A 144,179-nucleotide genomic window follows, 5' to 3' on the forward strand; every position below is an offset into this window, starting at 1 on the left:
CAAGCACATCATTGACAAAAGGCTATATGAAGAGTAACGTTTACAACATTATTTCGAGTTTATTTGAGTTTAACTTTAGCCAATCATTAACCCAGACTGATTAAAAATAATCCTGACCAACAAAATTGTCCATAATAATATACCAAATAAAGACAGGAAATATAGTTGGGACTAAAGATGAGGTGGCCCAATCATAAGACTACCATATATATATATATATAAAAAAAAGATTTAGGAATAGTGTGTTTTGTGAGCGCTGGACGGCTTGTCTTTTGTTCTGTCTTTTCAAACAGTACTCTGGACAGTATTAGCCCGGTGACTGGCTGATGACAGAGGCACAGGAGAATGGAGTTTGGCAGCTGCGGATGAGAGTCTGGTAGAGACAGGCCCGGGTGAGCAGGATCCCCTGGGTCTCCATATCAGTCCCAGCCAGCCTCGGGCTCTGCCTCGGGGCCCCGGGGCCTCTCATTGTTCCGCAGGGAGGCTGTTTAATGCACTATAATGAGACTCACAATATACCCTGGTGGCATGGTGGTGACTTTGGTGTGGTTACCTCCTCGGTGTCCCTCCCCCCCTCCCCGTGTGTAGTCAGTATTACTCATGAGGAAATACAGCTCAGTTCAGCTCTGAAAGCGTTGTTCACATGCTTTACCACTCAATCAGTACTTCTCAAAATTAGAACAATGAACATCTGAGTGTAGATTTTAAACCTCTTATCTTATCATCTCCTTGGATGAAGAAATCTACAGTGAAACTTACTACTCACGTTTAAACAAGTCTTCTTTGTATTTAGAGACCCTGTAAAAGTGACTGTGGTTGATAGAGGAGCTGGATCTTCTATTTAAGACCCTCCCCAGCTTTGCTTGTATTTTTTTTAGACCCTTGTCTTGACAACACTGCAAAAACACTTTTACCTCAAATATCTTAAGGTGGTATATCAATGACAAAGACAACAAGAAAGAGCTACTTGATAAATTATTGCAGCCACAGAAAGCCCAGACTAACTTTGCGAGTGTTGTGGGGCTTTAAACCTACATTATTTTCACTCCATCTTCAACTACGAAGGAGAAAAAAAAAAGGTTTGACAGATTTAACTTCACTGCAGTTCTGCTTTTTGTTATGATTTAAATGAAAGAAGCAAAAAAACTTGCTGGAGACGTTCAGTCAGTCATCACTAATTACCTCCATGTGTACTGTGTTTAAAAAAAATATGGACAGCATCTACTTGTTTGATTGTGATGAGAAAAAAAAATTCCTGAATGTGTTTAATTTGTGGAGGTGGCGTTTGTTGACGCGAAATTTTCTGCATTAAAACATTGGTGTAAATCCTGGAGGTTTATGAATCTGCTCTATAATAATATTATATAAAGACCAGAGGAAAAAGGAGAGAGACTGGAGGGGAATGCTTGCAGCTAACGTCTGTCTGTGACTGTCTGACTATCTTTACAGAGAGAGATGTCTCTCTGAATGTCTAAACTTGTGTTTTTGAGTGGTGGTACACATGAAAACCGCCATTTTTAAATAATGCTTATAATAAAAAACCCAAAAAGCAGGCTCAATTACAATATAAATATGGGATAAGAAAAAACAAAAAGACTCCTGTTTGCTCCCTCCCAAAAGTAAATATCACCCACCCACCTACTCCCCACCCACCACCCCCCTCCCTTCTCTGACTCCCACTCTCCAATCTGCTCTGTAATTTTCACACGGTCCCTTACATCAACAGTGAGTGAGAGCCGAGAAGCTGTGTGAAGTCTTTGTCTCCGCTCTTCATAATCAGACAGAGATAAAAGTCATATTGGGCTGGCATTTTCTTTAAAAGGCCTTTACTGCGACTACTGTGTGTGTGTTTAGACCCAGAGGGCAAATAATGACACAAAGCCTGCTGTACAACACAAAGACAGCAAGAGATCTGTGTTGTCAAGCACCTTCAAAGAGTGGAGGACAATTCCTCATGGAGGGATACCGTGTGTTTAATTCTCAATCCAGTCACAGAACACATGTTACATTTGTCATACATCCCACATGATACTCTTGAGAACAAAATAGTTGATTCCCCTCCCACTCATGCCAAGCCATCCTGTCTCCAACGTTAGGTCAGGTCAGGGTTCATGGTCAGTGTGCCCTTTGATGGGCACCCACTTGGGATGCCAAACACTGAGCGAGAACAAGGCGTTTTTGTCCGTCACGGGCCCGTCTGACATTAACCAGAGCAACAAAGGCAATTCAGGCTCCGTGGAGCTGGAGCATGACCAGGAAAGTGACAAAACACACACAGAAAATGACATGTCCGTGAGCGGGGCTGAGAGCTGAGTGAGTTACAAAGAGAGGAACGTGTTTAGATGTATTCAGATGTTTAAATAAAATCACAGCCAGAACATAAAGGGGCCGACTTTAACATCAACACTCAATTTACGTTAGAGTACCCAGAGGAAGTTCTGCTGTGGGTTCAGCTAAAAAACACAAAAACACCATCTAGTGTTCATTTGAAGTAAACGGCAGCTCTCCCTTTTCTTTTGTGGTGACTCCACCTTACTACCTGACCCTGCAAGGCCTCACTCAGGGTCCGAACGAGGCAACACCATCCTGATGATTCAGAAGATAGCTCAAAACCTCAGAGGTTTGTTGGCGTTTCACGGCCTTGTAATAAACAACAAAACACATAAAGTATGTAAAGTAAAGAATATTATAAAACAATGTATGCGTTTGGTTTAAAAGGCAAAAAAAAGAGAGTTTTGAGAAGGAATCTATGACACATTGTTGAAGTGCTTTTAATGCTTGAATTTAATATTCTCCAAATATTTATGCACAGAATTTTCAATATACTTGAATCACAGTTTTTTTTTTTTTTTTCAATTCTACCATATTTTGAAAGCAGGACCAAAATCTCCCACTCATGTTTCTGTGGGAAATAGCCCCATCTAATGGTCTGAAGTCACAACTGATGCTGCTTTGGCAAGCTGTGATAATAATTTTGTGTTCATTGTAACAAGATTTAAAAAAGCAGTGTGATTCCTGCGTTGGCATCATGAGAAGCATAGAGAAGTAGAAGTACTCAGATACTCTACTGAAGTAAAAGTAGCACAAAAAAAAAGCACTGTCAAAATACTTTACAACATTTACAATTAATAATCTTGCATAAATTGCACTTAATTAAAAGCACACACGTTTTATAGATACATTTATTTATAGACAATTTCTGTTGTTAGATTGTTATACATTAATTGTTTGAGAAGCATTTTCCTGTTGCAGTTTGTTTGAGGCATGTGTAACAATTATTATCAAATGCATTATTCTTTTTTTTATTCATTATTATTATTTTATGAACTGATCATGTGTTTTGTATGAAGCATCGACTTAATATGCTCAGTAACAAGTACAGGGTTTCCAAAATGCCAAATTCCCTGACTTTCACTTAAATTCCCATGATCTATACCAACATAACAATCCACATTTGTGCTGATCAGACAAAATTCAGTCACATTATTTTTTCCCCCCAGAAATTTGTGAGCTGTATTTACTAATTGACGCCTTTGCAGTAAAAAAAACAACAAAAAAAAACATATATTTTTTAACTGCTTAAACAAAATATTTCTTCTTAAATGGGAACAATATGAACACAGACCCCTTCTTTAGCCCTCCTTTAACAAAAGAGGTGTTAAATCAAATATTTTTTGGGGAAATGTTTATTTGTGGGTGATGGGCCACATGAGGTTATACTATCACTTCAGTTCTGTTTAACCAGATGAGTATTCACACATAACTCTCACATTGCACTTTAAAGTGACAATCAGCCTAAACGTCCTCACAAAGAGGGTTTGTCCTCCTCAAAATGGTTTTGAACCAAACACACACGCACACGCACACACGCACACACACACACACACACACACACACACACACACACACACACACACACACACACACACACACACACACACACAGAAGAATAGAATATGATAATGTATTACAGCATCAACATGAGCCAGAGAGGTCTTCTCCGCAGAACTCATCACAGAACAACCAGAACCAAAATCATAATCCAAGAAGAAGAATTGTATTGTTTGTATTAAACCACTATAGTGTCATATTTCCCTCTAAAATGTAGCAGTGAAATATGTTTGAAACTTAAAATAAAAGTACAAAATAAAATTTAAATGAGAGAAATTAACATCACTACAGACCCAATGAGTCATTTTTAAAGCAGTCACATTTATTTGTCTTCTTATACACATTTTGCTAAGCAGCTTGTTGATGCTAGCAGTTGGCTTTGATAGGATTTACTATAGGATGTACACAACGCTTACTAAAAAATAAATAAAAGACAAAGTGTTCCACAGCTCAAAAATATACAAAGGTTTGAAATTAATGTAAACTTTAAAAACATGTTTTCTTTTTACATAAGAAACAATTCAACAACTTTTGTGACAATTTCCAAAAAGTTATTGTATTTACAAGTTTGTACAAAAAAAAAAAAAATACAAAGCTGAGACCAACAGTACAGTTTGCAGAGGTTGATCTGAAATCCAAGTGAAATGCACTGAAATGTACCGCAGGTTGAACTACAACTCTTTTTTAATATTCGTTTGTGTTTTTCAAGAACGTCTCAGTCAAGTAAACAAGAGGAGAAAAACAGTTCAATGCCACTAACATGTAAATTTTTCTAGCCTTTGGCGGAAGCGTCTATGAACTCCTCTGCTGAAGCGTCCTCAGAGTGTGGATATTATTTAAAGGAAAGTGAAACTGCTTCATGTAAGGATCTATAAATATCTCCAGGTACAGCAAGAGAAAAATGAAACTTCACAAACATCACTTTATCAGTGCAAGAAAAAAAAAAAGAAGTTGGAATGAAGGTTCACAGACTTAACTCATTGTGTACCCTGTTAGTTGCATTTGTATGGAGTCTCATTAAGGCCAAAATTCAGTTGGTGTTGACAGTGTACCTACAGGGAAATATGGCTACATAGATTCTGTCATCTTTGCATAATGGTTGAGTACCATCGCTCCAATAAACACCATGTACTTTATTACAGCGAATATGCAAGACAAAAGAAAAGAAAACAGACTCAGAGTGCCAGGGTAACAACTAATAACTCACGTTTAGCTTATGACTGTTCATGTCATCTGGTCATGACATTTATGAGTGGCTTTGCTGTTTGTCTCTGAAACCAGTGTCTCAAATGAGATTTAAAATTTGTCTCTTATAAACAAAATAACTATCTGAATAAAATATGTTATTTAAAATATCAGCAATTCATTGCATATGTTCATGTTAAGTTTTCAGTTTAGGTTATTCATAAATGTAAACCAAATCAGGGGGCGGGCAGAGATTTTCTGTGTCTGTTATAAAAATAAATATTTTTAGATTGTTTTGCGACACAGAAAATGTGAAAGTTTTTGCTTTTGATGGGGGGAAAAAAATTGAGGAGCATTTGGCACAAAATAGCAGCAAATGCCAAAATCCAGAACTTCGTCTTTTTTCATCAGACACGATAACCTGGCTTCATATTCAACCAAACATCCTCCATCAAAACTGAAAAATCTCACAAAAAACAACACTCAACTTGCTGCTCCGTCACTTATTGTCTCCTGTTGAGTAGAATAAGGCATATTTGATCCTCCTGAGCACTTTCCACTTGCCTCTTTTCAACAATTCATAAACACACCAAGTCAGCAAACCAGAAATGACCATTGTTCTGTTTTTCTTAAAACATAAAGACCTCCTTGTTCTCTTGCTGCTCTCCGATTTCACCGCCTCCAACTCTTTGATCACTTCTTCATCTCCCATGTTAAACACCTGCTCGTCTCCCGAGATTGTCGAAGTTAGTGCTTGGCTTTGACATTTCCAGTCTCACCGCTAATTACTCATCTTATTTATTGCATTTATTACGATTTTAAAATGTTGTAATAATAAGCTATCTTTGATATAATTTATTATATGCTTTAAAAAGGACCGAGTAAAATATACAAACACATCATATCAAATGCTGTTTACAAGCCATATGAATAGAAGGACTGAAGGTTCACATTTCTTTAGTTAGTCCTGACGGGGAGTATCAAAATATTTCAGTATAACTGGTTTTAGGAAATGTACAAGTTGTGTGTGTGATTGCATAGGTATTCACAGAATACATACAGTTCATAATCTATTTTCATAAGATACTAAAAAAAAGGTAAACTTGTACGAGTTTTCTTTTTCATATTTTGGATTAAAATGTGACAGCAGAACATGAAGATTAAAGAATGAATGTACCGTAGGAAGGCAGAGGGAAGGTAACCAGCGGAGTCAGGTGTGCATGGCTTTGGAAATGTGCCTTAAACTTACAAAATTAAAAGTTTTTTTTAAAAAGAACTATTAAGCCTATTTCTTCTGCTGAAATGAACTGGGATTTTAAATTGCATTTTTCTACAGAATTCAGACACTAAATAATCTGCTTTCTAATACCAACTTTTCATTGCATAAAGACATATTTTTTTTTAGAAATACAGTTTGTATAAAACACAGGTAAAATCCTTTCCACAGAATAATCAAAGAGGAAAGCAGCTTCAATACTCAGCCACAATTACTAAACTGATGACTTCTTTTTTTACCAAAATGATTTACCCAAATTAAGCTCATCAACTCTCCTGCCCTCACCACATCTCTTATATATTAGATTTCATTCTGGTCCGTTTGTTTTCACTGTAAACACTCTCTTGTCTACGTGGAGCCCAGTGAGGAGCGGTCGTCGTGAGGGCTTCCGTCTGAGTTCTCCGTCTCACCCTCGGAGATGGCCTGCATGGGTGCCGAGTACAGCCGGCTGCGCACGCCGTAGCGGCTGCTGTTGGCGGGCGGGGGGATCCTGGAGCGTCCCTGCCTGGAAGAAGCGGATGTGTGGAAGGACTTGGGGGAGAAGCCCTCAGCGTTGGCTCTGGGGTACGGGCTGGACAGATGGTCCTGTCCTGACTGCTGCTGCTGCAGCTGCATGGGGGAGGCGGGCTCCTCGGCCTGTCTGGGAGACTCCGACAGAAAATCTCCAGATGATTTAGGAGTGATGGGGCTCTTCAGGATCTCTGTAGCCGACATGCGGTAACTGGACTCGGAGCGGCTTCCCTTTTTAAGCAGCAGCAGTTTGAACTCCTCGTTGGAGGTGCTGGACTTCTTTGCGTTCCTGTAGATGGGACCGGAGACTCTGTGCAGGCCTGGTGGGGTCACGGCCGTGGCGGCGGCGGAGGAAGAAGGGGAGGAGGAGGGTGATGTCAGAGAGACCGGGGAGCTCATGGTGCTGCTGGGTGGTGTGTTTCCCGACGCAGCACAGAGCCGGTTCCTCACACCCAACTCAGTGGAATCCTTCCTCCCCAACACTTTCCTTTTGGACCTGAGGACGAAGAAACTCATTAGAGAATCTGTGTAAAGTTGGAGAAACACAAAGAGACTTGTATGCGACACACTCACCGGTGTATCATAGCGAACAGATCCTCAGTGGTGCGAGCTTTGGTGGGTGACAGAAACACGCTGTCATCATCCGGCCTCGACTCATCGTGGAGTGGAGACACCGCATTGTCACTGGGTGGAGAGTCTGTAAAGAGAAACACAATTTAATATACTGCAAGCTTTCTACTCTGATCTAATCAAGCAATATTACACAAGAGGGTGTACTTTAACGTGATTATTTGCACGACAGTGATGCGGTCCCTAAGCATCACCGAAGTGCCAATAATCACATTACAACACACCCTATCGTGTAATATTGCAATTATACAACAAGTTACAGTCTAAATTAAACATGTAATCAAAATGTTTTCATATTGTGGGGCAATTCGCTCTCAAAATGCAAAACTTTTTGTTAGTGTGAGCTCCGTTTCCACAGCAACACATGGGGCAGGACTAACAATTGGAAAACAATCAGTCGCCTCAGTAGAAGCGAATGTAATGTATGCGATGTTTACCACTCCAGGAAGTAGTCCGAGCCTTAGCAACGACCCTAGCAACAGAGACGAGCTCTAGTCCGTTTTATTGCTTTCTGGAGATGGTTTCTCAAACTGAATAAATACAGCACATAGAAACACTAAACTGCTTAGCTCGCTCAATCTTGTTGTATGTAAGATATCCGTTGAAAAAATATGTCAATGGACCCCGTGTCACCTGTTAAAACCAAACCGGTCAAACGAGCCGCAGCTGAGATTCTAAGTGCCCGACTGTCGGTGGTGTTACGGTACGAGTGCTCGGAGCGACAAATAAGGACCAAAGCACATTTAATAGGCCTATTACAAGTAAAACAACATTAGATTTAATATGAAATTCGACTCCAAATACATATTCCCAGTGATATTTCTAGTGATGAGCAGGGTGTGATGCTTTTGGTGATTTGAGCACGTTCCAAATGTTCAGTTGACCAATCAGATCGCTGGGTTGGAACTACTTGTTGTATAATGTTTACATAGTATGTTACCCATCAAAAGGAAGCAACTAATTCATGTTTTATGAGATTAAACAGTCAAGTTTTTTTTGGATAAATTAGTTTGTCTAAAAATGTCAGAAAATGATCATAATATAATATAATATAGTTTAAAGTACAGTTTGTTTTCTATAAACAAACAGCCCAGAAGTCCCAAAGATATAAAACAGAGAAAAGCAGCAAACCCACAAATTTTGAGAAGTTTAAGAACCAGCAGATATGATATTTTTACTTAATGATCTACTACGTACTTACATGATTGACAGATTGACAGTGCGAATTAATTGATTGAAAATTATTATCATTATTTGATTAATTGACTGTTTCTGAACTACTTGTGACCTTTTATCACATGTTGCTTACACAGTATCTATGGATTCAATCAATGATTTCCATTCACACAGTGTTAAATTTGAATAACTTCAGATTGAGAAATGAAATGCATCTCCTGCCACCTTCAGGTGTTTCTAGTGTGCAGGTTGGGAGCAATTTGTTTGTTTTACACGAAACACAAAATCTGTGATTCTGTACATCAGAGATTTTTATCACCATGAACCAGATTTCACAATTTGGTCACTGACTAAAGGACACTACACTAAGTTAGCTTTATTTGTGGTTAGAAATAGAGCCAAATTAACACTGGAGTTTTAAGACTGATATTTGGGACAATTTTTTTTTTTAATATATCGACAGATATTCTTTATATATTAACATGTAGTGTATATAACAGCTTTTTGCAATGATACCTCAAAAGTTGTTATCAAACCCTATGGAGACTTGTTACAAAGATGGAGGCAGGATATCTTTTATAATCACACTGACATCAGTCTAGTGAAAGAGTCAAATTCACTGTGTAGCTAAAAAAAAATAGAACAATTAAAAATCTTTGCCCAAGCATCTTTTCCTATTGTTTCTTCCTGTTGTCATATCAGCAAACGTATACACCAATATCTGCAATAAAATTGGATGGCTGATACATGTTAGAAATGTCTCTAGTTAGAAACTGACACAACGAACAGTGACGACAAAAAGTGAGAGACTAAAGTTTACCAGAGAAAGAGTGTGGGTGAGAATAATGAAACTAAACTGACGGTTGGAAAAACAAAAGTATAACATGCATCAGTGATGAAGACCTTCGTACCTTTACTGAAATACTCCTCCATCTCTCCCGTGGACTCCTCCTTGCCGTCCAGCGAGGCACTTTCGGCTGAAGCACCTGATGAATCATTTTCCCCGTCTTTGCTGCCTTCATTACTGATTGGACTCACTTGCAGAGTCTCTGACTGACTGTCAGTGGGAGGCACTTTATCAATGTTGGATCTCTTAGGTGAACTGTGCAGACCAGAGGGAGGAGGACACACGTCTTCTTCAGTCTGTTGTAAAGACTCTGAGTGTGAGCTGAACTCTCCCGAGCAGATGAGTGTCTCTACTGACTCTCTGTGCGTCTCTGCTTCACGACCTGCGGGCCCGTCAGGGACGTCAGCACCTTTCTGGTCTGAACACGGGTCTGCTGTCACACTCTCTGCAGCAGCCTCTCTGTCCGGCTTGTTCTTCGTCTCGCTCTGAAACGCTGCTTCTCCACCTGCTAGCTCTTCGTTTGAGGTAAACACTGATTCACACGACTCCTTTGAGGACGTGTAATGATGATGATGATGATGTGACAGCAGGGGACTCCTGAGCTCTAAAGATTTACTACTGGAAAGTGTGCTTGTTAAGTTCACAGTAGGACACTGGAGTCTGGGAACTGATTTGTCATCGTGACCTTCTTGGTGCTTCTTACTGATGGATCGGAGCTGCACTGAGTGCAGCACCGTGGGTGTAATGGACAAGCAGTGAGCGTGGAACACCTCGGAGGTGGGAGGTGCTGCAGGTGTGGCTGACACTGCAGCTTTTTGTTTGTTTTGGTGGAGTATCTGCGTCCTGTAAGCTGAGGCCTTGTTGCTGACACTGGGAAGGGCACTTAAGTCGAGGTGAGAAGGAGGGATGACCGGCAGCTCCAGATCTCTCTTCGAGGTGGCTCCGTCCCTGCAGGACAGTGACTGCAGGGACAGGGATGAAAGAGAGGACTTCCTCTCTGGGACTTTGGGCTTCCTCTTGCCAGTCGACGGCGACAGCGGCCCAGGAAAGAAGGTGGAGGGAAAGGAGGAGGTGGGGGTTTCTGACTGACTGGAGTACCCGCTGGATGGGCTGGCCAGGCTGGCCAGCTTCTCCGGGGACGTCAGCTTGAAGTCTCCCTCCATTGATGGAAGTGACGGGGAGGTGGCTCTGGATCCAGACTGGGACGTCTGGGACTCTGAACTCTCCTGTGACTTGATGCACTCGATAACAGTCGTGCCCGTCGCTGTGCTGGAGTTCGACAAGGATCGGTAAGGATCGCTGGATTTTAAATCATTGAGGAGCCAAAGATCTGCATAGTCTGACTGTACGACGCCGTCATCCTTGAAGGAATGTCCGTCTGTGGAGCTTAACACGCCTAAGTCAGGCATGTCAGCCGAGGCCTCGACGCCCCACACCACAAGGTCTCGGACCAGTGAAGAGTTCTCGATGTGGCCCGGAGAGCCGGACAAAACTAGCTGTAGCTTCCTCTCCCTGGACGACAGAGGAAGCTGCTGCCCGCATGTAATCTTTGGTTCTTTTTTGTCGGGGATGTTTCCATCACTGCATATTTTTCTTAAGGAGGAACTCCTCTTAGGTGGAGACGGCTTTGCCTTTGGTTTCCTTAAAGAAAGGCAGCGTCTCCCCAGAGTCATGTGACCACTGAAGTCTGACAGGCCACAGTCAGAGCCGGAGGGTGCATAGTTATAAGTGAAGCTTTTGCTACCTTTCAGACCGCAGTCAAAGTGCATGGAGGTGAAGTAGCCTTCAGTGTCCACAGAGTAGTGTGAGACGGTGTCAGCCTTCTCTGACAGAGGCTTGTCGGAGTAGCTGCTCTCACACGTGGCCATGCTGGTGAAGCTGGGGCAACCCAGGCTGCTCTCAGCCTCTCGGCTCGGCTCGGGGCTGAAGTCCTGCGGGTGAGGAGGCTCTGGGTGGGCGTAACCCCACTCGCTCTCGATGGGAGTGCTCACTCCTGCTTCCTCTAATATGTCCATAGCTGTGGAGGAGAAGGAGCCCGCCCGCTGGGTCCTGAGGCCCGGGTAGTGGTCCAACATGAAGCTCGTCTGGTCATCGATAGCGTGAGTGGCAGCGTTCAGGGAGAGCTCGGAGTCACAGTGTGAGGAGCCGGTGAGCGGGGGAGATGCTGCAGGGGGGATGGTTTCTGACGTCTGGGAGGGGCAGGTGGAGCTGCTCCCGCTCCAGTTCCCACTGGAGGACTGGTGGTCCTCCTTGTGGTCCATCTGGCCTCCCAGCACTCCTGCAGCGGAGACCAAGTGGACGGGGCTGCTGAAGGTGTCCGAACTTGAAGAGATCTCACAGCTGCCCATGTCGGCTTTCCGGGGCAGGTGGGATCTGGTCCGCTCCATCCAGCTACGCTCCGGACTCTCCGACAGCTGCTTGTACTTCAAGCTCCCCAGCTGGTGCTCCAACAGGGCCTGGTCATCGGTGCTCTCCTCTTCATCCTTCAGGATCAGCTCCCTGGGCCCGGGCAGGAAGCTCTCAGTGTCGAAGGGGGAGAGCTCCTCCTCATCGTCGCTGTCATTGTGCCCATTGTCCATCATGCGGCTGCTGTCTCGGGGCAGACTGCGGGAGCGCAGGTGTGCTCCCACGGAGGAGGAGAACATGGCGTCTGTGCTGTCAGGCAGCGAGGAGATGTTGCCTGCAGAATAGGAGAGGCAGAGGGGAACTCCTTGGCCTCTCTGGGCCCTGATCCTCCTCCGAGAAGGCGCTCCTGAGATCAAAAAGTCTTCTGTCTGGCAACCCGAGTCTCTGGTGCTGAGATGGCTGGCCAGCTCCTCGATGGATGGAGTGATATCTGGACCGGCATGAACGATCACTGTCCGCTCTCTGGAACCAGGGGAGTCATCAGAGTCTGGGAGAAGAAAGAAGCACAAAGACCATGAAATAAAAAACATGCAAGAGACACGTGAAAACGGTGTTACTTAAACTTATTTTACATATTTAAGTGTCTTTTTTGCATTAAAACAAATATTTAAAAACAACATTTAAAAGTACCCTCCACTCTAAAATGTTGCTTTTTGTAATTACAGTTGAATGTTTGAGTTTCACTGTGCAGCGTTCAAAACTAGAAAGCTGTTTTTACAATCATCTGCTAAAGTGCTCACTGAAAATCAGATTTTAATGGGTCGGGCCAACCAGCATGATTTGTGACATCACAAATAACCGATCCTGGTTTATTCATTTTACACACAACTGATGTGGAAACTTCCAGTACACGTACACTGCTTGCATATTCAAAGATTTATTTTAAGTGATGAAGTAGATGTCATTTTAGAAATTTTTACAAGATACTTGTTTTGTTTTTTGTGGAAAACCAAATTCCTTTACAAATTAAAGTATTTTACATAGTTTTTGTCCGGAACTTTATCGGTTAATAATCCTAACCATCAATCAGAATACCTATAGTTTGAGTCTGGCTGGTGACTTGTCGTTTCCCATCGTTTTCTTTTTCTTCTCCATCATCTCTCTGAAGTCTGAGTCTAATAAAAGCATGAAATGTCCTCAAAATACCTCAAAACTGGAGCAAAGGTGCACTGAAAATATACCTACTATTAGTAGGAGTTGTTCATATGTATGTTACAGCTGACCGTTCACTTGTTAACACATAGTGGAACTGAATTACTATTACCATTACCACCACTGTCTTTACAAGGACAGAATGCCACAACTAGTCATTTAGACTTTTAATACTATACCATTTCTAAGTTACAGTAGGTAAAACATTGCAGAAAAGAAGTGAAATTAGCTTCATGACAGCACCAGTCTGAGTTACATTTCGTATTTCTGACTGGCAGGCAGAATCAGATTAAGGAACATACCTAGATCTTGCTGCACCTGTCTGGGAACGCCGGCTACGGTCCTCCGTCTCCTCAGCTTCCGTCTCCTCTGAAGCACAGACTGCGAGTGAACGAGTGAGCAGCGCACACTAGCATCTCTGTCAAAGCCAACCCCTGCAACGGACAGACAGGACATCTGAGGAATCTTTGTTTGGTGGCAACTGCAGAGATTCCTTCTTTACCTCTCACGCTGTCTCGTAAAAAAAAATACATTTAAATGCAAGACTCGGTTGAACTAAATTAGGTGTTCTACAAAAATAGCAGTTAGAGGAAGAGGACAGAGATCTGATGGAGCCACAATAAGACCGTCTATCTGCCTGGATTGAGACTGAGGAGAAATTTATGATAAACAAAATGATCAAATGACACAGATGCTATAAACTGACATGTTGATGGGTTCACTGACCATAAGAAAATCCTGCTGTGAAGGTTAATGCTTCAGTTTTCTTGTGTTTACTTCTAATTTTCCTGCCGCTCCCTCGACATACATTATGACCATCATGAGATAGCCAGTCAGGGCTTTCAGCACCATAGCAATTGCTGGACTTTGCTTACAATGTGCATTTTTTTTTTAGACGGTCTCTGACTCAGCCAGCTCTGGCGTACAACTCTCCTTTTGAGTCGGTGCGAGCACGAGTAACTAACATCGAGCCGGCCTTTTCAACAATTTAGACAGAACTAATTGGCATTCATGTCACAGCAGCTTTGAAACTGCAGTCAAAAGCATGAGAAACAAAGTTAACAGGGCACAAAGCATGACTTGCACACTGACAGGGATTCCCTGAAGCAGCAGTAATGGCCGGTAATAACTGCTTGTTTTATAGTGAATTTCTTTACTTCCCATAAATATTTCCCTTTTTAAGGACTCTACACAAAAGCTGTGGCATTAATGAGGAGAGCCAAAACCAAAGAATGCGGAGAGAAGGAGTGACTGTGTGCAGTCTAAGATAAATTATGACTCCTTTTGTTTGACTGTTAGCTTTTACCACACTGACAAATACTGTATGTTTTACGACTATGACTGTTTAAAAAATAGTTAGACATTTTGGAAATCTGCTTATTTGTTTAGATGCTGAGAGTTAGATCAACATATAAAAAATTCTTCCGACTCTACTTTAAATATGAAGCTTGGTGGGACCTCCAAAGCTCACTGTACACTGTTTTAATCTGTACAAATAACAGGATATAACCTGTTAATCAGTGAGCTTTAGAGTTGCTGGTAGGCACTTGTATAGTTTGAGAAATGCAAATATGAGTATTTGTTGTAACGAGTGAGACAATAATATTACTGCCATTTAGTTCAAATAGGGAGATGGGTAGCTTAATTTATCTTAGCATAAAGATGGGAAGCAGGGGGAAACAGTGAGCTTTTCTCTGCCTAAAAGCAACAAAATCCAACTACAAGCAACTCTAAAGCTTACTTATTAACATATATTTCACATTTTAATGCACAAGAAAACAGAAATGTGAATAATTGTAGTTTTGTTGGAGGTTGGCTGCTGTCTTCTTTCATGGCTTTGTGAAAATTATAAATTGTTGTTTTTACCCGTCAGATTTTGTAACGATTTAACAGACACTATATGACATATTGATTAATATTTCAAAGGTGTTGGCGGCCGTGTTGTTTACCTTTCAACCCTGTTTTGAGTTGTTATATTTAACTGTCTCCTGGCTGTAGCTTTGTATTCAACAGATTGATATGAGAGTGATGTCATTATTCTCATCTAACCCAAAGCAAGGAAGTTAATAAATGTATTTTCCAGTACGTCAAACTTTCCTTAAGAAAAGTTAAAGAAGAGTTAAAGAAATCAAATAAGTCTGAGAAACCTACACCACAGCTCATTCTCGTCACAATAAACAAATCTGAACTTAAAACATGAAGTGATTTGAATTTACCAGTCACATTAATGGGGATGACACATGAGTTGATGACTTGGGAATTGCATTTCATTCTCTCCTCTGGGGTGGGCAGCGGCAGAGCTTTAGACCAGTTAGTCTGCTTGTCCAGGGTGGAAGGGATGTTAAGGATGGGAAACTTAGACCGGTGACCTAGAGCCACCCCGTCAGTGTCGAGGTCAGAGAGCGCAGCCTGCAACAGATGGATATTTGCATTGGTTAGAATGTTAATGTTAGACGGCATTACATGAGAAGTGGTGTTAAGAAATATGAACAAACTCAGCTACTGAAAGGGGGAATGTGTAGTGTACAGTGATTAAAATCTGGTACTGTCACAGTGTTTATCTGGGAAAGAGTTGAAGACTAGATAAGGAGATTAGTGTTTTATTAATCTGAAGCAAACAGCAGACTGCTCACTGTCTGAGCAGAGGTAAATCAATACATGTGCCCTTCCAGCAGCTGAGTTTTATGTTGGAGAGCCAAGAATCGGTTAAGTAATGGAAATAAACGGCAGGCTTCGGAGAGAGAGACTGAAAAGCACAAGAAACATTCAAAGAATCTGCTCAGAGGATTTCATGCAAACAATAAAATATACAAAGAAGAAGTTGAGACTTTAAAACCAGACTGTGTCCGAGCTTGCAAAAACCTCAGATTAACAAAAAGACGCGTGTCATCACAAATGCTAATTATGCTTTATGAACTAGAAACAACAACCAGAAATGTGACAAACGGCGTGAACCGTCGTTAACAGTCACAACATGCTGCAGCGGAAACTGAGCTCTGACAATCTGTGGCACCTATACGAGTCTCCTGCATAATAACGAATCTCCGGAAATATTTGAGAGGAAATACTTGACGGGAGCATTCCTCTGAGCTTCAGTGTCAGTGCTCCCTCACAGCTCCACATCCTTCTTTTTCCGTGGGCCTCCCTCAGACTCTCAAGTTTAGATTCTGCAGAGCTGCATTCACTTGCACCCACCACGCAAAGTGGATTGAAGCTACAAAATTTCTTACCTTGAGATCCCAACAGAGAGACACGTGACACTGGAAGTGATTCTCAGGCTCAACTGATTCCCACCTCCACAACCTCCCACCCCCATTTAAAGGCAGCTCTCGAGCCTTTGTGCTCTCTGTTCCCAGCAGACCAATGAGACCCTGACAAAAAAAAAAAAAAACGGCCACAAAAGAAACCGGTTTCCTTGGAAACTTCTCCCAACTAGTAGAGGAAGAAAAATAAAAAATAAAAAAATCAAAGGGAGACCATTTACAGCTGATTTGTTTTGAGAACAGAAAGACAGTTTTAGGAGTAGAAGAGGTCAGACAGGAAGAGGAGAGGAAGGATGAGCTTAACGAAGGAGTGAGAGAAAGAGGGAAGAGAGCAGGAAGAGTGGACACATGCAGGATGAGAGTGGAAAAAAACAAAAACAGGAGTGGCAGTGTTTGGTGCTTGTCCCCGTCTGTGGGCTCGTTTCTGTCTCATGACGGACATCAAGCACGATATATTTGGTGAAAAAAAAAAAACAGCACAAAGGGAGAAACATGAGGCTGTCAGCTGTGCAGTGAGGAAACCACAGCACAGAGGGATCATGGGTAATCACAGGCACAAGCTTGGAGAAGTCGAGCCTATCATTAAAGAAACCCAGGCTGCTGGGCGGCTGTGATTGTGGCCCTCACACACACATTCCTCACATACTGCAGAGCTCAGAGCCCTTCACATGAACCCCGACAACAACCGTCTGGTAAAAAACATGAGGAGTCGGCATGGACCAAACTTTAAAGTGTCAGTATTCCCCCTTGTTTTGAACTGGACGGAGCAGGCAGCTACGACTGCCAGAGAAAGGCGGCTTTAAGGAGGCATGCATCGAAAAAGAGATTCATTTTGCAAATTAGAGGAAGTCAAACAAACAAGGACAGGTGAAGCAAGGAGTTAGAGGGAGCACTCAGGAGTCAGGAAGGAGGGAGGGACCAATACCTTTCTGCTCCAGGGAGAGAAGTGGCAACATTCGGTGGGGGAGGAGGAGCGGGTGGATTCAAACTGAATTACAGGGCAAAAAAACAAACAAACAAAAAAGGACAAAAAAACAACAACAACAAATGACAGAAATGAACATGATATCCAACAGGAACGCAGACAAAACAGATAACAACAGAGGCAGTGGGGAGGAATATGTGGACTGTGAAATTATATTAGGGTCAGGGTGGGTTGATGAGCTGAAATAAAAAAAACAACCTTCCTGAACAATTAATGCAACAGATGTGAACATGAAAAAACACTCATTCTCTGCACAGTGACACAGATTACAACATGACACACTACAAACACAGTTCGCTCTCCTCTTTACCTGCACTAACTGTGTTGTTGCATCTCTAAAATGCCTCTCTGGCTGCTTGAAGGGGGAAGAAACGTGAATGTCACTTCAAAAGTATTTCAAAATCTCTCTCTTAAAGTAGAAATGTTACAGTGAATGATAATCATTTGTAAGAACAAAAGAAGTGACACATCTTTGCACATTTGATTTGGGAAAGGTGGATTCTTTTTCAGCTGCATCACATCAGATAATTTCACATCACAGGCGTGATTCATTTAGATACACAATGAGCCGACTGCCTTTCAGTATTCCACTACAATCTCTGCACCGACTTGTGATTTCCAGATCGACATGTACAACACAAAGAAGATTCTTTTAAAGCTCAAACGAGAAGATAATCGTCTCACCGTTGTCAGATTTGTGCCCCTCTTTTCATGCCTCTGGCCAACAGGATGGGAGGGGTACATGGGCATCGGGGGCACGGTCAAGATCGAGATGGTGACCCTCCGCTCCTCGCTGCCTGATCGTCTCCTCTGGTGACCTGCAGCAAGTAAACACGTTAAACTTGCTGTAAATGCTCACAGTCATCTTTAAAATGCGAGTACTGTAAAGTGTAAAAATAAAAAAAAAGATGCACGTATTATAATACAGTGAAATCAATACATTGGCTTTGTGAAACTGATATTTATTAGGGTTCGATTCATAAAGGTGGTGTTTGAAGACTTGACCAGTGTGCAAACTTGGATGTGTTTAGTGTTTCCGTTAGCCATCCATCTATATGATCCTCTACTAATTTTTTTTTCCAGGCTGCAGTTGCAGTATGTGTCCCCTGGAGGGCAGAGTGACACCAGAATCCCAGACTGCCAAAAGCACTATGCAGACCTTTACAGGCATGTAGCCCAGAAATAATTTCCAAAAAAGTGTTTTTTCATGACATGTAAAATAAAAATGGAAAAGTGCATTAATTGGGGATGACAGGGAGCTCAGTTCAGAGCAGCTTCTTTGGCCTATGCTGTGTTGTGGTCGGAGGCGGCTGACCAGTGCTGAGTGGCCTCACCTCGGTGCAGGGCCCACAGGCTGAAGTTGGCTTGCCTGTGGAGCTCTTCCACACATGCTGGCCGCGTGGAGGGGTGGAAAACGTTCCTCTGCTGGTGCCAGGGAGATTGGTAATGTGCCGTCAGCTTACTCTCCACATCCAGGTTGGACACGGCTGACGGAGAGAGACACGACCGGGTCAGACAGACAACCAAAGAAAAATCCAAAATGAAGAAAGTTATCGGAATCACTAAATCTGAGACACAACAGTATTTATACGGCATCCTGAATTATTTTGTAGGTCTTTCAAAACCTCTGTTACAGTTGTTACTGAACTACTAAAACATCCTGTGACAGACTCATGTAATCCATCCTCCTGTCCTTGATGTCTGTCCAGATTCGGTGTAATGGCTTGAAGCTCGTTTCCAATACAATACAATCAGCCGGTTTCAGTTTGGCGATGAGAAAAAGACTCAAACTAACCTCACAGTACCACTTGAAGTGCTCTTTAATATCTTGCTTGATAAATGAGGTCCAACACACGTCACTGGGTCTATTACTACAACTGTGTATGCCAAGAGATGTCACGGAAAGGCAGCTTTCATCACGAGGATCAGCCATTAAATTTCCACTCAAACATTTCTGTGGTAGCACACTGGTTACCATCATTAAGGTGATCTACACAGCTTCTGACGTATCGAACTAATGAGCTCTCCTTTTTGGCCACGTAAGCCTGTATTCTTCTCAATACAAACATTTTCATGAATAGGGAGTCCAGAAAATGTTGTGGGATCTAAAGTGAGGAGAAAACAATGGACTCGTATTAAAGCCTGAGAAAGAAAAGCGAGACAATCAGATCCAATGTGAGCGGGACAATGGCCTGTTTACTAATTCAGTGCTATTGCCTGCAGCCACACAATAGGTATGAGTGCAACCTCCAAACATTGACCAGTACCTGGACTAATCTCGCTGCTCCTCCTCACATCTCCTCAAGTTACACAGAGAGACGCTCAGGTCTCAAGTTACACATAATGCACTGGGGGGAAAAGTTGGCGTTTGAAAGAAGTTGTTTAGTTTTTGTGGCGTTGCTTGTTTAGATGTTGATTGCTTGAAATGGTCAGAGAAGTGATTCATTCAGTGAGTAACACAAAAAATGAGCTGCGTTCAGGAGTAAAGAAGAATTTCTACAGCATCACAAATCTGTCAAACCAAAATCTACATAACAGCTTTTACAAAGTGACAGGACATACAAATCACGGCACAGTCAGAGATTAAGCTGCGTGAAATAAGACGATATAAGTCAGGTATTGGCGCGAGATAGCATTTTACACATGCAGTAAAATCCAACAAAACTCTTGAGGATTAACTGCTGAGCCTTCGCTTGAGCAGACAAACACATCCATCAGGCTTCTGCCTACCTGGTGGACATTTCTGGGCTTTGTCCTTGACCTGGCAGCTTTACTGCAACACACTCTGTCTGACCTCCATGTTTGATGAAAGGCAGCTTTGACTGAGCATGCTCCAAGTTCGCTTTGTAGTGCAGCCAGTAGCTAACTTCAACTTAGTCTCCTTCACTCAGAAAAGACATCGTTCAACACCTGATGGCAGCAACTAAAGGCAAGGCCAGGCTAATTTTTTTCTCATAGCACCATTCAGATGCTTTACAGATGCATAAAACTACATTATAATAAGACATTTGCAGACACCAACACTGTATTTAAAATAAAACAAGGCAGAGGTCAGGAAGATCTGCACTAAATCTCACATGTTAAGTGATTTTCTAACAGCACTACGACTGCAGTGAATTCTCTGACAGTGCCTTTCCAGAAAACATGGTGCCATGCATGTAATCCCCACGTGGTGTGTTTATCTATTATCACCCTGGAGTGATGTGAAGTCCCTTTCGTGTGAAAACACGCTCCTGCTCTGCCGAGGATGCTGGAAGTGAACTCAGTGAAGAGTAGATTCACTCCTGATCGATGTTTCTCGGACTGCTGCAGTTAACTTAATGCCTCAGTGTTACTATTGACTGCCACTATAATTATATCATTAAATATTATTACTATTTATATTACACTCTCAGAAAGTCATGTGTTTGTTCCGTCAAACCAACGCTGACGTCCTACACCTGCTTGGACTTTATCAATTGTTGTAGTTTGCCACATGACCTCTTTCTTTGACCCTGGTCATACATGTGCGTAAAGCAAAGGAAAACACTGACACAATCTCCTCTAGTGGACTGATGGGTGTATTACATCCTTTAACGTGACACCAGGCTGGACAGAAAGGCCACAGCGTATGATTCACATTATCTTTATACTGATGACAACATTCTGTGTCCTGTACGGATCCATCTGAACTTGTTATAGTTATCTCAACTCATCACCTATGTAATACGTGTGGAGTAGTACAAACCTAACAAACACCCACTACATTTCAGACGTGAGACAGACACTGACACATTTTGTCTGCGTTGAGATCAGGCTGAAGCAGTGACGTGTTGAGAAATATGAGCCCTCTGACACTGTTGTTCAGCCTCTCCTCTCCCTGCCTCCCTGCTGAGAAATGAACTGTTGACATCCTCAGCGTCTCCAACACACTACAAACCCATTTGACAACAACAACAGCATCAACTAGGACCCAGACACTGTGCTCTCGCTGTCATTCAGCTCCTCCCTGCTTTTATCTTCCTCTGGCTAAAAATCACATCAGTCCTTCCTTTTATCTTGCTCAGTGAAATCTCCAACTTTGAGTTAAGTGAGGTCGTTCATGAGAAGAGGGGTCTTCATGGAGACAGAGGTCCATGTGGGGGAGGCCTTAAATGGTAATTTAGTGGTCAGCTGTTGCCCCAAATGAGGCCAAAGAAAACACATCAGCCTTCAGTCATCTCATTGACCTCCTGGCAGCTTTCTCTTTCTTTAAGTCAGGCTGAGTGATCTTCAACGTGGCCACACTGAGCCACAGAAGCCACATGGCCTCAGGTGAGAAGAAAAACAAGACCAGTTCTCACTTTAACTTCTTTTTAAAAATAAGTAGTACTTTTCTATTTTTCACCCTCCTTCCTAACTTTCATGAAGCATCCTGCTGTGAACTTTCCTGGTGAGGTGAAATCACACGCTCTATTGCCCGCGCCGTGACACAGCCTATCAATCTCTCCTCCTCCTCCTCCTCCTCTTCATCTGCAGCAGGATCATCCCCCAATAACCTCACAGCTATCAGGTCTGCTAGCAGCCCTGCAGGCTGGGAGAGTAAGAGGGTGTGTGTGGGGGGTATGAAAGCACTGGATCCTCAGTCTTGGCTCTGCCTTGTAATTTACTCAGTATTGGCCCAGACAGGAGTCACACACTTGCACACACATGTAATTTGCCAGTGGCCTGGGAAAACACAGCCGCAGATGTCAGTCATTAGGTCATACTTAGATTTAACATTTTTTTTATTAATGCAACAAAAAGACAGGTGAGCTGCACGCATTCAGCTCTGATATGAGTTGGTGTGTTAAAGACTGCACAAAAAATACAAATAAATATGGTTGTTTTGAGGTAGAGGCAACACTGATCAGAAGTTTAAGTTCTGAAAGGCTTCTTCAGGGAACACAGGACCGACACACTGCAGGAAAAGTGCCGCAGCGACGTGGTGTCAACGCATGTCGGACTAACCCTGCAGTTGGTTTGTGTACACACTCTGTGAGGTTAAACTAACCGAGCAAAAGTAACACCAGCTGAGGAGAAGAGCGCTCTCATCTCATCGCCTCTTACATCTTGTGACAACGCTGGAACAAAGTGCAGTCGTGTTTGTGTAACCACTGTGGCCAAAAGTTGTGCATGTGGAGCGAAAAGAAACGGGAGGTACAGGCAGCTCAATTAAGGCCCCAGTAAATTATACAGTACCTTGAGATGTGAGTTCAAGGCAGCATCCGAGAGCCATGACACAACGGCGCGGTTTTAACTCCGAGCATCACAGTGACACTTTAAATATGTGTCGCTGTCACCTCAGCAGAAACCCTGCGCGTCCCTCATGTCTTCACAGCGATGTCCCTCGGCTCTACTGCCACACTGACCTACAGGCCCTCTGCAACATCTGCTCACACTCCTCCTCCTCCCCCCCAGGTTGTGTCCCCTTCCCCACCTCGCGCTGGGTACAGATGGTCCAGCCAGGCCCTGACTTGGGCTACCACTAATCTGTTTACGGTGGTGCTACAGGAGGAGAGGAGTGTTAATCCGAACTGCTGAAACAACACTGACCGCTTAACCCACAATGGAGGATCGTGGAGGGTGCAGAGGAATGCCGAAGGAAGCGCAGCACATTAAATGCCGGTATCCTTAAGTTTTAAAATTTCACTGTGATGCAGTCCTTGAATAAATCATTGATACACTCTAAACAATTCAAATCCTCCATTGTGGTTTTCATGAAAGGAAATGAAGGAGCTACTAATAAAAACACATATCACTTACATTTTATACTGAAAAATAAATTCCTGAAGCATCTAAAGCTAGACGTATTTCAGTGTGACACGACAACACACAACAAATGTAGGAAGTTACGCACCTGAATCGAGCGACAGACGAAGGAAAACCAAATCAAATTGCTGACAAAATTATCCGCATCTTTTCTATTGCCAAACAAAACTTGAAGTGCCAAACTGAAATCTGCTGTCATGAGATGAAACACCGCTGCTGCTCCGCTGCAGGAGAAAGTCCCCTTTGAGGTCTGATTAGTGAAGCACAATGAGTAGAGTCCTGATGTCAGTAGACACACAATAATACCTGTCTCCCCGGTAATCCGCTCTGAGCCCACATCCACACAGCTGATGGGGATGTCGCTGCCGCTGCCCCGCTGCTGCAGGTGGGGCACAAGACTGTTTACATTCAGTGAGGAGACGAGGCTGAAGGCCTGCTGAGGGAAACCCGGAGTGGAACAACAGCAACAACTTTGTTTGGGATGTGAGTTGTTGAAATCATATGATGGCAGTGATAAGAGGGAGCATGCGGAACCAGATATGATGTTTGACAAAATGTATAAGCAATCAAAATTATTATAATTCAAGCAGACAGAGAGAAGATCTGTGATTTTACTGGTATATTTTCTCCATGCATTTTAGATTGACAAGTTTCTGCTCTGTTTGTCAATTTAAAGGACCGATTAGAGCAAAAAAAGAAGTTCCAGAGCTGCATGGTATCACAAATATTTTTTTTTATAGTACTCTATGTTGTTCACCAATTTTTGACTTAAGTGTAGTTTATTACTTCATGAAGTTGGACAATGTCTTCTGTGTCTCTTTCTTAAGTCTGAAAAAAATACAGTTTCCGAAGGGACTTTCTCCTGGGATAATGAACGATGCTGTCAAGTTGCATTATGGGAAGTGTAGGACTGTGGAAAGTGACTGATACAATGTGTTAAAAGTGAAAATATATAGACCTCTGTTCCTTCGATTTTAATGTGTTTCTCGTAAGCAGGCCAATTTCATAGAAATGCAACAGAAAAATGTCACATTGGCCCATTAATATTTCATTTAATGCACTGATTAGTTTGTAGTCTGTGCCCAATGTGACGCCCTGCTATAGCATGTTTTTTTTAACAAATTTGTAATCATATAAAAATAACAATACAGTGAACCCTCGCTATAACGCGGTTCACCTTTCACGGTCTCGCTGCTTCACGGATTTGCATCGTGCATTGAAATCACATTACGACTATATGTAACGTAGATATATTTAATGTCCAGTTCTATCTATTTCAATTGTAAAATAAAGGTTACTACTTCACGGATTTCGCCTATCACGGTTTCTATTTGGAACGTAACCCCCGCGAAAAACGAGGGTTCACTGTATTCAGCATGTTTGCTTGATACATTTACCCTCACTACAGACAGTGATACTTGCTTTATCAGCACAAGTGTATCCTGGAGATTACGGATAGCGTCATCAAGCACAACCACACTTGTAACATGCACAGGCCAGACATAGCTCAGACTAATTTTAGTGCAGGAAACCAAAAGTCCTGCCCTCTCTCTCTCTCTCTCTCTTCCTACCACACCTCTCTAAATGGGCACTCCATCACCTCACCTGGAGCTTTGATGTGGGACAGCGAGCGGGCCCTGCGACCTGTACGAACCAGGAGGCCTGCAGGGCAGCTAAATGATCCGCTGTTGCTGCCGGATGCTGCTCTCAGCTGCCTGCAGGTTACTACAGGGAACAGCTGCTGATCTGTAATCAAACCACTGTTTGACTTCCTGAAGTGCTTTCCTGACTCTCAATAGCAGTCAGTTAATTACCTGGCTGAGAAATGAGGAATAGTCCTCATATTTACGGCCTCGTAAACCTTTTCATTCTGTTTAATTCATTCGTTAATATAGTAAAACTTTTCTGCGAGAGTATGACTTCACCACTGCAGGAAAAAAGCAATGTAAGTGCGTGAAATAGTTACTGTTGAATTGCACTAACGTCTCCTCGTATTTCCTGACTTGAGGTCAGAAAACACGTGCTGGCGGTGCCGCAAGCCCACACATGAAACTCGTCTGGCGGTGGAATGAAATCACACGAGTGCTTCAGGAGACTTTGCTCTACGCTCAGATTTTTGGAGCAGCGCCTGGACTGTCTGTCTGCTGGTGTGCCGGGAGGTACAGTAAGGGTGGAAATGAAAGTGTGGGGGAATCCCATCAGATATCACCTTTTCCATTGTAAAAGATTTGAAAAAAATGGACAATAAACACAATCTTCTGCTGATGGCAAATAATAACACAGATGTTCTATTAGTGCATCAGGAAATGGACGTTCATTTAAGCAGCTTGGAGAGACAAAACATATATTTCAACAACATGAAAAAATAATGTCAAAGCCAAATCAGCAACGACTTGAAACTCAAAGCTTCCCTCTTGTGACACACTCCTCAACAGAGCTATAAAATTTCTCATGTTTATCCATTTCCTAAACACACACACAGTGCTTAGACCGCTGTGACTAAGAATGATTTTGGATAATATTTGAAACCACGCTGCTGCACTGAGATCCTCCTGAAGATCGCTCAGAGCTGGAGAAGAGGAACGCTGTGTGACTGAGGTCTGTTTTCTCAGCTGCTTCATATTAGCACTACAAAGTCTGACAGCAGGCTGCGGTGGCTTTGAAATACTTTCCATTTTGAACCCTCCACAGTGGTGCATATCGCCTGGCGGGCACGATGGCAACCAGAAGATCTCTCACTCCGAGGTAAGACGGCAGAGTTTTGGGAAAGAAGGAGGACGTGTTAAACAGCTTTTAAAAGTCTGACGTCCTCAGAAACATTTCCTTTGTAAAACTTTTCTAGCCTGTGCAATGTTCACGAGAGTGTGTGGTGGGTTTTAAAGCTCAGAAATGAGCAGGCAATTTTGTTGCTGTCGTAACTCATTTATGCGCTGTTAACTTTAGATTTTGAAAAAAGTTTGCGTTAACAGAAAAGGAGATTTGGCACTCACCTGATCCACTAGCATATTTAAAACTGCACTAAGCAATCTTTATACATTAACATTAGATCTAAAGGCTATGTGTAATGTGAAGGGGATTCTCATACTGACCCGCCCACAGATAATTCTTACACAACTCTGTAGATCCTTCCTTGCACTACTGAGCGTTTTAGCATCGTTCAGCTCATTGTTTTGGTTTTACAGCTTGCAATGTTAATAATCTGGGTCACTCTCAGCTCTCTATTTGCAGCATTCACAGCAGCTGCTGGCAGCTTTTTTGGCTAGTAATGCACCGGCAAACCCACTGTACAGACAGACAGACAAAACTAACATCTAGCTGATGAACATAGTGGAGATTTTAGCAGCTATGAAGCCAGATATTTCCCTCAGGAGTTGGCGATACAGAAGTGTGGCGTGACCCGAGTGTTCTGCTGCCTTAAATGCCAGAAAATAATTACTGCTCTTTAAACATAAAAATGATAAATTTGTACTTTGAAGATTAGAAGAAAATATTTCCAAATCTATTTATATGAAATTCTATTAAAAAAAACAGCCAAAAGTTAACAAAGTACTATACTGGCTACAGTTTTTAAAGCTAAACCTGCATTTTAACCCACTTTTAATACATACATACATAACGTTAAACACTGACAGTATTCAGGGAAAATTTAATTCTTGTGGTTACACAGTGCAATCAATCCTAAATTACACTGAACAGCTCAAACAGCAAAAAGGGGAGTTTCTACTGTAATTCCCAGTTTACTGTAATTAAACCATGATTTACACACATCAGCCGGAGGGAAAACAGTGATGAAATCATCAGGAATTTACTGTAAGCAGATCTTCTGAATGAACTCTGTTTGTCTGTAGTACGAACATTGAACCACCCGCTCCACACCACACAGCCCGACCTCTTGTTTACCAGCAGTGAAAAGGAAAGCCACCACATGACAAAAACTGTGAATGAGAACAACTCCCAGCCCACAGAGACAGCCGGTTCATTTTTCTGTCCTTTAACGTGCACACTCAGCAGGTTCAGCAGGGGTCAGGGCCCGCATTCAGCAACCTTTTACCTCTTGACCTCTAGACACCTCATCATTAGGTCTGCATACCGACTGGGAGGTCAGCTCACATCAGTAAGCACTCGGGGTAAATCAAACACTTATTGGCCACTCCGTCATCCAACTTGTTCTCTTTCCTATCACAGTAATAGGTAGTGAGTTTTCAGATGCTTTGAGATAAAAGCAACACAATCGTTTATTTTAAAAGTTCAGTCTTAAAAAACAGCAACTGACAGCAGCAACTTTGTGCTGATATTGAGGACTTTACTACAACCTGAGAAAAGGAAATACATTTCCAAGCAGTCTATTAGGGCCGTTAACACACCACATATAGGAAAACCCCCAAAAAACAGTAAGAAAAGAAAGTAACAGCCTGTATGCTCTTGAGTACACTTAAAATTCCTTTACCCTTTAAATCAGCACGAAGTTCATTTTACAGCTCTGTCCTCCTGATTTGCTACAGAGGCCTCCGGGAGGCTGCAGCACACCCTCTCATATCACATCATTTAACGGTCTTTGAGGTCACAGCTGACTCATATTGGGCTATAATGGCTTTCCCGCTGAGCTTGGCCCGGGTCTCTGCTTTCGCTAGACCTTTGAAGTGCTCACACACTCTTACGCCCGGCCTCAGCCCAGCAGTAAGGGGTGTGTCTGGGCCGGTCCCTGCTGAAAAAAGCTCCCCGGGTTGTCCGTAGCCTGCAGGTACACCTGGTCTATTAGTCTCACAAATGAAAATGTGCGCCCTTTGACCTCCTGCTTTTGACCAGTCTGTGCTCCCGTCTCGCAGGCACCTCAGGAAAGGTGGGAATTCTTGGTAGGAGAGTGAAAAAGAAAATGAGTTCCTGTCTTTACTGGAAATAAAGGTGATGTTAACCACGAGGCAGAGGAATAATGAAAAACCCTGAAGTCAGAACAAGGGAAAAAGTAATGTGAGCAGCCTCTGCCCGGTCAGCTCTGTCAACACGAGCCCGAGTGCTTACGGGAATATGACTGCATTTAAAAAGGTGAAACAAAAGTGTTTTCTCTGTGGCCAGACAGGATGAGCAGCGCGGGAGTGAATTTACCTTTCCACGAGCAAACAGCCAAGAAAAACAAGAAAAGAATAGCAGAGGAGATTAATCTCTCATCATCTGTTTCCCTGCCAAACCACCACGCTTCACTGAGCCTTTTGTTCCTTCATGTCACACTCGTATAATAAAGTCTGCATTATGCTGCCTCTACGCTGCAGATATTATGTAATTTCAAAACAAACCAATGTGCATAACATTGTAAAATAAGAGGTGGACTTAAGTTCATGCTTGTTTTTCATCAGATGTATAAATTCAAGCACATTTAAGCACTGTGTCATAAGTGAGGAATTTGCAAGTCAGAATCACTAGTAGGCTTGTTATAGATCACACTGGGTGAGTGGTTTGGTACAACCTGGACAGGCTGCCACTCCATCACAAGTAGGGCTGGGTATCTTGACTACTATCTTAACTTAAATACAATGTTGCTGAATGATACTTTTTTGATACCAATTTGATCAAATTCCTTTTAAGAAAAATATAATTGAATCACACATTACAAATTTTTAATTTTCATGTGGTTTAGCCCAGGGAGAGTGTAACCCAGGTGGTTTTCTGTAATTACAGTTAACGGATGGCCTGTAAACGCCTCCAATGCAGTCTATTGCTCGATGGTACAATTTACAGATGTTCACTAAACGCCTCACGTGCTATTGGTAGACACGAGGTAGCAGGCTGCACACAGAGAAACCTTCAGTTACTGCAGTTATCCAGCACTAATCACAGAAGTGACATGTCACGCCAAAAAACAATTCTTAGATGGACTGTGAGGGGAAAATGTAACACCAAACACATTCAGATATGAGAATAAGATGCAAACTGCACACAGAAAGTTCTGTTCAAACTCAGGACCTGCTTCCTGAAAGGGCCATAGCTATTCTGCACCACTGAAGGAAAACAAGTCCTCATTCATTACAGGTAAAATCAACCAGAAACATTTATACCATTCATAATACTATATGTGTTAAAGAATATAACTTTTTAATGTGTCTTAAAGAAAGTCTCACACCGTAGTACAAGACAAAGCATCAATAACAGGCCTGCCTGTACACTGCTGGCTGACTGAGCTGCCGTGAGACTGTTTCATAGTCAAAGCAACAGCCTTCGCTCCTCTGCTCTGACCGAGGGACGGTACACTGCTGAGTGCTTTCCTTTCAAACTAAAAGTGCTCTCAACGACAGAAGCACATCCAGTGTTTTGTGCAGCCGCTCATTCATCAACGTGTTGTTCAGTGTGTGTCAAGCTGCGGGGTCAGAAGGTACAAGTGTGGCACGACAGTCTCAGGTCACAGACACCCGCACAGGTTATGGCAACAGTGAACCCATCGCAAACATACAAAGCGACATACGCGTGTGTTCAGCTGTCTGCAGTGAGGAGGAACCTCACACATTTGGACAATTGCTTTGTAACGGCTGAAGGTGCTCAGGAATATGCAGACTGTTATGTAAGTGTCTGAGCAGCTTAATCGCAGAAGGTTTTCTCCCCAGTTTCCTGTGTAAACACTGCGAGCCTCAGACTCTGGTTTCACCAGTTTACTGGCACCAGTCAAGCGGTCACATGGCGCACAATAAGCAGAGCAGACAGACTGTGAAGGGAGGGGAAAATAGGAAACCCTGAGTGCAGACTCGGGGGAAGGTGTGGTTTGGAAACAGACGACGAGGGCAGAATCCATGCCGGACGATTGCAATGGAAACCTCCATTTAACTGGCAAATATGGTCAGTCTGAGGTCAGCTCTGGAGGCGAGTGACCTGTGAGTATGTGGGAAAGTCATTAGGAGGGAGTGGCATTAGGCTTAGCTGGCAGAGCCGAGCCGAGAGCCGAGCCGAGCCGAGCCGTCCCTCACACATCTCTGCCTAGTAGGCTTCAGTTCAGAGGGAGAATAAACTGGAGGCTGGTTCAAAACAAGCCAATAGCTGGCAGGAAGGATGGATATGCAGGGAGCGAACCCAGCAGCTCTTTGAGTGGAAACAATGGAGAGGATCAGGCCACACCAGCTCTTCATGGTTTCCAACGCCACACCCAGGGAGCCCCTTAACACACAAGCTGTTCATGAGGAGCTTGAGTTGGCATTAAAAATAATTATGTTAGCGCCACACTGACACCTCGCAGGGACTCACACCAGCAAAAAACAGAAAGGATGCAATTGTCTGTATTATTTCAAGCTTTGCATCGCCATGGAAATGGGACATATGCACCAAAGGCGTACACTCGAGTGAGGGTGTGCTCCTTCACAGTTCATCATACCGCTGTGGAAAGGTGAGCCCCGCAGAGGGCCATGAGTCCTCTGCAGATGTGTGGATATGAGCAGCAGTGGAAAAAACTCACTACTAAATGTACATAATAAAATAAAAACAGGTATTTGTCCAAAATGTACAGACACAGAGTGGTTCCAGATGTACTGCAAGTTTTCTTGGTACTTACCTATCGAACATTAAAGAAGCAGGAAGCCCAGGGAACATGAAAAAGAAAAAAAGAAAAGACATGATTAGTTGATTGAAGCGGGATATCAGAAAAACACCTTGTTATAATTTAATACTTGTTTTTTTCCCCGGTTCAGATGAATCTCTACAGAGCGCACTAGTAGCAGAGTTGTTTTTCATTACATGAAATGGGGCAGTTTTGCTTTACTACTCCTCAGAGAAAATCTTATCACCTTGGGTATGTTGTGAGACTGTCCCGAACAGGAACCAAACATCTTCACCTCCCGCTAATCTCTACACTTGTGCTCCCTCGTGCGTTCTCTTTGACACGACTTTAGAGATGCCAGATACTTGGGCCTCTGACGGGGCACAGCTCACGTGTTGGCAGCCGTGCTCTGAATGCGGCTCGGTCCTCGAGGGAGCTCGCAGAGAAAAATAAAAGAGATGGTCCCGGGTAAAAAGGGTGGGAACAGAAAGTAGGGCTGACTCTTGAATAGCCTCGCTGCCCCTGGAGGACTCCTTCGTGTAAGTGCTTCGTGAATGGCAGGCCAGAGGGATGGATGCCAATAAGCATTGAAATCATGGCAGTCTCAGCTCATTATGCTACGAGGGACAGGCGCCATCAAGCTGAAAGAGCAAACATTCTTTGTGGCTACAGAACTAAAGAGCAGCTATGCCTTTGAGATTTGCTACTTTGTCCGCGCTTTCCTCTAATAATTCCCTGATGATATTTACGTCGTTCCTGAGGGTGTCTCTTTGACCTCTGATGCTCTGACTTACGCTCAACTGTACCCACCGCTAAATTGCAGTAGCAGCAATTTCAGTAATGATGGGTCCTGTTGTTATGCCTTGATGTATAATTAGTGGGTGCTGCCAAAGACATGGCACCCATGACACACTCTGATGGGTATGTGGTGACAGTTTTACGCAAGTCGGAGGCCTTGTGATTACTCCTCTCTTTTTTTTTTCCTCAGCACGAGGACAAGGACCTCTACTCAGGACAAGTACGTCAAACTAGATAAAACCTGTAAGTAGAGCCCTGTTACAACCGGCTCGTAGGCCGCAACAAATTAGATTGATGGATGAGGTGTGGCAGTCCGAGTCGGTGGTGAATGTGGGTGCATGAATATTAGTGGCACGTGAGGCACATGTTTCTTGTGCAAAAACAACAAAAGAAAGCAGAGAAACAGAACGGCAGCGTCGTGGTGTATGCAGGGACCAACACACAGGATTAAATAACTGGAGGAGCATCGGCCAGGTGTTCCCAGTGAACCTAATTTGCACCTCAGCTCCACCCCATCAACAACCTGTAAGATACAAACACACACAGTATCCCAGAAACATCAGAGCCCACCTGATAAATCCGCTGGCTGATTTTAATAGCCAATATTGGCCTATGACAAATATATTGGTATTGGCCAGAAAAAAGTTGCCCGTTATACACCAATTTGAACTTCAAATTACAGAATATAATGCAGAAAATGATGCTTGGGGTAAATTAGAAATTGTCGAATTTGTGTTTTGTTATTTTTTAAATTCCCAGTGAAGTTTGCTTTTTCAATACACTGATGTCAGTGTGGACAATAAACTATAAATTACAGTGTTAACCTAAAATTCAATATTAGTCGGACTGGAATAAGAAGTCTCATACAAGCGCTGAAATGAGTAATTATAAATTTCAGGTGACTGTTAAAAGCACAACCACTGGAGTGTCTGCACATACGCGGTAGCAGATTTATCACCCAAAATTTTAAGCTAATTAAGCCAATTAAGCCATCTTCAGCTGATTTGTCATTCTATCTTTTCAAGATGACTTGCTTTAAAACAAATATCTTATAAAACAGGACTTAAATAGGCACCTCTATACATGAACATCATGCTAATGACTGAGGCTACGGCTACATGTCCCCGGCAACATCCCAACCATCTGATGATCGGTGTGTTTATGGCTAAAAGTATGTTCCTCTCCAACACCACTGACCTGCAAATACACATACCAGAGACTTTAACAGAAATAATGGAGGTGCTTCAGCTCGTTCTGTACTTTTAGGACTATTAAAAAAAAAAAAAGCGATGATGACTGATGGAAATAAAAAATAACTATATGTCAGTATAACAGTCTATTTGAGTGACATAAGACAACCAGCAGCTTACCAAAGCAAACATTATGTAGCTGGCAAACATAATTCAAAAGTACTTAATACAAGAGGAAATTACATAAACCACAGATACATGTACACATCAATCATTCTGCCCCTCAGGCCAAAAAGTAAAATACTCTGCTAAACACTCTGCACAGATTTGTTGCTGTCAGTATAATCATAGTGTTTTAACCGCCCTTTCGAAAGTTGATGGAAGCACACATTCATGTGACGTAAATTGTCATCTTTATTTATAAATATTTCTTTTCTGAGTATAACATGTGGACTGGAGGCTGTTTTCTTTTCCCGCTCAGAGCTCTGGGTGTGTGCTCTCCAGCCAGTTTGGGTGGTTGCATGTAAAAGGACCACCGGCGCGCAGCAGAGGTGGTGGAGGGAAAAGTTATCTTCATCCATTCAAGCTGTTTCTAATGGTGTCCAAATTCCACCAGATGGCTGTTCTCAACAGATGGCAGTCAGAAGCAGACCACGGGACAAGTTCGACCGAGGCTAAAATCCCAGAGATCAGACCAAGAACTAATTTCAACCTGACTTTCAACGACCAGATCCACTCACAGCTCTGCAGAGTCAGCATGAATGCTGAGCTATACAATTACACTTTCCAGCAACAACACAGAAGTCCAAACTTAAACCAAGCTGTGAAGCACAGTGTGTGCAGTAAAGATAATAAATGACCCGGAGAGAAGCTGAGCTGTTATCACTGACTCGGGAGTCTCTCAGGAGTCAGAGTGGAAACACTTCACTATATTTCCTGTAATTTTACGCAGCGTCTCAGCTTGACTGAAGACACAAGCAAAACAAAAAAAGAAAAACAGGCTCATTTCAGGAAAAGTATCGGGCTATAATCATAACAAGCGAGTTGGGCTCTTTTCCCCTAAAGCACCTGTGGGAGCTGCAGCCAAGTAATAAAAACATGCAAGCCCTTAAATCTGCTCTGCACCACCCCCAAGGTCGCAACCCCCGGAGAGCAAATCAGGGCTGAAAAATACAACATCTGTTTGCTGTATGCTGTTGCCATCGATGCCCCGGACTCTGCAGAGGTTTCTGTGAAACTGGAATTTAACTTCCCCACTCCTCCGCTGAAAAAAGAGGAGGATCCCCCGCTCCAGCTGAACAAATAGCTCTTGCAGCACATAGCGGTTGATGAGGGTGTGTCTGACAGAGGGGTAGCAGTGTGTGTGTGTGTGTGTGTGTGTGTGTGTGTGTATCCATGTGTCGAGGTGAGCCTCAACATGACCTTTTGCACGTCAGCATACCAGAACCACTGATGATACACACATATGACACGGGAACATGCAGACACACTTTACTATGCTACAGTGCTGCATACACTTTCACTGTCTAAAGGTTTTTGGCTGTGGTTTATAAAAAATGGTCACAGATGCTACATTGAGTTAACAAAATAAGATTTACAGTGCATAATAAGCTTCAAAATGATGGGGTTCGGTTTGCACCAAAAACATGTTGACATTGGTACTGTCTATGTCAATTGAACATGTGACAAAACATTTGTCAAAGTCTACTCAACGCTGAACTGTACTTGTGTCATGTCATTGCACCTCTTATTGTTGTTGTCTTCCTCACCTGTGGTTTGATTGTTTTGTTATGAATGTCTTCCTGATGTGTTGTTTGACTTGGTGTGTGTCATCTTGAAGTGTCATCATCTCTACTTGAGGACGACACGCATAACAAGGGGCACACCCACATGATAGAAGTACAGTTCAACGCTGAATAGACATTTTCTCACATGCTACATATTTTCGGCAAAATTTGGACCCAATACATAATTAACTTCTGTTTTAAACATCACCTTTCTTTGCTTCCATGCATTCACACATGAATACATTTATCTGAAAACAGTCCGCCTTGAGTGTATTTTTAACTAAATCATGAAAAACTGCTTTTAATTCATAAAAATCAAAAGCAAGATTTGGGTCCTTAACAAACCTTTTCTTTTTTTAATAAAAAAAGCTGAACAATATCCTGCAGCCCCTGGGCATTGTAGTTTTTAGCAAATGTTGTTTGAACAGAGTAAATCATGCATCCATTGGGGACTATTTTCTTTGGTAGATTAATACACATTTGGCACCCTAGTGATAATGTGTTTTTAAGTGTTTTTGGACAACAGCAGAGCTCCTTGGCACAGAGGGAGCTTCGGAAAACACAGACAGACAATCTCAATAGTGTTTCACATAAAAGCAATTGGTTCCAACAGAAACTGTAATCAGGCAAAGGAGTTGTTTGATTCATCTTCCCAGGGAGCGCTCTGCCACATATGAAGCTGGATATAATGAGAAAAGAAAATGACACCACTGGATGTTTATGAATAACTTGGAACTGAAGGTGAATGACATGCATATCCTGGCTCTTAAGGAACCCGTGAGTGGCCACCTGCCAACTTCCTGCTGTGGTAAATCCCTCTCATGTATCGCAGGAGGGCGTAGAGCCATAAATGCAACACAGTTGACTGTCATTAAATTTACAAATCCTATCAGAAGGGACGCTGCAGTTACTGAGCACCTGACACTCTCTTGCAGTCACACATTTCAGCTGTAGGCACTTTCACAAACCTGCTGAGGCAGCAGCTTCGGTTCCATGAAGGCCTCCGGTCACTGAGAGTGATGCTGTCAGTCTGGACTGTCATACAGAGAAACTGGACCCCCCCCCCCCCACCATACTGGGTATGGGATACTGGGTATCCTTTTAACATGGCCCTTGGCATTATGGCTGCCCTGCCTGCCTAGATATCAGAAGTCAGCCCGAAGCCTGAGATCCAAGTCCTCCCAAAGCAGAGAACCCAATCTGAGCAGCTGCATTGTATTTTATAGAGAAAGCATATAGAGTTTCCTGCTGGGTTTATTCCCACAGAGGTCATGTTTCACATGGAGTCGGACGCTTCTGCCGCTTTTGTTTACAGTTGTGACGAGCTGAGCATCTCATCCAAAGGGTGTTAGCAAAAATACCGGTCTTCCTCATTTTGTTCACAATGTTACGGGCCCTGCACGCTCAGTGACACACAGCACCAGTATCTACATCCTTCAGCTGCAGTGGAAAGTCCGTCCTGATCCACTTCATCCACCTCATATAAACACCTTAATTGTAGTTCAAGTGTTATCCAACTAAAGCCATTAGAGTATTTAAAGCAGCAGTAATTGATTTGGCCACTTGGAGCAAATGGAACCAGCTTTAAAAACAACATTGACATACAGTGATCGTTGCAGGTTTATATGGCACACTCGTTAGCAAACAGCTAAAGTAAACCCTTTATTTCGGCTTTTACCTTTTTTTGCGCCTCCACCAATTCCTGAGTAAAATATATGACTTTATAGCTGCTAAATGCTCCACTTTGTTTGCCAACTAGTGGCTAACTTTGTCTGCCTGTCGTGGGTTCATCAGTGCTTTTTTGCTCATCTGTTCTGTTTGCTGTGTGAGGAAATTACACTGAGAGCAGCGAGAGTGAACCACAACAGTCAGCTGAAAGACACTAAAACGCTCTGTAGAAATGAAAGAAGTTGCATGTATGGGTTTCACACTACAGATTATACCTTTTCACATTACATCTAATCAGTTGACCTATTAATCAATGCAGCTTTAAAGCTACGTAATTTGACTTTTCAGCCATCACCATCTTGCTATTTTGGAGCCAGAAGTGACGAGAGGAGTTTGGGAGGCGTAATCTGTGGATCTGACTTGAGCTGATTGGAAACTCGAGGACACTATGCCCCGCCCACCTATAGCAGAAACATGACTGCACCACAGGCCTGTCAATCAAACAAACACCCCATCAAACAGACACTTTTTTGAGGCTTTATATCTCATTAATGACGGGATTATTTTCAGACGGATTGCCAGAAAACTAATAAGAAGGAGTGAGTTAGGCTAACAACACCGATAACTTGTGGAAAAAGTTTACTGACTTTGTATTTTATAAGAGAAGTTGAATGGGAGTCTATAGAGTCAGAGCCTTTTTGGAACCAACCCCTAGTGGCCATCTGTGGTATTGCACTTTACTTCTGCATTAGCCTCCATTTTCAGACCCGAAAGCTACATACACTTGTATATACAGTCTATGGTTGAAGGTAATGCTTGTTTCAAAAATTAGCAAGTTTGACGATGGAATTATTGAACACAGGAAACAGCTGCAGATGGGAACAGATGACCTGCAACAGAGTGACAACTCTACAGGAAGAAAAAGCCTCTTAATAAGTGAACACGTCACCTTAGAGTCAGACAGATTTCATTGAACAGCGAGAAGGACCAGTAAAGAAGAGAGAAGATGTGTGTTTCTTTGAGTCCGTGTGCCCGTGGCAGTGTGTGAAGAGCAGAAAATATAGAAGCTGGTCCGAGTGATGAAGGGTTTTAGAGCGACTCCTCTCTGCACGGCAGCCGACGCGTGATCCTTCGTGCAGGAAGGGGTCAGTGGATGTGCACATGAAACGTGGGGGCCTCACAACTCCTGTTTGTGTTTCATTTTTCTTTTATCTGCCGATCTCTCTCTCTCTCTCTCTCTCTCTCTCTGAGGATTTTTTACCTTATATAGATAACACTCATAGCACGCCCTCCGAGGAGCCGGGGCTTGAAGGACGCTCCCAGCAGTACTGCCTGTCCCTTCCCATAACACAGGCATTAGGACAAACTAGGCATCAGGGGCCAGTAAAAGGGGAAGGAGGGCATCTACAAAAGGCAGAGTTGTAGAGGGATCAGCAGGGAGAGTGGAATTTCTTCATTACTTTCTTCAACTTCTTAAGCTCTGCTCTGTATTATCTCTGTGCTCAAAGAAAGTCTGCTGGACTTCTTTTTTGTGGCTGAATGTGTGGTAGCTTTGTGTACCGTTCACACATTAACGCATATGTGTAAACCACCACTTTAAGGCCTACTGCACATTTACATCTCTCAGCCACACAGCATTTTGTTGACAAACAGCTGAGTTCTCGTAAAACGCACGCTGTGTTATAATGAATCGCTCGGCTAGTGACTTCACGCCGACTGCCTGCGTCGCTCGGCGGCAGGCTGACCGCAGATTTCTGCAGCACAGCCAAAGGGCAAACCCGACTGAAAGGATGTCACAATACTGAGATATTCTGTTTCAACATGGTTCAAGATGCTCAGCATGCCTTCAGTGCAGTTTTACAAACAACAACAAATTGTCTCTGTCTGAGGCTGAGATGAGTAGAGTTTACCCTCTAAGCGGTTTGTGGTTCAGATTGATGCAAACCCAGATGGTTCTGTTATATAGGCACTGGTCCGGCCTAGAAAACAAAGATCTGACTTCTGAGCATTGATCTCTTTGATCACAGATTATTAGTTGTGTATATATAGTTTGTTACTTTGACAGAGAAAACACTGGGACACAATCAGTTTGTCCTGTTTCATGTCCCTTAACACATCCACATGTCAACACTCTCCCCCATCGTTTCACTGCAATGAGTAAGGCTTAACACTTTATATGTGCAGGCTCATGATCCATTCAACACAATCAAACTAATAATCAATGTTAAAATCCACAGATTAGCACCATGACAGAGTTCACAAAGTGACTTTTCCACTCATCTGAACTCGCATCATCACATGAAATGTTTCCATATCCAGCACAGAAGAACCACAGACATTAGCTGTTTAAGGCCGGGTGACAACCACATTGGAAAGTAGTTGTTTAAAGGTCTGGAAAAATCCAAAGTACTTGCTTCCTTTAATATTTCCCTCACTAAAGTACGAGCTGCTTCACGGCCCAGGACTCCCCTTTGTTTGTGGAGCAGAGGATGAGGGTGTGTATCGAGGTGAAAAGAGCTACATGAATACCAACAGATTGAATCCATAAAGAGCAGGAAGGAAACTTAATATTATGATGCAATCCAATATGTTTTCATATAGAAGGTTTATGTAGAGTTGTGTGCTGTAAATGTTGGGACTTCTCAATAGTTATGAGAACTCTTGCCAAAGTCTGCACCCACCCAGAAAGATACCTGCAGGATATTAAACATATGTTAACATACAAACATATGTGTCATATGAAAAACACCATCTCGGTCCCCATATCAGAGTCCAGAGCACCATTCTACATTGACAAAAGCACTGCATTACATTGCTTTTACACGGTTGTTAGTGAACGAGATGACACACTGACCACAGCTGATAAAACATATTTTACTTGATTGTCTCTCAAGAGGACAGAACATAACCTGGGCCAATTTGATCAGTGTCATGTGAACTTCTGAACATCTCATGGACAAGGCATGAACATTTAATTTAGCCTCAGGCTACGGTAAACCCTGCTCCGTCTCTAAACGCTGAACACCGCTCTCTTTCTGGCTTGTAAAGGATTACTTGAAATCTTTAACACTATGAGGTTACTAAAAAAACAGATTAGGGTTATGTCCATCAATCAGGGGCTGCGTTTTTTCTTCATTCGCACCAGCTCTCATGTTTCCAAAACACATATACCTCCCCAGAAAAAACCCTCGGACGTGGACACACTCTGCCAAGACTCCATGAAGTCACCGTGGGCCCTGCCCTGCCTGACTCGCTCTGATTATGTAACCAAGAGCTGGAGTAAAACTCACATGAAATCAGCCCGGATGTGCTGCGGAGTTTAAACATCCGTACAGGATCAGCACCTCCTCTGATCTCACTGTGAAATGTCAGCAGGTTATCAATAACAAGCTGACGGTTTATTATCAGCTGATTGATCACCTCCAGCAGAGTAATGGTCTGAGATTACGCTTCCCTGCACTTAAAAGCCTGTTTCACTGAGGAGACCAAACTGTGTGCCTGATTGGTTGTTTAAAAAAAACACCACAGTGATTATATTTTAAAACCAGCACACAAAGATGAGATTGCAGCTCCACACAGGCACATTTTCAGCTGCGGCTGCATGAATCCTGCTTTATACAAGTTCAAATAAAACACTCTCAATAGGTAATCGCGCTCTCTGGGGAACTAAATACAGTATAATCTGCGCCTGCTGCTATTGGCCAGAAGTGCGTGGTCTACTGGCCAATGGTGTCGCTCTGCATTGTTACTGTGTGTATGTGTTCAGTCCTCCTTGTCCCTCTACTGTGGGATATGTGTGTGTGTGTGTGTGTGTGTGGAGGGGAGGGGAGGGGCGGAGGGAGGAAGGAAGGGGGGGGGGGCAGAGGGAGGAGAGGAGGGTTGCTCAAAACTGGGCCCGACCTCAATACTGAAACCATCCAAGCAAGAAGATTTCATTGTCTTCTCCTTTAATCGGCCTTCCCCATTTATGGACATAATTGGTTAAAAAAACAGCCCCAGTAGTGGCACTTTCACTGGTGAACTGACTTGCTTGTGTCCATCTGTCTGCACATAAGCGCCACAAACAGATCAGATCTAATACAATCTGTGAATCAGCACATTGCTCTGATGTAGTAAGGACTCTTTGAAGGGAAAACGTTCTGCAAAGGCAGCATTAGTGTTCATATTTCAGTCTATCTGGACTCAGAATGATTATCTGTCTCCCTCAGCACAAATACTGGGCCAGTATAAATACAACCAGGCAGCTTTAGCTCACCCTGCCTGGCAACACAGCTCTGGAGATTTTGGTCGCTCCGGTCCGAATTCCACAGGAATCCAGACCGCAGCTTCCTGCTCGCCTCTCCCTCATGAAATCTCAACTTGTCTGTGAGAGAGCAACCTTATAGACTAAACTAAAGGCAGGTTCTGTAAAGTAGCAGCTAGGGACAATCTGGGCACAATTACACCCCCTTCAATTTCAAAATGACTGTTATATTTTTAAGGGGCAGATGTAATTTTGACTGACCTTCCAGCCTGATATGATTGCTAACGTCAGCTTGGAGTGTTTATACCAACTGTAAAAATTTAGTGTTTAAATTCATCTGGATGGGTCACATTACAGTCTTGTCCTAGTTTCTCGGCAACGGGCTCCACACCCTGCGATTACACTCACATTTATTTGTCACCAAACGGATCAAATTTATCATATGCTGCAACGGAAACCTCTCAATCAATCCAGCAACTGCTTAAAACTATAATGAACTGTGATAACAGATAACTGGCAGCTCTATATTACATATATAGAAAGATATGCAGACAACAGAAGTATATATATTCTGCCCCTATGACTTCTAATTGCAAGACATTAAGACTGGAGCTGAAACAATGAATCAATTATGAGACTGACAGAAAAACAATGGTGAAATATTTTGAAAAAACATTAATCAAAGAGTATTTTAACTTTTCCTTCAGTCAGCTTCTTAAATTTTAGGACTCGTTGTCTTTCTTTGTTTTATGAAACTGTAAAGTGAACATCTTCAAGGTGCTGGTTGACCAAAACAAGACATTTGAAGACATCACCATGGCAACTGATGGACATTTTTCACCATTTTCTGTGAATTTATAGACCAAACACTTTATATAATAATCCGGAAGATCATGCAAATAAGCATCCATTGCTTTAAAGTCTTGGAAAGCATAGGTACTATAATCATTAAACTATTTGCTTTATTCAGAAAACGGTGTATTCTAAAGCTATCCTAAAATCTGCGAACAAATCTCAACATGAAACATTTTCTCAATATGCCACAAAACTTTTGGGCAAAATGAGGCCAAGTGGCTTTAAATGTTCCATTCAGTCTAAAACTCCAGTCTTGGGTTAAAAAAAAAGTTGCAACTACATTGCTGGAGGCAACAAAAGAAAACCCCAGCATTAGACTTCTTTCAGACGTAGTAGAGAGAGTAATGTGTAACTCTGAGTGTGTGTGAGGGGGAGTGGGGTGGGGATGGGGTGGGGAGGTGGAGGGTGGGGATGGGATGTGGGTGGTGGGGATGGGGGGTAAAAGATGTCCTTTCTCCACATGTGAAAGACCCCAGACTCAGCAGCCGCCACTCAGTAATGCGTGACCCCCAAGCCCCTCCCATTAAAGGAGCTCTTATCTTGTGAAGGGGACTCATTGGTTAGTTTGTGCGGTTGGTTTTGTCTTTGAGGCCCCTGACAATTTCTCCTCTGGCTTCGCTAATCAGTAACTGTAAATTAAGACTCTTAAATCCTCGACTTCCGCGAGCCAAAACATTATCAGAGGTACATTATTTCTGCTTCCCGACGTCTCGGATCTTCATACTCTGCCAACACGCAAGCACAAGAATAAACTGTGCAAACAGTAAATATTTGATAGCTGGCAAACTCCTGCGTGAGCCTCCTTGTGTGGTCAGGAGGCTGTTCAAGAGAGCTGCAGGAATGCGAGAGGATAGGAAAGCCAACAATGCTTTTAGAGCCACCAGAATCTCAAAGACAAGCAACTTGTAGGGTTCCTGCGGTTCGGTGTGTGCAGAATGAGCTTTCTTTGAAGAAAAGGCACAGTGAGATACGAGGTTTTAATTGGCACACGGTCCACAGGGCGAAGTCAAGCCACAGTGAGAGTGAAACAGAAACAAAAAGACGGGCTGCATGAAAGAAAAAAAACTTTAGCAAATAAACAAGAGGTGTTGTATCTTTTTTCCACCTTTCAGACTAAGCAGGAGAGACAATCCCACGTCTGAATGAATGTCTGGTCGTGGGAATGATCCTGGGAAGTGACTGTGATTAGTTTGGCTCCACTGGGCACAATATCACAGTAGGGTGAACCTGGCTCAACAGGAACGCTGAGATGAGGAAGAGAGAGGGAGAGAGAGGGAGAGAGAGAGAGAGAGAGAGAGAGAGAGAGAGAGAGAGAGAGAGAACGTGGTAATTTGGTCTCCACAGTCTGACAGTGATTTCTTAGATGGTAATCACATCAACTTTGTAGCTGAGGCAGTGTGACATCACTGCAAGCTGCGAGTTTATCCCATCCTGGCAGGCCCCAGTGGAAATCCAAGAGCAACGAACAAACTCTGTGGGTCCAAAGCTCCACTGCAGCTCCACAGACCCTCTAATCACGAACAAGCGGATTGGGAGATATGGAGTAATATGCTGAAGGCGTTAAAAGGCAGCTCGCTTAGCGCTACCAGATCAGAACATCGCTGCTGACGCCATCCAGGTTATTAGGAATTAAAGTTATCCCCACAGTGAGTCGGGTTTGAAGTCATACAGTATGCTCATGCACTTCAGGAATAATCTCCTTTAACTTTAAAGGAATAGTTCAACAATTTTGGAAAATACACTTATTTGCTTTGCTGCGAAGATTAAGGCCGGAAGACTGATATCAACTAAATGCAGAGGTGGAGTCAGGAGACCATTAGTTTAGCCTATCAGCACCTCCAAACCTCACTGAGTAGTCCATATATATAGTGAATTGTTGAAACAATACATGGTTTTACTGGGACATTATGTGTGAGATTATTTCCTGGACGGGCACAGTGAGTTCCTTGCGTTTCATTGCGAGTTTGTTCAGCAAACCTGCAGAAACTGCAGGAAGTTGTGAGATTTGATTAAAGTGAACTTTACAGTGTCACATTGGTTGATTTTGTTTTTCCCTTTGCACTGAGCAATCTCAATGCTAAACTAAGCTAACCAGCTGATTGATGTAGCTTCCCTTTTACTGACATGAGCCATGTAAAATCTTCTCATCTAACAATAAGAAAGAAAGTGAATTTACCCACAATGTTGAACTATTCCATTAGGCTGTCTGCTTATTTGGACCACTGTTAAGAGCTACTGAAGTGAGAAAGAACCACTGCTGTCCTGATATCTGTTAAACCGGCTTTCCAAAGACGTATCAGGCTTTTGCTGGTGATCTATACTAGGGTTTACAACATTCAACATGGAAAAAATATCTACATTAGTCATGAATATGTGCAATAAATCAATGCACATCACTAAAACAGGCCTGTGTCTGAGTCGGCAGATATCTGAATAAAATCACACGTGATTAAAAGGCAGCTTGGGTCGGTGACATCAGCCCCACAACGCACCAGATGTCACCAGCGCCTCTGTGGGCGGAGCCTGCGATTGAGATTGAATATTAATGAGAAGAAAGAGGGCTTTTCCACATGCTTTGTGTTTGTTAAGGTCACCAGCAGTGACCTCAAAACTTCACAGGGACAGAAGTGTGCCACCTCACACGGGATCCCTTTTCAAGAGCAGATTAGGGGCGACCAGTGTCCCAGATTAAACAGATCTGTCTGAGGTCAGGTACACTCCATGTGTTTGTTTTCTCGCAATACAGAAACTGCATTTAGTCAAAACGCTGGTTGTCCTTAAATGTGTCACATATAATCAGCTTGAAATTACCTCATTGGTTTCATGATATAAAGAATAAATAGAATCCTACAAGCTGCTGCACGAACTCCAGAATAGAGCCAGTTTTAAGCTATAGCACAACTTTGAAGAAATGATCTATACAAAAAACCCAGAGTAAAACAGTGGTGCTGATGACAGACTGCAACTGGATCACATCATCGACTCATGAGCTCCAAATGCCTCTGGCCCTGAGCCCAAACAACAGCAACAGGATGCATGATGGGAAGCGATGCACAGAGCATCAGGCTTCATTCAGTAAGAGTGTGTTTTAATGCAGGGCTACAGATGTTGTTGGCAAGTTGCTGCCTCGAGCGAATACGGAGGATGCTGCTGCTCTCATCTGTGTAACGACTGTTCATGTTAAAAATGTAATGGTGCAGCTTTGATGTGGCAGAATCTAACAGTATCTGTAAGAAGCAGTGAAAAAGAAACGGTAATCTTAACGAGATAATGATTTGAGAGAGAGTTGGAGGTCTAATCCACCGCATGCTTCCACCTTTTTTCTCTCTGTCTGCGAGAGCCTGTTGGGACCACTCTCAGATGACACGTAGAGAAAACAACTGCTAGGTCACCGTGAGGTTTACCTGGTGTAACCCCGGACACGAGGCCTTCCACAAGTGCATTCAGAGCAATGAGTAATCGGTGTTGTGGCCAGGACCCTCTGGAGGAACCTCTGCAGTTTGTTTGTGGAAGGAAATGAGGTCTCAGTGGATTGTCGTTTAAGGCTCGTCACTCTCTCTGGCGTGAAAGCGGTGCATTAATGGTGCAATGTGAAAACATGACAGACTCACACTTCCAGTTTCCTCTGTTACTCCTCAGCTGTCTGTGACCTTGCAGAAAGTAAAAGTCCAGATGGAGAGGTCACATCTGTGCTCGCCCCAGTGCTCCCTTCGCCCCGAGGGCTCTGGGAATGTGAGGACTGCCGGGTTAGTCTCCCTTTTTTCTCCGTCTCCTCCACAGTCTGATGTTCTGGGCCTGTGCCGATGACCGTGACCAACACAAGCCATACGGTGTGACAATGTAGGACTATGCACGACAACAAAAACAACTTTGCACCGATGGGAAAGGAAAGAAATCCCACAGCAACCCAAAAAACTAACAGACCTCAAACTACTTATTTGGATGAAACACACAGATTCATAAAAGACAGATTAAGTAAAACATCATAATCCAGGGGATCAGGGGAATATGCAAATTGATCCCAGTGACTCATCTCTTATTGAACAGCTCCACTACCTAAAAAAATAGATTTTTAAATGAGGCATCACACCTTCCAGACACTAGACCATTCTTATATTTTCAAAGTTATATGTGAAATTCCACCGACTGACCTCTTATTGACATCTTATCATAAAATTTCTGTCCAGTCTGAAGGGCAGCTGAAAAGCTTCTTTGTCTCAGTGATGAGCACCCCTCCCACAGACATCCCTTCATGTCAACATAAGCAACATGATTACCACACCAGGCTCTGACAATTCACACTGTCACCACTAGGAAATTAAATCCATGAAAACACCTCAGCTAATGCAACATTAATAACTGTGTAAATCATGCTCACTTTACTCCACTTACACGGCTATCGGCAGACGTCTGCAAATGTGATTCAATAAGGGGAAACAAAATTCATTTTGACTGCATGAATCATGCAGGAGCTGCCAAACAGTCCAATTTGTATGAGAGTTTTAAAAAAAGGGTGTATTTCTCCACATTGTGATGCAGCAAATGAGGCCATAAAACCTCCATTAGGATGCTGGGAGAAATTGACCTTCAATACATCTTGACAGGGGTGATAATTAATGGACCCAAACAGTCCAAGCTTCCAAATTTTACAGCAACAAGTGAGTTTATTACTGCCATGGCAACAGTCATACCAAGCCGTGGCGCCTCCACTCTGCTCAGACCTGCTCTGCTTTCAAATTTATGAATATGTAAAACTGGTGAACGAAGTAGAAATACTCCACAAACATGTGCAGAGACAAGCTTCTGTCTTCCTGTAGTGAATGACTCACTACAGGGAGGTGGCTGTTTTTTGTGGACTTATTCAAAACCAGTAACCAATAAATCCACCAACAGACTTGGGCTGTTTTTGTTCTGCAGTTGTTTTTAATGGGATCAGTGTTGTTTCAACTGTAAACTAGAGATCAACTGGATCAAATGGAACAAGCTCAACCAGCTTGGGTTTGCTCTGACAAAAAGTTTTGGCGGGAGTCAAAGCTAATTCTTATGAAGCAAATAACCATAATCTGCAAACAACAACTGAGCGGCTGATGTGCACGAGTCAGCTGCAAAGTCCTCCAGGGTGAAAAATAACCAACAGACTGTGAATGACAGACAGTATGAAAACACAGATTGCATGCCTAACACTCTGCCTGGCCACACTCAAACAGACAGATGGCTTTGTTGATGCCACTTCTTATGCTTTTGCATATTTCCACTCACACCTCAATCTCAATTTCCCCTTGAATCCCTGTTGATTTTGCTGCCTCTTCTCTAAAGCTGCTGAAAGAAGATGACACCTGGTCCGAATTAAATTGCATTAAAATACCACAACTGTGTATATTTTCACAATGGGCAGCCACAGTGGGACTCAAACCCCTGACCCAGGGTCAGTGCCATCGCCAGTCAGCAACAAAGGCTTGCGTTGAGCATATACATTTCACAGATGGAGAACGAGGCTGCAGCTGTCCAGCACCTTTCAAACAAGAAGCTCGACATAGTTCTGACTTTTTTTGGCAAGACTGGCTGCACATGACATCACTGGAAAGTAATGCACTCCTGTGTGCTGCTATTAGAAATACATTGTTGTTTGAAAAGAGAGGTGTGATGCCTCAGGTGTGTATCATAATAGAGGCAGTTAGCGGCGACAAAGGATGAATGACGGACTGAACCTCGAGTTATCTCTGAAATGTTAATGGCTCTTAAAGTCTGAATCATGTTAAGAGTGCTCTTTCATTGTCACAACTGAACTGTGTGAAATTTGACTTGGCTTTGCATGTGGTGCAATATGATATGATCAAAAGGCATTGAAAACTTCAGTCAAGCATTTACGCTACCTGGCAACATCTTGAAAAAATTATATAACTGAATGTATTTTACAGTTTAACCCTCATTGGTTGTTATTATAAAGATCTTGTTCTGTGCACAAAAACAGATTAGAAATGACAATGAAATGAAACAGGGCTCTCTCTCTCTCTCTCTCTCTCTCTCTCTCTCTCTCTCTCTATATATATATATATATATATATATATATATATATATATGCGTGTGTGTTTGCTGTATGTGTGTATGAGTGTATGAACAACTGTTTTTTGAAAAGGCTGCTGACTGATACGGTGAACCAAGGTGTGATTCCCCAATATATATATATACATATATAGACAGTAGTAGAAACACTTGTTTCAATTTGGGGAATCACACCTTGGTTCACCTATATATACATATACACATATATAATATCTATAGTGCATCGACAGTTATCGCCAAGATTTGGATTCAAAAGTCACCTGACACACTTTCTGGGAGTGCTTCAACTCCCTCAGATGAAGTCATAAATTACAAGGTGTTTCACGGATGAGGAGGGCTAGAACAGAAATAATAAATCACTCAGAGATACTTCAGCTTTGGATTCTTCCCAACATCTCAGATTTCTGAAGTATTCTCGTGGCTGAGGTCATGAAAACAAAATCTGTGGGAAGAGGAACCAGTCGAGTGATTGTTGTGCAATAACTCAGGATTCAACGCCGTGCCAAAACACACATTCAAAAACACTATCTGTGGTCCATGATCACATTAATGAAGAGATGAATTCATGCATAAATATTTTTTTCTTTGCTATCTCAATAAATAACCAAATCTAAAGCCAGCATGTCAAGATATTCATAAAAGAGGCAGCCAAGAGTCTGCTACTTTAAACTCTCACTCGCTGGCCAACACTTCCTTAATAAGATCAGGATCAGTGCGTCCTGAACTAGTAGACCCCGAAGGACTGAGAACAGGGGGTGAGGTTGAATCCTGCCTGTTATGAGGTGGTGGTTGAACAGGCCCAAATGCACACACACAGCAGAGGACTTGATGTAACACAGGTTTATTTTACACACAGAACAGGAGAATAGTCCATGGGATATGCGCGAGTACAGAGGCAAGTCCAGAATGGCTGTAAGTCAACAACAGTCACTACGGGGCAGGAACTCTGGCAGAATCCAGAGGCGGAGAAGGTCCCTGAAACTTGTGCAGGCCGGTGAGAGTGTCCCCGTAATAGGTAGCTGAGGTAGGCGGGTCCAAGCCGGCTAGTGAGCGCTTTCCCTCGCTCCACACCGGGCGCCGTGGGTTCGGGCGGAACCTTCAGCGGCGGCAGGCAGGCAGGTGGTCTCCGAGGACCGATGCAGGACATCAGCCGGGTTGACTGTGTGGCTTCCCGTGGACCGACACAGGATTGCTAAGACACGTCAAGTGGTGATCTCTGTGGAACGACATGGGACAGCAGGTATGTACCACAGGGTAGCAGACAGGCACACTGGTAGGACAGGAGAGACGACGGACTGACGCAGGCGGAGTGCAGGACCGGGGTTGATATACTGTCTGGTGGTTATTACTGGAATGAGAACCAGCTGTGCCAGCTGAATGAGGTGTGGTAGTGGGAGGTGACTGGAGGTGGGCAGTGGAATGAATCCCCACCCTCCAGACACAGACCAAAACATAGAACACCTGACAGACAAATAAACAAACACGGGAGAAGACAGCAAACATGAGGAGAAGGGTGATCGGGGGAAACAGGGAACGACAAACAGGGACAGGAGGAGATCCTGACACTGCCTGTTATATACATGTGCACAGATGTCATAAACGGGAATCTGGCAAGAAACCCTGAGGCAGCAAGAAAATGTGGAGTGTTTAAAAAAAATTAAAAGAAAAAGCAAGGATATTAACAAGTTTAAAGAGTCTCTATACCCCCTAAACTGAGTGTCATGACACAAGCATCCCACCAAGTAAGACTGAAATTGGTGTGCATGTGTCACTTAAAGAGCATTCCCAGTTAGTTCACCCACATAAACTCAGGTTAAAGTAAAGCTTCCCCTGCCAATACACCACTGTATCATCTTCACTCTCCCTCATTTGCCAGTGTAGCATGTTTCGCTCTGGCAGCCGTACAGGTCGAGCACACAGATCATTCTTTGGCGGAGCACCAACATTAACAACAATCAAGAAACACGGTACACCAAATAGGGTGTGGGAATGTGCTTCGTAGAGCGCGGACGTGAGCATCACTTGATACAATGGCAAAATTGAAAGAGGAGTTTTTCTTGACCTCCACTTTGCAGGTTTGGCCTCTGTAAATGATTACAGTTTTTTTCAAGCCCAGCATTCAACAAAGAGCCACCATAAAAAGACAGAGACAACAAAAGGCAGCAGAAGTGCCATTGAGAGACAACTGGCCTGAAAAGAGGAGACTAAACTCACCATCTCAGCCTCCTAAATGTGAGATTATTTGTGTTCCGTGAATACATCTCAGTCCCCTCAGTGACTGTGTGTATGATAATTCCTTGATGTGAAAAAAAAACCCAGTGGTGTGACTCAAAGATCAGGGCAGCGAGCCCCTCCCTGTGTCCTGCAGTCCTCAGACTGTGTTTAAACCGAGAGATCAGACACCCGTAATCTCCATTGTCCCGTCCTGGGTAGACGACAGGGTCCTACCATGGCCCACTTTAACAAGCAGAGCCATCTGCAGAGTCACAGATGGCCCTGGCAGTGTCTTACAGGTTCCCACATTCAGATAGAGGGTTAACCTGATATGAGCTGGTTTACTGAAATGAAAAATCACACACAGAGAGAGCGAGAGCAAAGAGAAACAGAAATTGTTGTTGCTTTTGGTAAATCGTTGTAATCTGCCTGGGTATGCAGTTTGGGTATTTATTATGTTTTTAAGCCCAGAATAACACTGCAGCTATTTTTCACACCGTTTCTGCTCCTTCATCGCAGCTCTGGGTCAACTACCTGGATCTCCTGAAACATGCAACATATGCTTTTGATTACAAAGTGTTATTCTGTTAGAGAGAAGCCGTCTTTGATCCACCTAAAGCACTCCCTTTTTAGCTCCACCTCTGAAAACACACATTCAAAGTGGAGCTCCCCCACCTGAGAGTCTGACTAACAAGAAAGTTTGGTGGTTAAAGAAGGAATCAACAGCTTTATGACAGCACTGAATAGACATAATCAAGGTGATAAATGAGGCATTTCTGTTAAAGGCTGGTGCCACTGTGGCATTTAGTTTGAGAGTGAACAAACAGCAGGGAAATAAAACGAACAAGGGCACACTTTAAGGACACATGCAGTGAAAGAATTCAAATCAATGGTCATCAATGTGTCCTGCCAAATGGATTCGACTGGGACATTTCTTCTCTTAGACAAAGTGTTGCCAAGGTAACGGTCCAGACACCAACTGAACGAAGAGACTTCCTACTGACAGCCTCATTCAAACAAGCCCTGTGACCCAGAGCTCTGCTCCTGATTGGCTGTTTGATGATGAAGCTGCCAGGCGTCATCCCAGCATGGGAGCCGTGACCTTGACCTCACATTAAGGTGAAGACGGGAGGCTGGGAGACCGCGAGCTCTGATGGGCGAGTGTGCTCCAGCTTTGTGTCCCTGAATGGAGAGGTAATGAGTCACACAAAACTTCCCAGCAGCCGGCCAGCTGGCATGCAGCTCGCCTGCACAAAGAGATCTGCAAGGGAAGGCCGGCCTGTTTCAGCGTGGCAGACATTCAGGGCCTGCTTTCCATTTCATTTGCACGAGTGCTTTTATGTCTGTATCAGTCTGACATGTTTCTGTGTGTGTTTATCTTTTCTTGGGGGATCAACTAACACGCCTCCACTTTGCTCCCGTGTACTGGCTGGTGGTGCCTCTGGGGAGAGGGTCCGCAGTTTTTTGTGCAATCAATTTACACGTCAACATATTGTTTTGAACTATTGATTTTGTCAGGAGAACTTTCACACAGAATGCAAATATGATGCAGCAAAAAAGTGACCTATTCTTTTGGAAGGAGGTCGATTTTTCTGAGCACCGGCATCGCGAGTAAAGGAATCAACCAATCACATTGTCTGGAAGTGGATCGGACGTAGCATCGCAATTAAAATGTTGATTGTTTGTGTCTCTAGCCACCTTGTGTTTGTTTGCAAAAATGACAAAGACAGGGTGTGGAGTAGCAGTGCCAAAAACAACTATTCTATAAGAATAATAAATAGTTTATGTAGTTTAGTTTTGGGTGTAGTACAGTTGGTAAGTTGGTAAGCAGGCAACAGAGTCACAGCAGGTTTGGGTAACGTACCATAACCTCGTCTTCTTTTGTCAAGTGAAGAAGAGATGGACAATACTGTCATCACTGGATGATGTTGAACTGAGCTCACACAAATCGTTTCAATCTTTTTTTTGAGGATCTTTTGCAAATTTGCATCACTGAGCGTAAAAATATCTGTTAATATTTAATGTAGTATTTTGTGCTGTTTATTCCTCTCGTCCCCAGTGTGTAAACAGTTCTAAATACAGATGTCACTGCATGCAAAATACATTGATGATCCTTGATGGGAATCGAATGATCAGGCTGCATTTGGACATAGTCGGAGACTCCTTTGACCACATATGTAGCATAGTTTGAATGCAAATGTATTCCAGGCTGCTTTGATAGAAACAATAGTCAGACCTGTAGTGTGCAGTTAGCAGGACAAACCTCTCAAACACAGATGGATGTGTTTAATCTGCTGATTCCAAGATTCAGAAAAGGTTTTGAAACCTGAGACAAAGTACCACAACAAGTCTTATGACTGAGAGCAAATGTAGACATCTTTATCAAGCTGCAGTTTCCCACAGATACACTGATAGTTACCATGACGGTCGTCTAATTTTGGCCATTTGACTACTTGATCTAATTTTTTGTGACATTGAAAGTCCTCTCTCAGATTGACGATGTTTAAACCTCAGCAGTGCGTTCGGTGAGGAGTCAGGATTTGCCACTTGTAATTTTTATTATAAGATGTATAAAATGGATCTTGTAAAACAAACAAACTTCACGCTGTAGGGAACTATTTGAAGATGCTTGGCCGAGCAACAATGTTAGGGAGTTGGAAAGCAAATGCATTTCACAAAGTATCTCAGTTTCCCACACAGTAAAAGGAAAATATTACACACACCCTGAAACACACAAACAAACCCTGACGTCTGGTTACGGTTTAGCAGTATTCCTGCTGGAGGCAACATGAAAAAGAAAGTCCGTTCTAATGAAAGACACCCAACCACGGCGCCGCGAGCTTTGGGCTGACGGCCAAAAGATGAGGCTTTTTAGCCGGTAGCTACACACCTTTAGGTACTTTCCTCCCACACACCATGTCCAGCTATCATTTCAGATACAGTCTGAAGGAGGGGATACGCTCCTCAGATAAAGTGATGGGAACAAGCCACAGCAGGCTGACCCTCCATTAGTCCTGTGATGCAATAGTGGTCAACAGCGTCCACATTTCCCATAAATGACTCACCATAAAAAGTTATTTCAAGAAACTGTTTCTCCAGGGTCTTCAGTCAAAACCACAACTGTGATGACTGAAACTGTAAATCAGGTTTCAGCCAAATGTTTTCCATTTACTTTCATATACTTGTTTAACAAAAGTCAACTGAATTATTCAAAATAAAAACGAGGGTTGTGTTTCATATGAAAACAAGCCTGAACTCTTTGCCAGCTGTAACGACCTCTGGCATCACTATCATACACCTTGCACAGCGGCATCAAAGGAGTATTCAAATCCAGCCTCCCGTCTGAAGTCACCTTTGTTCTTTTTGGCTGCTCTCAGACTTTGGTATTCCCTATAGATAACCGCTTTTCATTGTTGATCACAGCATTCATACTTGCCCAAATAACTGAGGCAGAAAAAGCTTTCCAGGCAATTTTCTTCCCATTTCATACTAGAGATGCAGATTCTATTCATCACGCTGCTTTGAAGGACTGTTCAGTGTGATCTGTTTGTCCACAGTGTACACAGCAAATTACATCAATTAAAGCATGCTAGTATTATCGAGTGTCATTTAGAGTGGAAAACCAGAGGACAATTTTATTTATCTAATATTGTAAAACTAAAAATGAAGCATTAACTCTTACAGTAATGAATGGAGCCAGATGTTGAGTGTTTGTCAGCAGACTGAGCAAATCAAATCAAAAGCCCCTAAAGCAGCTATGATGGAGGATATAAAACTGGGTTTGTTCCAAATGTCATCTCACTTTTTTCATATTTCCTCCTCCTTCTCCAAAAGCAGCAGAGTACTCAACACATGGGTCTTACTGTGTCCCTCAACTTGACTATTGTACTATTTCTTGGCTTCTCAATTGTACAGTAAAGATGGCTGCAGTTTGTAATGGTAGAAGGACACTGCTGTCTAACTGTGAAACAGCTCCAGACAGTTCTGCAGAAGCATAATGCCACGGTATGTTAAAATCTAAACACATGAAGTAAGAGGATTTAACTATTTCTGCACCTTCATTGTGGACAGGCAACAATATGGTGTCTCATTCAGTGCTCGGGTGTCAGAGGAAGTTCCCTCTGAGTCTGAATTCCCTGGTAAGCACTAAGGGTGCAACCTTTAGATTAGTAACTGAATCCTCTTACAGGGTGAGAATCAATTTCCTTGTGGGATAGATTGAGGGTACTCTAGAATTTCCCATTTTCTCATAATTAAATACCTAGCGGTAAAAACTGTGACCAGCAGACTGGAAATTTGGTCACAATGAAACTGAAAGGAATTATTGAGAAATCCAATGAATCCTGTTTCTCTTTCAGGCCAAGCCAAAGGCCATTTGATTACTCATTTGACTGAAATTCTGCAAACCCAGAGAACAGTGAGCCAAAAGCTTGTTTTACAAATTCAGCACTCTCATTTACAAATTAGTAACTGAGGAGTGGTTTATATGTATTTATAGTTCTGAGTACTGTATCAAATATTAAACCAAATAGATTTACTGTGACTACAAAGCATCAGTTCTCATGGTTGACTGGTGGTCAGTAAATGTTTAATTCAGAGTACTGCGAGCAGAAAAGCAGAACATAATGGAGAGCAGGTCATCCATTTTATGGCAAGGCACTTTTTTGCTGCTATAGCAGGATGGTCTCTCCCCAGTGGGGCTGCTGGGAGCAGGACTGGCTGAATCTCAAAATAAGAAACTGGGATAGTGAGATGAGTGAGAGCGATAGCGAGAGACCCAGAAGCTCAGAGGGAGCTCGCAGTCAGAAGAGAAGAACAAAGTATAAAAAAATGCCTGAGGGAGCGGCCAGGCACAGAAATTACTGGCAAGAATAAAAGATGAATCCGGATGGCGAGGAAATGTCCCAGAGGAGGAGGGTATAAAGGAGGGAGGAAGAAAAGCCAAAGGAGGGTGAACTTGCGTGTGCTTCAGCGCACGATGAGCCGGATGGCGAATAATCGTCCTATCACGCTCACCTGTCCACCAAAGCTTGTGAGGAGGCCTGAGGTCATTCCCAGGGACACAGCTACTCTTATCGAAGACCCTAAAGAATATAAATCTAGTGACTGGTAAATGTCTATTTCTGCCCTCTATACTTTTTTTTAAAGGTCTCATATAGCACAAATTCAGATTTCTGTTTCTTTTTTGATTACAAAGCAGGTAGGTCAAGGTGCTATACAAATATTATTACTATACTTTTAAAGTGACCAAACATTTGGTCCATGGGTTCTGCACACTGCTACAATTCAGCAACTGTGCCGTTTGGAAGTTTGTGATGTCACAAAATCACGCTCATGTCATATGTTTGCCCTTGGCACAGCTCACTGTCCAACTTTTTATGTTAAAGAAAACATAGCTCCGCAACAGAAAGCAAGCTACATGACCAAAGAAAACTTGTGGTTGGCCTGGGAATGTGTCAGAGACAGCCAATCAGAACAGAGGGTCGTTGATATCAATGCTCACAAAACAGCCTTTTTGTTGGTAGAGCTCCACAGAGATGCTTAAGAAAGAAGCTGTAAGACTATATTGAGATGGTTTTTGGTACTTAAAACTACAAAAATATCTTCTTGTAGATATCAAAACTGCAAATAACCTTTAGGAACTGTTCCTCAGAAAACAAAAGTAAAAAAAAAAAAGAAGTTCATCGTTGAAAGGGACAAAGTGCTGAAGTGACAAAAAGCAAAGCACCAAAATGTCTGTATCCAGGTCAGTGATACTCGTTCACAGAAGCTCCACCATCCTGTTGCAGGATACTTTCTACCACTTACACTAAAAGTGTGACAAAAGAAGGCCCACAGGAGGATACAAACACAGCAGGGAGCAGATAAGACTTTAAAAAGCGAGTCTGGCCTCAAATGACAGACGTCGTACGAGGAAAGCAGAGGAAGGTTTTCAAGATCAGGGAACCATTTGTTAAGAACAAGACAGAATTTTTCAAATGTGGGCTGCTCTAGTGGTAGTGCAGTTTGTGGTTCTTGTTGAACACAATTACAGTCCAGTCACTTTGTATGAGACATCAAAATCTATTAAACCTTTACATAATGCCTGTAACCACACTGATAATTCAGCTAACGTTAGCTCCATAAACTGGCTGCTACTGCGGTCTCCATCTGATGTTTCAATGGTTTTTGCTGACTTGTTATACAACAAACAACTTGTAAACAGGGTCTTAAATGAGGACACCACACAGCATCAGCTGCAAACAGAGGCCTATATTTCAACAGCATCCTGAACTTGCTTCCACACCGTGGGGAAATACTTCAAATGAGATGCTCAATCCTAAACAGGGCTTTTCCACTGTAAACTGTAACCTAACAAACGGGTGTAGTTACTAAATTATGTGCTCCTTGGATTTGTAGGCATTGCTTGTCAGGGTGGCTGGACATGCTTTTGGTTCTAAAAGAAAATACTGTATATCACCCTAAAAACTTCTGTAATACTGAGTATTATACTCCTCTTTTATACTTCTTCAATATGTGGAAAAATCCAAAGCTTGACAGGCCTGCTGGGCCAGAATATGGTTGCTAAATTATGATTTAGTGGGGATTAGTGAATTCAAGCTGGAAAAGAAACCCTCAACACCAGACTGTAAAGACTAATCAAGCAGATAAAACGGTCTTAGCCTAAAGCGATTTACACACACCCTCATATTCAACAGGTGCCCTTTATTTTTGAATCACTCAGGTGATGGTAAGATGATTGATGAAACGGCTCTTTCAACTTTAAAGACTCAACCTGGCTGAGCCGCGTGCTCGTATACAGACAGGATGTGAGGGGATTTCACATTCCTGTCAAATCCCAGTCTAAACACCTGCGTGGCAAGGACTGCATTCACATGTGTTCGCTTCATATTAAAACGTCAGGTCAGTTTTAACTCATCTTCTCCCTGATCCAGTCTGTTCAGACTTTATCGCATGAGAATATCTTTTTAAAATGTCCCTCATGACATTTATAGGTACAGACACAGATTAGTTACACTCTGTAACTGACTGCAGCACGGGACTATCTATTCGTAAAATAAGTCTTTCATAGTGTGGGAGGATTAACTTAATATAAAGCTCTTTTTTTATTTTTTTATAGATGTGACTCACCATCGGCGTCTCAGATCCTTTATCTCTTGTTTTCTACTAATCTCTGTCACCAGATAGTGAGCTAGTTATTCACGTGGACTACAAACAGGAGAGTTCATGGGAACTTAACTTTTTATCTTCTCTTTCTGCAAAGATCCAGAGATGCGTCTTACAAGTAAATCCATTGCATAATATTTAAATCTGTCTTTGTGACGATGGTGGTCTGGGAGGAAGGAGCGTGGAGGAGCATATGATATCATTTAGAGACAGTCTGAGTGAGGAGAGGAAACCAACACAGGTGGCGTGAAGCGCTTCTGGCTACCGGCAGCGAGACAAAGACCAGCCGACAATGGTTTTATGGGCCTGTGGCCTGTCAATATTTCTCCAGGTTGCCACGGAAAAGAATGTGCTGAGGTGCTGTAAACCGTATGCTGCAGTAAAGTTAGTTCAACCTGAAGTCAGACATGTATTTATTTGATCTTTGGAGAAAATGTTGTAGTTTCAGCTGCAGTACAAAATAACAGTAACAGCTCAGGAAAAACCCTGCTTTACACAGAAGAAACATTCATTTACAGGTTCTTTAGGTCATGATGATAATAATAAAAAGTTAATTTTAGTGCAGCTTGAAGGGCGATTTAAATCTGAGTCGACTTACAGAAACTGGAGAACAAAAAAAGTATCCAAAAGTAGCCACGCAGCTGTTCGCTGCTCAGTTTGTCACCAGCCATGAGTGACAACCTGGACCAAACACGTTGTTTACTTTACTGAGTTGACAGTTAAATCAGACCTGGGCCTGGACTGGGTTTTTGCCGGCCTGCTGACCTGTGGCTATTCAATATCATGTCAAACGTTAAATCCTCTCTAATTAGCCGGTCAAGTCTTTAGAGGGTGCGTGATAAGCAAATGGAGGCGGCTGTGTTTGCTCTTTTGTGTTTTGATAGGGTGTGTAAGGGGGGGTTGTGGGGTCAGCAGGCTTGTAAGGTCAGGGGGTAGATGACTTTACCCGCCCTACTTCAGGACAGGCTTAAATTGTGCCTTAGCCCCGCACCACTCAGAGCTCCATAAAGAGTAATGACTGCTGGGCAATGCTATTTAATAAGAGAGCATGTGTGTGGGAGAGACACTGACACACCTCGTGGCAGGGAGATATCTTATCATGGCCCTCGATTTCTGCAAAAGCAAAAACAATCACCTCTTGGCAACAACAAACTGGAGCTTAACTTCCTCTGGAGAAAAATGCCGTTACAAAAACAGTTCTGTTTCACACGCATACGTTCCCATAGAGAGGCCCTCAACACAAATGTTAGCCTATACACCTGAAAATATACAGAGGACCAGCAGCGGGATTTTAGGTGAGTGTGTAGACTGGCTCAGTAGCACTTGCTCTCGTGGAGGGTCCCACCACAGGAATGTAAAGTGTAATAATTCACACATTTCCCTCAAGCGAAGCAATGAAAAAACCTTCACCTTCATTTTAACAAAACATCTCCTTTCATAAACAAACTCTGCCTCCGGTTTCTCCCCCATCTCGCCTAATGACACCGGCTCCACAGGCCAATTTAGGGGAGCATGTGTGGGGTGCAAGGTCCCAGAAGTGCAAGCAAGCATTGTGGTTTCCTGGTCACTGGCTTTTAGGAATGCTTGACTTGACAGAACGGTTCAGAAGAAACCACTTCAATTGTAGGCCGGGCGATCCACCGGGGGGCCGAGGTGCTGAAACGTACACATGGTTAATGAAAGAACGGGAAACTTTCAGTTCAGTTTTCAATGTCAAGTAGTTTACAACGTAGAACACTGAACGAAGCCACCGGTTCGTTCATAATTTGATACTTTTTTTTATACTCTGGTCCAAAAAATGCAAAGTCAGAGTGCTGAATAAAAGCAATGAGAAAGAAATGAAATGACATTAGCTAAACAACAAGGCTGCCTGGGCTTTCTCAGTGTCTGTCTCAGAGGAGGAAAGAGGGGGTTGGTGCAGGAATGAGAGAGCAAAGTCTTTGAAATCTGCTCTATAATTAGCAGAGGTACTATATCAATGGCAGGTTGTCTGGACCTGCAGAAATATGCTTGTGGCTCTGATAATGAAAGAGAAAAAGAAAGGTGGAGGCTCTTCATCCAAGATGCGCTGATGTATTTCATTTCCTTGTGTGTATTTAAAGTCTGTGTTCCTGTCTGTTCCACCTCATGTATTTAAATCAGCAGCTTGATAATAAAAATGGAATCACACGACAGAACGCTGCTAATAAAATCTGATTTCGCTCACTGACCAAACTGCATTATCTGAAGCTCTGCTGCCGATTCCAACATCGACAGACGTTGACCTCGGATGGAGTGTGCATTTACTCGTCAATGCAGCCTCACTTAGTGCATCAAATGGCCAGACTGGGTCAATGAAATGCAGAGGGGAAGGACTGTCAGCGGGCTAATGTGGCTCCCTGGTCTAAGCTGCAACAGTGCTATTGCCATCCACAGAAACTCACAGAGTTGCGTGAAGACTGGAGTGACATCAAGAGACAGGAGGGATGGAAACTGCAGAACATAAATACTCTACATGGGGCTTGGGCTTTCGTCTCGGGTTGTTTAAGCACCCGGAAATACAGCGCAGAGGAAAGCCTAAAGCATCTCAATGCACGGTCGTGAAGAGTTGTAACTGCTGCAGGCCGTGTCTTGATGTTACATAACACGCAGTGTGTGTCAAGCAAAGTCTGACCTGATTTCTTTTAGTTCAAATAGTATGGATGACAGTTACAAATGTAAGTAATATCAGTGCGACTGAATCAGTCGGCTGGTTGATTATTTTAATCAAATCCTCAGCGTAGGATAGAATTGTGAATGCTGCGCACTTGCTGGCTGGAGTTATTTCTTCAAACGGCATTATAAATTGAACGTGCTTACCTAAAAGTTAAGATATTCATCCTGGCTGTTCATTTTCGAAAAAAAATTCTCTTTAAATTCTTTATTTTTATTGCACATTATCATATTGATTGTGCACAGGTGTCAAATAAAAGCAGACCTTTTTTGCCACTGTTCTGTTGTTGAAAGCATTTCATCAGCGTTTCACGTATTTACTGAGCGTTTCTGGAGTAATACTACAACCGATAACACATCTTATCACTTTTAACAAAAGTCACAAGATCATTATGTAAGAGTATGCACATAGTTTGCAACACTAACGCATTACAGATTAGTCAGGTCTTGGTCTCGGATCTATACTAAGCAGGACAAGCAGGACACAGTGCCGTCCTGTTTGCTGCTTAGTTTTACTCAGTTCTGCTCTGTGGAGCCGCGGGACTACTGTTTTCCTCTATTTGGTAATGGGAAGCAGTCTCTAGCGCGGTCTGTACGAGGAATGTGGTAAACTTCCAGCCATGTGCTCTCAGACCAGAAAAGCCAGAGGGCCACTTGCTGCCACAAGTATGACGGCTCCCCCTGCAACACGGAGCCAGTGTAACTTAAAACCCAGCGAAGTGCTCCGACATGGGACTGCACTGCAGGGCCCGGGCCGCCTGAGGAGCTCTGATGCTCGTCCAATGCAGACATTGATGGGGTGTCACTGGAGAGCTGTCCAAACACAGGGCTGAGGGATATATGCCAGGCACGGCGCCTGGTGTGTTTGTGTGTGTTTAAGAGTGTGTGTGAGAGACGGAGGATAAGCGAGAGAACAGAAAGAGAGAGTGTCTCGGCATGGAAGTGAATCATTAGATTGACAAAAAGAAACCATCTTTTCTGCTTTATATGACTCTTGTACATCTTGTTGAATTGGATTCTCTTATATAAATAGTTGTGTGACTCAAACAGCATCACTGCAGTGTCTATATATGGACTTCCCAGAGCACAAAGCACACCTCTTATATTGTACTATTGGTGTTGCTGATAAAGAATAAAAGGTTCAACATGAGATGAATCAGAAGTGAAAGAGAAGACACTTTGCACTTTGAGCGAACAAAGTCTCTTGACCCAAATGTGTCATTATCTCACCCCGCATTTAAAAACACACCAGTATGCAAATATTACCACAGAGGGCACTACAATGTTAAACACCAACTCAGACCATGTTTATCTAATGTACTAAACTCCTTGTACCCACCAGGGTATTAAGATGAGACCGCACGTGTGTCTTCTTTTCAATAAGTCAACATCTGATTCTGCATAATTCTGTATGGTGAATGAATCTGCAGCTGTATCCTCAGGACAGGTCACAGCCACATCATAAAGGCCCACCACCACCTACTGGCCTCTCCGTGCCTTCAACTGCTCCATTTACACCAATTGTCATTCAGATGAGGGAGGCTACTGTTGTTTAAGGCCACCCCTGACACCATGAATATGAAAAGCACAACTAAGAGTAATTAAGCTTTTTTTCATGCAAAAGAAGTTATGTAGAAACACTTGCACGCAAGATCTCCTGTACAACATGTGGCATGAAGGCATTTGATATCACTTTATGCAGTGAAATAATCATGAATGAAAAGTTAAAACATTTCTATTTAATGTTGCTCCATTGTGGCGAAGTCCATTCAACAGGACAGGACTTAGCTGTGAGTAGTTAATTCAAAAGTGTTGCTTTGATTGTAACAACACTACATGTCTAAAATCCGCAGAGAGACCGGTTGCACCGGGAGAGTTGGTGGATCAGTGGGGCGCAACAGTAAGCTACCGTCGCCTACACTCATCCGTTAACCAGGTGCACTTGTCTTTATCACCAAACAGCAAATTTAGCTGCCTTTGATTTGCAGCTTCAAGATAAACCAGGACCAAGAGACACATCAATAATATGCAGAGTATTCAGACTGCATTTAACTCAATATTCTGCATAACAGAAAAACAAACCAGCAAGTCTGCTTCAAACAACCGCTACGGGCATTTGCTGTTTAAAAAAAAGATATCTCTGCAGACATCTCACAGTTTACACTGAGCTTAAAAGGGGTCTTTTTTTGGGAGGAGGTGGTCGGTGGGAGGCATGGGGTGAAGGGGTGGGGGGTGGCAGGCAGCTATCCATCCCGCACATAAATACCTTCAGGCAAAATAACCCATTCCCAGACCACAGGAAGCAGGGTCTGGGGAACATGCAAGGACTTGCTGAACCTAAACTAAAGCGGGGTAAATCCACTGGGGTATGTCCAAGCTGCAGAAACTGGTCCTGGGATGGATCACTCTGGGAGGTGGGGGGAGAGGGACACAGGTTTCCTAAGTGTTTACTGGAGAGTGGACTTAGACACACACACTAATGTCAAGCCCCCCCACCCATCTCCAGTCACTCAGGGAGGTGGAGGTGATGGGGGGGGGGGGGGGCACAGATTAAAGGGGCCAGGAGATGGCCTCATGCTGTGTTATCAGGGTAATGGATTCTTACTGGTGGCCACAGCGAGGTTCAACACATGAAGGAGGACGAGCCTCAACATCATGTCGAACTTTTAAGCGCTTCACGGACGCTCAGAGGTCAACTGAGCGAGCACAGAGACACTCTCTGGACTCTCTGGAGTCTCTGGAGTCTCCGCACGCAAAAGAAAATGCTTCGACTACAATTAAGAGGGAGAAACGTGCGTAAGCAACAAAGTTACCTGTAACTTAACTGAAGCTACAAAAAAAAAAAAAAAAAAAAAAAAAGCGTTGCGGCTACAAGATCAAGTCTGATGAAGCGTGAGTCGCAGCAACGTAGTAGCCGACGTCGCCCGAGGTCGGGACGGACAGCCGGACTGTCAGACGCCCCTCAGCGTGGGAAGACGCGGCAGCGCACGTCTCCCTGTCGGACTCATTTTCTACCACAACTGCGACGCTCATATTAGCTTGCTATTAAAATTAGCTTCACATTAAAAAAAATAAAAAAAATAAAATAAAATTTGCCGACATGGACTTTACTGCGTCAATGTAGGTAGTTTTTTAAAGCTTGTGTTGCATCATTTCTGTCGCGACCCAACCGGTCCGCTGTTCGTGCTCAACTTTGCTAACTTTTATTCATCTACGTCACCGCTTTGGGAGAATTTGATGCCTCCTCGTGCGGTTTTCTTTCAGAGTCGCGCGCTGGACGCGCGCAGGCAGCAGCTCCGGTATATAAAACAGCCAGTACTCACGCACTGCCTCCTGTTTGGGGTCCAGCTCGGAGCAGGTCTGCTGAAGTTGGTTGATCTTGCTCTGCAGCCCCCTGACCCGCAGGCTGGTGGAGGTGAGGTCGCTCTCCAGCTCCTGGAATATGGAGCAGGCATGTTTGGCCAGGTCCGACAGCTGCCGCAAGGTCCGGGATAGAGCCACATTACTGATGGAGACCAAATCCTCGAAAACTAGACCCCCCTCGTTTGGGATTTGATACCTGCACAGTAACTGGGGTTCTACGACTCTTTTGGCAAATGGCATGTTGTTGTGGACCCGGGAATAAATCCAACAAAAGTCACCCAAGACTGAGCAGAGAGCTGTCGCGTCCCCTCGGCCCCTGATCCAGTTTGTCTGAATTCAGCTGCGGCTGATGCCCCCCATCCTTTCATTTGTTAGAGAGGACTGTTGTGCTCCTCGCTGCTACGCCGGGTCATCTGCTGCCCTAATGCTGCTGTGTTTTTCACTGCTCCAAAGTAGAGGTGGTTTTTAAAAACAGTCTGCTGGAAGACCTGGAGTGGAGCCCCGGGGCTTTGTGGATCAGGACTCCCTTGGTTCACAGTCAACAGAACAACAATAATAATCCTGCAACACTCTTATGGGACACTGCAAACACAGCAGAGCAAAAGCTTTATATGTAAATTAGAGTGACATGACGGAACAATAAGAAACACCATAGAATGTAAAAAGCAGAAAAAGACAGGATTGAGCACGGCCTGTTTAAATCCCTCTGAAATCCCTGTTGGAGTAGCAGTTTACAGCTTTTATTATCAGGAGGAAGACAATGAAAGAATCAAGGGGTCAAAGCCTGATTAATTATTGATTTATGCTCATGAATCATTTTCTCTTTGTCTTGTTAAATATGAGCATGTGGCTTGAGTATCACCATATTATATTTAGTGATATTTTATCTATCTATCTATCTATCTATCTATCTATCTATCTATCTATCTATCTATCTATCTATCTATCTATCTATCTATCTATCTATCTATCTATCTATCTATCTATCTATCTATCTATCTATCTATTTTGAAAAACACTGTATGCATTTTTAATTAATAGTTGAAACTAAAGAGATAATGTATGCAAAGATTCTTGGCAATTCCTTTTGCTTAGCTTGCACAAAAACGATTGCTATGATGGTGGGTGTTACAGGTGCTGTGTGTTAATGCTTATGCAGATCCCTCTGTTCTGATTTGATAAAAAAAAAAAAAGTAACTTTTTAAATTCAGGCATATCATGGTGTGAGCGTTTTCCTAAAATTGTATTTAAAAGCTGCAATCTACTGCAATACATTGAATTGTTTCCCCTGTATCATAATGTGCATTTAACCAAATTCATGCCAATACACAGCCTATGTATGTGTACAGTATAATTCAACATCATTCACCTTTTAATATCCAGAGGAAAATATAGTACTTCTAACTCTACTACATATATTTGACAGCGATAGTTACTTTTAAGATGAAGATTTAAGACTATGGATAATTTAACAAGCTTTTAAAACAGAACATTTGGTGAAAGATGAAACCAGGGGTTTCCAACTTATTTTGTCTTCAGAAAATCAGTGTACTTGGGATCGCATCTCACATGTCTATGAGGTGCAAACAGAGATTTTTCCCTTTAAACTTCTCACATGCATGGTTTCATTTCAAGAAATGTTCAAATGATCAAATATCTCAGAAAAAAAAAATCTAAGTTTGTAGAGAAAAAGGCCAAAAACTGAAAACTGAATTGTGGATCAGAACTTTCTTCTTTCTTCTTTCCTCTCCCAGTAATGGTCGGACAACCCCTCACATTGATCTGTATATAAAACTGGATATGAAGTAGTTCAAACTAGCGCCACCTGCAGCAGCTACAACAGTAACATGCTTTTACTTAAGTAGAATTTTTAACACTGGCGTTTTACTTGTAACGGAGTATTTTGATCTTGCTGTACTTAAGTTAGGGATCTGAACACTTCTTCCAACACTGAAAGTAGCTCAGACAAAAGCTGAGGTCACTCTTCAAAAGCTGCAGGTCAACATGTGGTGTAACGGAGATTTAAGAAGGATCGCGAGATTACAGTCTTTACACCATTACAAATACATACATTTTTGCAGCTTCTAAAGAGCAGTTTATTTGTATGCAAGGATATCCAACAAATACATTTAACATTGATTTGCATTCATTCTTAATGTGCGATAAAACTACAAGAATTCCTCATATAGTTTGTCACATCCCTGCCTAGGTTAATCTCTGCTTTCACCTCTGTGTGTAGACCTGACGGCCCGGGATGAGCTTCATTCACATTTGCTGAATGAGTGTTTAGCTAAATCCCAGCAGCTGACGGGGCCAGAATGGACAGAGGTGACAGTCCCAAAGCTCTTCCTGTGGCCTAACCAATGTCCACACCAGAAGTGCAACCTTTGCAAAGCCCGGCCGGGGACAAAGGAGGGACCAGAGAAGCGGCGTATGTCGTCATCTTTGAGTAATGGTGCTGCGACAAAAGGGCTAACTTAAACAGACAAAAGCTGGTAATCTTTGTTGTGAGAGGAGTCAGCTTTAACTTGGAGCCACCAGGGATGATATGGATAGTTTATTTACGCCGTACTTAGAAAAACTGCTCTTCATGTCCTCACCAGCTTGCTTCAGTAGATTACATTTGGGTTGCTTCATTGGGTTGTTACATTTTAGTTTTGACGACATGACTTGATGTGGAGGTCTTCGGGCCCAGTTCTGTCACTGAGGATTTGTGTCTGGGAGCGCTAATTATCAGTGTCTCCAGCTACGCAGATCATTAATACAACATAATAATAAGTCAGTCACTGACTAAGTGGGAGATGGCTGGATGGCAATTATATCAAACAGGCACTTGGAGACAACACATGGCTGACACATATAGTTTCCTCATCACGTGCAGCTGTCATCTTGAAATGCAAACCAAACACTTTTAAGTGGTATTTATAGTTCAGTGAGAATGCCTCCCTGTTAAACCATCTGATCTCATGAACACACACACACACACACACACTCCTCTCATGATGTATAAGATAAAATAAAACCGACAGCACGGGAGGAGACGCTGTTAAATTGATGTGGCAAGTACTGACTCGCAGGACCGTGCCAAATATTGGTTATGGCACGGAGGAATTACAAGGGCCGTAGTTGTCGTCTGGCATCCAGTGTCTGTTTTTCTCAGACTGAACTTATTCATTCCTGCTCATTCATGTTCTCCATGTCAGATGTTGGATCAATGTATTACCTCAGGATGCCTGCACACAGACTCAAACACGTTGTTTTACCTGAAGAATCGGTTTCACTTTGCTCTTTCTAACAAAAAAAAGAAGTCATTCAGTTGTTTTAGGTTCTGTGCTGGGCTCAATTTAGTCTTGCAGGATAGTTAACATCCTAAAAAGTGAGTTATATGCTGCTATCTCCAGGAAAAAAAGAATGTCATTAGTTATGCAGGCATTTACTCATAAATTAACTAAAGTTCAAACGATCAAACAGAATTTCTGCTGCAATAATGGCGCTACATAAAAAGGTCAGAGAATCATCAAAGTCTTCTCGGTTCCTCCTCATGGGGGACTTGAACATTTGTTCCACAAGTGATGGCGAGCATTTCTGTTAAAAGCACCAAAGCCATTTGAATTTCTCCTTTGGAGAACAGGAATGTGTGAAATTTCATGGCAGTAACGGATGAAATATTTCATGTCTGGGTCAAAGTGGTAGACCGAATGACTGCACCCACATTCCAGAGCTGTGTCACTGGTGTGGCTAAAAACACAACATGTAGAAAAATGAATGGGTCGATTAAAAACCCCCAGTGCTTGGTCACGGACCAGAGGAGGTGGTTGCAGGACCTGGGGTGAGTGCAGCACTTGAATCAGAAAGCAACGGGCCCATCACTGTGTGAGGTGCTAAGCGTGACACTGGATATTTTTGGACGGCAGCGGCGGAGGGTCTGGGAATACAGCCATCAGTGGCGATCTGCTCGACCCTTGGTTGTTGTGTCTGTGTCGGAGAAAGCACAGCTGCTTTGTGAGAGCCAGGGGGTTTTGACTGCCGTCTGTTTGATCTCTGTTGCATTTCGTATCCATGATGTGATGATGACTGCTGATACGTCCATTAATGCATGCAAATTTTAGAGGCTTTTCCTATTGTTGCCCGGGCTTGCTAACTCAGTAGTTATTTTTAAATGACTCCTCAAAATATGGGGAACCTTTTATTTATCGTATAAAATCTATAATTTGTTTAGTTTCAATCCTTCTTTTATTACATCCATTCTACATGTTGTCTCTCCTGTAGTTGTGTCTGTTGTTTGTTGCCTATGCAGTTCTCCTCGCTCCAGTAGTTTTGTGGTATCTTTTTCAGGTACACAGTAGAAGCATGTCTATGGTCGGTGGTTACTGGCCCAACCAACCTACCCCATGTTTACCGTTTGCTGTCTTTCTATACTGGTCTTTTCTCTCGCTGCTCTCCCCTCACCCCAACAGTTCAAGGCAGACGGCCACTCACCTCGTTCTGTTGGGAGGTTTTCTTCCTGTTAAAAAGGAGTTTTTCCTTCCAGCTGTTGCCCATGTGGGAACTGTTGAATTGTTGTAAGAATTTTACTATGTCAATAGCCGAGATGACATTTGTTGTGATTTGTCTCTATATAATGAAATCAAATGTAATATATCTTGATTGTGTGTACTATTTTATTGTACTCTGTAAAGCACTTTGTAACGGTTTTGAAAAGTGCTGTACAAGTAAAGTTTATTGATGTTGCTCTCAGGAAACACTTTCATTTATTCTATATTTTTCAGAAGTTTTGCACGTTTTCTACATTCATGGTGCCAACAGCGTCTACAAATGATCTTTCCACACGACTAAAGGGTGAAACAATTTCACAACAGTTGTAATAAAATAATTCAGAGCAATAAAAATAGACAACTTTATTGATTAGTTTGATTACTGTCTCCATCCTAGAACTCAGTTGTGCACGACTTCAGGTTAATTCACAGTCCAATGTTCACATCATTTTAGCAAACATGCAGTATCAGGCATGCCATCGTGTTTTTAAACCATTATTCATCATCATGATCAATCAATCGTGTAGAAAACAAAATGGTCTAAAGCAAGCTTCAGCAGCACCGCATCGCTGCATAGATAAACTCCACACCACATCTGTTCATGCAGACATCAGCTGTTTTGAGCTCTATCTTGCAAAACATGAGAGGAATTGTGTGCTTATTTCTTTTCTTTTTTATAACTGTTAAATCTTTTTCTTTTCTCAAACTTGAATATCAGTAAAATCATGACAGTAGGGACCCTGTTAAGAAAAAAAGGTGTATTATAATAAACATAAGTTGAGGATGAAGCAACTTTACAAGTAAAATGTACATATTTCCTACAAATCCAGTGCCAAATGTCTCAACATTCTTCACTTTCCTAACGATCACATGTGCTGCTGCTGCAGTCCTTCAACTGATACATTTGAGTGCAGGCTTAAAATGCTTTTGCAAAATTCATCTCATATATACTGTGGCTTTTGTGCATTTTCATTTATTTTCGCATTTCTTTAAGTGCAAAAAGTATAAGGTTGAAAAAGTAATGTGTAGCACCATCACTTGCTTTAGACCATGTATGACACACACAAAATATGTTTGTAAAAACTGAGAGGATTTTAGTTCCCATGATTATCAGAGAATATTTATCAGTCATGGCAATGTGTGTGCAAACTGTTACATGTATTTTAAACAATACAAAGAGAAACTAATAGAAAATTAAAAGAGAAAAATAAGTTAATGTTACAATGAAAAACATGATATTATACAGTGTTTAAAAATACATGATTTATTCCTGCAAAATATCATTAACAGTGACGTAGACTATGGATGTGGGACTGGACTGGTTAATTAAAAGGAGTAACATCCCTGTTTGTTGAGTCAACAATGCACTTTTGCCTCCATTGTCAGCCCTTTTGCATTTATTCTATATTTACAAGAAAAATCTTGGCTCAGACATTGGTGTTCATTAGAGGAACCGATGTATTCCGCTGAAGGACTGGTGACATTACCCTAACCGAACTTCAGGCCCGGTCACGTCGAGGCCAGGGGCCGCAGGAACTCCAGCTGGGACTCCAAGGTGACCCTCTCCTGGTGAACCACCTGCAGCCGACCAAAAGAAAACATGACCCCTGATCACTGCCATCCTGAGCAAGACGTTGCGCCTTCGGGCGGTAATTATATTATTTATTTTGTTTGCTGTGGCAACGACAGTCCAGTACAAGGTCAGAACCTTTAAAGGCTGTAATGTTCATTAAACCACAAAAAGAAATGTTTTGGGCAAAATAAACTGCACACAAAGATTTAGCATTTATCTAACTTTTACCAGGGGGAAAACTAAAAATGTACGAGTTGTCCTAAAAGTAGAACCAGCGGAAAGAGCACAGGATCAGTTTACTCAGCCAAAACGTGGATTAGATTATGTTAATGTAGATCATGTGTGGCATTAATATTTGAAATCTGGGCCCTGACCTTGTCACTCCACATGAGAAAGCTCAGCACAGCGGGTAGTGAGGAGTGACCATAATACTTCGTCTCACTCTGCCATGTGAGTCGAGCAGCAGGCTCAAGCTCACTGCCTGTTTGCTATGGTAATGAGGATCTGCAACAAGATGAATCCCCTAAAATGGCCTCAAGTGTTCAATACACCACAAAATACAAAGGTGTTGGACAGAACAAGAGGAGATCCACTCATTCTCAGGGTTTTTTCAGTGAAGATCTATCTAAAGGAAAGGTCACAAGGTCACGAGGTCAGTTCAGTCTCATGTGGAACAGATTATTATGTGAGTGGTATTGCACTCTCCGCACTGCACCAGAGAAAAGGCCATGAGGTCACTGATGAATAAAGTTTAGCAAAAATTATGACAACGTTCTCATATTTCACCTGTTATTACCACACAATTCACTGAATATGAGTCTGGACACGCTCGAGTGTGGAATGTTTCCAGTCGTTGGGTTAAATTTAAAACTATTTGATCAACTTTTAACCAATCAGCATTGATCACCATATGACTATGGTTGACCGCTGGAACTCAACCACCGCTGCTACTGTTGGAATTACATCTAGAAACAAAATGCTTGACTTCAACGTCATCGCACTCAGCCACCCCCACTGGTCACTGATTGGTCCATCCTTGAAAGTGGCTGAGCAAACCTTAAAGCAAACAGGGTTTCCAGACTGTTATCACAGCAAAGAGCAATAGGAAGGTGAAGCCAGGCTACATTATATTATGAGGTATGGTGCATGAAAAGGTGACATTTTGGCCTGAGGATGGCACTAGAAGGGTGAAGTACTCAAACTGAAAAGGATTAAATTTCTTGAGTGAAATATCCTGGAACTAAATAAATCAGAGTGGAAGAGTTTAGGTTTCTAAGTTAGACTACAGGTTGTGTTCAGGGATATTCTTTATCGGAATAATATTTGGGTTTTAGTTTGCAACTTGTTACACTAGCAGCATTAATTGTTACACACTGCATATATTCAGATTGCATATAATTCTTAAATGTAAATTTGTGGCAAATATGTTGTTATTATGTAGTAATTTCTATCTACAATTGATTGCATGATGAAATTTGAACTCCATAAGTGTCAAATGAGAAAGAGTTCAAATTAAAACAACTCCAAGTACATTTTTCATTGGAGTTGTAACTCCCACCGAAGTAAGAAAATAATTACTTTCCCTCTGCTCAAAAGTGTATTCGATAGTCTCACATGTACACTCAAATGGAGGTGATTTGAACTCACAGAGAATTTATTCCAAAAACCAAAATTTGCTGTGTAAATTTCATAGTAAGAGGTCTGCAGTGAACGGTGAAATTCTGTCTGATGGCGCTGCCAGAAAATCACGAGTATTAATGTTGAACTTGGCAAGATATTCTCCGAACATCAACACTCTTAGCCATTTCAAAATGAAAACTTAATTGAAAGTAACATAGATAGATGTGTTGGAGCTTTTACAAATACTTCCTTTGGGATAAGGAAAAAACAAAGATGGATTACATGTCAAAATGTCTGTTTTTGATTTCATGAAGATTTTCTTGAACTGTTTCCATGACCAGTTAAGAAAGAAGTCTCTCTTGTGTCCGCACACACCCTGTTGTAGTTGGATTCCTGACCGGCCCAGGATCTATTTTCAAGAAGACATTTGTGAGTGCCAGTGGCTGTTTGGTATTTCGACAAGGCATGAGTCTATATAAAGACACATATGCCTTTCTCTGCAGAATTCCACAGATGCTTTGAGGAGGCAGCAGAATTAGGACGAATAAATATCATCCCGCATGACCTCACACAAATGGGAGAGAAATAGGATTATAAAACCTTGAAATCTGAGAAACTAAATGGCCTATTTGGACCATATTTGTGAATGGCATAAAATAGGCCACTCGCTGGTAGCTCTCTTCTCTTTTTTTAAATTCTTTGGCCTCTGTTGCATTAAAGCTATAAAAGCCCTGCATGTGAGCGTGAAGGTTTCACTCCTGGATCATTTACGAGGAGAATGACAGGCATGCAGCATGTGCTCCAAATGGGAGTGAGTGTGCCACAGGCAGATCTCCAACGCAAACAGCCAAGTCTTTGCCATTAGTTCAGCTATGAATGATGGGTAGGGGGGCAGACAGTTGAGCTCGGGGCTTTTCACCACGCTGGTCCGGCGGGAACATTTGTTGTCAGTTGCAAATGAGTAGAATTCAACTTCTGACACACAATGGAGAGTTTTTGAAACTGTGTTAACACCAACACGACCACGCTCATGTGGCTGTGGTTAAAATGCAGCGCACAGTCCCTGTTGTTTGATTGAACTGTCAGATTTCAAACTACGCCGTAGTTCTGGGTGTCAAGCGTGCACCCTTTGGACAGATTTTCTCACGGCTGCAGGGCTGGTTTTCCCATTTCACAGTGTGCCGAAAGAGGAGGAAGAGGAGGAGGAGGAGGAGGAGGAGGGCACGGGATGTCAGAAAGTTTACGCAGATGGACACATACACCTTCATTAAAACACTACAGGGATCTACAAACTGAGTTGTGCTCTAAGAAATAGAAAGCTGACTGACCTTAAGTTGCTGCTGGAGCTCACTGTTGAGGCGTGTCAGCACTGCATTGGATTCTTTGTTCTTGCGGATCGCCACCTGGATCTCCCTCTTCTGTTTGGACAGCAGCCTGAAAGAATTTCATTCAATTGTATCAGCTTTTAATCTCTTTTTTTTAATTTTTTTTTTTTTAAGCTACATTAAAAAAAATGAAGCATAATTTAATTAAAGAAATAAGTAGAATCTCCATTTCTTTCCATCTCATCTCAGGTCCGAACACATCGTTTGGACATAAAATGCCTGGAGTCTAACTGAACAAACCGGAGTCAATTCAGAGACATCAAAAGAATGAGACCAATACGAAGATCACTGCAGCTTCACATCAATCCAGCAGCCATCGCCAGGAGCCGCCACTGTTATTGATGGCCACCTTCTACTGCACTGACAGTTTCAATGAGCTGTCTGGTCAATAAGGAGACATAAGCACACATGCTAGAGTCATTATGGTGAGTTAGGGTGTGCCTTAATGGCGGGTGAATTCCCCTTTCTGGGTGGGTTTCATTGGTTTTACGATCACTTTAGTGTATGTAATTTAAATAGTATCTTTAACCTGCATTATTGACGTTTTTTTTTTTAAAATTTTTTTACTCCAAGCTGTAAAGAGTAACATCCCCTTATAAAGTTCATATGGCTAAGATGTTAGCAAAAACAGTGGCTTATTTACACACCAAGCAGACATGAATGAGATTAGCATTTATTTGGATTCATGTCCACGTACATAGAAGTCCAACATTTAGTTTTCTGGTAGCTCTGCTTCACTTGCCGCCAATCAAAATTTTGGCTGCTTTAATCACTAAATTGCCCACTATGTTCACAATATAGTTGCTAACTTTGTCCGTCTGCCATTGCCGTTAGAGAGGTCATGTGTAGTAACTTTTTAGACCTCTTTTGTTGAAAAAATGCAAAGAATTATACTATATGAGACAGAGATTGAAACAAAAATTGAATGTGGCCATGAAACCAAACAAGTTAAAAGATGGTTAAAGACTTCATAAAGCAATAATTCTCTGTAGCTGTATCTCTACAAGTGACCATGTCCAAATAACACAAAGGGATTTAATGTATTGTTTATATAAAATATAAAATACAACAGCTTTAACATAAATAGCCTTTCCTAGTTAAATTTGAACTACTGCTACTAGCTTTAACTTCTGCTGCTTAATGAAATTTAGCATGTACTACACCCAGAGTCATCTAGATGGTGCCATGTCAGTGTCACAGTTTGCCTCGCCTAGTTGTAAAAAGTAAGGTGCTTTTGGCACCAAATACCAGATGATTTGGTTTAGAAAAAGATCATGGTTTAGGTTAAATGTTACAGGGTCGCAATTTGGTTAAGTTTAGGCATCAGTACTTAAAAAGGAGTCTCAGTTGACTTTTGCTTCTTCAAGGACCCGAACACCATCGCCCAAGTCAAAGTCCTGTTAGTTCTGTCTAGCCATCCCAACCTCCTCTCTACAGGGACTTTATCATTCTTTGTTCTTTTGTTTCACGTGATCTCCTTCTTCGACCCGAGTCGTCACGGCACCGACGCCACAGGACACCTTGTGCGGATCTGTCTGACGCTAAAGGCTTTAACAGAACTGCAGTATTTGACGCCATGGCAATGAGAACGGCCTGGTCATACATACGTGTACTTTTCACACCTGGAAGTGTATTACATGCTTTCCTGTGACACCAGACTGAAATTAATCATGAAATTCAATCCAAAGAATCTTTTACGTGTCAAGAGTTAAATGTTTGACTAACTTTTGCGCAGGTTTGGCAGATGGAGGAAATGGCACGGCAGGTGGAGGTACCGTCTCCAGGTTTTGGCTCTCCGGGTGGTATTTCCTGCGAACTGGCTTCTGCGGCGCCTGACTGTGAGAAGCACCAGTGACGTCCTGAAACAAAAAACAAAACTCATTCAGCTAATCACAAACAGAGACATAGACACCTGCAAAACAGAATTAGCGTGACATCATGTCTGCAAAAAGTTCTGACCTGCTTTGAGGGATTCGTCAAGTCTTCAGTACTTAGTCCAAATCTAGAGCACGGACCCTGTTCTTCAGGTTTCACACCACTCTCCTCCTGCAACACAGACAAATCATGAGCCAAATTAAATGATCCAAAAATCTTTGCCCGAACTTTGGCCACATAAGCGATAGGATCAAAGATCACTTTCTAAGAGAGAACAGTGTTGATGTTATAACGAGGTGAAATGACATGAGGGAACTGCTATAAAGAGGCGAGATGAAATGCATCTGCCCCGACCATGGATAAAGCAGCTCCTTCGCTGCAGGGACCGCAGTGTACTTCTCTTCAGACTCGGCTTCTTGCCTGCTCAGAGGGAGCCATGATGGATTAATGTGCTTTTATTGCATCTCCTTGCAGGCATTTCAGCCATTTTTGTCTTCTAGACATGATGTTTAACGCATCATCACCTGCTTTCAGTCAGCAGAGGATAATAGTGCAAAGGCGTGAGGACCTACACAATAGAATTCGACATGTTTAGCTCACAGCAGCATTGTAAGATTTGTGGTTGAAAGAGTTCAGGGCATTTCTTACTGGGCAGCACCTTCTGAACACGGTCGTCTCCATCTGCTAATGTTGGATTTAGTGAATTTGATCCATTAATTTCTAAGGGCTGCTGTCTACATTGTGGTGGCAGTTGAAATGCCTTTCCTGATGATTTAAACAGGCTCCTGCTGTAAATTATACCCAAGAAACCTAAAAAATGCTTCTCGCTGTGAATTGACTTGCAAATAAATGACCCTGAGATTCACTGCTCCACTGGATGTGAAATACAACCGCAGCATGGAAACATTTAAAAGGCGCTGCAGTAGCTTGTAGTTGCTACGGTGGCAGTAGACCACAGTAGCCCCATAAGCAGTGTGTGTGGTCACATCAGCTACAGGTCACGGCTGTTACTGCAGAAATGTGAAGGATGGTATTACAGGAGAAGTGACAGCACTGTCTTTTTATGAAGAACGGATTTTCACAACGGGCCTAAATTTAACTGGAATACTTAGGTTTAACTAAACCAGGTGAAATTTGTTATGAAGAATTTGACTTCATGTGATTGTGCTAAAATGGCATAAAGAGTGAAGCTGGCGAACACAAAAGAGGAAAAAGTGTACGAAACAAAAGGAAAAGAGACAGCCCTGACCCCGTCTAACTTTCTGTCTGAATGTATTCACTTGTGCAGTGGATCGATGCTGACTCTCCACTCTCAGGAGGAGACGGTGGGCCTCGGTAAGCATGGATGATAGTGGGACTGACAGATACATGTATTTACTTCTGCTGTGTTTTTGGAAAAAAAAATGACAAAGATGGGGTATTTCGAAAATACAAACATGATGTGGCAGCAGGAGCCTCATTCCTGGTTGCAGGCCCAGTGTCTCAACTTCACTGTAGTTACTGCGTACTGATCCTGCTGTGGTCACTTTAAAGGTTTGTAGTTTGGAAATGTGAAAAAAGCGAGGTGAAGTTAAACAAAATGACATAAAGAAAAGATAAGTGAATAAGGGTAAAGTGAAGGGAACTAAAAGGAGGTTAGGCAAAAACAGATTCAGTGGAGTGAGGTGAAGCTGAGTGAAGAGAAGTTAGACAAATTAAAAGAGCTTAAGTCACATTTATCAAAGTAAAGTATGGGTAGGTTAAGTGAAGTAAAGTGTGAAGTGAAATAAAATTAGGTTAAACAAGAACAGGTGAAGTGAATTTAAGTGACAGAGTAAAATAAAGTGAAGTTAAGTGGAATTAAGTTATGTGAAGTAAGTGAACATAAATTGTAGAATAAAGTGAAGTAAAAAAAAAAGGTGAGGGTTAGGGTAAAATGAAGTGAAGTAAAATGAAATTTAGCAAAAAAAAGATTAAAATCAATTTAAGTAAAGAAAGTGAAGTGACGTGAAAAAAAGTGAAAGGACGTGAAGTTAAGTAAGGGTAAGTAAAGTGATGTGAAGTAAAGTGAAGTGATACAAAGTGAAGCGAAGTAATGGTAGGTAAAGTGAGATGAAGGTAGATGATGTAAAGTCAAGCCCAGTTAAGATAAGTGAGGGTAAGTGAAGTGAAGGTAAATGTAGATAAAGTAAATGAAGTGAAAGAAAGTGAAGTGTGGTAAATGTAGATGAAGTAAAGTGAACAGAAGTTGGGCCAAGTTAAACAAAGTCAACAGAGTGAAGGTGATTTCATGTAACAAATCGGATGCACTTCACCATTTTGCACAATTCTTAAAGAAACAGAATGAACTGAACAAAGAGTGAACAATATATATATATATATGTCCAGATGCGAAGTTGCTTTCTATTCACCATAACTGTTAACTGAACTGCTCCCGAGAGTTTCCTGCAAAAGCTGGTGTCAAATATTCAGACCGACATACTTTATGTTAAGGAAGCTATTTTTAACGGCACCTATACTTCACTCTTCTATAAAACGTCTCTCTGAGGAGTTTGAGCTGGTATGAGTTTCTGTTTGTCTTACTAAGTGAAAAATACACATACAGGGTATAGTTACCTTTGGGCTCATCGAGTGTGGCTGGTTTTAATCAAGTAAAACATCATGTGGGGAGAGACGGTGATACCGGACAGACAACAGTGATGGGCAGAAGAAGTAATGGATACAAGAGCAGAGTCAGAGTAGTGAAAGAGCACCCTAAACACATGTGATTACAAAGACAGTATAAGAGGGAGGATATGAGTGATAGAACAACATACAACACAAGAGGAGCGAGGTAGGACTGAGCCTGTTTGAGTAAAATTAGGAGCTGCAGTTCCCTTTAACCGTAAAACTACATCTGATTTGTTGAATAAAAGCCCTCCAAAAAAAAAACTTCATTCCCATTAGGAAGTTTACAAAGCTGTGTAAATACAACCCCTTCGCATTAAATTCTGTCCAATTAATGCAACATTTGCCATCTGCACATAATATGCATTCTGCCTGTTGGGCACACAACTGATTTAAACAAACATACATTTGCAGATTCACAACTGTGATGCAGTAATTAGCATTCATGTTATTTATCAAGTTCATGTGGCGATTAATCATAAATCGGCAAGAATATAAGTGCAGTTTCATAAGCAGCTCATGTCCTGTAGGTTGAGGCACTGTGATCTGAGTTCTGAAGGGAAATAACTACAGTGAGTGCAGATACGTCCTAATATGGTGCTTGCGTTTGCTTCCTAGATTAGACTCCCCACTGGGAGAAGAGGAAAAGTTCAAGGTTCTCATCCACAGCAGTATTAAAATTACACGAGAAGAAAAAGGAAGTGGGGTTCCTGAGGGGAAGCAGGCATTAAAAGGCAAAACATTCAGTTGATTACTTTGAATATATCTTGCTAGAAGATGGTGATACTGATGGAGAGGAGCACCAACCACCATCTGAGGATTTTAACACATGCAGGTACAACTCCGGCCTAAAATGTCCCTCCTTCCAGGTCCTCCCAGTTGTTATTTTCTGGGTGTAAATGCTATGTCTCGCAATCTTTAAAATGTTCAGGTTATTGCTCAATAGGCTATCAAACATGGGTTAATCTGGGTTATTGTGTGGTGTAACGTGATATCAGTATGCACGGTCGGAACACCAAGGTTGAGACCAGACGCACGGCGCCTCACTTCAGCCATAAATAAATCCCTGATGTCGTCTTTCACTTGCAGTCCGCAGCAGAGCAGACTTTGATGTACACTGCTGCCATAACCTTTCCGTTTATTCCTGCCTCGAAATAGAGGCTCGTATATTTGTCAAACGTGACCTTAGTGACACATTCACAGCTCAACATCTGAGAGGGGAAATCGTGCAGTAGAAAACGCTGACAGCCTGAATGTTTCTATTATGGTTTCCTTTTGTAGAGATAGTTGCCGCTTGCTATATTTGCAAACTCCAAACGAGACAAATGAAGGTACGACAATCAGTCGTAAATGAGGTTTCGTACTCACCTCTTCTCTAAAGTGACTGAAGTCAGCAAAGTTCGGCTGCTGCACTTTGTTCTGGGGAGTTTTCTCTGAAACGTTGATGAAATGAGGAACCTGACGAGAGAGATGTGAGGTACTTGATGAGGCAAAGCTTTCTTTCATCATTAATGAATGAGACATTTATAGTGTGGGAGTTCAACAGAGACTTTGTTCAGTAGATATAAGAGCACATTGGCACTGATTGCTACAATTCAAATCTGTAATACAACAAGACTTACCTGTGAGGTTGATGGTCTTGGAGGGAGGGCAGGAGGAGGCAGCAACCATCCACTTTTAACCCCTAAATTCAAAGACAACAAAAATAATTCACCAAGTTTTACTCTAATGATGTTATTAGGAGTCTGATTTCACCTTTTAAACACGAATATACCACCTATACTTCATAATCAGACACTGGCTCGGACTCCGGTGTACCTCTCACCTTTCAGACTGAACAATAAAATCCACCCGTCTCCGTTTCTGCTTTTGTCCCTCTTGAAAAGAGGAACTGCCACAAACAAAACACAATAACTCTGTCACAAAAATGCAGCGTAGCTCCCGGCTGCTCGCGCTCTCACCTTCTGTGTTACAACACTGATATCGTGGGAGGAGCCGGGCGATCGTACCTGGAGCGCCCTGCTGGAAGAGCTTGTTGAGGTCCAGCGAGGAGGCCCTGGAGTGGGTTTTCTGCGGTCGAGGTGGAGGTGTGGGAGGCTCCTCAGCCTTCTTCATCGCATCTTCGATAGAAGTGCTGGAGTAGGATCTGGAGGTGAGGTCACATGGGAGGCAAAACAAAGAATGTAATGATGGTTCATGTCATAAAAGATATTATTTTATTCACTCCTGTGTTGCAATGGGATAATCTTCACCTTGGTCTAGTTTTTGTCCTCTTATGTGGGTCCAGATCCTGATGTGGGTCTGTGAGAAAGGAACAAAGGTGTGTCAGGCTTTTGAGTGGTTGCAAATGAGAAACCATTACTTCCCTTTAGCCACAAACTGTAATTTAATTTGTGTGAAGCAGCTAAATCAACATGATCAACATGGCACATAATCATGTTTGCAGATACTTTTACTGCCATAACATATTACATCCTTCTGACATGCCTGAACTCTTCCATGTGGCTCCAAAAGCATCTATTCCTGAAGAGGTGACCTTTTTTAAGCTAGTTTCAACTCAATCGCACTTCAACTAACCAGGATTCTTTTACCAGAGAGGACATAAGAGGAGCGATTCCTAAACCAGTGAAAGCACTGACAGTCGTGGGGTATTTGCAGTACCCTACTACCCTCGCTGCATCTGAGACGTGAAACACATGTTGTATAAGTATTAAATCACCCTAATTTCTAAAGAGGAGTTTTAGGATCACCTGGCCTCTCTGGAAAAGCACCGAGCTGCAGAGTCGGTTTCTTTTGAGATGTTGCCAACCTCTTCACACCTGCATCTGCTGACACAGTAGTAAAGAAATCCGGAGTAAAAAATGACCACACAATATAAAGAGTTCATCACTTCGGTATATTCAAATTTCTAAAGAAATAATGGTACCGTACAGGAATGTATTTTACTTTTAGTAGTGTAAAAACTAGGATAGCAGGACTCTTATTTTACTTTTCAGGACTAAGAAATAACATACATTTTCCCTCTGGTCTGTTCTTTTTGTAATCGTGGTGGAACAGGTAGGGAATGTGTTGTGTGTTTTGTATACACGTGTACAGACTGAGACAGCAGCATCAGGAACTTTTACACATGTGCTGCTTTACTGACATGTTCTGTTTTATATTTGGTAAATAATTGGCAAGAACACTGAAAATATTTCTTATCCCGGTTCATATACTGTTGTGACTTCAACAGAGCATTCAGCTCACTCATAAGTAGTAAACCTGTTTCCCATCTGACTTTAAAGTAAAAACTATTTTTTTGGATTAGTTACTCAAATTAATAAAAAAGTATTTTTATAATAATATTTTACCTTGTTTACTGGATTCTTCTGTCAAATCTGGTTGTATTGTGGCCAAGCTTGGCTGGAGTCTCTCCTAAAGGAACAGAGTGCAACAACACACCATCACTGCCTGCCCAGACTGAAACCATGTAAATGTGTAGTGCATTTCAGGATGTCAAAGCTTGTGCTCTCAGCTCAACATGTCAAAGGGACTGCACTGCACTTGGACCATGCTGGTCTGTTTCATGTTCTGCTTGTGAGTGCCCCCTGCAGGCAATGAAGAGGGACTCCACATTAACAACTGCCATTGAAGAAGCTCAAGATTTGTCTTACCATCTGACTCGGCCTCGGTTCTGCATCCTCAAAGACAATTAAAGGCTCTGCACTCTGTTAAAAAAAAAAAAAAAAAGAAGCACAGTTTAAACAGGTTAATACTTAATTAAGACTCAAGAAGAGCTACAAGATTAAATGTTGTTGCTTGTGTGCCTTACTTCAGGAGTATCGGGTATGTCCTCTTCAGGATGCATGAATCCTGGCTGCAGGGTGGGAGGAAGACTCTCTGGGAGAGGGTAACCATTCTTACGTGCCACAATCAAGTGAAAGGCTGTGCAGAACTCGGAGAAAGTGAGAGCTCCATCTCTATCCACGTCACTCAATTCCCTTAAAGAATTAGTTGAAAGGATGAAGAATATATATGCAAGATCTGAGAGAGGAGCTGTGAAATGATATCTCACACAATAATGCAGACTGTGCTATTTTGGTTCTCAACAATGATGATAAAAGAAACCGTTTTGATAAAACTATATTTTTAGTTTCCTGCAAAGAACTATGCGATTTGGTCCAAATTAGAAAGAAATTTCCTTGAAAGAAAATCAAAATTTAAACACTTTGTTCAAACTATTTTCATTTTCAGCTGACCTGAGTCAGCTCAGCAGAAGTGTACGAACTGAACTGGTCTCAATAATTTGTTACCCACTTCATTTTGGGAAACGTCATAATAATTTTGAGGACATTATTCTGGAATTAGACGACTAAAATGAAGTGTTACCACAATATTTACATAGCGTGTAAAACATTACAGCCTACTGCGTGAGCATTTAGCATACAGCGAGCAGGCATTTTGTGTGAAAAGAAATGTTTCAGTGCAGAATTTCTCATCAACATTAACAAAAAACAACAACAAACCATGGCATATAATTGCATAAACTGTGAAGACATGAGTAATAATACTGTTTTCAACAATAAGAAAAAAATGTGATATTTGTGACAAACTAAGCTATCACAAAGTAGCAGTAGTGGTTTTCTTAACCAGCTGTTGGTACTTTATGTTTAAGGTTCAGACTTCAGCTGTTTTCCTCCTTTAAATCACTCAAAGAAAGCAAATGAGCATAATTCTCAAAATATCAAATATGCATTTAACAATGTCAAGAACAGCCTAGCAACCTCATTTTCAACCAGATATTTGTTTTACTAAATCACAACCTTATTAATAAGGTGTGAAAACCAGGAATAGTTTGATTTTATTCAAAGCAAACAGACAAGACCAAGTAAATTTAACGTTGTACAACTAGAAATAGGAAGAAACAAGATTGCCTGGCTCAGCCCAAAGATAAAAAAATAAAAAAACACCTCTACCAGCATCCAGAAACAAATGATCCTGTATCTCCCTTTTTAAAATTTGTCCAAAAACTAGAGGTGAGATTTGTTAATTTCAAACTTTTGGACTCTTTGTGCTATGCTAAGCTAACTAGCTGCTAGCTGTAGTTTAACATTTAGTATAAGAGTGGCATTAATCTTTACATTTAACTCATTTTACCAAAATGTCAAATTAATCCTAACAGAGTAACGGCCTAAAAACACAGCAGCACAAAGCGATATTTTCCACTTTAAATGAATTTCATGCAGTCACCCCCTTTGTTTCAATAAAAAAAAAAAAAAAAAAAAAAATCAGTTCAAAATATTCTTGTGATGGAAGCTTTGTTGTTTGAGCATGAGAAGCACAGTGCAGGTCTGCATTTTTAAAATGCAGCCTCTGTTGCCTCAGTGGGCCCGCTGAGGCGCTCGGCTGATGAACACTCTACTGACCCCAGAACAGAACAAGGACAGACAACACCATGAGTCAGCACTTACCAAATATGGGAGAGCTCTGGGATTGGTAGCTTGGATTTTGTGAAGAAGTTCTTTGCTACAGCTCCTGCATATAACAAAGTTAAACCAGTGGTAAAACAGTTTGATGGTATGATTTTCAGTCTTTAAACAGGTGCAGTAAGAGGGGTGTCCGTACCCAGGATCAGAGCTCCCAGGTCAGGCTGCAGGCTTTTGAATTGATTGGTGTAGTACTCGAGCTGTTCCTCAGTGATCCTCCAGGGGTCATCATCAGTATAGTCCAGGATGCCCTGCTGATCGAGCCTCTCTACTGAGGAAGCCTGGGCAGATATAGAGTAATACAAAGTAAGATGTAGAATAATATTGACCTAATAAATGACATAAGGCTATTCTAATTGTAAAAATAAATATCTGTCTGTACCCGAGCCATGGCTGGATGCTCCACAGTTGTTTTGGTCCCGTAGTTACTAGGCGAGGAGTGCTGCTCCAGCTGTGTGATCGGCCACGAGGAATGTTTGCTTTCATAGGCTGCAGGATAGAGGAGGAAAAACACAGCTTTGGCGGAAGAGAAATGTGAGACTGACATGCAAAGATTTCCTGCTGATTACACTCCTGAAAAAATGTGATCTGAGAGAATGAGAGTTTCACAGATCAAAAGGACCAGGAGAGAGTAAAAAAAAAAAGTGAGAAGAGAAGATCAGCGTTTGGCGGAATGAACAGGTGTCAAAGCTTCAGTGCAACCACATCTTTTTCAGTTTTCATTTTGTTTACGAATTATAGTTCTTGCATACAAGCGAGCTCCAAACATACAGAATAGTCAGTAGCATAGTCCCGTTGCAGGACTGGAAACCTACCGATCTGTGCGTCTAGTCCATTTCTCTGCTGGGTGTACGGGTAGCTGTGATACGTCAGTGGGGAGCGAGGCGGTGAACTGCAGGGTGAACGTGGTGGAGACCAGGGCTCCTTCCAAAAAAGGAAAATGTATAAATATTTCACACACTTAAATCAGCATGTAGCCTCTATGAATACACAAAAATGTGCACTGCTGCAGTGAGATCGGGTGAAGGTCATGTTTCTGCCTCTGTCCTTGTGGATATTTTAATGCATTCATCAGATGCAGAACAGTAGGCAGGTGACAGGAAATGAAGGGCAGAGAGATGGAAACCAGGAAGCTTATGGTTCAGAGGTCACCAGAGCACCCACAGTGACAATGTTTAGGTATAATGCAGAATGTCTTTGCTCAGAGCGCCCTTCTTGGTCATACCACACAGTTGTACTGTCTGACCGGTTACCCATGCATGCAGCTTAAAAGTAGCGTTTTAGATCACAGATGGCAGTCGACACATTGTGTTTTGTGCCACGAAAAGTTCAGTCCCACGCGTACCTTCTTGTCTACGTTGGCCTCCAGGTGTCTGAAGGTGCTCCTGTCCCCTGGAGTCCAGGAGACAGGACCGGGTGCGGACCCACACTGAGCCCCCTGAGCCTCGATGCCGGGAGGAACGTTTGAGTATCGCATCTCTGCTTCATTCTTCAGACCAACAAATCTGGGCAGAGGTAGATCTGCAGGGACAACATGAGGATATCTTGTTTACCGTGATAGATTATCTCTTTTCCTCAAAGCTAACTCATAAACAAGAATCTTTAAAGTTTTTTTTTTTAAGTTTTATCTGATCAGCAGCTTCCTGTTTGATGACCTTCGATACAACCAAGAGGGAATTAATCTGGATGAGTGTCTTTACAGGTCTTATTCTGCTGAGTTGAGCTGCTACTACTCCACACCGCAGCTAGTATGAACCTCTGAACACACTTCTTCTAATAATCCATCCAGCTATGTGGTGCGTTGGGGAAAACAGATTTTCTCTTTGGTGGGGGTGCGACTGATTGTGTGCTCTTGTAATAAGGTCAAACCCACTTAGCCCTTTCCACGCGACTCCCCTTTCATCCAGATTAGACCAAATCCATGCCATGTTAAGTTAATCTCCTGATCCCCTCTTGCTCTCGTAAGGCGCCTCCTCTCCGAGGGGCAGACTTACTGGCCGTCACACTCTCCAGGCGAATGGGCAGACCGGATTGGGCGGCTGCCAGCAGCTTCAGGGCCACGTAGAACTGAGGTGTACCGAAGAAACCAAGACGCTTCGCTCCACACACCTCGGTCACCTGAGACAAAGACAATTTAGAAGGATTTTCAGAAACTGAGTCGAATATTATGAGAGTAAGATTTTACCAAAACAGGCCAATATATCCAAAACAATGGTCTGAAATTCTGACACTTCTGCTTTTCTTCTTTTCAGAAACATAATCTGGCCAGATTACACTGTTACATTATTTTACAAAATAAAAGATGAAGGCTCAAAATAATGTATTTGCATGAAATTATTGCCTCCAAACAGAGCAAAGCATGAATAAACTGTGGGGGATCTGTTTATCCTGGACTCTTTTGATTAGAGGTACACTGGCTGCTAGAGGGGCAGCAAAAGAGATTAGGATTATGTAGAAAACAGCTATTCTGGTTACTTCCCTCCCATGAACAGAGTGTGTGGCTTTTACACTGTAGTTTTTCAGGCAAATGTTTATTTATTAAACAATATTAAAACTGTGAATTGGACTGGGGACTCACTGCTCAGGGCACGAGTCCAACCAGTCAGCCTTTGCGTGCCCACATTAAAGGGATAGTTCTAAATTTGTGCTCATTAAACTAACTAAGATACAGGAGATCATTCCTGCCCACTGCAATAAGACTGTACAATAACTCACCTCTGGCAAAATCCATCACACAACAATAACACCGTTGTCTGTTTTTCTTGTTTGTTTAAATATCTTTTTTTTTTTATAAACAACTTTGCACTATTGTTTAGTTAGTTTTAATTTAATTTAATTATTCTATTTTATTCTATTTATTGTATATACTGTGCATTTTTATATTTAATATTTTTTACTGTTGTTTTATTGCTTTCCTGTACCTATAATGCTGCTGTAGCGGAAAAAAAAATTCCCCTTGGGGATTAATAAAGTAACTATCTATCTATCTATCTATCTATCTATCTATCTATCTATCTATCTAAAAAAATTCCCCTTGGGGATTAATAAAGTAACTATCTATCTATCTATCTCTATCTATGTAACCGCCTGTAGTTTATCTCAGCACAAAGACTGGAGGCAGCAGGGAAAACAGCTGGCCTAGTTTTGTCCAAAAGAAACACAGTACAGCATAAATAAATCAATAATTACCACATTATTCTGTATCTTTTTGTTTAATTCTTACAAAAACGATGTGTTGTGGTACTGCAGGCTAAACTGACTCGCTACTGGTGGCAGCTTCATACTTTATCTACTCTACAGATACAAGGTATTGACATCATCATTTAGTAAGAAACAAAATTCATCAAAAAGTTTTGTAGGTTACTTTTTCTGAACATTCATCACTCGCTTCTCAGCGTGTTTGATGGGGAAGAGATTGTCTCTAAATTGACACTGCGCTTTGTTCATCTCCCCAGTTGTACCGAGAATAATTCCAGTAGCTGAGTAAGTAAGTCAACGCTAACTTTTATAATCAAAACCAAAAGGCCTGAACTCTTATGGCACAACACTATTGTTAAAGAAAATGTTTTCAGCACTGAGACGGGTGACTGACTGGTACCTGACCGCTCATGTTCTTTTGGCAACAACGGATTAACACTTGTTATCTAACGCTATCAAGTCTTTCATCATCACACAAAATCCAAAAGTCTTCTTAAGTTAAACACTGGAGTAGAATACTGTAAAAAACATGGACACACAATTTAGTAAACATTTGCTTGTATGTGTTTATGAAATATGAACGATAGGGGTGCTGTTAATACCCATTGTCTAATACGGCTGAGGGGACTTGTGAGAAATTATTTCTGCTTGAGCTGCATTGTATTCATTCAACAGGTTTCACAGGGAGAGGACGTCCAAAACAACTAGAGTCCCGTGAGAGGCTGAGCAGACAGTGGAGGACAAGTCTGCAGTTGTGGTGAGTGCGCCTGAGGTCAGCGGAGAAAGATTGATGATAAGATTCTTTCAGGAGCAACGGTGAAGATGCTGAGGAACCAGACTGACGGGTCAGACCTACGACCTGAGGGGAGGAGTTATTTAAGGAGGATGGAAAACTGCCAAAAACCTTTTAGCAAACATATGTCATCACATGTATGACTTTCTGGATGTTAATGGATCAAATGAACTGTTGAAAAAGTAAATGAGAAAATCAAGTTTGATTGAGCCATGGTGCTACGCAGACTGTCTGACACACGGGAGCATTTATACAATATTTTGTGTTTTTAAATTTTGAAGCAGAATTTCCTACTCAACACATCACCGTGCGTTATCCCAGAAAATATTGTTATTCTAAATTACAACAATGAACTCATACCTGATTTCACGTATGCTGTGTTCATAGCTGAAGTGTGAAAAAAACAATCTCGTTGATTCAACCAAGACCAACGTTTCTGTTGTTCCCTTGAGCAAATGTTTCAAGCAACCAGTGATGTGTAGAAGTTGTTCTACTTCTACTCCACTACAATTCAGAGGGAAACGCTCTTTTTCCACTACATTAATCTGAAATGGTAACGCTGGTAACGCTTCAGATTATACTTTTACATTAAAAAACATTAAATAAATACTGTCAAAGATGAAACCATTGGTTCCCTGCTTCTGAAAGGGCCCTGTTGACTTGCTTCAGCTGTTAGCAGTTCAACAAAATTTGGTCAAACAATCCATTTCATAAAAAAGAAAACATTAGACAGCTAATATTTAGGGGCTATCTTTGGTCCATTGTTGTTTACATAATACATAAATAATACAATTTCTTCCTAATCGATCCTTCAATATCCATTTTGTTGCTGATGATGCCAATTTATATGCCATCCTGTAGGTGTCACCCAGTTCAGGCCCTGGCTCATACATATACTTCTACAGTCATCAATACTTAAACACAAGCTAGTTTTAAATGCAGATAAGTTTATGGTCTTCTCCACCTCCACTAGTGACTCTGACTGTCCTGCCATTAAGATCTCAAATGGCACCTCTATCACTCTGGCTGATTTATACAAATACTTCAGAATTTGGCTTGACAGCAGACCATCATTTAGGATTCATATTCAATATTTGATTCAGAAATTTAAACTCCAGATAGGCCTTTTATATAAACAACTATAGAACTTCTGTTCAATCAACCTCCATGTATGTCCTTGACTATGCAGATATTCTGTATTGTCATGCTGCCTCATCAACACTCAGCAGTTGAACCCGGTGTGTCATAGTGCATTACGATTTATCAAAAATCATACATTTCACATTCATCATTGTCTTCTGTACCATAAGTTTGAACGGACTTTCTTACAGTCAAGAGGAACTTTCATGTTATTTATGTATGAAGGTCTACTATTAAAGCTCTCAAAACTACCTCACACCTCTTCTCTTCATTTAAATCCAGTAGCTGCAGCCCACGATCACACTGAACCTTAGATATCCCTCAAGTACGCACATATGTTAGCAGAACTGGTTTCAGATCTAAACAGAATCAACTGAGATCTTGGAGATCTTAAAGCTTTACTATTTGATGTTGTTTTTATTATCCTTGTGAAAATTTGAAATTTCGTATTCATTGTGTCGTCGTCTTTTTTTGTTTGATGACTGTGTTCTTGTGAATGTTTCTTTTGGATCTTTATCTCAATGAAACGTCCCGATTAAATCAACTTTGTATTAACATTTTTCTTGTTTCTTGACCCAGAGGAGAGACCCAAACCCTAGGCTGGGAAACACTTCCTTAAACTACTAACTACATATAAGCCAGTCATTTTACTTTTAATATTTGACTTTGTTGATAATACTAAATGCTTTGAATGCAGGACTTGTTTCAGTACTTTTACATTGTTACTTTCACTTAAGTAAAACACACTTCTTTCACCGCTGTGAGCAACACAGACTCCGTCAGTCCTCGATGTGACAACAACACAAGGACTCAGACCACACCTTTTTAAACCAGACGGGTTTGACAGCCGGATCTGTCAACGCGTCACTGCTGCACAGATCCCTGAACATGCCTCTGAGCACAAACACGCCAACGACTTGAACTACAACCTGACAACAAACAGTGGCTTGATCTGCATCCACAGGAAAGACATCTAACTAAACATTTTATCATGCTCCCCGAACAAAATGTTATGTGGAACATTTGCTCCGCTGGCAGTGAAAATAATCTCAGTCAGCATGACCCAAAGTCTGAATACGTCAGTGGAGTGAGCAAAACAATTGGTTTGCCTGCAGCAGGAGGAAGTGTCATGTTTTTCTACTCATCTGTTGTAAACAGAGGTTAGACAAAAAGATCCTTCCTCTGTAAATCCAGTCAGTGCAGGCAAATCATAAATCAGTAAAACACCCCTGTGTTTTCCACATGATGGAAAATGTCCTCTTTTAGACAAATATCTGAAAATATTTACAGCAAAAACTTAAATCATCACATAACATCTAACTTCTCCGACAGCCAAGAGGAAGTCAACCGTCTCTCTGATACTGTGTGACACGATGACCCACATGTCAGCGCCAACCCCAGGAGCGATCCTGCAGGCATCCTGCAGCAGGCCAAACACAGCTCAGAAGGCTAGTGTGTGTCAATCACCCCTGTGTGGTGGCGGCGATCCAGGCCGGACAGGAAGGAAGCGCAGCTCAATGCCAAACTTCCTGACACCCACACAGAGACACAATAGGCGGCCATCGGCGGGAGCCGGCCCCTCGGGACAGAGGGTGGCCTGAACGGAGGCGGCAACCTGCTGTGTTCATCTGAGCTGGAAAAATGTGTTTATATTCCTGTGATGGGTCAGCAAAAAAGACTCTGACTCAGTTGTTTCATGTTGGAGCCAGTTAAAAACTGTCTAACTACTAGCTATTTATATTTCTGTTAAACACGGTTACTATCGGTTCTTAAATAATCATTAAAGACAAGCCAAAAAAAAAGAAAGAAAAGGTTCCATTTATGAGAGACTTTTATCACTTACATGTTAGTTTTACCTGGTTTGAATTACACTTTAATTCTTTCTAAAAGGATTTTGAAAACATCACTGAATAAAATAATGGGTTCAAACTTAAAAGAACCACAGCAATGCTTTTATAAGTTTTAGCTCCTTAACTAAGAATTATGCATGCCTTATGTAATGCTCCAGGCAGCCACTGACTTCCATTCACACCTCTGAACATCAGAGTTGTATGATCCATGACCCATCACAGTCAGCATCAAGTCTGCACAGCATCAGCTCAACAATTTCACTTCAAAATAAATGATTAAAGCAACACCATGTAACTTTTGTTGAATGACATTGACATTGAGTGACAGTTAGGGGGCAATAAAAAAGTGCTAAAATGTGACATAAACATAACGCACGTGGAGAAAAGTCATCAATTCAAGTAGTATTTAGCAACATTTTGCTAATGTTAGCTACCATATAGTTCATATCAGGCTGAGTGAGACGAAACCACCGACAGCACACAACTGAGCAAGGTTCATTATTGCTGTATAATTTTTTTACTTTTCACTTGTAAGATGAAAAATGCATAATTTTCTCTTTCAAATGTAACATTGACTGGCTATAATGTATTATGTGATGGTTTACATAGCTGAAGCAAGTTTCTAAATTTCATATTGGACAGAAATGGATGGAAATCAATGGTTGCCCCGAATGCTATAGCACATCAACAAAAAAATTCAAATACAGAAGCACGGTTTGAAAAACTATAGATGGATTGACAGAAAATAAACAACTACTCTTTAAACTTAAAATTATGTTTGAGTCCTTTTTAAAAAAAAAAAAAAAAAACCCACTTCTCTCAGGTTGAAGTCATCCAGTCCAACTGTCATTGGTCGGATTGGCCTTTATTCACTATTTTCCATCATTTCCATCAAAGTGACTGAAAGCTTAAATTACTTTTAAGAATAATCACTGTCATGTTTGGTACATGAGTAGTAAATGGACTACAATTGCAAAAGCACTGGTGTGGCCCTTTAAAGAGACTTACTCTAATCGCAGGTGATCACAGCACCAACAGCAGCTTTAATGCAGACCTTTACACGTCCGAAATTCCTCTGATCACAATAGTGAACACGATTATTAGCAACACCTAACAGCCTGATGTAGAGAGGAGCCATACAGGCGAATGCACAGCTATGTAAATGAGGCTGGTTTCCTGTATGAAGGGGGGAGGGTGGAGGAGGGGGGGAGAAAAGGAGGTGTGCGCGAACCCCTCTCGCACACACAGCAGCAGAAAGACACTGCACAAAGAAAAGATGCCTCATAATCAAACATATGGCGGATCAGTTACACGCCGATCGCCGTGTACACCCGGCTCCGTGTCTGCTGCGCATCACTCAGGTTTGGGGAGCAGCAGCCGCAGCTCGAGCCCTTCACCTTTGATAACATGTGATGACCAAGCAGACGCGCAGACACACACACACACACACACACACACACACACACACACACACACACACACACACACACACACACACACACACACACACACACACACACACACACCACTCACTTTATGCAGGGATTCGGGAGGTAACTGAGACGCCTTAAACAGCTCTGCCACTTTGCTGGACGACAGTTTTCCTGAAGTGTCCGCCTGGCACAGACCGTGGAGACCTGAGTAATACCTCTGCTCATGTTCATTCAGGGAGATGAAACTCCCCGCAGACGCCGCACCAGATTCCTGATCCATTCCCGGGGCTGACGCATGGAGGATCCGCGGGAGAAGCACAAGCAGATCAATACATGCTGCTCCGGACACTGGCTCCCGTTTCAAGGCGGAGGAGAAGGGAGGGAGAGGGGCGGTTTGGCCGGCGGTGGACGGTATTACCTCCAGCAGGAGTGTTTCCAGTGAAGGCAGACTGCTTGCTCAGCTCAGGCGGCTCGTCCACTCCTACCGCCTATTGTGGCTGATTGTAGCACTACCGCGCGTCGCCTCCTGGGGACGATAAAGCAAAGGAAGAGGGAGCTGCTTTATTTTCTTTTAGCCCTATAATGACATGAGGAATTAAATCTTGTTTTAATTTATTAAAGATTTTCATACATTTTGTTGCATCATACTACAGCTGTGAAGTGTTCACAAGCATTTCAGTATGTAAATAAACAAGTGAACGCACCGAATATTTCCACCGACTTTACAATAACTAAAAGGAATTTGCGTGTGTTTTCACTTCTGGTGTTCATCATATTATCATCAGTTAAGACAAAGTTTAAACACTGTGGCCCAACCCTCAACACTAAAATCAATCAAATAGACAGATCTCCCACTTAACCTGCTAAATTACAAGAATATTGCACAGTGTTTAAATAAAGCAATACTAATGTTTCAAACAAAACAAATGACACGTTCCTCTACTTACAAATATAACTTTAATACATCCAGCTGTTTTGCAAGCTTTTGTCATGAGTCGGCTGTTTTCCTGAGTATGAACTGCAAAGGATAAAAAAGATGTCATAAAAACATCAACGTCTTTACAGTATGCCTTCATTTGGCTTCAATAGCCAGCATCTGCTCAGTTAAGTAAGCAAGTAAGAGTATTACACCAAAAGCAGTTTGTGTAAATCACTGTTCAGCAGAAACTGAACTGTGATCAGCTGAATCACAGTTAGAATGCAAAACCCACCAAAAACACATATAAAGTGTAGATGTATGTATCCTGAACAATCAGAAGAGAAGAGCAGCTTTTTTAATGTTTTGTTTTAACTGTTTTGTTTTACTTCATCATGGGTGTTGTCTATTTTATGGAAAAACACTTATGACATTTTATGGGAGCAAAAGATATTTTATTGTGGGCCTACTGCACCGTTTAATGTGGTCCACTGTGGTGTGGATCTTACATGGTAGGTTCAGTCCACGATTAAGTGAGAGAGGCTAAAAAAAAACAACAGGTCTGATGAAAACAGAGTTTTCTGGCTCTGTGTCAACCGATTTTCTTATAAATGTCTGTGTCGAGCACACGCTGTGAAATGGTTGAATAATTAACCAAATCGCTGTCAATGGATGATTAACCCTAAATATATTCTGCATCAGCTCCCAGAGCGAGGTTAGGCTTGATAAGCATGTTTGAGAAAACAGTTCGGCTTGAAACTGAAAAAAACTGCTTAGTCTGACATGTTCCCGTAGCTTGTATGTCAGATAAGGCTTTTTTATCTCCAAGGAATGCAACAGCTCCTCTTATCTGAACTAATCAGTCAGAAGATGCACTCTTTCAGCTGGATTTGATACAAAATGTGTGTTTCTGTTTGCAACCCCACAAAAAGGGAAAAATGTTCCTACTTGATATAAAAGTGAGTAGCTGGGTTGATCACTGTGCCTGTGCTGAGTGAACAAAGGCAGACTGAGTTGCTGTGTTTTCCTCCTGGAGGTCTGCCTCTCTCTTGCATTAGCAGACCTATCTGGCTCCTCTAGGAAGCCTGAGCAAACAGGAGCACTTTAGCTGCAGCTCCCACTTCACTGTTTCCATGGAGTACAGCACAGGTCAAGCCCGTTTTTTTTTTTTTTTTTTTTTTTTTTTTTTTTTTAAGAGGATGGATCACTTCAGGTGTGTCCTGGCTTAACCATTAAACCTGAACTTAAGCCAATAAAGTCCCTGTGCTGTCCTCCCTGATTCATTGAACACAAGGAGCTTCACCTCAGCTTTTCTATTGTTTTGTTTCTTGTTTTCTGGGAGAAATGCTGGAAAAGATCTTGTTCCTGCTCTGCTTGTCGTCTGCTGCGGCTCAACAGCTCTGTGCACCAGGTAAGTGACAACATTAAAATTTCACTTTTGGTTAAACATTTTGTACTCACACTTATTTTTTCTATTATTAGCAGCAGGCATTGTAACAGTAAAACCGTAGTCTGGAGCAGTTCTCTCCAGTCACCGTTGAATTCAGCCTCTAATCTCTTTACTGGAACAAAGTCAGATTAGAAACATTATTTAGATTTTTTTTTTTGTCCCACAACAATGGTCTTATTATATATCAACCATGATCCTCAAGTAAGTGGTAGTCCGGGGTTTTCACTACTGTTATTAGGCTAATGTGAACCACCGAAGCCAAGTCAGTATGGAGGACATCAAATTAGGTTTTGCAATTTTTCTCTTTGGCTTTTTGGGTGTTGTGTGTTTATTATCTGCTCTAGCTTTCCCACATTTCTGGAAAAATGTGACACAGATATTGTAATAATAGTGGTCAATTTTACATATTTTTAATTTAAAAACATAAAACAAAGAGGTGAACTTGTTCTTCCACAAACGTGGGGAAAAAACTGATAATCTATCGCCAGGCTCTGAGGGAATAAATTGAAATAATGTTGACTTCACCTCACAAAGCTTGGACTTGGAGTCAGTCTAACAGCGCAGATTGGCCACGTTACAGCTGAACTATTTATTTAAAACCTCAAGCAGAAATTAATGGCATGTTTTTATCTTTATAGATGCTTCAGATGGATATAAAGTTCGACTCAGCATCAAAACTGCTCTGGGAGATCAAGCTGTACGTACATATTTAATTAATCGTCCTCATGCAGTAAACAGTCTTGTTATGTGTGAATCAGAGTACTTCAAAACATCACGTGTGTGAATAATAACAGCCTGGATGTTGCCCAGAATTCTCTTAAAGTGCACATGACTCTACTTCCTGTGAGGACAAAGTCCATGTTGTGGGATGTAAACCTGAAAGGTCCTAATCTGTTGTTGATATTGCAGTACGACTGGAATGAAAATGAAAAGTTCCTTTTCCGGGCAACGCTGGCTTTTGCAATGAGGAGTCACATGGGAGGACAGCAGTTTGAGTGAGACCTGTTTTATTGGTTTCATTTTCCTGTTAAATTTTTACAAAACAAGACAGAAACAGTTTCCTTGTGTTTCTTAGAATAGGCCGTAAAAGGATAATAGGACATCTTCTTGTACCATGATGAGATCAGTTACTCATGTTTTATGATGTGGTCTTTATTGTCCTGTGGTACTTCCCCAGAGTGTCAAACATCATCGTGTGTGAGGAGACTCACAGAGTGTCCTTCTGGTTCGTGGTGACGTTGCCGCTGAACACCTCGCTCCTGGTTGGTAAAGACGACGTGGAGAAGGCTGTGAGGTAATCACATGTGCCCATGGAGTTTAATTTGAAAATATGAATCACTAATATAATGTTATTCTATACAGAAAGGTCAGAGGTCATGTTGAACTCTGACATCCAGAGTCAACGTTGCAATTTTATGTTTTGTTTCGGAAACGCTGATACTGTCCTGATGAATGAGGTGTGTTTGCTTTGCACTGTTTTCATGTAAGAGTATAAATGTAATTGAATATGGACCTTTTTTTTTTAAATGCAGGTTAATGACTAATAGGGTTCCAAATAAACAATAAGCCCTTCACCAATATGATATTTTAGAGGTCCTAAAAGCAAAACTGTGGATTTGACCAGCAAGTCCGAATAAAACTTGTTAAACAGTGACAACTGTGGAACAATGGGGTAAAACGTGGTGTAGCAGGAGTTCTTTTATATTAGCCGTGTTACCAGACCCCAATTTACTGCATGAACAATTATAAATCATAAGTCTGGCTGAGCTTAGGGAATCATTTCCAGTCTTGCCTCCGATTGGACGTAACCAATTGTTACGCAATGAAACCGGCTGCAACAACATAGAAAAAAAACCCACTTGACTTCAAGGTCATCACACTTAACCACCGACACTGGTCACTGATTGGTCCACCCTTCAGAGTGGCTGTTCAAACATGAATGTGAACAGGGTTTCCAGACAGTAAGCACTTTTTGTGCAAATCTGTTGTAGCTGCATCCGTGTTGTTGCTTTTCAAACATACTGTAGAAAGAATTGGGGGCAGCAACCTGACGGTATCTTGAAGTCTAAAAGATCTTGAGATGGTTTAGTCCATGTGGGAAAACCCACTGCTGTAATGTAGAGGCTCTGTGCCTTTGTACTTAATACTATAATGTATGATTTGAGTGTTGTGAGTGCTGAGCTATTAAGCAATTTTGCTGCAACCCTCATCTACTTAACCAGTTTTTTTTTAAAGAGTTTTTTGTCAGGGCTGAATGTTGGCAGTTAAGAAGCTCAAACAATGTAGTGGCCCATTGTATTGTACCAATACTGCTTTTTACAGAGAGTAGCCAGTTTAAAATGCTTGGTCGCCTAATACAGACCTCTTACCTTTGAAGGCTGGAAGTTCAAGTGACTGGGAGAAGACTCTCACTTAGGCCTTGGACATTATAGATCGCACCAGATTCTGGAACAACTTGGACCAGCTTGCAGGGTGTATTGGATTATTATTATTGAAGTTACACTTCATCAGTGATGATACCTGGTCAGTCCCACCCAGGCAATACAGACAGGGTGACTGACAGCTTGGGTCCGGGCAACACGACCTTTTTTGCTTGGTGGCCCCCGTGATGCCCAACATGTTATAGGTCCAGTTCAGATGGAAATATTCTCAACAACATAATTTGAACTTTACAACTACGACTACTACTGCTAGTCTGCACCATTGCGAAATGTGCCAGTTTGCCAGACAACACAATGTCACGTTTTTACCTCAATAACTGAGTTACTTGCAACAGCTGACTTTTTAGTGTTGATGAAACAGCACTGATTGCTTCAATGGGATACTCTGGGGGATCATAAAAATTTATGGGGTGAACTTTAAACAGGAGATCTCGTCTGTTTTGTTCTTTGTCTGAAGCAGTTCCCTTATTTAGAGACATTGTCTCATAAAAAAAACCCGCAAACTATCGTACCTTCAGTTCTAAAACTGCCCACTTGCGACTTGACAAGCTGAGGCGCAGGCGAACTCATCAGCTGGTTTGAGTTGAGACGAGTCATTTCACTCTGGTGAACATTCACTAACAGGTTTTGTAACATGCAAAAAAGGTTTTCTCTCGTCGCGACTCTTTCGTCTGAACTAAGCTACAGGCCTTTGTAGAGGGACTGACCCTCCTTTGTATATCACCTCCATGGGTTCACACCCAGAATCCAAACTACAGCTGTGGCACTGCTCCACCAACTCACCTTACTTCCCCCTCTTACTCTAAATCACTTCCTCAATGCAGTCCTCCCATTGGACACCAACCTCCAATACGATAACCTGCCCGCAGGCCTCAGAGAGCAGCTCCACATTCTTTGAGAACTTGAGTTTTCCCAGGTCAGCCTCTTAGTTGAGAACAACCTTGTTCACTGGTCACTTACAACACGTTTTGTGACTCATCAGTTTTGAGAAGAACGTAAAGATCGTCTGGAGGAACGACTGTTAGGGCGGCACGGTGGTGCAGTGGTTAGCACTGTCACCTCACAGCAAAAAAGGTTCAGGGTTCGAATCCGGTCCTGGGCCTTTCTGTGCGGAGTTTGCATGTTCTCCCTGTGCTTGCGTGGGTTCTCTCCGGGTTCTCCGGCTTCCCCCCATCATCCAAAAACATGCACCTCAGGTCAGGTTACCTGGCGCCGCGCTAGTGGCAGCCTGCTGCAGCATCTCCCCCCTGAGAGCCCCCCTGCTGCAGTGAAGAAATTTCCCCTCGGGGATTAATAAAGTGTATAAAATAAAAAAAATAATTAAAAAAAAAATGTCAGGGAGAAATGTTTGGACTGTTTTGCCTAGATTCAAATTGCAAAATGGATACATCAAAGCATCAATTCATGAAGCAAAATCTGACTTGTATTCATAGCAGTACGGTTCGCCTGGCTCCGCCTTGTTATGGCTCACAGCTTCCGAAACCCTGTTCACATGAAGGTTTGCTCAGCTCCTCTGAAGGGCGGACTAGAGGAAGTGTGATGACGTTGAACTAGTACTAACAGTGGTAGAACAACATACAGCACATGGTGGTCGATGGCAATTGGTTCAAGGCTGCTCCAATTGTTTCAAAGTTAACGTGAGGTCTACACCCATTCAAATGCAATGACTGGAAACAGTTCTCAGTGGAAGGGGGCCACACCCATATGGTCACACAGTGAATTTAGGTCTAGTAATACCAGTTTACAAAATGGTAGACTGTGTTGAAAATACCTTACGACTGTTTTAAGGTTGTTACAGCAGTCCAAAAAAAAGATGGAAACCACAAAATACCCAGAATTTTAGCATAAAATAGCTAAACTGTTGTCATTAAGTGTTGCTTCTTCCACAATATTTGTGTCATTCTAAATCCAACCCTTTTTCTTTTTCTTATAGAAAGTCCAGAAACCGCATCAACAGCGCTTTTCTGCTCACTGATACAACCCTTGAGTTCATCGACATCCTTCCCACCCTGGCAGCACCCGTCAACCATGACACCCCTCCATGGCTCATCGTGTTCGGGGTGGTCATGGGTGGGGTCGCCGCTGGCATCATCTACCTACTCGTGTCCTCTGTGGTCCAAAAGAAAGGGTGAGCGGATGACTGTGGATGAACTAAATGTTATCAATATAAAAGTATAATAACTGAGCTTGATTTTAATTCTCATTTCAGCAAGAAGAACGAGAAAACAGCCGAGGATGACATCAATGAAGAGACACGGGTAAAGGTGGTGGAAAACTGTGCTGCACGAGATGGTGTTTATAACATGTCGTTCTTAGATGATGAGCGACTCACACAGATGTAAAACACTTCTATAAATACTCTTCCATGTCAGCCGTAAGATGGGGAAATATTTTATCAAGCTGCTCTACAGGGAATTTTGTTGCACTGATACTTTGATCTTATGTGCAAAATCATGTGATTCTACTTGAAGGCTCTAATTTAAATCAGTTGAATTTTAATGACTTTTTTCTTGGAGGTCATCTGCTCAACATTTTGTACTGCTGCTTCTTTCATTTCTCAAATAAATGTCTATTTTCTGTGTTGAGGGATGATTTGTTAAACATCTCGGTGTAACAAGGGATGTTTGTGCATATTCTGCAGAATTAATCTGCTGTTTAAAAAGAAAATCTGATAACATAACCATTTATTTTGTAAAGCACTTTGTAATTTTTTTAAGAGTTCTATATAAATAAAGTTTATTATTATCAAATAATTCATTATTACGATTATTTACAAGTAAGACACATGTCCTATTGAAGACGAGGGTTCATTCCCGGCTCAGCTGTTGTAACATATGCGGAAATTTCATAAAATGCTGTGTCACACTACTCATGTTTCCTCATGAATTCAAATGTTGGTATGAAGTTACAAGATTATGATGAGGTGGGAAACTGGTCAGTTTAAAATGTGATGTTTGTCTGATGTTACACTGCCCCCTGCAGACCATTTGGGGTAAAGCAACAGGTCCTTCAGTTTACCCATCTGTTAATATCAGCAGGAGGTTTGTTAGTCCTCTTTTACCCCTTGTTATCTCATAAATGGAAGCATCTTATGTTTGCATATGTCTACTAGTTTTGACCAGTTCAGCTTAAAAGAGATTTCTTCCTTTTTAAAACAACCAGAAGTAATCTCATCCAGAAACTCACAGGAGTTGGAAGGATGTCTGACAAATAGTTTTGGGCACAATGTTTTATGCTATATTGACCTCTCAGATATATTTCACAACATATTTTACATGTGTTAAAGACACCACTGCAGTAAGACACTACAGCAGTAGCTAAAAGAAGAGTTAGTTAGGGACTGTACAAAAATGATTGGGATAGGATGAGGGACTGACACTATCAAATAGATACAACACTATATCATTTGAATTTTCTATTATAAATAACACTTATAATACCATTTATTTTTTGGTCTATATTAATAAGTGAAAACATTTTATGAATTTAGAGCAAACTCAAGTTGGTTTTGTCTAATTTAAAGGATAATTCTACCTTTTTTTTTTTAACCCATAAAATTTCCCAATTATTATAATTGTGGCTCTATGGGTCATGTTAACTTTGCTGAGTTGAATCTGCCCGAAAATAAACTCAGAAATTAGCCGCCTGTTAAATCAATTTGCTAAATGCATCTCCATCTTGAGATGCGAGCCATCTGATCTAATCACCCTCCATATTGACAAATTCATTCACTAACTCCGGATTATTTAGTTGTGAGAGGCAAATGTTCCGGAAACTTCACATCTGATTGGAATGGCAAATTATCAGATGGACCATAATGAGGACGGTGGCAAGTCATTTCAGTTTGATGGCTGTAATTATTCCAATCAGAGCACACAGACGAGGACTGACTGTAAATCAGATGGAAGACACAGAGGATGGCGGCAAAGGCAGAAAGACAACAGCAATGTGCTGAAAAAAACAACATACTTCAGAAAACTGGAGGTGTTTCTGTGCTCACTGCTCTGCTGCCGACTGAGGAGGAAAACTTCTGCTGGAAAGAGAGGAACCGGTTGATGCCACACTTGCACAATTTCCATGTGTATATGGATGAGAGGAGTCCCATCTGTGGCTTTGATAAACATTTGTGTCCCTGAGATGCTGTTTCATCTCCCTGAAATCAGCTGAAAGAGAAGAAGAAGGCCTTGCTGTAAAGTAAAGGAACACACGGTTAACAGAAAGACATCCGCAGCTTCATACATGTAAACAGACCGGCGTGGCGGATGAATATGCACGGTGATCAGGTCAGGAGCAAGTAGTCCCTCATGGAGATCTTGAATGTAGTTGGCAACATGGCCGTTCAATGCAGCTAATTTCTGTGTATTTCAGTCAGACTCAAAAACAATTGTTTAAAATGATTCATGTAGAAATCTTTTTTTTTTGGAAAGCTGTAGGGAGCTCGCAGAGATTCCCCGAATCTCTACAACTACGGCAGGAGGAGTAAAGGTCACAAAACAGCCACATTTATGTGAAAGGTCAAAAATAAATAATACAAATATTCTTTAAATCCCAGGAGTGAAATCAATAGAGGCAAAAATTATGGAAAAAATGTAATGATGCTATTCGAGCCATTCTTTGCTTTTCAACCAAGAGTTGACTTTCATGACACGTTTCATTTGACTGTAGTTCTGAATGCTGTCAGGATGCAGAAGAGGTATTGTAGACAAATTACAAAGATCCGATTTCTCAAAGCGATTGTTGATTATTATGGTAAAGTTAACAGTTATGACCTGGAACAGAGACAGAATTCATCTTTATAGTATTAAACACTGATTGCTTTTAGACTTCCTGATCTAGCTGAGATAAATTCTAAGTCTGGGATGAGAAAAAGTTAAACGGCCTCATCTCCCTTTTCTGACCCCGCGCCCACATAATCTTCACTGTCCCTCAGCGTCTCCTGTCGTGGAGACTTTATATCGATTTTTGGCTTAAAAAAAACCAAATCACATCCTCCTTTCTTTCTCAAAATTCAAATGTTACAACTATATTTCCAGCTGCTCTACTTCAATTTTCCAACACATTGTTTTGTTTAAAGCACAAATGCAACCTATATGCTTAACTTCAGGTGGCAGCATCGTACCGTCAGCTGCTGCTGCTGCTCCCTGGACAATCACTGACGTCCTCTGCACTTCACAGCACTTTTCATAACACTCTTTAAAGTCTGCCCAAATGTACCATTGAAACATTTGATTTTCAAACATATTGTAATTTACTGTTACTTTATTTGTCGGACTATTTTTGAAGTGATCGACTCTCATGCTCTAACTCACGTCTATATTTAGTCCATCGTTAGATTAAATGTGTTCCTGTGATCAGAGAGGAAACTTGACATTTGTGCGGCGATATTTTGTCACACGCGTTGAAAGAAAAACTTGCAGCATTATGCCAGAAGATGCGACAGTATCCTGACAATATGCAGCGCGGTGATGAGTAGTTATCTTTTGGCGTTTCATTCCCGGGCCTGACAGGAGTCCAATCTCTCTTACACCTCATTTTTATTGTCAGGACGCCAAAGATTTTCTGTCAATTCCAGTCTGAAAGTGTTCCAATCTTATGAGAACGATGGCTGATTAAGACCTGCATTCCCACAGTAAGGAGGAAAACAGGAAGGGGGGATAATTGCAGAAAGTCAAACACCCTCTTAATCATATTATTGGAAATAATGTCATTATTTTAATAACTCCTCTTCATCCCTGCTGAATAATAAATGAGTTTTCAAACAGCTATAGAAATGAGTCATTGTCAAATGACAGATTGGCTGAACGAGACTATGCAATCTCAAAGTAAATGATTATTTTGCGCTTGCCTTGTGTTCCCGGCTCCTCACATGAACAATGTGTGTGTGTGTGTGTGTGTGTGTGTCCCGCGTCACAAAATGGCTTTAGCCTAATTGTGTCTCTTTAAAAGGTGGACGATGGATACGCCTCTGGAGATAACGCCAGACAAGCAAACACAATGCTGAATTATAAATCATCCTGTGTGGGTGAAATTATGGGCAGCCTCTCATCGTGCCTGCTGCACTTTAATAACTGAAGATCGGACACTTAATTTCCCGTGTGGTGACTGCAGTAAATATCCGTCTCCCCACAACACTGTTGAACAATAACCACTAAAGCCCAGGTTGATGTTTATCTACATATGGACATTATTTACTGTACTTTCACAACAGTACACAGGTCTTTGACAGTGACAGTCTAATCTTTTTCTAGCTGTGTGCAGATTGCATAGTGAGCAGGTTTCTCTACTGTAACCGTGACTACTTGCAGTCTCTCTCTAGTTACATGATACAGATGTGGACTGGGTTGGAGAGGCTGTGTGAACATGTGGCAGTGGGGGCCTACATCGGGGTACTGTGTAGGTTTTTAAAAAAAATCTCCAATTCAGATGCAAATGCATTATTTTCTTGAGAGTGTGCTCCTATTTAAACTATCAATATTAAATATCACAATTCCAGTCAATATTTGATGAGGCCTATTTTCTAACAATGCAGCTTTCAGGGCTTTGAATCAATATTTCAAAAAAAGTAAATTTTTCATTAACTTTAGCTTTGAAAGCCCAAGTGCATTATTAATATTTGTTACAAGAGCAGTGTGAAAAGTGACAGGTTCCGTATGCATTTTTTTCTAAACACAGTGGAGGTGAAAACTATACACTGTGCACTGATTGCGCCGCAAATTCTCGCTCGACTGTCAGCCTCCTGCTTTTTCCTGGCAGGGGGGAAAAACAAGACGATTTCTGTCAGCCGCTGTGTATTTTGCCGCCCCATGCTGTGTTTAAAATCCATCACTGTCAGCAGCGAGTTCTCCTCTCCCAAACTTTTTCTTTCAGTGCAGTCTAAAAATCCCATCTCTGCTGTTCTTTGTCTTTGTCCTCACTTTGCTTATGAGTCTCATTAAGACAAGCGTCTGCAGTCTCGCCTCCTTCAGTCGCCCGTGTCTGTCCCTCCTTCTCCTTCTCCTTCTCCTTCTCCTTCTCCCTCTCCTTCTCCTTCTCCCTCTCCTTCTCCCTCTCCCGGATGATCTCCACCAGCCTCTGAAACTTCTGGTTTAGCTCCTCCATCCCTCCCACCACCTTCCCGTCGTCCTTCTCCCCATCGCTCTCCAGCGAGCTCAAAGACTCGGCCCTCGAATCGCGGCCCTCGAACTCATAAGTCTGCAGCGAGTCGTAGGGCGGCTGCGAGAGGTCAAAGGTGACCTGATCCAGACGGATGTTCAGGAGCTCTTCCATCCGGAGAGGCTGAGGGATGGCGGCTTCTGTTCCCGCGGGCTCTCCGCCGCACGGCCAGCCTTTGTTGTTGCCAAACATCCCTCCAGGTAAGGGCAAAGACTGAAGGGTCAAATCCTTTCTCTGGAGTCTGCACATGTTCAGTACCGGCACCCCCCCTGGGTACAACCCACTGCTTCCTGTCCCGTTCACGCACGTCCCTCTGCTGTTTGGGTTCAGCGAGCCCACAATGCTATATGTGTCTCCCTTCAGGTAAACAGGAGGGTTTACACAGCTCACTTGGCTGCCGTTGGAATAATTTCGCTCTGAAAGGGAGGGAATGGACGAATCAGTGTCAATGTCATCCACAGTGCAGCTGGTGGCCCCAGTACTGATCTGAGTCTGGGATGACCCCGGCCGCCCCTCTTGCTGGTTTGATGAGAAGCTGGTGTGACTTTGGCATGAAGACTCATTTGTGTCACAGTAGGTCAGATCTGCAGCGAGGCTGGTTGGCTTTGATTCGCTTTCTGTTGGGCTTATCTGGAAAAGAAAAACAAGAGATTAAAAAAGACATAGATAACTGTGTGGAAGCAAGAAAGGGCCAAAATTATGACCTTTTTTTTTTTTTTTTTAACCAATTTAATACCTAATTTTGGTTTTTAAATATCAATGACCCAACAATACTGAAGTCAGTTCATCTATCTGAATTTATGTGGTTTAAATGAGATCAGTTCAAGTTTTACTCTTTCAAAACCTTTTTCAAGGGGGGTTGATAATTCATATGATTCCACTCCCTCAACTGAACTTCCACTTATTTATTCATTTGAGTGACAGAAATTGACCCGATTCAAAAGAGATCTGACTGATGTCATTCCCACTCAATTTCATGAACTTGGTACTTGCAATTTCAAGATTTAAACTTTTTTTTTTAATTCATCTTGAACATTTTGTTCAGTCCCTGATATACCTAAAAAAAAAAAAAAGTGCTGATAAATACAGGAACACTAAATCTTCATAGGTTTGGAGTGCAAAGATATTTTGACCAGATGTGAATTTGATTTTTCACATGTTGCTTTTCATCATAAGATGTATGAATTTTTAACAGTGAATTTGTGTAATTAAAAAAAAAGAAAAGCGGAAAGTAAAGCATTAGAATTCAAAGGCCACATAGAAATACATACATATTTAAACTGCAACATTACAGGTTGTAAAAACGTTGTTTTTAACAATCAGCTCCTTAATATGAGTCATGAGACTGTACATGAACACGTGTTGGTTTGAAGAGGGCGGGACTTATGCTGATGTCAGTTTCTCATGTACCAATCAGGATTTAGCAACATTTTAATAACAATCTAATTAAACAAGTAGATTAAAAAAAATGTTTTTTTTTACTTTGATTGTTGTATTTTTACTTAGGAATATTTTAGGATACAATTTGCAATATCACAGTTAGGAATTCACTTGCATACAAGATTAAAATCCTTGCTTCATGATAACTGTTAGATACTTCTATCTGTTTTTTGCATCACTAATGTCTGACCTTGGCCTGCTCCTGATTTTCCGTTGTGCCAGCTGCGTTTGCTTCACTGCTTTCATTTCTGTCTGTAATTTTGGTCTTCACCAGCATGCGCTCTGCTTCGAAGCTGCCGGGGCTCATCTCCGGGGAGCACAGCAGAGGCTCAAAGGTGCTCTGGTTCTGGATGATGAGGGAATTTCCAAAATGACCTCCGGTGAGCCCGTGGGTCAGCTGAGTTAGCTGCAGACCTGCTTCCAGCGGCCCAGCTGGATAATCTCTGAGAACAGGCAGCGTGTGGATGCCGTAGCAGAGGCGTCCGTAGAGTGGAGCGGAGCCTGGCCTCGGCTGAGGGTCCAGGCCGGAGCGCGGGTGACGACTCCAGCTGTACGTCCTGGCCCTCGGCGGATTCGGCTGGGTGTACCATCTGTGCCAAGAGATAAATGTCAGAGAAGCACACGGTCACACACAAACATGCACACGCGCCCACAATCGACCATGGCAAGGATAAACTTTATTATTTTTTTTTTGGGAGCAGCTCACATGTTTCTGTTGTTGTGTATGTGCTGAATTCTGTGCATGCTCTGCAGTGCTGTAATGTCAAAAGCTGCGGTGTCTGCTTCCCCTCCCCCCTCGTCATCGTAGGATATGATGTTCTCTCTGACATCATCCTCCTCGAAGGGTGAGTGGGAGTCTCGTTTCTGATGGCGCAATGACAGCGACAGTGCACACACCACTAAAGGGCAAAGAAGAGACACATGACCACGTACTCTTTCCATGGTAAAGAAAAGACCTGACACAACGGCTCAGCATCTTTCAAAAAAGTCACAAACAACATATTTATAGAAGTCCACAGACTTCAGAGAAATGACACAACCTACCCAACAGAGTGGTGACACAAGCCAGCATTGCCAGTAAGGTGACCAAGCTGAATATTAGCGATGGAGAGGCAGACGGCATGGGCAGACAAACAGTGTGTCTCTCCCATCTCCGGTCCCTCTGTTTGCCCCTGTCCTCTGTCTGCATGCCCCCTCGCAGACAGGGACAAATGGTCACAGTGACCGTGCCAGTGTTGGTCAGACCGGAGGCCCCGTCACGCAGCACAACTGGCACGTAGAGGGTGAGTAAAGAGGAGGTGAAGCCAGGGAGGGGCTCCAAGGCAGACTGGAGCACCAGGCTGGCTGTCATACCTGATAACGCAGCAGAAAAAAACACACACTCATTAAACAAGCAGGACAATCATGCAACAGTTTTTGGCTGCTGGGGTTCTGCATGTAATGGGGAAAAACAAAGCGGATCTGCGCAACCTCCGGATTCCCTGACGGTGAGGTTGAGGGTGGAGCTGGACTCTGGAGGGATGCTGAAGTGGACCGGAGCGTCCTGACCTCCTTGGTCCCTGTCAATGGCTCGGAGAACCTGGACTACCTGTGGAGCACAGAGCAGAAAGATCTCATTGTAGTAATAGTCACAAAGTAAATGTGAGGGGTCACAAGATGATTAAAGAGTCATCTGAAGACATCTAAAATTATTCAGATGAAGCACTCCATCAAATAAAACTCACTCATGACAAATGCATCATGACAAGAGGTTTGCTAGTAGTTTCATAGCATTCGTTGATCAAAAGCTGAATAATTCTCACTGACAATTCCAGATAAGACCCATTTTGAAATCTTTTTTTTTTTTTATATGAATTACTTCTAGGCTTAATATTGGTTTACATTTTTTTTTAACATATATTTAAATTTAGTTTTATTGCTCATTTGTTTTTAATGGATTCATTGTTTTAACGCTGTCTGATTTGTTTCAGTTCTGTTTGATGTTGTGCAGCACTTATGCTGTGTATAAATGTGTCATGAATTATACTTGACTATTTATTGCTGTCACATATGCAGCAAAACCCATTCATTGAATTGACACTCTGCAATTATCCCTCAATACAGCAGTTTTCATTATTATTAGTGGAGTCTGCTATGAGAGACTGACCGGATGAAGCACGAAGTCCAGGGTTACTGTTTTTAATTCTTTATTAGTGTTACTGTTAACTCTCCTGACACTGTATCAGAGCAGTATTAAGTTGCTGCTAATGCAAACCCAACATATCCAGCTGCAGGTGCTTCAGAGTAAAATGTCTGCATTGTTTTTAATTCTCAGATTTTATTCGCCCCATTCCCAAAGTTTAGAGATGTTTTAATCTGGGCTTCATTCATGCAAAGCACTTTATGACCTTGTTTGGAAAATTGCAGTACAAATCAAGTTTATTATTTTCCTTATTATTTTAATCATAAAAGCAATCAAACTGGTGAAACATGGGGAGGCTTTAATTGTGAAGCAGTCACAGGAAATACAGACTGACTGTTTATTCATAACATTTATAGCAGCGGGTCAGTTTTTAAAATGTGCAGCATTAAATTACATCACAGCTGCAATTATTATTGACTGAACTTTGTTTACTGACACACTAGTTCAGGCAGCTGGGATGTGGGAAAGTTCAGATTTGATAACCTCCAACTTCCCAGTTGAGAGCGTTCACATGACAACAACAAAGATGAAACATGGCGTCAGTAAAGCTATTCCTTTAAACATGACATTAGACAAACAAATAAAGATCATCTGTTCTTTACACTGAAATCAGCTCTATCTGCTGTCTGGATACTGAAGAGTGACCAACAGCCTCGTCATCACCCATGTAGACCATCACAGAGATGAAATCAGAAGATCATTATTGTTTGTACGCTACGTTTCTACATGTTGTTTTTAGCAGATAGTCAGCAAACTAACGGCAACAAAGTAACGGCTGAGTGTGTGTGTGTGTGTGTGTGTGTGTGTGTGTGTGTGTGTGTGTGTGTGTGTGTGTGTGTGTGTGTGTGTGTGTGTGTGTGTGTGTGTGTGTGTGTGTGTGGAGGGGGGTGGGGGCTGTCAGCACTTCTCTGTCAATATAGTAATTAGTGTTGTTTAATGGCACAATACCCTGCTCTAATTAGTATTACCTAAATTAACCATGAAGTGACTTATTTCATGTCGAGTGATGTCAGACCTTCTTACTAAATCCTCAGACGTTCCGATATGTGTTCAGGTGTTTTCTCCCACTCGGAGGTCAGAACTTTCTCACTTCCCAGTTGCTTATGAATGCACCATTACACATGCAGTTACCATAGTAACAATACTGGTCAACAAAGTAACTAGAACTGAAATCTTTTCCAGAATTAAAACTTTATTGACCTATGACCGGTTCGGTTTTTCCGGTTTCCCACTTCAGAGAAACACAGATAGTTTAGTTTATCTTAATGCTGAAATAAAAGCCGTTACATATCATATTCATATCCATCAAAACTATTCATGTTAGAATTAAAAATCTGCTGGAAATGAACCTGAGAAAGAAGTAAAAGAAAAACTGAGGAAAGCAATAAATTCGAGTCAAAAATCTGAGCAAAAGAAACTGTACAGGTTTTCCAAAATAATCACCTGCAGGAGCTCGAGACTGAACGGACAAAAACAAGAAACAGTCTGAAGTAAAATGTAATATCAGGAAAAAACAAAAGAAGAACGAACCTGACCGGGGGCGCTGGAGTCACACACTGATGTTGTGTACTGCCTGTCCAACTCTGGCGCATTGTCATTCTGGTCTAGTGTCTCTATGGCAACCACAACCCTTGACACAAGATTCGGGTTGTCTGAAAGAAAAAGAAAGCGACACTAATGTTGAAATTATCACAGAATTCTCCAGCGTTTGTACTTCCACGGCTCGTATTCCCAGGAAGTGCGCTCAGTGAAATATGACTTTGATAAGCTCTGCTGCTCGTGGCGCCCGAGGGCAGAGGTGCTGACATACCCCTCTGTGTGGCGATGACAGTGATATTATGCCACTGCTCCTGTTCACGGTCCAACTCCATCACGGTGCTGATAAAGCCTGTGTCAGAGGCGATGCGGAACAGGGCCTCGGGGTCTGACTGAGGATCGATGGAGTACCTGAGACACAGAAGTAGGCATGATCAAGAATAGGAAGGAAGAAGACGGCGAAGAGACGAGTGAGGGACTAAATGAGTGAGTGACGGTGGGATGAGCACCTGATGTTGGTGCTTTGTCCCGTGTCTGGGTCCACGGCGGACACTCGGTTGACGGAACACACAGGGGAGCAGTTCTCAGACACGTCCAGATGGTACAAAGCCTGCGAGAACCGCGGCGGCTCATCAGCATTAAGGACCATGACCCGGACTGTTGCCTGGTCCTTAAAGGGACCTTTCCTGATGTATCGGGGATCCACTATAGGATTAGCGACTTCCACAGAGAAAGTGTACGAACTGCGGGTTTCATAATCCAGGAGCTGCAGCGAAGAAGAAAGCAGCCACAATCGGAAGGCTATACTTTATTGAAGGCCTTTCATATATGATTAATATGTATATGCTGCCTATTTCTACCCACATACAACACTTCATAATTCATTTCGGATACTTTTCTCACTTGTTTTTATCACTCCCAACTCCCAACTTCCATTTGCACCTTTCTTTTTTATGTCTCTAATAAATTTTGGGTAATTAATCATCAGTCTCTGTTCTTCCTTCACTCTCTGCAACCTCTTAATTTAAGAATCCACAGTGCTGTAATTATCTCTGAATGCCCAGTGCTGTTAAAAGTCTTAAAAGCAAGAAGACAAATTCATACCGGCTGCTTTTAACATGACCTTCTTGCTTCAAATGAGCTACCGCTTATCACCAGCTGATTATTACTTCATTGTTTCTCATTAATTGCCCCTTGTAGAGCCCTGGGAGTCTGAACCCATCAGCAGCAGAGGGTGTTACAGTGGAGTGTTGAACTATTTCACTGCAAAATATTAATTCGCAGCAAACAGCTGACCAAAGCAACTTTGTTTAATTGCCAGAAATTATGCAAATTAGAGAATTGTTTTTTCTCGTAATGAGGCAATTTAAATGTCTGCATGTAGCTTTAGATGCTCTGCCATTTGTAAAGCTTTCAAGGCTGCTTTATACACATTCACTCTGCATGGAGTCACTCACCTTGTTCAGCACAATGACAGCCTCTTTGTCTCTCGCCGTTACGTTGAATATTTCGGCCTCCTCGCCGTCCATGACGGTGAACTCCAGCTGTGCGTTTTCTCCCAGATCGGGGTCGGTGGCGGTGAGACGGCCCACCTCCACACCTGGCGCTGCGAGCTCCGACACAGAGAACGACCACGAACCTGCCGGCAGGAAAACAATGAACATAACAGTCTGAGCACAGCCACTGAATGTCAATGAGGACGCTGGTTGAGTTTGATGTCAAAACACAAGATAATGCATTCGACTTCTCCTACACATATTTCACAACCGGGTTTCCCATTTTTTCAAATCTATCCTGATACATTACTGACATGCCCATATGTATGTACACTGGAAGAGCTATTGGTTGCTGCAATCATTCCACTTGTCCATATACTGGCTATAAAAAGAGCTCTTCCTCATGCAAATCTAAAGTCAAAAACGGGGCATAACATTAAGAGTCCTCAGTGGAAATATTCATTCAAAAGCTCGGCTAAAGCTATTATCGTATCAAATGAGGTGAGTATGTTCCAGAGCCACATTTTACTGTGGAATTCTCTCTTTGTGGGGATGTGCATTTCTACTTTGCTGCTCTGCAGGGTCGAAATTGAAACACAGACTGTAACTTTTTGAAGATACCCGCTTTAAGACCAGCAAAAATGTGAAACTGTCATTCATTGGTACCTCACTCTATTAAATTCTGTGCTATTAATTATTTAGTAGGTCAATTATTTTGGCCACACGTGATTCATTTTAGACATTTTCTCTTTGTGGCTTTGAAAGGCTTCGACAGAACAAGCAATCCGAAGACATCATGTTGGCCTCCGTGAACTTGCGATTGATATTTTTGAGCATGTTTGTTCATTTTATAGACCAAATAATTGATAATAAAAGTAGTAGTTACAGCCCTGGTCTTTCACATGACACAAGAAACAAAACATTTTAAAATATTGCATTCATGGTTCCCATAAGATGAAGCGTAATGCTTTTGGAGATCCCCTGACCTTTTTCTACAGCACAACTGACATGTTTATTCGTCGCAATTTGTCTAGTACTTTGGTTTCTGACCAAATATATTCAAAATTAAATAAACTTTGTGTTTAGTGCAAATGAGATCATGTTAGCGTGCTCATTGTGTGTATGTTAGCATGCTGGCGTATGCAGCTCAAAACACCGCTGTGCTTAAATATCTCAGAGCTGCTAGCGTGGCTGTAAAGTTATTATCGACACAAGCGTAGATATTCAAACATGGCTTAGCATTTTTTTTTTTTTTTTTAAATAATGAAACAGTTCATTATTCGACAGCTGTTTGTTATTTGCTGATCTGACTTTATGAAGCAAAAATGGAAAAAACATTTGTTAGCTCAAACTACGCAAATGTGAAGATTATCTTTTCCTTTGCGAATTATTGTGACTAGAATATATCTGGTTTTTGAAATGATAAATTACACAATGTTTCTTGGCTTTTAGGAATTTGGGCATTTTTGAGGACTGGATAATTGATACTGAAAGCAGCTTACAAGTTGTTTTGTCTCTATACACTGACTACCGAGGGGCCAGTGGAAGCCCGGGATGAAAAGTTTGTTTTTAGTGTTATGACTGAAAATTTGCTGAATAAATGAGTTGAGAGACCGATACGATATAAAAGAAAACCACAGTGAAGGCTCCAAATGGTTTAGTCCGCCCTGCACAAGGATACATCTCTAAATGCAGCTAATTGAGCCCACTGACAGCACTAATGTACACTGTGTTAGAGTCATGTCTTTCCCAAGACTGGGATCCCAAAACACAAGAGACGGAAGGCAAAGTAAGAGTTTACGAATGGGTTAAGCTAATATCAGCAGCTGTTTAGATTGAAGACACTCAGCCAGAAATCAAAGCCTGGAGACTATTTGCATTGTGCAACAAATTAATCAGCATTATGCATCACGTAATGCATAATGCGTTTTCTGATTTGTAGGTATTAGAAAACTAGTTGTAAGATGATCATTTTTAGCTTTGTCTTGCAGCTTGAGAATGATAAACATAGATGAAAATAATGTTTTTAAGTGTGTTGCTACCAGCAACCCTCAATTAACCAGAGTAAAGCACTTGTAGGCTGCAGTATGTTGAAGACTTAAGCACATATCACAGATGAATATGACTTTAAATGTTTAAATGTGCTATGAACAGAGTACATGAGTGACAACACTAATAAACATGACAGATTCGTATGTACAACTGTAGGCTATAATATTTGTAAGAGATGTTCCAGAGATGTGTGACAGACGTGAATAGAGAAGAAGACGGCCCACAGAGACTGCTCATGTACAGGGTCCACAACGTGGTGCCCCACCTCTGATCCCATCACTAATATTAGAAACACAATGAATAAGACTATGTAAAGCCTCGTATCAAATAAGAATGATCTGTCCCATTCTGCTATTAATGAGTTACTGAACTGAGAATTACAGCCTTGCTGAGTTAATCTGTTATTGTTTAGCCTGGATTACAGTCTGTCCACTTAGCAGGCGTGAAAAGACATTCTGTGGCAGCTCATGTCATTTTCTCGGCATCCACCATGATGATGACTTCTCTTCTCACTTGCATCGCAACGAGCAGCAAATTCAGAGAAATGCTTTCATTTCACTCAAATGATTGTTAATCATCCCAATCCTCCACACAATAAGGAACATTAATTTTTTTTTTTTTTTTTTAAATCACACCCCTCGCATTGAGAGAGCGCACTACAGTAAATGAGCTGTTTGCTTAAATTGTGGCATTATTGTCAAACTGAGAATAATGACCCGCGGGAAGGTGGGGAGGAGTGGGAAGATATAGTCAGATATCAGTAAATAAGTAAACACACTGGTGGCATTTGGAATTATTAAATTGCTCCTATAAAACATTGTATTGCAGCACAATATATCAACACAGGGAAAGGGGTCTTTAAACATTAAGATGAATGGCAGTAAGCAGAGACTGTCAGGAAGAAGAAGTGGGGAGGAAGATGGGGGGAAAAGCGAACAGAGGAGAGGTCGTATAGAGAGAAATGCAGTATGTGTCTGAAAGTGTTAGACACATTCTGCAGTGATTTTACTGTCTATTGAAGCAGAAAGCACTGAACTTTAAGATGAAATATTAATAGTATGGAACAGGGAAAAGCTTGGATAAGAAAAAGCGGACATGATCTTTCACTCTTCTACGTCAAGGCACAGTCCATTTGAACCAGAGGGACCAAACGGGCGTGTTAGTAGGAATGTTAATGCCAGTCAATCTTAGCAAAGGTTATGTCATTACAACCGATTAAAAAACAATGATTAGGAGGTGAGCGTCAAATAAAAGAGCAATGGTGGAGTGACAAGCTGCTTAGCCACTTTATATCTTATCTTGGACCTGTCAAGAAAACCAGGGCCCAAAGGAGGCAAACAATATCAGACTCCTGTCACAAATGCCATTACAAGATGTTTCATCATTTTAATCTTCACTGACTCACACACACACACTCACACACACACACACACACACACACACACACACACACACACACACACACACACACACACACACACACACACACACACACACACACACCAATTTGACAGCGACAGAGATTGAAAGCAGCCAACACTTATGATCACACATGGTGATCTGATAACGGCATTGCTCACTCCTTCTGAAGTGAGGGGGGTTGTCGTTAACATCGCTCAGCTTCACGGTGACGGTTGTCGTCCCCGATAATCCGCCCAGATGTCCCCCCATGTCTTTGGCCTGCAGGACAACCAGATATTCATCTTGCGTCTCTCTGTCCATGTCAGGTACAGCTGTCCGCAGCACGCCTGGTGGGGAGGAGAGCGGGACACGGAGCAAAAATCACAACAGCAACAGATTTCGCAGTGACACGATGTCTCTCGGCATTACCGTCAAAGCGAGTCAGATGCATACATTTTAAGAATTAGGACGTTGCAAAACGCATGACTCCGGGCCACTTCTGCTTCTGAGCAGATCGTATAAAATGCAAGTTGTTGCAAATGTTCTTATCCACAGTGGACATATGGCAGCAAAGGATGCAACATATGATATCTAACAGCACCCCTGGGATTAAACATGTAAAGTGAAATCATCGGCGGGAGAGGCAATTAACGATAAACGGCTTTAAAGGGGATGTCTGGTGCACACGGGGGACATAAACAGACCTGTCTGAGGGTCCACAGAGAAAACATCCTGGCCCTGAGTTATGGCGTACACGAGCCGGGCGCTGTTTCCATATGTGGGATCGTCAGCATCTCTGGCTGTGACCGTGACAATGGACGTGCCTGTGAAATAGAGGAGGCAGGACACAGGTGACAGGTCAGAGGGCCCTTTCAAATTAGAGTCGCTAAAGCCGGTGGCTGGTTCATGTGTCATCTACCAGCGAGGCTTCACCACAAATAAAGAGTTTACGCACTCGTGCTCAGCTGCTGTCATGCCCGAATTTCCCCCCACAAGTGTTATCTTATCCTAAATCAATCTTTTGAATATCAGATGCTTAAATATGTAGGATTAAAAAGATAATCCAGTACTCTGTTGTCTATCCATACGCACAGGATGTTCTAAAAGACACGTCTTTTCAAGAAATGAGGCTAAATACCCAGTTAGGTTATTGTACAATTACCCTCCTTGAAGTTGTGCCAAAGGCAATATATTTAGCCACATTTTGGAAAGAAATGGGATTGTTTTTAGCATACTGAGAACATGAATAGACCGCTAGGAAGATGATTATGCTGCAGAAATAGATTGAGGTTCTTTTGTTTTTTTTTAGCCATGCTAGCAGAAAACTGACAATGCCAGTCTGTTTGGTAGGCAGTCAGTCCAGCACCTTAATCCTGAACATAATATTTGACAATTACTGTAGTTTGTCCAGTAAATTTGGTGGTGCCCAGAGGATAAATCCAAATGCCAAAATATATGCAAAATAAATGGCATTCCTGTAAGCCCAACCTGTACGTTGGGTTTGCTGCTAATTCGCAAAAAGTTAGTATGTCAACAGGCTAAACTCAGATGGTGACTAATTCCAGGGGCGTGCCACATTATGTCATTCATGACAATATTAGTGTAACTTTAACATGATTCAAAAAAACTCCATATTGCGATAATGGCAATATTCAGACTTGCTCGTGCGATGACGTCACGCTCTGACGTAGCGCAGCCGTACGGCAGCATTGTGCGCTCGCAACAACCAACATGGCTGACAGAGTCTCCGTGGTGGAGAGTCACCTCCAGAAAGAGCAGCGCCTTCAGGAGTGTGGGAGTCGAAGGATCAGATGTGAAACACACCACAGTCATGCGTTAGTTTTTACTGCGTATTTGAAGGCAAACTATGTCAACTTTAACACTGTTTTTGTTGCAATGTAAGTTCTTGAAATGTGCTAATAAAACATTTTCAGGAGGCTATTTTGTCATCTTGTCAAGAGTATCATTGTGACGGAAATACCCTGAAATACTGTGATATTATTTCATCATCCCGGCTAAATACCTGTTAAAAATGTGCATTTTAATCCTCTCACTATAGGCATGTTGAGAGCATGAGCAAAGAAGCATCTCCTTCCCTACATGTAGCATAAATGTGGGCGTTTAGTCTGAAATAACTCCATATCTACTGTATTAAATAGCACAATATCTATATTTTGAGTGTCTCAGTGAAGTGTACAAGTATGAAATTTATGCGATTTACAGTGACCTCAAAAATGTACTGCCCACAGCAGAGTAAACTGTTGTGTATTACGTTTTATATAAGGAGAAACAGAATGAGTAAAAAAGCTCGGTGTTGTTTTGTGAATCTTGTCTCTAGTAAAAATCAATCGTAATCGACGTGAACTCAGCAGAGAAGCTGACCCCATGAAGCAAAACACTATTATCATTTCACAGCCACTTTTCAAGAGATTTTGGGTGGAGTACCACGTTAATGTCTTAGCTGTGTACCTATGTTGGCCATCTCCGGTACCGTGGCATCATAGGGCTCATTGGGGAAGACAGGCGGGTTGTCATTAATGTCCTGCACTCGGATGATGAACTCAGAGGAGGGCTCCAGGGCTCGGCCGGTCTCACGGTCTGTAGCTGTTGCAACGAGACGATACTGATCTTTCTCCTCCCGGTCCAGGGACTTGGTGACATGTATGTTGCCGGTGTTGCTGTCGACAACAAACACGGAGCCCACTCCCTCTCCCTCCAAGATATATTTAGTGCGTCCGTCTCCTCTGTCCATATCTGTGTGCAGCTGGAAAATCAAGTACATGCAGAGTAAATTACTGCAACACCTCCAGGCAACATCACTTTCAGATGCAGTGTGCTGACACAGGTATCGCTCATTAACACGCTTCTATTTGTACGGCAAGTACTGCAAACCTGACCGTGATTTATGTTGAGATGCGATGTGCTCAGTGAATCTGAAATGAATGGCACCAGGTGTGGAAGACACATATGGTACCAGGATGAGCACTAATGCATTCGGATAATTAACTCATTGGACCAAACAGGCCATCGGGGGATTGTTCAGGGCAAATCCACATCAATGTGGACGGTGGCTCTACAAATGTTATACATACACGTTCACAGATGCATTCTGCTGACGCAGGCAATATCCATCTGCAAATCTTTCTGTCTCTTCCATCCATCTGTCCCTTCCTTCCCCCTTCTTGTAAATCCATCTGCCTGACTTGCCCGTACCTTTTAAATCACCTCTTTTTTTCCAGTCCTTGGTTCACTCTCTTTTCATCAAGTTACCTCGGTTACACAGAATGCCCATCTGCTCCCCCCCCTCCCCCCTCTCCTTCCCCTCAACCCTTCTCCCCCTCTGACTATCTGTTTTGCTCTCTGGTGCAGAATACTGGTTCGGTATTTAATGGCAGAGAGGATATTAGTGTGAGCTAGATAGGTAAAAGGCCAAACACACAGAAATAGAAAGCTAAAGAGATTACTCAGCCTTCATCACACTGAGCTTTCTGACCAGAAACCTTCACATCTCTCTATCCTTAAGGCGCATCTGCACATGTTCATAATCCACGAGGCTTACTCTCAGCCTCTGCTGTGGACCTTAGATATATTATGAAAACCAAAACATTGGCATTAAAATGCAGCTGCAACACTGACTGTTTACAAAAGTGCAGAGCAATTTGAAATTATTTTTTGGGAAGAATATTCATGTGATGGCACGAAAAATCATGCAACCAAGAAATACAGAAATGTAATTGCCTACATAGTGATGAGAGCAGAAGTAAGCCTAATCATTTGTGTGCTTAAGACAGATGCCTACTTCAAAGTAGGCACATATTGCAACATTCAGCAGCGCATGTTTAACAACATATGTTCACAATTGTGCTATTCACACACAATGCGCACAGACCATGCAGGCAAAAACATATAAGATTAGTGTACGTGGTGTGTGTGTGTGGCATGCACGGGCTGGAGGATGAAGCTGGGGATTATAGGAAGTCATGATAGCATACTCTACAAATTGCCAGATAAGGGACTCAAGGTTTTTCTTTATTCATCCTGACACCCACACCCGTCTCTCTCTCCTTTCTTCCATAAAAGTAGCTTTGATTTTGATCCCACTCTTCGCCACGAGACATCTTTGTCAGAAACTGTGCCTACCTCACTGCCTTGCCCCCCCCACACACACACACACACACTCCCCACTCCCTATCCAGCTCTCCTGTCCTTGCCGTCTAATTGCTAGCTCAGTCCTGCTGTGCTTCGGTCAGCATGGAAAAACACACTCACGGTGGGGAAGAAATTTATCCACCCTGTACCAACAAAGCAAGAAAAAGAGGAAACTGACTCTTCCAATCCCTTTGTCACTTTATCTCCCACTCTGTAATCGCAATTTTTTTCCCCCTCCTCTCACTCACGCAGTACATCCACCTCCGGGTTTATACCTGCTTCACACTGCTTTTGTCTGGAAGCCAGATTCTTGCCTGTTCTCCACTAGTTCAGGCACCTGTGATTTGAACTGTTGATAGCTCACCTCAGACTTCGCACTGGCAATCAGCATGACGTGATCGTCTCGCTCTTTTTTTGGGGAGCAAACAAAACTATACTGCCTTGGAGGAAAAACGTTGTGCTTCCAACCCCCCTCACAATGCAGGGGTACTTTATTACATGACTATCAACATCGAGACTGTGCTCGCAGAGGAATGAGCAGTCCCGTGTGTCTACTGATTGCTTTAACACCCCTCCCTGACTGTATCAATAACAACCAGAGAGGGAGATTAAACATTTATGAGGTGTATACTGCACTGGTAAGAATCCAATCTAGACTGTCACTATAAAGTATACTGCTGGCTACAAAGTGGCTGGCAGCATTCCCCGTTAGCGCTACAGCTGATATAATCCTACTCCGAGTATGCTGGGGCTGCCAGCGGCTGCATTAGTGTGGAGCGCCTGACTGTGAAATGCTACAAGTAAACCCCTGGGATTGAACGGTTCAGGTGTGCTGTGGATTAAATCATCTCAGACACTTCTCGTGTTGCGACACCGACAGCAGTTAGAGGTTGCTGGTGTAAAAACTCCAGTATATGACACGAGAAGTGTTGGCCCTGCTTCATAAACACCACCATTATACCGGTGCGTCATTCCTATGCAAATCATGTTACATTTGAGAATAAGAAAAACTAATTTTTTTTTGCAAGCACAGAAATTATATTTTTAGAAAAAACATTATTATACAAGGAAAATAAATCTATTTTATTTCTCCTTGAATGCATTATGCAATTTTTGTAATAGCCACACAAGTGTACAGTTTGCTCATTTGCCCTCTCAATGACAGCTAGCGTCTGAACAGCTGGTACATTTGCTGTTAGGGGCGACAAAAACACAACATTTGTAAAGGTCAAATTTCTGTGAATAACGAGATAAAGATTTGCTTCACTTTTTGTCTCCATGTGTTTTTAGAGGGCCACAATTGCAGCTAATCTAAAATTAAGTGGAGGAATTTCCTCCACGGCTGCTCCGCCTCTAGTTGCACTGCTGTACTAGTGAAACACTGGAAAGCACAGGACACATACTCATAATACGTTTTTAGTGTTGGTTATACAACCAGGGTTATGAATTTCTTTCTCCATTAAGTTTCAATCTAGTTATTTTTTTTGCAGACTGGCTAGTTAAATTCTGACAGATAAATTATACTCAAATAAGTTGTCTAACATGATGATTCAAGCTACACAGTCAAGGCAATATAATCAATCAATGTATAGTTATTTAATAAAACAGTTTCATTTTATTTTACCCCAGCGGCATAGCGCTATTGTTTGAAGTACTGTAGAGCATGCTTGTGTGCGCATGGGTGCGCCAACAGGTGCAGACATGGTTTAAGCAAGCTTATATACAATAGCCTAGATATTTTAATTAATTCTATTTAATAAAGTCAACAATATGATCCTGCTGTTTTTAACGTCGTTCTGGATCCCTCAACTGTTATTGTCAAGATTCAAAGCCAACACGCTGCGGCAAATGTTTCACAATAAAAGCAATGAAGGGTTTCTGTGTACTGAGACACTGCAGCTCCTTTAACTTGAACCGGACACAGGAAGTGTCGAGTTTGTACTAACATGTAATGCTTAAACAGTGCAAAGAGTAGCGGCTCAAAACGAGGCTTCGAGTTGAAGTCTTGAATCAATCAATACACCTTAAATGTCAATATGACAACCGGGACGTCACCCATTGGTTTGTGAACTACCGTTTTGAAGCCTTGAGTTTGGCATTTTTGGCGTCACTGTCTTGTTTTTGTTTTTATTAGAGCCAGAACTGGTACACAGTTTTCCAAATGACGTACTACCCCTAGTGCACTCACATATAGTACTCTTACCTGTTAGGACTCTTACTTGTGTAGTACTTGAATTTCGACAGGGTAGTGTTGTCTCAGATTGCACACTGCAGTTCTGCCCTTACTGGAAATAACCGTAACATTTGAATGCATCAACTGTCAACATGTCTGCCAGTTTTGATTATTTTACCCAGAAATGAACGTGTTTTCTTGCCCTCTGTTTAACGTACAGAATAAACATGTTGATGGATTCTGTCCAACAGCAGTATCAAGGTACTTAGTGAATAAACACAGTGTTCTGCAACAGCTGCAGCTTCCACAGACGCTGCAATTTGAAAATACTTTATGTCGGTGGTGCCTCTCTTTCCGGTACATAACAAACATGGCAACTGTTGAGTGTGGAAAGTGTCCTGGTTTCACACTCCGTTTTGAGTGCACTGCATGTTTCCATACTTGTCAGTGTGATGCACTGAAAATAGTGTTAGTACGTAAATACACCATTTACAACACAGCAATAAAAAAATTTTTTTTAAAAGGACACTATGCTCGCCCGCCTATACCGGAAACCTGCCTGCACTCCAGACATGTCAGACACTGAAGTTTCTGCCTGTTTTAAAAAAAAAAAATTATATATATATATATATTGTTTCTGACTTCTGTAGATTCTTTTTTTCTTTTTGGATCTGCTTACCATTCTCTCAGTGTTTCTCTACTTCCCTAGCAACCAATAATACGCCAACTACAATCTTGTTGGAGACCAAACAGCTGCCTTTACCTCCAATTTCCAACTGTCAGATTGGAGAGCAGACATAATGGGGTCAAGACACTGCGAGTAAACATCTAAGAGTGTGTGAACTCACTGAGTACACAGGGAGAAGGAAACAGATAAAATGATTGTGCACTTAAGTGAACAATTGCAAATATGTAAATATGTGTATGGAGCAGAAAACAGATTTTTGTTTGCTTCAGTTGGAATATTCTTTGTGCGATTACAACTTATCTATGAAAATGTATGTGCTGGCAACAAAATCTTCCAGTCCACAGGAACGAGGTTAAATATGATATGCTACAGTTAGATGACGGTGATTCACATGTGCATGCTGACTCGTAGTGACAACAGCTTACCCGTCCAATGAGCACAGGCTCGGGCCCTCTGTACTCCTCGATCACAAAGAACTGGTTCCAGAGCCAGCTCCTACGGCGGCGGGAGCGCAGCCCGGCTCGCGGCAGGTACGGCCCCGCCCGCCTCTGTTCAGACTCTGTGACCCATTTAAAGAGGCCCCGCGTCTTCTCAGGCTGAACGTCACCGACACCTGTCTCCAGATAGAGCCCGGGCTGAAGAGCGTACTCCTCCACTGAACTTGGCACTCGACTCTGATCATTAATTACACCTTCAACCTCTCCATTACTCAAATTGCTCCTTTTCTCGTGGTTCACAGTGAGTTCAGAGCTATGTTTGGGTGTTAGGGCTATGGCAGAAGATTCTGGATGTTTAAGTATGACTGTTTGCTTCGCCGCCTTGTTCATGAAGTCAAAAGCATTACGTTTCCCGTCATTTTGCTGAAAAGCTGCATTTGGCAAGGCTCCTACATCACCCTTTATATCCTGAATCTGACTTTCAAATTCTTTGATTTGCACAAAAAAGTTGTCAGTGGACTCCTCATGAGGTAACACTTGTTGCTTTTTGCTTGATACTATTTGCGAATGCTGATCTTCCTCCGAAAGGCCAGCAGCCTCTGAAATGCCATTTCTTTCCCCTTTGCAGAATAGAAGAAAAAGAAGCACAACATACGCTGCCATCGCTGACGCTCGCCGATCAGTTTGTTTCGAGGGACGGCTGACGAACAGCTGATCAGATGCAGGTTTTTTTTTTATGATGGTTTATTTACAGTGTGTCGTCCTCCTGCTCCCGCTTCAGTTTGTCCTCTCCTCTCCCCGGAGTGCGTCTTCATTTCTCCTTCGCTCCTCACATATTCCCATGCAGTACACATGCTGCACAGGATCACCTGAGAGGAGACATAATTAGCAGGATCTTGACTGGAATCACTAAAATGGGAAACAAGTGCTTCAAGACAGTGAAGTGAACAGACAAAGAAGCTGCCGTATTCCTCGTTATCTTATAAAGAAGAGGATATTTTGAGACGAATATCCAGATAAATGTTTGCTGAACAGCTTTGTTTGCTAATGTGAGTCGGGTGCTGTAAAAATAGCCGCAAGTTTTACACCGAAACTGCGAACATTTTGATAAGAGTTCACTTTGTACCTGATGCCGTTCGTCGTCTTCCTCTCATTGCTGTTGTGTGTGAATCTAGCTATTGATCACATTCTCTGAGAGATAAGTGTGCTCTTAAAATTTTCAATTAATTTAAAGCCTGCGGCCCTGGCGATGAGGTGGCGCTCAGGTACTTTACTGCTCCCTGTCTCACACAATTGCCTGGACAGCAGGTGATTGATGCCATCACTAAAGATGGTCTCCCCATGCCTCAATGCCCAGTAGTGAAAGAAGTTCCCCTGAAGAGATTAATTAGGCTCATAAATAATTCAATCAATGACTTATCCTCATTTCCTAAAAGTTTAATGAGCTGCCTTTTGTCAGTGTTTGCCTCAGATCCCGAGCCATTGATATTTGAAACTTGATGCGGTGAAAAGTGTCAGCAACTTAACAAGACTGAAACTGTTTGATCGCAGTTTTTCCAACCACGTCCCCCACCTGCATCCATCACGCTGCCTCACTCTTTCCTGTGATGAATCTAACATTTCTGACATCTGCTTCCACCTTTCATGCACGCCTTCGTGCGTGCATTACCATCTACACAGTGCAACCGTGCACGAGTCAGGTACACAGGTAGGTTGTCTTCAAACACATTTAAATAAAAGTTTCTATCTGTGCGTTTCTCTTCTCAGCAGTTTTAAAATCCCCTAAAGAAAGGGGAGATTTTCCTGCATGACCTACTATTGCGTGCAAATTATCAATAATTCCGCTAAAGGACATAAATGATATACTGCACACAGACAAAGCCGAAACCTCCGGCCTGTTCTGACTTAATAAATGTACAGAGAGTCTTGTTCTTTGATAAATTTAAAGGGAAATAAGCAGAGAGGGGGCCATATAGAAATGAAGCCGCCTTTGATAGGACTGCATAATATAAACCATAACATTTTCTGATATTTCCAAATTAATATGCTACATATGAAAGGAAGAACACATGAAAATGAAATCAATGTTTGTTTTTTTCCTCTCCAGATACTGACCTACTTAAAAAAAAAAAAAAAGTAGGCTTGTGAACACAGACCATTTGAGCATTTGATCATAGAAAATAAAAAGTAATTTGTATCTTTTTTGCGTCATTTTGTTTCTCAAAAGGAAATCCAGCCTTGAGTTTTTTTGTTTCACGTTTGCACACCAATTACACCCAAGTCATCCATATGTAATGCTTCATGTTCAGCATCTGCATGCCGGCATCTTAAATCTATGAAAATACAAGAAGTGGCTCTTCCAAAAACACTTTTGTCTTCCTCAGCTATTGTGCATTAGCATAGACCGAGCTTACATTTCTCTCTGCCAGCTTTGCTCCAAAACCCACGTTGCCAGCAGTACATGTCATTCACCGTTGTTTGAAGTCTTTAGAGTATGAGTGTGTATGAGATATGTGTGAAATGTAAGGCAGGGGATAGAGGATGAAAGCGTGAGGACGATTTGCTGTTGCAGGCTCAGAATGGGATGATGAGTGGTGACATAGCTCTAAATTGCAAATCGCTGTTTCAGTCTCACTTCACTCTGCATAGAGTCGCTTCACTGCAACAAGGCTATTTCATTTTTATTAAAAATAGCCCAGTGCATGTCAGGCCTTCTACATAGGGAAAAATGTAGAGAGATGGAGGGGCATGAAGAAGCAGGGGAGGGGTAATGGTGGTGGTGGTGGAAGTACACTGTGAGTGTGTGTGTGTGTGTGTGTGTATGTGTGTGGGGGGTGGGGTGGGGGTGGGGGGGGCGGCTGGCTTCAAGCAGCCAGGACTTGGACATATTCTGCTCCATTTGAACATCTCTGGCTTTCTCTCCTTCTGCCATTCGTCTTAACGCTTACAGACCTCTCATCCATTCTCATCGGCTCTCCCCTGCTCGGTGCACACAGGGAAATCTCTTAACGTCTACCTAAATCAGACAAGTGAGGAGAGGCCCACTGTACTCGGCACATCAGCCACGTCATTACTGTCAAGGTTTGACACTCAGACAGCTTAACTTTAAATGATACCACAGTAAAGGCACTGCGCGGAGCAAGTGTTTAGCCATGTACTTATCTATCAGAAGGAAACGCGTCTGCGGCTTCAAGGTCTACTTGAGAGAGACAGTTGCGGATGATAATGCCTTCTCTGACATTTGTCTACATTTTGACCACAGAAGGACGTAACATTTCTCAAAAGCACGTGATGGCTCATTACAGCCTCCCTTTGGTCTGTGTTACACACCAACGCGCGTCCACGCGCGCGCGGGCACGCGCTCACATCTGGACCGCTTATTAGCATAGTAGAGATACACTAAACAGCCCGGAGCGTGACCTTGTCTTGTTGGAGGAAGCCAGAAAAATGACCTACTTGATGCATGTTAATGTGATTTACACACTTGGGCTAACTATTATAATGAATGCAGCGTCCCAAAAATACTGCTGCGGGCTCCTGACCAAAGGTCCTGCGACCCCGTCATTTTAGAAAGCGAGCGTCCCCGCGTGAAAGTGCACGCAGGTGAGGACGAATGAGTGCGCGCGTGCGTGCGTGACACACACACACACACACACACACACACACACACACACACACACACACACAAAATGCTACCTAGCCAGAAAACGAGAAGGAAAGCACGGCATTATCCGAGCCATCTGTCAAATGTTGGCGCTCGGTTCAGTCACCCAAAAAGCACGGTGAGCTTTAACAAACGTTTCGCTCTGCCCGGTTATTATTTCACCTGAACAGCTCGCACATGCGAGCGGCTGCAAAAACAAAAAAAAAAAAAAAAAAGGCGAAAGGTTTTGTTTCGGCTAATTTGCGAACAGCTTCAAACTGACAGTGAAACAGTTGGAAAACAGCCTCGCCGTGAATTAAAAAAAAAAAAGCCTCCAACACCAGAAACTGGACGATGAAGTAGGGAGCCAAGAGCTGGAAACTTGTCTCCGTAAACAAGTGAATTGTGAAGCTGAAGAAAAAAGAAACAAAAAGTCATTTACCGGAGGAGGATCAGAGCTTACCGTGTGTCTGCGGCTCAGCTCCCGGTGGTCTCCTGGTTTAACGGAGCTGAAATGATCCAACGTGGGGAAGGATGCCGAGGTTCATCTGAGCCCAACGTGAGGTCTGTCCACTTAGCCCAGTCTCTCTGCCTCCGTCTACCCCTCCCTCCCCTCCCTCCTTCCTTCCCTCCTCCCTCCTCCCTCCGTGCGGGTCTCTCTCTCTCTCTTCTCTCCTTCCCTCTCTCCATTACTTTGTAAGTACCACAGAGACGAGAGTCACCCTAAAAGCCTGCTATTTCGGACACACGGGGACCACAGAGTACCACACAGATACAATGAATACCCCCTACTAACAAATTAGATTGTCTCACTTTGTTGTACTTGAACAAAATATCTTCTGAATCATAGCTTTGCTTTCTAATTATCACAGCTGTAAGCCCCTTCAGTATTTTTCTGGTTCGGCTCTGTGGTTTCTTTGAAGCCACGCAGTGTTTTTTAATCTGCTTAAATATAGCCAGTCTGCATAATCATCTTCGCTAAGTTTGCATTTTCCCCGTTGTTCCACCCAGAAGCTGGAACAGAAAATTGCCACTCAAGGATGTATTAAAAAGATCAAATGTCATGGTGTTCTCGACTTGCCAACATGTCCCACATGTATGACTGTAATTAACCCCCCCTCTTCACACTCTGATGGCATATTTGATTTCAGTCAGTGGGCTGAATGCATCCTTCAAGATGTGTTTTTCTTGGGAATAATGCACATTTCAATATTCAATACATTTGTGAAATGCTGTCTCCCATTAAGTCTTAACTTCCAGGTGATTTATTTGAGAGAGCTTTTAACAAGTCAATAGAAATGTGTACTTTTCAAAGATAAACAAACCTTTCCAGTTGGAATAACGAGTAATAATGTGATATTTTTATATTTAAAAATATTTCATGTTTGATTCACGGCCAAATGTTTTTGGATATTTTTAACTTGACAGAAAAAGGAAATGTGATCTTTTGATTAAAACCAGTACTTTGGGAACAGTAGCAGAGCCTCCCTGTTTCAGCGCCTCAATAATGTAAAAAGTGATCATCTACAAAGTGCAGCGTTTCTTTGCACGTCCACGTTTCTTGATCATCCCTGAGTTCTGTCTGATGACTAAGAAACAAGAGAGCCTTTAAACAAGTGGTAATGAGACAAGTGTTCATTGATATGATTAGAAGGAAAACTTGCAACCACAAGGTCAGTCTTCACATCCCTCGTATCCAGCTGGGTTGGGAAGTTTATTAATGCCAACACTACTGAGCAAGCACAAAACAAAGCCGAGCAGTAATCAATCTGCTGGTGAGGATTTGAGCGCTCACAGAGACACATTTCTAAGTACAAAACATGTTCAGAGCTCATACTGTGAGAAGGAACTGTCAAAGAATTTTTTTGGCGAACTTCTGCCTGTTAGGGTCATCTGTTTTCAAAGTTATTTTCGAAGGAAAAAAAAAAAAAATACCCCCAAAAAACCCAGATGTACTGATGTTACTTACAATGGAAGTCTGTGACATTTCACTTTTCGGTCCGATCCGGTGGAGATTGTTCTGCTCTCAGCTCTCACAGTTTGCATGTGAGGAGCAGAGACTGCCAAAACTGAACAAAAAGCTTTGAACAGGCTGAGCAAAGGAAGAACTGCTGCTCGCTTGAATCTCGACTCGCATCTCCTTTTACAGGCTCGAAATTTTGATTTGCAAATTCTGTCCCTGCTTCCTTCCAGAACACTAAAACTCTGCACTTACAACTCTGTCCCTGCAAGCTTTCAAATCAGGACCGCCACATTGGTCTACACTTGTTCTGTTTTGTTTTTCACTCGCTCAATAATTCTGCGATTAATGAACTTCCAAAGATGGGAATTATAGATGAGGTTGGGGAGGAAGGGAGGCCTTCCCCTCATACTCTACAGTCAATCATACAATAGTGCGAGTGCATATCTCCACTCGTGTTGCAGTCACGCATCCCTGCCTGTTATTTATTTTATGTTGCTAATAACACATAGACATGCTCGCTGCACACAAATGAATATGCTATCCATTTAAAACCTCATAAACAATATATTGCGATACCTAAGAAATAGCTCATCATATCTGCGAGTGGAAAAACAAACTTCATGCACCACTCCAGCATTTTGTTATGTAGCATCATCCATGTCTTATAAATCTGCTCCTCTATGGTGGGTTGGGTTGCCCTGAAAACGTTTCACCACCACACTTTTGGCTACCAGATTACGGAAAGAAACAAAGTGTGTTATCATAATTATGCAGACGACACACAAATCTACATAATTATATCGCCAGAGGACTATAAACCCATACAAGGGTTAAGTAAATGCATTGAACAAATCAACAACTGGATGTGCCAAAATGTTCTTCAATTAAACAAAGATAAAACAGAAGTCGTTGTTTTTGGGGCCAAGGAAGAACGATTGAAAGTCAGCGCTCAGCTTCAATCACTGATGTTAAAAACCACAAACCGAGCCAGAGATCTAGGTGTAGTTATGGATTCAGACCTCAATCTGAACAGCCATATCAAGACAATTACAAAATCAACCTACTATCACCTGAAGAATATATCAAGGATTAGAGGACTTATGTCTCAACAGGATTTGGAAAAACTTGTCCGTGCATTCATCTTCAGGAGACTCGACTGTTGTAACGGTGTGTTTAAGGGTCTCTGTAAAAAGTCAATCAGAACGCTGCAGCTCGAGTCCTCACTAAGACCAAGAAAGTGGATCACATTTGTGATCTGCTGCAACCTTATGAACTATCCCGACCCCACATGGAGGAGCAACATTCGGTTTTTCTGCTCCACTTATCTGGAACAAACTCCCAGAAAGCTGCAGGTCTGCTGAGACTCTCAGCTGCTTCAAATCAAGATTGAAGACTTTTCTGTTTGCTGCTGCCTTCAATTGAACCAGACTCAAGGATGTTGATGAATTTCCTGCATTTCTGCATTTTATTACTGTATTTTATTTCTTAAACTGCACTGCACAGTTTATTATATATTTTTTTAGCTTGTTTACTGTTTTAATGACTGCTTTTAATGTTTCGATCTCTGTTCTTAATTGTTTTCAAATGTCCTTTTCTTTTGCCTGATGTTTTGATGCTTTTAATGGTTTTATGTGAAGCACTTTGAATTGCCTTGTTGTTAAAATGTGCTATACAAATAAACTTGCCTTGCCTTGCCTTACCTTCACTAAAGTTTTAAAAGGCTGAGGATGAGGATTTTACCTTTTACCCTACAATATTTTTGCAGAGTCTTTGTCACTGAATAATTACTTGTGTGCTTAATTTACAACCACATCACTGAAACAAAATGAACAGGCAAGCTCAGCAAAATGTCATTCATTCATTAATTTATTGAAGTGTCAGAGAAACTTCAGAAGTATTCTGACAGTGGACACAAATCAGTTTTCAGCTCCTTACCTTTTATTGCTGCAGCTAAATGTTCCCTTATACACAGCCATACATAATAAAAAAGACAACTGAAATGTTGATTCTCCTGTTTATGGCATTCCACCACAGGCAGGAGTAGATGGCAATTATCACATATTTGAAATAATTCATAATGTTGTTACATCTACATCAAAATGCCAGGCAGCAGTGTGCTGTTAGAATACATTTTCTCATCAGCGCAAACAAAACATCAGCTGTGTATTAGAGGGAATGATATGCAAGACCAAATCATTTGAGAAATAGCCTCGAGGATGCAACTGTCTGTCCTGTTCATTAATTTAGTATCTGCCGCAAAGATGCCTTCACGTCTCTCCAAAATACTCCCCGATGTTTGCCTTTCTCTTCTCATGCCATTTTTTTTGTTTCATGTCTTTACTCAGACAAAGTCATGTCCTGCCTCTCCCTTCCCTTCTCTTCATGTCTCCGCCTTTCCTTTTCTCTGTAATATTCCTCTTTCAAATCCTCTCGGCTCCTGCGAGTCCATCCTTTTGAGGTGATGTGATAGATGTCTACACAGTTTCCTGAGTATGCATCCCTGTGAGTGGCTCTGTACACAGCTTCCCTGGCTATTGATGTGGCCTGGTCCACTGTCAGTTCCCACCGAACCCCCTGGTCCAAAATGGAGTAGGCGTAGGGGGATCCTGAGCCCACAGAGAAGAGTGTTCCCTTCAGGCGAGTACCATCACTGCACACATAAAACAGACCGGGTCCAGATATTTTCTGCCTGGAAAAACACTGCAGAGAAAGAGAGGAGCTGTTAGTCCTTTCCTTTGACAGAGAGACCTTTTCATTGGTGGGATCTACTAACTTTACCTGGCCAGTCATGTGACTCATTGTTGTTTCTCTGCTACCACTGAGATCAATCTGTGCACCTCCATGGTCGTGGCATCCATCATCCACCTCTCCTCCATCCCACCCACACAACGTGGCAGCCACACAAAGCTCGGTCCCCTTAAAGGGGTGAAGCATGTGCGAAAGCAATTTGGCAGCTCCGCCTGTGGACAACCGCCGGCCATGGCGGAGCTGGTAAAGGCGCAGCTCTCGAGCCAGAATCCGCTTCCAAAGCGCACAGTCGGCTGAAGTACCCGAGGTGGTGCCTACCAGGTGACTGTGAATGGGCAGGATTTTCTGAGCGGCAGGGCAAGCCACGAGGCCAGAGCAACTGGACCGAGTGTCAGCTGCGGCCAGCACGCCGCCCTGGAACATGAAAGCCAAGGTGGTGGTGCCGTGAGACATGGGGAAGGGAAGAGGCACAGACTGAGAGGAAGCACAAGGAAAGCTTGTGGGCAGGGAGTCAGATGTAAAGTAGTCTTGAGATGAGTTGGCACTGGAGCTCTGCATGGTGCTGATTTGTCCAAACTGTATCGGACTTTCATCTAGGTACTCTCCCACTGGGATATAAAAATGAAACAGACTTGTGCTGCTGCTGGAGGGCAAATCACTCACGTAGCTCCAACTGGTCTTCTTTCTAAATGGCACCGCAGAACGATCGATGGTTACACTGTCCTGAAAGATGTCCTGGAACTTGCAAATGTCCTGTAAAGCCATTGAATGGGATGATTTTGAATATCCAAAAAAAAAAAAAAATCCCCCCAAAAATCTCTTGCAGTATTTCCTGTTTCGAAACACTCTTCAATCTAAACCAGTAAGAAATATTAATGTTACTTGTCCTGCAAAAATTTGTATGACATCTAGAGCTGCAGCTTATGTCTATTTTAGCAGCAGCCACCTTTTATACAGGCAGCAAGACCATGTGTGGTCATGTAAAACAACTCATCAGCAACATTACCAATGCAATCCAACAGTCAAGAGCCCACGGGTAATTAATTTTGGCTGCGATATCAGGTTGTTTTTCAGATCAGATTTCTTCAAAGTCTTGTGTGGGTGTAGGCCAACGAGGACGCGGGGTGATGGCAAAGCTTTGGCTCCAGCACATCAAATTAAGTTACACTCTGCGCTTTGATGCTTCACTGCCGTGGAAAGTTCCCCAAAAGAGCCACAAACAAAATGAATCAAACAACATTTTTGTTACGCAGAAGGGGGTAAATCCTGCCAAGCCCTGTTCGGTACTAGCCCTTTAAAGGTAATTCGTGCAAATAGCTGAACTTGTGACACCAGAATTTCAGGTAATCCTGCCTTACACAGGGTGTATGCTCACTGCCACCTGTTTGGGAAATATGCTGCCAGGTGGCAAACAACGAGAGCCAACATTATTTCAAAGATAAATAACTTCGAATGTCAAGTGGATTCATTATGAATCCGAGGACTAAATCTTTTTGTGTGTGTTTTACTTCATCTTAAGCCAAAAAAGAGTCAAAATGAATGCGTTTCACTCCATCATTCTTGGATTTGTCATCACTGCTCCTGTTCTAATGGTAAGCAACTTTATCACACTTTATTTCCCGGATCGATTGTTGTAGGTGAAACCACTGAATATGAATGTTTGCGTTCTTTGAAGCACCTATAATTGATATGTGTGTAATAACAATGCATTCAGTGACAAGTGAAAACAATCTGACAGAATGGTCACTATTATTGATGAGCTGACATTAAATCCACAGCTCTCTAGAACAGGTTTCAGATCATTGTTTATCTCTCCCCACCTTTACCTCTCTCAGTCTTGTTTACAGTCACAGCAGACAGCAGGTTTTTTTGTTTTTTTTTAGAGAAGAAGCAATAAAATCCCAATATGCACTGCCTCAGACAGACACACAACATACCATTCCACATGATAACACAGCATTAAGTTGTCTAATTCGTCTGAAAGGAAAAGACTGCACACTAGCCTGTTTTTCTTGACATTAACTTCAACCTTCAACCCCCTCATTCAGGGACGGTGTGTGTTACAAGCCATTTCAACCGAGAGTGGTGAGACCCTGCCTGACAGTTTCATAAGGTTTGACTCGGTCCCTGACAAAGTGGTAGATGGCTCAGCGGTTCGTGTGCGGTATCAGTGCTCCAGGCCCTGTCAGCTTGCGGTGGAAGTGGCGGTGTCCACATTAAGGGAGACAGATTTAGTGGTCTTCAGGAAAAAATGGATCAGCGGCGCGCCTCGAGTCAACAGGATCCAGCAGGTGCTGCTCAGATTGCCTGCGTCCATTTCATATCAACATGACTTTTTCAACAGGAACATTTTGGACACCGAGAATGTGACAGTCCGTGCTTGGTTGGATTATTTTAAAAACGGCAGTGAACTCAGCACATTCCGCCGCTCCATGGTGAGGATTTATAAAGTGCTGCAAATAATGCCACTCTCTGAGAGGCCGAGTAAACTTCCCACTGGGTGCCCGTCATGGACGGCTCAACTGATGTGGCAGATGACCAGCAACAGAATCCATCAATGTCCACATGAGTCAGGTCAGACCCTAAATTACTTGGTCATTTTCCCGTCTTTATCTCCAGAGCTTTTACAGGAAACATGAAAATGTTGTTTGCGAGTGTAGCCTTTTGCTCTGTTGCTTGTACACAGATGTAATCGATATGCTGAAGTTCCCTTTGGCAAGCACTGGTGAGCACTTTGGAGTGGTCCGCAGGTTTCAGCCTTTCAACGACACAGCCCTTGAGAGGGCCCGTCTGCATGCTGTGACACAGCCCAGGTTGGACTTCACACATTGACCTCAAATGTACTTTATTTTACACTTTGAAAATATTTTTCAAAGAAACGTACTGCACTATTGACAGTTCTTTCCCCTGCTTTTTCTACATTGTGTGTAAATGCCATAAAAATGCAGGAAACAATATTAACCACAAAATAAAGGTTGTAAAAAAACTAGTTTTTAGACAATTGCTTAATTGTCTTGACATTACATTGAATTCTCTGTAGAAAGAAAATACAAAGAAAATTCACATCGTATTTCTGATTGTTAAAGCTGAGGCAACTTTCTGTTTTTTAAAGTAAAGTTTTCCACTTAAATTTTGAAAAGTACCAAAAATACTTTCATGTGCGACAGTTACCTTACAGAAAAAAAACTGAAGTTCACATGTATGAGACATGTTTACCACATATTCCAACACATGACAACATGGGAAGATATGTGAATAAAGCTTACACATGGTACTCCACATGGACTTCACCCATTACACCATGAAAATGGTCAAAAACCACATTTCCCAAATACTTGTTTTACATGTGCACGATTACATGTGAGATCACGTGATCACGAGTTTTTGCACGTGATCATGTTTTTTTTTTCTGTAAGTGTTGCCAAACACTTGACATCAAATGACATTAAAAAAAAATGTCTTCTTAAAATATAAATATTTACTGTATACTCTCAATATTTTCACAGTCCAACTGTTGGAGAAAAAAAACTTTTTACAAACCATCTTTATAATGTTTAATAAATGTATAAATCTGCACAAAAATTAGCTGTAGCTTGTTCTGTATGAAGATCAACCACAGCAAGAACAAAATCTTGCAGGCTCTCCAAATATAACAAACGCTTAAGAAAAGCAGACTTTATATTTTAAATATTATAAAGTTGGGCAGCAGCACGTATTGAGATGTACAGTGTATAATACCAATGGTTTATGTTGATCAGCAAATTGACGGGTCACTGGTCAGTGATTGTTTCTTTTCGGTGCAGGCGTCTGTCAGAACTCACTTCACTTTTACTTTTACTTCACTTTCTTTATAAATGACTTTACAGGCTTCACCAAGCCTCTTCACCAGAGCATATAAGCTTTTTATTCACGGTCAATGAAAGAAAGCGAGGTCAGTCATTTTTAGCAAGACGGAGCAGCGTTTTAAATTCAACTTCACGCCTGAGTGGCTGAAGAAATGATTTGTCAAATCATGTTTCGTTGCTCGGTTTTTTTCAGCGTCACCTTATCCGTGTGGATCTACCTGCTGAAATGGTGTCAACAGAAGCTCTGTGGGATCATCCATCATGTCAATAGGAAAAATTTATATGACTCGTTTCTGATGCAGCTTTCAGACACAGGTGGGTCACGTCAGATTGTGTGTACACCTGACACCAATTGAGGGGATTAGACTGGGGTATCATGAGATGATTGTGAGTGATGATGTGTGTTTTGTGAGACTGTGGAACAGACTGGGTTATGTATTAATAAAGAGCTTTGGATGTGGTGAAATATATAACTGTCATATCTCCTGTGTAGGGAACGTCATAATTCAGGCACGTGCGACAACGGGAGGAGATGGTGCTTTCCGCGCCAGTGTAGTGTTGCCCTTGAGGAAATGGATTCGATTAGACTGTTACATACTCGACTCAGAGGTATAGCACCCCAGCATGTGCCTCTGGGTGGTGGGAGAAGGAATAGAAATTAAACGAGAGCTTGCAGCAGTGTCATCTGTCTGCTGAGTTTTGTTTGGTGCCCTGGCTTTTGTTTCAATTCAATTCAATTCAATTTTATTTATATAACGCCAAATCACAACACAGGTTATTTCATGGCACTTAACACTTTAAAGTCCTTACAGCAAGACTTTACAATATTATACAGAGAAACCCAACAATTCAACAATTCCCACATAAGCTAGGAGGGAGAAAAAAACTCCTCTTTAAGGGAGAAAAACCTCCAACAGAGGGAAGGAAAAACTCCCTCTTAACAGGAAGAAACCTCCAACAGAACCAGGCTCAGGGGTGGGCGGCCATCTGCCTCGACCAGTTGGGGTGAGAGGAGAGCAGAGAGAGAAAAGGACAGCATAGAGATAGAAGAGAAGAACTGTTGGTGGAGACGACAAGCGCAGGACAGAGACATGCAGCTCCGTGGCGGGACATCTGCAAAAGAAAGAACAGAAACTACATGAGCGAGGAAACTGAATGGAGACAACAGACAATAAGAAGAAACTATTGGGGAGAAAAAGATGGTGAGGTATGAATCAGTTAAAGAATTCCTTTTGGAACAGCTGTAAGATCCTGAAAGGTGGTTTCTTTCCAGTTGGGAAACTCCAGGCGATTCAATTTGGAGTCGTTCACAGCTCAGTAGTTGTTGTGTTGTTGTTTTTTTCTGAGCTAATGCATTGTTATGTCTGACTTTCAGGTGCAGCTGGATGCAACGTGGGATGATGAAACCCGCAGATATGCATATGAGTAAGACAATGATTTCTGCTGTCTAGTAAACAAAACACAACTTTTGTCCTTAGAAAGTCCGGTTATTACAATATATGGAGTGTCAGCATGCACAGTGATCATGAATATCTTATAGATTTCAGGACAGTATCCATTATGATGACACTGATGGATACTTTGTGATTGGAGGAGGCAGATACATGCCAGGCATCCATGGCTACTTTGGGCCCATCAAATACCATCGTTTTGGAACCAAAGAGGTAAAAAGTGCCCATTTTCTAGTCATATGTCAAATATTGCTGATTTATGACTGTTATTGCCAGTTTCAAACACGGTGTCATTCCGCAACAGATAAAAAATCAACTTCACCCTGAGTCAACGTTTCATGAACTGGAGGGGGCTCATCGAGATTGTCAGGAAATAAGAGCATTTACAAAAGCTTTTCTGCGAGAAGTAACTGAGAGTCACCTTCTGTCACCAATCAACAAAGGTGAAATATTATTTTGACAAGTCCTATAAAAGCAGCGTCTACAGGAAGAAACATTTTATAGTTATAATATCGAGGCTGCTAATGCTACAACTGCGCACCTATTGAGTATGAGATGAATGCTGTTGACAGGTTGCTTTTGCTGTTTTGTCTCAGGTGTCTGTACCTCTGACTTCATACGACTGAGGGGTCATTTGAACGAGAAAGAGAAAACCTGCATCCACACATGGACCTGGAAAACACAGCTTAAATACAGCACACTCTTTCATTTCTTGCTGACAAAAGAGGACGAAATCAGAACAGGTGTCATAGATTTTTGCTCTGTTTATGACATCAATTAAACCCTGTATGTACTGAATAATGGATTTATTATCCAACTCACACAGCTCTCCATTTGTGTAGGATCTTTAGGTGTGAAGGACCTCCGGAGGTCTTTGTTTGAGCTCGCAGTTGAAACGATCTTCCCCGCAGATGAAGAACAAATGAAAATCAAATCTGAATCATTGGCTTTATTACAAGTATCCTCCTGCCTTGGAAATCACAGAGCGTCTCTTTTGTTGGCCACCGTCCATCTCTCCGGCCTGGGACACTCAGTCAATCAACAGCAGGTAGAGTCAAAGCCTCTCTTGCACCTTAATTGCTATGTTATCAAAATGTAAAGTCAATTCTGTAATAATGACTGATAATACTGACCCCTGTGTGTTTCAGGGTCACGTCTATAGTTTGATTAGCGCTGCAGGTGATGACCGCTTTGCCCTGATGCATATCGGGTACAAACACACTCAAGGAATTGATGGGTTTCCTAAAGACTTGGACCTGGCTTATAGCTACTATTCCAACGTCGGGGCACAGAGCAGCATTGACAGTCTGCGGGCACATAAAAAAACGGTACGTTTAAATTACTGAAATGACATAATAAATGAATGATTTTTAAAAATAAATATTGGCTTTATTCTAGTTATTCTAGTTCGGTTTTAGTAGGAAAAGTTTACTTGTCTACGAATGAAATAGGCTATATTGTCACATATAGTGCACACAAACACATTTGTGTGTTTGTTTGTTTGTATATATACATATATATATATATACATATATGGAAAAAATATGCAGGCATATATATATATATATATAAGTATATATATATATATACATATACATATATATATATATATACACCTTGTATATAGTATACAGGTATATATATTCAAAATATACACAAAAGCACAATATAAAAAAACATTCACAGACAAATGCACTCATACAAACATGCACACACATGACATCAGCGGGACAAAACATACTGTCTCCAAAATATGATTAATAGTGTGTTTGTTGGTCCAGCCAGCTGGATCAGAGCAGGCTGTGGTACACATAGAATAGGAGGGTCTTAAATCTTCATTTAACAATGGGCATGAGTTAGCTGTCCTGAGGAAGAGCATCCAAAGAAACTGAGTCCTCCAGTAGAAAAGGCTACTTCTGACTGATTTCATGTTTATTCTCTGAGTATTTCAATAAGCTGCATCTATTGAGGAGAGGTACATGAAAACAGCAGAAAGATCTTACGGTTGGCTCCAGCTTGAATAGAGAGACAATACAGTTGAAAATCAATTGTAGTTAAGTCTAGTGGTGAAACCTTTTTCTCCAGCATTTTGACCAATTCTGTGGTTTTCTAAGGCCAAGGTAGATGGCAGTACTCTGATCCACTCCTGATTAAAGGCAATGAAAACCTAGTTTCTATTTTCTATTTTTGTCTGGGTTGTTTTGTCTGAGCTCTTCTCACTGGTGTGGCATGAGTTCAATAAAAAAATAATAATGTTATTTACTTCTCAGCACCAATCAGGCTTCACCACTATTTAAATCACAATGTGATGACTGTTGTGGTGTTGTTGGCTTGTGTTGCCAAAACTGTCAATCACATCTGATCAAACTGCACCAACACAGTCCTGATTAATCAGATTAGTTTAGATTTGGGGTATAAAACTTTAAATAAATGACACCCAAGGTTTGTTTTTTTCTCTGTTTTTTTTTTTTTTTTAAACTTTGATTGCATTTTGAGTCATGAATATTTAAAGTGGCTTGAACAAATCTGCCGCTTCCCTCTGCTTTACAGAGCTTTATTGCGAGTTTCAGCTCATTAGCTGGCCGGCCCACTACTTTATTGTGTTAGTTCATTAGCTCTCTTCTCATAATGTTGATTTCAGCCGCAGACATATTTTCTTTTCAGTGAAAAAGCTCTAAAAACCCATTAAACACGGTCTAACAAACACTGTTAGCATCTAACTGGGGAACCTAATGCAGCATTTAAAGAGACTTATTTCCTTTAGAAAGTGGAGACCAAAAACAGCTAAAAGGGATTGCATATTGGGCTGACATTCATCAGGTGGGCAGAAACACAACTAATAAATGATGATGTTTTGGTAAAAGCAACAGTGATAAATAAATAACAGTGGTAGAATTAGTTTAACCTCAAAAACAGTTGGGATGCTGTGTAAAATGTAAATAAAAGCAGATTGTGATGATTAGCAAAACATGTAAACCCATATTCACTTTAAAAATAGACCAAAAACAACATATTAAATGTTAAAACTGTGAGATTTTATTGTTTTATGAAAAATATATGTTTGTTTTGAATTTGATACCAGCAACACTCTGGAGCATCTTAAATCCTATATCAGGCAAGAATGGGACAACGTTTCACTTTCTAAACTCCAGCAACTAGCCTCCTCAGTTCCTAAACATTTACAGAGTGTTGTTAAAAGAAGTGATGCACTGATGCCCCTGACCCAACTTTGTTGAGACGTGTTGCTGCCATCAAATTAAAAATATTGCACATGTTTTTCATAAAACAATAACATTTCTCGGTTTCAAGATTTGATATGTTCTCTTTAGTCTATTGGCGATAAAATATGGTTTTATATGCTTTGCAAATCATATCATTCTGTTCTTATTTACATTTTACACAGCGTACCAACATTTTGGAAACAAGGTTATATGACTACCAAGGCGGTAGTATTATAAGACATTGTAGCAGAAGAAATAGTAACTGTAATAATGTTCCTGTTTGTCTTTTCTAAAGCAATACCCATCTGAAAATATCTACATAAGCAATGAAGAGGATTTAAACAGCCTGATACATGAGACCAGTGATGTCTTCCAGTATCTGAAATTCAAGGCAGAGAGAGGAGACATCGAATCTCAGGTATGTTTGAAATATAAAACTGCTGTGATAAGATGTGCTATGAATGTTTTTCTATGGAAGCTGTATGAAACCTTAGAAAGAGTTCAATGCCTCTATAATTTATCTGTGGTCAGTAGCCAAGTCGGTGTGTGGAACAGGCTAATAAAAACTCTTTTAACTTTAGAAACGCATGGGAACAATGCTCTACTGGGGACACCGTAGAGTGTCGAAAGACATAGCGAGCGCGGTGAAGTGGTTTGAGAGAAGTGCTATGCAAATGAAGGATCCCTCGGCGATGTACGACTACTCCATCCTGCTAATGAAGGTTCTGTAATATTACAAAGACTCCTATTTCGCGATTGAATTGAACACTGGACATATTGTGTGTGTATACATATATGTGTGTGTGTGTGTGTGTGTGTGTGTGTGTGTGTGTGTGTGTGTGTGTGTGTGTGTGTGTGTGTGTGTGTGTGTGTGTGCGTGTGCGTGTGCGTGTGCGTGTGTGTGTGTGTGTGCGTATGTGTGCGCACGGTGTCTGGGTTTTGACAGTTATTGATTCACTGATTGATGTTGATTCCCTCAGGGCCAGGGAGTGAAAAGAAACTCCACCCGAGGTTTTCAGATGCTGAAAAAGGCAGCAGCGATGGTGAGCGTGTAATAATCAATCTGTGTGTTTTTTACAGTGTTTGAACCCACTATGAACACTGGTGTCTGCTTCCTTGCTTTAGGGCTCAATTAATGCCTTGAATGGTTTAGGCTGGTACCATGGGACTATGCTGAACGACCACAAGACCGCAGTGAAATACTTTGAAAAAGCGGCTTTAAACGGGAGTGATGATGGGATGTTCAACCTGGGAATTTATCATCTCAGTGGGGCCAACCCAGACGGACCGGGGAGGAATGAGGTTTGACTTCTACACCTTGTCAAAATTCGGTCACTGTCCAGGTGTGATGAGGGCGCTGATATGTTTTCTGTATGATCCGCAGAGCGCTGCGTTCCAGCAGTTTCTGAACGCCTCCCGGTCTGGCCACGTGGCTGCATCAGTGGAGGCAGCGTGGTACCTTTCGACAGGAAGCCTGGAAGGGGTGTGTCAGGATGTGGACAGGGCTGTGATGTAAGCGCCTTTCATTAGCTTGGTGAAGAAAGCTTTGTTATGGGCTGTTGCTCTGTAGCCTGAAGCTCAGTGGCATCTAATTTCAATGACAGTGGCTAATTCAAGGTCAGAACCCAGAATTTGCATATCTAAAAATAACAGCCACTGTCACCACATTATTGTCTGGCACAGAGAGAATCTGCTTACCAACGCGCCTCTGGTAGCTTATGAATTTAAAGAAGCTCCTCCTGCAGCTGTACACACTTTTTTTTTTAGAATGACCTCAAGAAATCAGAAACTATTTTTAGATCATGTTAAAATATTTTCTGTTTATATGAAGTAAATCATATTCCATAATTCATCAGCCATCCGTTGCCCTCTGTGCAGAATGCTAAAAAAGGTCTGTGAACAAAACGGACACCTTGGATTTATGATCAGAGAGGCTCTCCAGGCCTACCTCCAGGGCTCTCGGTAGGGACATTAATTTCAATTACATTTCAATTGTCCTCATTTAATCATCTTCTATGGTCCGTACGATGTGTCCCCATTTCGTCACAGTTGTTTTATTGTGTTGCCAACAGGCAGAAAGCGTTTGTGACGTATGTTTTGGCGGCTGAAACTGGTCTGGGTTTGGCCCAGAGCAACGCTGCACACCTCTGCGAGGTATCCTCTTTCTCAGGATTTAACCCTTTTGTGTCTGTCCCTAAAAAAAGAAAACACTGCCTGATCTTTTTTATCTGTTTTCAAGCATAATTGTGCAACATATGTGTCATAATTGGAGGTCTGATGGACAAATTGCAGAGAATTCCAGTCACGCCAGAAGGAAATTATTAGCAGTTGGTAACAAAACCTTCATGATTGCTCTGCTCTCTCTCACCATGCATTCATTCTCCCGAACGCAGGAACTGAATCTCAGTTATTATTGTCAGTGGAGATATCATAACTACTCTATATTAAACTATGATCCCCATCCGTTCGGTGAGTTCATCTCATTTCATTCTGCTTTAACCTCTGTCTTCCTGTCAATCTAGTCATTGAACAGCAAGTATTTATCTTCCTTTGTAGCTCTGCTGAAAATGGGAGACTACTACTACGACTATTATTCCTCCAGCACACGGGAGGACTCATTATCCTTGGCTGAGCGGGCCATATCAATGTATAGCAGAGCAGCTCTCGCAGGCAGCCCCCAGGTGACAGATTTACTCAGGCTGAAATCTCATCACCCTATGATAAACTTAATTAAACTTCCAGGGGCTTAGACCCACCGCAATAAAAACAACAAACAGCATTATTCAGTGTTATTATTTGGAGACTTTTCTCTGTGAATAACCCATCAGCCTCTGGTTATGATTTTATTTTCACATCGACCCACAGGGAATGCACAACTTGGTTGTTTTGGCACACCGCGGGCACATTCTTCCACCGAGCATCCACGGCTTGTTTAATGTGTCAAGTCACGATGAGCTGGAAACTGTGATGGAGAAGATCTTAAAAAGGTACTTTGTAAAAACTATTCGCTGCAAAACAGTGAATGATGACACATGTCACTGGGCCTATTTCACCAATATGTTCTTAAAATTTGTCTTCAACAAGGTCCTAAGAAAAGTTGATGTCAGATTCATGATGTATCTCTAAACAACAAATGCGCTTACACCTGTGTTCTTATAATGATGAATCCTATTGTTCTTATAAATTGAAAGCATGTGGCGCTTGTTCCTAATTAACGCAGGTTAACGCCCTGCTGATCCCCATAAAAGGAAACGAGACTGCACAGAAATTTAGAGACAAAAGTTAAATGATGTCGACACAAACATCTAAAGACAGTGGCGCATCAGACTCCTAGAGGAAGCTATAACTGATCACATAAATAAATTATAACATGAGTTATTAAGATATATATATTTTTAAAAAAAATCGATAAAATATCATTGTAATTTAAATTTGGTATTATTATAGAACTGTAAAACCACTTACCAGTTACTTGGACAAATATGTCAGCAATAAATGGGTGCCCTTTACTGTCTGTAGATTCTGTTCTTAATTAAGAACAAATCCCAAATAAGAAATAATTGAATGCCAGAATCTTTGTAGAAACTCTGTTAGTGGGTTTTAAGAACAGACTTCTTCTAAAGAATAAATAGTGAATGAGGCTCACTGTTATTTGGGTGACGGATGTTTGAACGTATGCAACAATTCAAGGCAGTTTTTAGTACATCGTACTGACTATGATGTGCTTTTTCTATTATCAGAGCAAAAATATGAAGCTTTATGTTACCAATGTGAATGTCTCAAGAAGCTTTGTAGTTAGTCATTCTGGGAAAAAGGATTTCACTTTCTTACCATGAGTGAGATGAGACAATGTTGTCTTCTAACTCTTAGCAAGGACATTTTTGAAAGCTAAACACTTTTTTGTTGGACCCTCGAGTCTCCTCACTGACAATATTCATGCTTTCAGTGTTATTTTAAAGGCTGATTTTCACATGTAATACAGTCTCCATTATTCTGTCTCCTAAGATGTGTAGAGACTGAGGATGGGAAGGCAGTGACGCCCTGTTCTTTAGCTCTGCTTGGACTCCAGATGGGAAAAGCCTTAAGGAGGATGACTCAGAACGGTGCACAGCTCCTCTTGGTAGGCAATCAGCTCCTACTGTATGTAGTGAGAGACGAATTCAACATAACGCGAGCTGTACTCCTACAGCATATTACCCTGCTTTGATAATTTGATTTACCTTTAATTATTGAAATATGTGAAAATGCAAATTGGACTTTGGATCATGAATAAGACATTAAAGCCATTACAGATTGCTATTTTAAGAAAGAAAACGTGATGATTTATTTAAGTCATTCTTCTTATTTCTCTACAGGCGTCTGCAGCTCTTCTTTCTATATTTGTCATTATTGTGGCTTTGCCGTTGCAAATCTGTCTTGGTAAGTGTTATTTAAATGTTGCCACAAGATGGTGCAGTTTCCCCACATATTTCTTCCTACTTCCTTGATTTGTACATTATGTAATGTCTCCTCACCTGCTGCTCACCTTTAAATAAACACAGAGCACAGGCGACGTGCGGTTGCACTGAAGACAGGGACATCGTCTGCCCGCCACGATGCTGTCAACTCCAATAGAGAGCAAGATGGCATCATGGGAAGAACGTACAGGGTGGCGGGGAATCAATGGTTCACCACACTGAATGGAGAGCAGTGGCTCCGGCAGACCAGCGATTTGGCTGTGACTGTGTCGGGCGTGTGCCTGTGTGCTTTCTGGACCACGCTCCTCTATCATCTCTTATGACACACACTCAGTACCCAGCAGCACAGTGATCCAATAGCCACAGCCAAAGCCCCAGACACTACATATTGTGAGAGCACACATTTAGTGGGATGAGTTACAGAACTGTTCATGTGACACATTTTGTGTTTCGGAGGCATGTTGACTCATTTGTAAGGCAGAGGGAGGAAGGGGAGAAGTGCTGGCTTTATCTAAGTGTTGATAATGTTTTCTCAGTGACCACTTTTCCATAGTTTTGTCTGTATAAAATAAAATGCTGAGCATGGAATTTCTTTAATTAATGCTGAGTCCAACTCACAGATTAGACTTCATGATGAGTGGACCTTCTCTTATATGACATGTGTAATAAAATATGATGGGATAATTGTGTATTAAAAAAGCAAAAAGAATCGGCCTCAGTGATGGATGTGTTCATTTGAAGCTGCCTTCCAATAAGTCAACTATTAAGGCTTGTCCTTGTTCCTATCAGTGACACAGTGATAATAAAACAGGAGACGAGACATGCACCAACAGCATGCGGGCCACTTAAACATTTGGTTTGGTCTGAGGCCAGAGGAAAGGAATTCCAGATATTATTGATTTAGCCTCTCACTGGGCAGGTTGATACATAAAATAAGATCAAATAATTTTGAGCCATCGCCATGCCAAGTTTGTTTGGAAATGAATTTACTATAGCAACAGCGTGACCCTTCAAACCTTTAGAACCCTTGTTGGGTTTATTAGTCAAAAAGTAATACTTCTCTGTGTTGTTAATGTGTTCATAAAGATAATATAACAGGCAATATCCTCTCAGGGATTTTGTTTTGTATGGCTGCTGAGAAATCGTCCTCGGAGAAACAGGCGGTGTTTAGTCAGATCCTAACAGTTATTTACAGCTCGGAGTGACCTGTTGTGATGATGTGCAGTTTATAGCTGCTATTCAAAGAGCTGTCATTAGTTAAATAAGGAGTTTCACAGTGTAAACAGCTCCATGCGGAGCTCCTTCCCTTCAGAGTGACGTCTGTGTATAATTTGAGGGTGGACTTAATGCTCTCTCTTCCATCTCTGTCCCCGATGTCGTCTGTCTCTGTCTTTAAAGGGACTGGTGACCAAAACCAAAAATACTGCGTACATGTACTGTAGCAATCTCAAGGATTTTCTGCTGTTTTGTGGTTGTATTTTTTTTTTTTCAAACCTCAAAGAGCAGCTCAGTGGGGAAAACCATTCAGTTAATCTGTACTTTTCTATTTTTTATAAGATGCTTTTGTTACAAGTTGTATTGGTGTGAAAAACATACAGAATTTTGGACATTTAAATGAGTCAGCTTGCCATCAGAGATGAAATTCAAAAGAAAATGAATTCATGAACCCTCGGCTATTTTCAGGGTAATTTCACTCCCTTCACGTTTAAGCTCATATCTTGGTCATTATAGCGGTGTTTAGCAGGTATTATGTTTACCATGCTATGGCTGCACTAAACATAGAGTACTGTTATGGCTGATTATCATGAAAGATTTTGATCGTATGATGGAAAAAAGTCACACACTCACCAAAGTCACTCAGATTTATCATCTGGTTGATATTTGCTCTAAATTTCGTGGCCTCTCATTGTTGTTATGATTTATTTGTCTAAGTTAGATAAGTCCTCCTCAAGTGTAATGTACAGTAAATGTTTCAGGAAGCTTTCAAGCAAAGTTGGTTGGTTAACTCCACTTGTGTTTGTGCTCTTTCCTCTATCACTGTAACTCATTGACATCATTACTATCATTTCATGGCTGAAATAAATTGACTTTCTGACCATACTCACATGGGTTTATTAAGCTCTTTATTCAAGTCACAGTATGATATTGATTATAGTTGTGGCTCAACATCCAGTGCTAAGATATATCAGACCTGGATTCCTACCAAAATCCGTGTAGCAGTAAAATATAGAATTGTTTTATCTTTTAGTTTTGAGATTCTACTGATCTTTGTATTCATTCGATTTATGTATATTAAAATTACCATTTTCAGTGTAGGAATTAATCAAAAGTGATTTCCTCTGATTGTTTAATGTTGATAACACTGATTGATGAGACCTTGATTTGTCACATGCGGTTTGAGGCTAATAGACACTTTGACCAGCAGATTTACAGCTCTCTCACTGATCATCCATTTCCAGTTGAATTAAACTTTCACTGAACCCTCTTCAATATCTGATTATTATGGAAAATACAAACTTTCACCAGTGGGCATTCTTGTTCAGAACAACCTAATATTTGATTTGTACCGTAGATGTTTCAAAGTCCTGCGGCTTACAACGAGCCCATAGTATGTGCAAAATGTCTGCATTAATAATATTTCATAACTAGAGATACCTCAGGTCCCACAGAAACATGGTGAAAGCCATGCACAGGGTCCCTGAGATATAACAGATCAAAGGATGGCATGCATATTCTGGCATATTCAATTCAAGAATATCTAAAACTACAATCTATGCCAATGCAACCCCAGCTGGACTTTAGAAACATCTGCGGCAATAAAAGGAAATATGAAATCAGAAATATAGCTAACAAGCGGATGCTGAATCACGGTCATAACATTGCTTTCCCTCAACATGAGATTTATTCCTCACAATGAGGCCGGTCGATTTGAATGATTACAAGTTAACACCACGTCCTTCTGCAGGCTTCTTTTGATCATAACTATGTATGAATTTTGGCTTCATCACAACAATGATTACTGATGAAATAGATTATATTTGATGCTTTAATTTGCATCTTCATTCATCATTTCTTATTTGTCCTGACAAATTGCTTTTACTTCCATATTTCAATAGTTTCTTGAGCTTTGGAATCTGAAAATCCATTTTAACCAAAGCAATGAATTCTATCCGCCAACAAAGC

General features: G+C 41.9%; 6 protein-coding genes across 8 annotated transcripts; 2 read left to right on the top strand and 4 right to left on the bottom strand.

Annotated features, from left to right (window-relative positions):
- Window positions 1-4,192: 4,192 nt before the first annotated feature.
- Window positions 4,193-63,038, bottom strand: nhsa (Nance-Horan syndrome a (congenital cataracts and dental anomalies)). Its single transcript, XM_069699283.1, has 9 exons — window positions 62,603-63,038; window positions 18,656-18,808; window positions 18,006-18,139; window positions 17,262-17,324; window positions 15,290-15,482; window positions 13,376-13,507; window positions 9,580-12,408; window positions 7,436-7,559; window positions 4,193-7,358 (listed from the first exon to the last, which is right to left on the bottom strand). Exons 1-9 carry the CDS (start codon window positions 62,880-62,882, stop codon window positions 6,701-6,703), a joined length of 4,566 nt encoding a protein of 1,521 aa, XP_069555384.1. The 5' UTR covers window positions 62,883-63,038; the 3' UTR covers window positions 4,193-6,700.
- Window positions 63,039-67,525: 4,487 nt separating this feature from the next.
- reps2 (RALBP1 associated Eps domain containing 2) lies at window positions 67,526-90,627 on the bottom strand. Of its 3 annotated transcripts, none has more exons than XM_069699287.1 (19): window positions 90,256-90,627; window positions 83,736-83,859; window positions 83,087-83,262; window positions 82,557-82,665; window positions 82,124-82,230; window positions 81,881-82,022; window positions 81,727-81,790; window positions 80,088-80,256; window positions 79,930-79,983; window positions 79,627-79,690; window positions 79,027-79,101; window positions 78,529-78,577; window positions 78,286-78,422; window positions 77,899-77,960; window positions 77,645-77,734; window positions 73,715-73,801; window positions 73,481-73,614; window positions 71,699-71,804; window positions 67,526-68,755 (listed from the first exon to the last, which is right to left on the bottom strand). In XM_069699287.1, the coding sequence occupies exons 1-19, from the start codon at window positions 90,433-90,435 to the stop codon at window positions 68,687-68,689; spliced, it is 1,998 nt and encodes a 665-aa protein (XP_069555388.1). In that variant the 5' UTR covers window positions 90,436-90,627; the 3' UTR covers window positions 67,526-68,686. The 3 variants fall into 3 exon arrangements, with proteins under 3 accessions (XP_069555388.1, XP_069555387.1, XP_069555389.1); XM_069699286.1 differs by having other exon boundaries at window positions 79,027-79,104; XM_069699288.1 differs by having other exon boundaries at window positions 79,027-79,104; window positions 90,371-90,441.
- A 1,773-nt stretch (window positions 90,628-92,400) lies between these two features.
- Window positions 92,401-97,793, top strand: cltrn (collectrin, amino acid transport regulator). The gene is made up of 6 exons (XM_069698952.1): window positions 92,401-92,482; window positions 93,160-93,218; window positions 93,431-93,516; window positions 93,699-93,815; window positions 96,896-97,090; window positions 97,172-97,793. The coding sequence occupies exons 1-6, from the start codon at window positions 92,416-92,418 to the stop codon at window positions 97,302-97,304; spliced, it is 657 nt and encodes a 218-aa protein (XP_069555053.1). The 5' UTR covers window positions 92,401-92,415; the 3' UTR covers window positions 97,305-97,793.
- A 3,118-nt stretch (window positions 97,794-100,911) lies between these two features.
- On the bottom strand, window positions 100,912-123,869 carry LOC138621319 (cadherin-24). Its single transcript, XM_069699284.1, has 14 exons — window positions 123,775-123,869; window positions 119,657-120,537; window positions 114,691-114,985; window positions 112,926-113,045; window positions 112,401-112,568; window positions 108,730-108,911; window positions 107,782-108,038; window positions 107,547-107,683; window positions 107,267-107,388; window positions 105,025-105,142; window positions 104,599-104,907; window positions 104,261-104,453; window positions 103,745-104,144; window positions 100,912-102,744 (listed from the first exon to the last, which is right to left on the bottom strand). The coding sequence occupies exons 2-14, from the start codon at window positions 120,329-120,331 to the stop codon at window positions 101,836-101,838; spliced, it is 3,885 nt and encodes a 1,294-aa protein (XP_069555385.1). The 5' UTR covers window positions 120,332-120,537; window positions 123,775-123,869; the 3' UTR covers window positions 100,912-101,835.
- Window positions 123,870-127,611: 3,742 nt separating this feature from the next.
- On the bottom strand, window positions 127,612-128,787 carry psmb11b (proteasome 20S subunit beta 11b). Its single transcript, XM_069699331.1, has 2 exons — window positions 128,053-128,787; window positions 127,612-127,974 (listed from the first exon to the last, which is right to left on the bottom strand). The coding sequence occupies exons 1-2, from the start codon at window positions 128,785-128,787 to the stop codon at window positions 127,612-127,614; spliced, it is 1,098 nt and encodes a 365-aa protein (XP_069555432.1).
- A 650-nt stretch (window positions 128,788-129,437) lies between these two features.
- On the top strand, window positions 129,438-141,700 carry LOC138621320 (protein sel-1 homolog 3). Its single transcript, XM_069699285.1, has 24 exons — window positions 129,438-129,614; window positions 130,071-130,596; window positions 130,709-130,835; window positions 132,061-132,182; window positions 132,361-132,476; window positions 133,243-133,292; window positions 133,408-133,531; window positions 133,623-133,761; window positions 133,915-134,061; window positions 134,161-134,366; window positions 134,467-134,646; window positions 136,835-136,957; window positions 137,121-137,261; window positions 137,520-137,582; window positions 137,665-137,841; window positions 137,924-138,051; window positions 138,418-138,501; window positions 138,612-138,693; window positions 138,933-139,008; window positions 139,096-139,220; window positions 139,405-139,526; window positions 140,545-140,659; window positions 140,895-140,958; window positions 141,081-141,700. Exons 1-24 carry the CDS (start codon window positions 129,558-129,560, stop codon window positions 141,317-141,319), a joined length of 3,333 nt encoding a protein of 1,110 aa, XP_069555386.1. The 5' UTR covers window positions 129,438-129,557; the 3' UTR covers window positions 141,320-141,700.
- Window positions 141,701-144,179: the final 2,479 nt, after the last annotated feature.

This window comes from Brachyistius frenatus, unplaced genomic scaffold (genome assembly GCF_029030835.1).
Source record: "Brachyistius frenatus isolate BFR_SWC_R1_liver_20210118 unplaced genomic scaffold, ASM2903083v1 Contig_29, whole genome shotgun sequence".
Lineage (NCBI taxonomy): Eukaryota > Metazoa > Chordata > Actinopteri > Embiotocidae > Brachyistius > Brachyistius frenatus.

What these genes read in the sequence shown, in the direction of transcription:
- LOC138621320 (XM_069699285.1), top strand. Translation starts at nt 129,558, where the DNA reads ATGAATGCGTTTCACTCCATCATTCTTGGATTTGTCATCACTGCTCCT. An exon ending in TCAATGTCCACATGAGTCAG is followed by an intron (nt 130,597 to 130,708) that starts GTCAGACCCTAA and finishes GCTTGTACACAG; the next exon opens with ATGTAATCGATATGCTGAAG. An exon ending in GAGGAGACATCGAATCTCAG is followed by an intron (nt 136,958 to 137,120) that starts GTATGTTTGAAA and finishes TTTTAACTTTAG; the next exon opens with AAACGCATGGGAACAATGCT.
- reps2 (XM_069699286.1), bottom strand. Translation starts at nt 90,435, where the DNA reads ATGGATCAGGAATCTGGTGCGGCGTCTGCGGGGAGTTTCATCTCCCTG. An exon ending in CCTGGGAGCTCTGATCCTGG is followed by an intron (nt 81,791 to 81,880) that starts GTACGGACACCC and finishes TGTTATATGCAG; the next exon opens with GAGCTGTAGCAAAGAACTTC. An exon ending in TCAGTCACTTTAGAGAAGAG is followed by an intron (nt 73,802 to 77,644) that starts GTGAGTACGAAA and finishes TCTGTGTTGCAG; the next exon opens with GAGGAGAGTGGTGTGAAACC.
- LOC138621319 (XM_069699284.1), bottom strand. Translation starts at nt 120,331, where the DNA reads ATGGCAGCGTATGTTGTGCTTCTTTTTCTTCTATTCTGCAAAGGGGAA. An exon ending in CTGTCATTGTGCTGAACAAG is followed by an intron (nt 108,039 to 108,729) that starts GTGAGTGACTCC and finishes TCTTCGCTGCAG; the next exon opens with CTCCTGGATTATGAAACCCG. An exon ending in ACTCCAGCGCCCCCGGTCAG is followed by an intron (nt 105,143 to 107,266) that starts GTTCGTTCTTCT and finishes TGTGCTCCACAG; the next exon opens with GTAGTCCAGGTTCTCCGAGC.
- nhsa (XM_069699283.1), bottom strand. Translation starts at nt 62,882, where the DNA reads ATGCCATTTGCCAAAAGAGTCGTAGAACCCCAGTTACTGTGCAGGTAT. An exon ending in CCTGTGGGCCCTGCACCGAG is followed by an intron (nt 18,140 to 18,655) that starts GTGAGGCCACTC and finishes TACTTGCTGCAG; the next exon opens with GTCACCAGAGGAGACGATCA. An exon ending in CATCCCCATTAATGTGACTG is followed by an intron (nt 13,508 to 15,289) that starts GTAAATTCAAAT and finishes TGTCCGTTGCAG; the next exon opens with GGGTTGGCTTTGACAGAGAT.
- psmb11b (XM_069699331.1), bottom strand. Translation starts at nt 128,787, where the DNA reads ATGGCTTTACAGGACATTTGCAAGTTCCAGGACATCTTTCAGGACAGT. An exon ending in TGAGTCACATGACTGGCCAG is followed by an intron (nt 127,975 to 128,052) that starts GTAAAGTTAGTA and finishes CTTTCTCTGCAG; the next exon opens with TGTTTTTCCAGGCAGAAAAT.
- cltrn (XM_069698952.1), top strand. Translation starts at nt 92,416, where the DNA reads ATGCTGGAAAAGATCTTGTTCCTGCTCTGCTTGTCGTCTGCTGCGGCT. An exon ending in GACGTGGAGAAGGCTGTGAG is followed by an intron (nt 93,816 to 96,895) that starts GTAATCACATGT and finishes TTTTTCTTATAG; the next exon opens with AAAGTCCAGAAACCGCATCA. An exon ending in TCTGTGGTCCAAAAGAAAGG is followed by an intron (nt 97,091 to 97,171) that starts GTGAGCGGATGA and finishes TTCTCATTTCAG; the next exon opens with CAAGAAGAACGAGAAAACAG.